This window comes from Alternaria ethzedia, assembly GCF_023757985.1.
Source record: "Alternaria ethzedia strain BMP 0044 chromosome Unknown scaffold_29, whole genome shotgun sequence".
In the NCBI taxonomy this organism is placed as follows: Eukaryota; Fungi; Ascomycota; class Dothideomycetes; order Pleosporales; family Pleosporaceae; genus Alternaria; species Alternaria ethzedia.
In genome coordinates, this window is record NW_026056222.1 from 1 (window position 1) to 134,207 (window position 134,207).

At 52.1% G+C, this 134,207-nt stretch overlaps 45 protein-coding genes across 45 annotated transcripts; 25 read left to right on the top strand and 20 right to left on the bottom strand.

Moving 5' to 3' along the window:
• Positions 1 to 6,529: 6,529 nt before the first annotated feature.
• Positions 6,530 to 7,730, top strand: J4E87_008739 (uncharacterized protein; the record flags this gene model as incomplete). The annotated part of the gene is made up of 2 exons (XM_049380323.1): positions 6,530 to 7,453; positions 7,506 to 7,730. The coding sequence occupies 2 exons, from the start codon at positions 6,530 to 6,532 to the stop codon at positions 7,728 to 7,730; spliced, it is 1,149 nt and encodes a 382-aa protein (XP_049229820.1).
• Positions 7,731 to 8,092: 362 nt separating this feature from the next.
• Positions 8,093 to 8,635, top strand: J4E87_008740 (uncharacterized protein; the record flags this gene model as incomplete). Its single annotated transcript, XM_049380324.1, has 1 exon — positions 8,093 to 8,635. The coding sequence occupies one exon, from the start codon at positions 8,093 to 8,095 to the stop codon at positions 8,633 to 8,635; it is 543 nt and encodes a 180-aa protein (XP_049229821.1).
• A 341-nt stretch (positions 8,636 to 8,976) lies between these two features.
• Positions 8,977 to 9,909, top strand: J4E87_008741 (uncharacterized protein; the record flags this gene model as incomplete). The annotated part of the gene is made up of 1 exon (XM_049380325.1): positions 8,977 to 9,909. One exon carries the CDS (start codon positions 8,977 to 8,979, stop codon positions 9,907 to 9,909), a length of 933 nt encoding a protein of 310 aa, XP_049229822.1.
• Positions 9,910 to 17,700: 7,791 nt separating this feature from the next.
• Positions 17,701 to 18,924, bottom strand: J4E87_008742 (uncharacterized protein; the record flags this gene model as incomplete). The annotated part of the gene is made up of 2 exons (XM_049380326.1): positions 17,701 to 18,470; positions 18,525 to 18,924. The coding sequence occupies 2 exons, from the start codon at positions 18,922 to 18,924 to the stop codon at positions 17,701 to 17,703; spliced, it is 1,170 nt and encodes a 389-aa protein (XP_049229823.1).
• A 220-nt stretch (positions 18,925 to 19,144) lies between these two features.
• On the top strand, positions 19,145 to 19,935 carry J4E87_008743 (uncharacterized protein; the record flags this gene model as incomplete). The annotated part of the gene is made up of 2 exons (XM_049380327.1): positions 19,145 to 19,433; positions 19,493 to 19,935. The coding sequence occupies 2 exons, from the start codon at positions 19,145 to 19,147 to the stop codon at positions 19,933 to 19,935; spliced, it is 732 nt and encodes a 243-aa protein (XP_049229824.1).
• Positions 19,936 to 20,337: 402 nt separating this feature from the next.
• Positions 20,338 to 21,364, bottom strand: J4E87_008744 (uncharacterized protein; the record flags this gene model as incomplete). Its single annotated transcript, XM_049380328.1, has 2 exons — positions 20,338 to 21,011; positions 21,070 to 21,364. 2 exons carry the CDS (start codon positions 21,362 to 21,364, stop codon positions 20,338 to 20,340), a joined length of 969 nt encoding a protein of 322 aa, XP_049229825.1.
• Positions 21,365 to 23,888: 2,524 nt separating this feature from the next.
• Positions 23,889 to 24,671, bottom strand: J4E87_008745 (uncharacterized protein; the record flags this gene model as incomplete). Its single annotated transcript, XM_049380329.1, has 2 exons — positions 23,889 to 24,525; positions 24,580 to 24,671. The coding sequence occupies 2 exons, from the start codon at positions 24,669 to 24,671 to the stop codon at positions 23,889 to 23,891; spliced, it is 729 nt and encodes a 242-aa protein (XP_049229826.1).
• A 222-nt stretch (positions 24,672 to 24,893) lies between these two features.
• Positions 24,894 to 25,777, top strand: J4E87_008746 (uncharacterized protein; the record flags this gene model as incomplete). The annotated part of the gene is made up of 2 exons (XM_049380330.1): positions 24,894 to 25,218; positions 25,278 to 25,777. The coding sequence occupies 2 exons, from the start codon at positions 24,894 to 24,896 to the stop codon at positions 25,775 to 25,777; spliced, it is 825 nt and encodes a 274-aa protein (XP_049229827.1).
• A 247-nt stretch (positions 25,778 to 26,024) lies between these two features.
• Positions 26,025 to 26,816, top strand: J4E87_008747 (uncharacterized protein; the record flags this gene model as incomplete). Its single annotated transcript, XM_049380331.1, has 1 exon — positions 26,025 to 26,816. One exon carries the CDS (start codon positions 26,025 to 26,027, stop codon positions 26,814 to 26,816), a length of 792 nt encoding a protein of 263 aa, XP_049229828.1.
• Positions 26,817 to 26,953: 137 nt separating this feature from the next.
• Positions 26,954 to 28,632, bottom strand: J4E87_008748 (uncharacterized protein; the record flags this gene model as incomplete). The annotated part of the gene is made up of 3 exons (XM_049380332.1): positions 26,954 to 27,517; positions 27,568 to 28,188; positions 28,246 to 28,632. The coding sequence occupies 3 exons, from the start codon at positions 28,630 to 28,632 to the stop codon at positions 26,954 to 26,956; spliced, it is 1,572 nt and encodes a 523-aa protein (XP_049229829.1).
• A 1,296-nt stretch (positions 28,633 to 29,928) lies between these two features.
• Positions 29,929 to 31,383, bottom strand: J4E87_008749 (uncharacterized protein; the record flags this gene model as incomplete). Its single annotated transcript, XM_049380333.1, has 1 exon — positions 29,929 to 31,383. The coding sequence occupies one exon, from the start codon at positions 31,381 to 31,383 to the stop codon at positions 29,929 to 29,931; it is 1,455 nt and encodes a 484-aa protein (XP_049229830.1).
• A 244-nt stretch (positions 31,384 to 31,627) lies between these two features.
• On the bottom strand, positions 31,628 to 35,357 carry J4E87_008750 (uncharacterized protein; the record flags this gene model as incomplete). The annotated part of the gene is made up of 5 exons (XM_049380334.1): positions 31,628 to 33,724; positions 34,042 to 34,108; positions 34,172 to 34,567; positions 35,031 to 35,045; positions 35,098 to 35,357. 5 exons carry the CDS (start codon positions 35,355 to 35,357, stop codon positions 31,628 to 31,630), a joined length of 2,835 nt encoding a protein of 944 aa, XP_049229831.1.
• Positions 35,358 to 35,515: 158 nt separating this feature from the next.
• Positions 35,516 to 39,353, bottom strand: J4E87_008751 (uncharacterized protein; the record flags this gene model as incomplete). The annotated part of the gene is made up of 4 exons (XM_049380335.1): positions 35,516 to 37,366; positions 37,408 to 37,440; positions 37,521 to 37,600; positions 37,655 to 39,353. The coding sequence occupies 4 exons, from the start codon at positions 39,351 to 39,353 to the stop codon at positions 35,516 to 35,518; spliced, it is 3,663 nt and encodes a 1,220-aa protein (XP_049229832.1).
• Positions 39,354 to 39,761: 408 nt separating this feature from the next.
• J4E87_008752 (uncharacterized protein) lies at positions 39,762 to 40,655 on the top strand (the record flags this gene model as incomplete). Its single annotated transcript, XM_049380336.1, has 1 exon — positions 39,762 to 40,655. The coding sequence occupies one exon, from the start codon at positions 39,762 to 39,764 to the stop codon at positions 40,653 to 40,655; it is 894 nt and encodes a 297-aa protein (XP_049229833.1).
• Positions 40,656 to 41,157: 502 nt separating this feature from the next.
• On the top strand, positions 41,158 to 43,026 carry J4E87_008753 (uncharacterized protein; the record flags this gene model as incomplete). The annotated part of the gene is made up of 1 exon (XM_049380337.1): positions 41,158 to 43,026. The coding sequence occupies one exon, from the start codon at positions 41,158 to 41,160 to the stop codon at positions 43,024 to 43,026; it is 1,869 nt and encodes a 622-aa protein (XP_049229834.1).
• A 3,902-nt stretch (positions 43,027 to 46,928) lies between these two features.
• J4E87_008754 (uncharacterized protein) lies at positions 46,929 to 48,668 on the top strand (the record flags this gene model as incomplete). The annotated part of the gene is made up of 1 exon (XM_049380338.1): positions 46,929 to 48,668. The coding sequence occupies one exon, from the start codon at positions 46,929 to 46,931 to the stop codon at positions 48,666 to 48,668; it is 1,740 nt and encodes a 579-aa protein (XP_049229835.1).
• A 312-nt stretch (positions 48,669 to 48,980) lies between these two features.
• Positions 48,981 to 50,131, bottom strand: J4E87_008755 (uncharacterized protein; the record flags this gene model as incomplete). Its single annotated transcript, XM_049380339.1, has 2 exons — positions 48,981 to 49,396; positions 50,113 to 50,131. The coding sequence occupies 2 exons, from the start codon at positions 50,129 to 50,131 to the stop codon at positions 48,981 to 48,983; spliced, it is 435 nt and encodes a 144-aa protein (XP_049229836.1).
• A 374-nt stretch (positions 50,132 to 50,505) lies between these two features.
• J4E87_008756 (uncharacterized protein) lies at positions 50,506 to 51,160 on the bottom strand (the record flags this gene model as incomplete). Its single annotated transcript, XM_049380340.1, has 2 exons — positions 50,506 to 51,030; positions 51,080 to 51,160. 2 exons carry the CDS (start codon positions 51,158 to 51,160, stop codon positions 50,506 to 50,508), a joined length of 606 nt encoding a protein of 201 aa, XP_049229837.1.
• A 547-nt stretch (positions 51,161 to 51,707) lies between these two features.
• Positions 51,708 to 53,038, bottom strand: J4E87_008757 (uncharacterized protein; the record flags this gene model as incomplete). The annotated part of the gene is made up of 2 exons (XM_049380341.1): positions 51,708 to 52,912; positions 52,966 to 53,038. The coding sequence occupies 2 exons, from the start codon at positions 53,036 to 53,038 to the stop codon at positions 51,708 to 51,710; spliced, it is 1,278 nt and encodes a 425-aa protein (XP_049229838.1).
• Positions 53,039 to 54,236: 1,198 nt separating this feature from the next.
• On the top strand, positions 54,237 to 55,154 carry J4E87_008758 (uncharacterized protein; the record flags this gene model as incomplete). Its single annotated transcript, XM_049380342.1, has 2 exons — positions 54,237 to 54,635; positions 54,975 to 55,154. The coding sequence occupies 2 exons, from the start codon at positions 54,237 to 54,239 to the stop codon at positions 55,152 to 55,154; spliced, it is 579 nt and encodes a 192-aa protein (XP_049229839.1).
• A 389-nt stretch (positions 55,155 to 55,543) lies between these two features.
• Positions 55,544 to 56,107, top strand: J4E87_008759 (uncharacterized protein; the record flags this gene model as incomplete). The annotated part of the gene is made up of 1 exon (XM_049380343.1): positions 55,544 to 56,107. One exon carries the CDS (start codon positions 55,544 to 55,546, stop codon positions 56,105 to 56,107), a length of 564 nt encoding a protein of 187 aa, XP_049229840.1.
• A 562-nt stretch (positions 56,108 to 56,669) lies between these two features.
• Positions 56,670 to 59,405, bottom strand: J4E87_008760 (uncharacterized protein; the record flags this gene model as incomplete). Its single annotated transcript, XM_049380344.1, has 7 exons — positions 56,670 to 56,765; positions 56,820 to 56,997; positions 57,200 to 57,425; positions 57,827 to 58,573; positions 58,626 to 58,714; positions 58,763 to 59,043; positions 59,094 to 59,405. 7 exons carry the CDS (start codon positions 59,403 to 59,405, stop codon positions 56,670 to 56,672), a joined length of 1,929 nt encoding a protein of 642 aa, XP_049229841.1.
• Positions 59,406 to 60,642: 1,237 nt separating this feature from the next.
• Positions 60,643 to 62,272, top strand: J4E87_008761 (uncharacterized protein; the record flags this gene model as incomplete). The annotated part of the gene is made up of 3 exons (XM_049380345.1): positions 60,643 to 60,895; positions 60,946 to 61,759; positions 61,813 to 62,272. The coding sequence occupies 3 exons, from the start codon at positions 60,643 to 60,645 to the stop codon at positions 62,270 to 62,272; spliced, it is 1,527 nt and encodes a 508-aa protein (XP_049229842.1).
• Positions 62,273 to 62,649: 377 nt separating this feature from the next.
• On the top strand, positions 62,650 to 64,123 carry J4E87_008762 (uncharacterized protein; the record flags this gene model as incomplete). The annotated part of the gene is made up of 7 exons (XM_049380346.1): positions 62,650 to 62,658; positions 62,697 to 62,854; positions 62,904 to 62,986; positions 63,042 to 63,051; positions 63,108 to 63,570; positions 63,620 to 63,697; positions 63,746 to 64,123. The coding sequence occupies 7 exons, from the start codon at positions 62,650 to 62,652 to the stop codon at positions 64,121 to 64,123; spliced, it is 1,179 nt and encodes a 392-aa protein (XP_049229843.1).
• A 177-nt stretch (positions 64,124 to 64,300) lies between these two features.
• Positions 64,301 to 65,740, bottom strand: J4E87_008763 (uncharacterized protein; the record flags this gene model as incomplete). The annotated part of the gene is made up of 3 exons (XM_049380347.1): positions 64,301 to 64,609; positions 64,669 to 65,336; positions 65,431 to 65,740. 3 exons carry the CDS (start codon positions 65,738 to 65,740, stop codon positions 64,301 to 64,303), a joined length of 1,287 nt encoding a protein of 428 aa, XP_049229844.1.
• A 2,253-nt stretch (positions 65,741 to 67,993) lies between these two features.
• Positions 67,994 to 69,215, top strand: J4E87_008764 (uncharacterized protein; the record flags this gene model as incomplete). The annotated part of the gene is made up of 3 exons (XM_049380348.1): positions 67,994 to 68,155; positions 68,208 to 68,375; positions 68,436 to 69,215. The coding sequence occupies 3 exons, from the start codon at positions 67,994 to 67,996 to the stop codon at positions 69,213 to 69,215; spliced, it is 1,110 nt and encodes a 369-aa protein (XP_049229845.1).
• Positions 69,216 to 73,551: 4,336 nt separating this feature from the next.
• J4E87_008765 (uncharacterized protein) lies at positions 73,552 to 74,178 on the bottom strand (the record flags this gene model as incomplete). The annotated part of the gene is made up of 2 exons (XM_049380349.1): positions 73,552 to 73,592; positions 73,644 to 74,178. 2 exons carry the CDS (start codon positions 74,176 to 74,178, stop codon positions 73,552 to 73,554), a joined length of 576 nt encoding a protein of 191 aa, XP_049229846.1.
• A 445-nt stretch (positions 74,179 to 74,623) lies between these two features.
• Positions 74,624 to 76,529, bottom strand: J4E87_008766 (uncharacterized protein; the record flags this gene model as incomplete). Its single annotated transcript, XM_049380350.1, has 7 exons — positions 74,624 to 74,695; positions 74,761 to 75,118; positions 75,167 to 75,480; positions 75,528 to 75,574; positions 75,621 to 76,135; positions 76,260 to 76,401; positions 76,457 to 76,529. 7 exons carry the CDS (start codon positions 76,527 to 76,529, stop codon positions 74,624 to 74,626), a joined length of 1,521 nt encoding a protein of 506 aa, XP_049229847.1.
• A 1,059-nt stretch (positions 76,530 to 77,588) lies between these two features.
• On the bottom strand, positions 77,589 to 80,720 carry CTF1ALPHA (Cutinase transcription factor 1 alpha; the record flags this gene model as incomplete). Its single annotated transcript, XM_049380351.1, has 7 exons — positions 77,589 to 77,655; positions 77,709 to 78,854; positions 78,901 to 80,109; positions 80,160 to 80,284; positions 80,342 to 80,358; positions 80,506 to 80,582; positions 80,632 to 80,720. 7 exons carry the CDS (start codon positions 80,718 to 80,720, stop codon positions 77,589 to 77,591), a joined length of 2,730 nt encoding a protein of 909 aa, XP_049229848.1.
• Positions 80,721 to 81,316: 596 nt separating this feature from the next.
• Positions 81,317 to 81,892, bottom strand: J4E87_008768 (uncharacterized protein; the record flags this gene model as incomplete). Its single annotated transcript, XM_049380352.1, has 2 exons — positions 81,317 to 81,667; positions 81,716 to 81,892. 2 exons carry the CDS (start codon positions 81,890 to 81,892, stop codon positions 81,317 to 81,319), a joined length of 528 nt encoding a protein of 175 aa, XP_049229849.1.
• A 415-nt stretch (positions 81,893 to 82,307) lies between these two features.
• Positions 82,308 to 83,894, top strand: J4E87_008769 (uncharacterized protein; the record flags this gene model as incomplete). The annotated part of the gene is made up of 1 exon (XM_049380353.1): positions 82,308 to 83,894. The coding sequence occupies one exon, from the start codon at positions 82,308 to 82,310 to the stop codon at positions 83,892 to 83,894; it is 1,587 nt and encodes a 528-aa protein (XP_049229850.1).
• A 647-nt stretch (positions 83,895 to 84,541) lies between these two features.
• On the top strand, positions 84,542 to 86,398 carry J4E87_008770 (uncharacterized protein; the record flags this gene model as incomplete). Its single annotated transcript, XM_049380354.1, has 1 exon — positions 84,542 to 86,398. One exon carries the CDS (start codon positions 84,542 to 84,544, stop codon positions 86,396 to 86,398), a length of 1,857 nt encoding a protein of 618 aa, XP_049229851.1.
• Positions 86,399 to 87,011: 613 nt separating this feature from the next.
• Positions 87,012 to 88,971, top strand: J4E87_008771 (uncharacterized protein; the record flags this gene model as incomplete). Its single annotated transcript, XM_049380355.1, has 2 exons — positions 87,012 to 87,220; positions 87,279 to 88,971. 2 exons carry the CDS (start codon positions 87,012 to 87,014, stop codon positions 88,969 to 88,971), a joined length of 1,902 nt encoding a protein of 633 aa, XP_049229852.1.
• A 501-nt stretch (positions 88,972 to 89,472) lies between these two features.
• On the top strand, positions 89,473 to 90,432 carry J4E87_008772 (uncharacterized protein; the record flags this gene model as incomplete). The annotated part of the gene is made up of 2 exons (XM_049380356.1): positions 89,473 to 89,800; positions 89,924 to 90,432. The coding sequence occupies 2 exons, from the start codon at positions 89,473 to 89,475 to the stop codon at positions 90,430 to 90,432; spliced, it is 837 nt and encodes a 278-aa protein (XP_049229853.1).
• A 114-nt stretch (positions 90,433 to 90,546) lies between these two features.
• J4E87_008773 (uncharacterized protein) lies at positions 90,547 to 91,139 on the bottom strand (the record flags this gene model as incomplete). The annotated part of the gene is made up of 2 exons (XM_049380357.1): positions 90,547 to 90,963; positions 91,032 to 91,139. 2 exons carry the CDS (start codon positions 91,137 to 91,139, stop codon positions 90,547 to 90,549), a joined length of 525 nt encoding a protein of 174 aa, XP_049229854.1.
• A 535-nt stretch (positions 91,140 to 91,674) lies between these two features.
• J4E87_008774 (uncharacterized protein) lies at positions 91,675 to 93,921 on the bottom strand (the record flags this gene model as incomplete). Its single annotated transcript, XM_049380358.1, has 3 exons — positions 91,675 to 92,022; positions 92,069 to 93,671; positions 93,719 to 93,921. 3 exons carry the CDS (start codon positions 93,919 to 93,921, stop codon positions 91,675 to 91,677), a joined length of 2,154 nt encoding a protein of 717 aa, XP_049229855.1.
• Positions 93,922 to 94,254: 333 nt separating this feature from the next.
• On the top strand, positions 94,255 to 95,082 carry J4E87_008775 (uncharacterized protein; the record flags this gene model as incomplete). The annotated part of the gene is made up of 3 exons (XM_049380359.1): positions 94,255 to 94,790; positions 94,844 to 94,948; positions 94,998 to 95,082. 3 exons carry the CDS (start codon positions 94,255 to 94,257, stop codon positions 95,080 to 95,082), a joined length of 726 nt encoding a protein of 241 aa, XP_049229856.1.
• A 125-nt stretch (positions 95,083 to 95,207) lies between these two features.
• Positions 95,208 to 95,537, bottom strand: J4E87_008776 (uncharacterized protein; the record flags this gene model as incomplete). Its single annotated transcript, XM_049380360.1, has 1 exon — positions 95,208 to 95,537. One exon carries the CDS (start codon positions 95,535 to 95,537, stop codon positions 95,208 to 95,210), a length of 330 nt encoding a protein of 109 aa, XP_049229857.1.
• A 4,389-nt stretch (positions 95,538 to 99,926) lies between these two features.
• J4E87_008777 (uncharacterized protein) lies at positions 99,927 to 101,354 on the top strand (the record flags this gene model as incomplete). The annotated part of the gene is made up of 2 exons (XM_049380361.1): positions 99,927 to 100,533; positions 100,582 to 101,354. 2 exons carry the CDS (start codon positions 99,927 to 99,929, stop codon positions 101,352 to 101,354), a joined length of 1,380 nt encoding a protein of 459 aa, XP_049229858.1.
• A 484-nt stretch (positions 101,355 to 101,838) lies between these two features.
• On the top strand, positions 101,839 to 102,972 carry J4E87_008778 (uncharacterized protein; the record flags this gene model as incomplete). The annotated part of the gene is made up of 2 exons (XM_049380362.1): positions 101,839 to 102,418; positions 102,470 to 102,972. The coding sequence occupies 2 exons, from the start codon at positions 101,839 to 101,841 to the stop codon at positions 102,970 to 102,972; spliced, it is 1,083 nt and encodes a 360-aa protein (XP_049229859.1).
• A 13,237-nt stretch (positions 102,973 to 116,209) lies between these two features.
• J4E87_008779 (uncharacterized protein) lies at positions 116,210 to 117,631 on the top strand (the record flags this gene model as incomplete). Its single annotated transcript, XM_049380363.1, has 2 exons — positions 116,210 to 116,217; positions 116,329 to 117,631. The coding sequence occupies 2 exons, from the start codon at positions 116,210 to 116,212 to the stop codon at positions 117,629 to 117,631; spliced, it is 1,311 nt and encodes a 436-aa protein (XP_049229860.1).
• A 1,573-nt stretch (positions 117,632 to 119,204) lies between these two features.
• J4E87_008780 (uncharacterized protein) lies at positions 119,205 to 120,141 on the top strand (the record flags this gene model as incomplete). Its single annotated transcript, XM_049380364.1, has 2 exons — positions 119,205 to 119,408; positions 119,458 to 120,141. The coding sequence occupies 2 exons, from the start codon at positions 119,205 to 119,207 to the stop codon at positions 120,139 to 120,141; spliced, it is 888 nt and encodes a 295-aa protein (XP_049229861.1).
• A 428-nt stretch (positions 120,142 to 120,569) lies between these two features.
• On the top strand, positions 120,570 to 122,327 carry J4E87_008781 (uncharacterized protein; the record flags this gene model as incomplete). Its single annotated transcript, XM_049380365.1, has 4 exons — positions 120,570 to 120,576; positions 120,769 to 121,878; positions 121,934 to 122,190; positions 122,238 to 122,327. The coding sequence occupies 4 exons, from the start codon at positions 120,570 to 120,572 to the stop codon at positions 122,325 to 122,327; spliced, it is 1,464 nt and encodes a 487-aa protein (XP_049229862.1).
• A 2,079-nt stretch (positions 122,328 to 124,406) lies between these two features.
• J4E87_008782 (uncharacterized protein) lies at positions 124,407 to 126,072 on the top strand (the record flags this gene model as incomplete). The annotated part of the gene is made up of 2 exons (XM_049380366.1): positions 124,407 to 125,378; positions 125,431 to 126,072. The coding sequence occupies 2 exons, from the start codon at positions 124,407 to 124,409 to the stop codon at positions 126,070 to 126,072; spliced, it is 1,614 nt and encodes a 537-aa protein (XP_049229863.1).
• Positions 126,073 to 126,323: 251 nt separating this feature from the next.
• Positions 126,324 to 126,839, bottom strand: J4E87_008783 (uncharacterized protein; the record flags this gene model as incomplete). Its single annotated transcript, XM_049380367.1, has 1 exon — positions 126,324 to 126,839. One exon carries the CDS (start codon positions 126,837 to 126,839, stop codon positions 126,324 to 126,326), a length of 516 nt encoding a protein of 171 aa, XP_049229864.1.
• Between the last annotated feature and the right edge of the window lie 7,368 nt (positions 126,840 to 134,207).

The window sequence follows — 134,207 nt, forward strand, 5'->3', positions numbered from 1 at the left end:
CCTTATATTTACTATAATATAGTAGTAGATTTAATAAAACTTTATTATTACTACTATCTATATAATAGTATTTATATACTAGAGATAATATATAAAAATATTTTAATTATAATTTTACTTCTTATTATCTTTTTTTAAAAATTCTTTCTAGTATAGTCTACTACTACTAAATATAGCTTTCTATATTTATACTTAGATATAGCTTAACTTCTATTCTAAGTATATATAAAGTATAGTATAATAATATTATATATAGAGATAGAATATATCTAATATCTAATTAGTAGAATCTAAAAGTAAAGTAAGTAGTAATAAGTAATAAAATAGTATTTTTATTTAAAAAAGCTTTTTTCTATCTTAATAAGCTACTAGAGTACTTACTCTTCTTTTAAGTATATAATCTAATTAAGTAACTAATTACTATACTATAATAGTAAAGTAGATATAGATAGTATCTCTACTTTTAAGAAAGTACTTAATTATTAGTATATTAAGAATATACTTCTTTAGAACTTTAGTAATATATAAACTTCTAGCTACTAAATAACTAATAATATTAAGATCTAGCTTATAAAAGAGCTACTCTATAAGCTAGTACTATCTAGTACTAGTTTCTATTAGCTTTCTTTTTCTTTTTTATATAAATCTAGCTAAACTTTTTTATTCTTAGATTCTATTATAAAAGTTTTATAAAGTTTAGATAATTAGAATATATAAAAGTAATAAAGTTATTATAGTAGAAAGCTTTAGAAAACGCTATTAGAGATAAATATATATTATAGAGGTATTAGTCTAATATAGGCTAATAGAGCTCTAGATCTTAAACTATTATATTTATATCTACTATTTTTAACTCTAATTATAAGCTATCTTCTAACTAGTCTATCTTTCTATATATAAAGTATATTCTATAATAATAAAAAATATTCTTAATTTACTTATAGTTATTTTAGAATCTTATTACTTTAATAAAGTACTTGTACTTAAACGTATATATAATATAGCTAAGTAACATAGTATATAATTATAATATAGGTATATTTTCTAAATATCTTTAATTATAGTAGATAGTAGTATATATATTCTTTTAATACTTTTTAGCTATTAAGAGTAAGCTATAAAGTTCTAGGTTCTATAGCTTTATAGAAAAAGAGAAATAAGAATAAATAGTACTAATTCTATATATTTTATAAGCCTTAGTAGTAGTAAGATATATAGGCTAGTATATAGAGAAGTAGATCTAGGTTAAGAGAGTAGTAGCTAGAAGCTTAATACTAAAGTTATAATACTACGTTAGCTAAGAAAAGAGCTAAAAGCTTTAGTAAAACTAAGTTTTAAGAACTAATACTTAAGGTATATACCTAGTCTAAGGCATGTACCTAGCCTAAGATATATACCTAGTCTAAAGTATTTACTTAGTAGCTATACTTAGTTAGTTAAGTAAAACTCTAGTCTAAGATATATATACTTATAATATAGATACGCCTCTATTAAAGTAGAACTATATTTTTAACTATAGTACTATAAATAGGTAAAACTTTTTAATTAAAAAGATTCTCTATAGTCTATTTTTTCTTTATACTTATACTCTCTTCTTTAAATATTTTATAAACTTTATAATTAACTTTCTAAAATCTTTAATATATTTCTAATTACTACTAACTACGTTATAGAAAATAAGCGCCTATACTATAAGCTATTACTAATATTTACTAACGTTAAGGCTAATATAGCTATATACTAGTATATCTATAATAGAATAGAGTAGTATCTAGAGAAGCTTATAGGTATCTATATAAGTATCTACGTATTATAGATATAGGCTTATATCTATTCTCTCTACTTAGATAATAAACTTATTAAGAATAAGCTTATCTACTAGCTTTATAATAATAATAGATTTATTATAAATACTCTTATACTAGATAGTATTTATATATTAGCTAGTACTAAGATAGATAAGAAAAGATAATATATTACTCTTAAGTAGAATAAGCGTTTTAAGAATTTAGCTAAGGTTTTAGATAGTAGACCTACTATATATCTCTCTAATAAGTAGCTAGCCTACGTTAATAAAATTATAAATAAAAACTTTAATAAATAGATCTAACTAGTCTTAAACTTTATTACTTACTTATAATAGATAGTAGTAATCTATACGTATATAATATAATATAATAAAGTAGTAAATAATATAATAACTTTAGTAGTATAGATAGTGCTAGCTTTTTTAATAAGCTTATAATAAGATATAACTAGTATAGATAAGTATAGAAGGCTTTAAGGCTAGTGTAACATATTAAAGTAAAAGACTCTTTACTAGGCACTATAAAGATATTACTACTACTACTAATTTTAGAATCTTTCTAAGCCTTTAGGTAATAGTAACTATAATAGAAGTAGTAGTAGTAGCGCTTAATAGACTAAATATAGTATAATAGTAACTACTAGGTTATTATAACTTCTAGGTAGTATTAGTAGTAATAAAAAGTTAATATAGTATTACTATTTATTATAAGTATATAAGAAAGAGAAGTGTAGATAGGTAGTAAGAGGTATTTAAGTTTAGGCTTAGTTTTAATAGCTTAAAAGTTTATTTATTTATTATTTATAATATAGTATAATGTTATAAGATATAACGTAGTAGGCTTTATTTTTAAGGCCTAGAGAGGATTTTAGAACTTTATAAAAATATTATTTAGATAGTATAGCTTTAAGTATTAGCTCTAAACTACTATTAGTATTTTTAAAATATCTTTAGAGTTCTAAATATTATAGAAATTTTAAAAGTATAAATAGTATACTTCTTCTAAATTCTTAGTATATATATTCTAACTATTAGTTTTTAGAATATATTACTATAATAGTTTAAAGCTTATATATATATATTATTATTCTATAGTTTTTTTAAAGATTAATTTTAAATTCTATTATAAAGTACTTTAGTATTAAAATAGCTTTTTAGCTAGTCTAAGAGATTTAAAAGCTTTAACTACTTTAGAAATAATAGTACTAAAACTTTAAGTTTTAGTTTATTTACTTTTAAAGTACTATAATCTTTAGTTTTATATTCTTTAGTATACTAGTACTAAACTTTTTTCTTTTAAAACTTAATTATAAGCTATAGAATTATTAGTTTACTAATAAAATAGTATAATTATAAATAAATCTTAATAAAGTATAATATACTTATAAGTTTTTAACTATTACTTAAATCTTTTAATAGTAGTAGCTAAGTAAAGTTTATAAACTTAAATAAAAAATACTTTATAATTAACTATATTTTACTTAGTATATTCTACTAAGTAAGATATAGTATATTATTCTTATTAATAATATAATAATAGTACTTATTTATAAAGTATATAGTAGAAAGAGAGTTATAGAATATTTATTTATTTTATTTATAATATATATCTTTTTATACTAAATTAATTCTAAACTATTCTAGAAATAATTTACTTAGAAATAGTACTTAACTATATACTAGAATTACTACTTTTAGAGAGAGTAGGTAAACGCTTAGAAAAAAAGTCTAAGAAGAACTAGTAAGATTTATACTTATTCTCTTTATTCTAGAAGAAAGTATAATCTAAATTTATTAGAAATAATTCTAAATTATTCTAGAAATAATCTAAATAAAACTTACTTTAAATAAAGTCTATATCTAGACTATTAATATTATACGCTTAGTAGAGAAGCTTATCTTTAGTTTAATTATTATAATAGTATCTAACTATATTAGTTATAGTAGTAAAGTTAAGCTATAAAAGTTAAAAATAATTTAGAAATATTTAAAAAATAATTTACCTATTCTTTCTTTAAATTATTAACTTAGATAATATTTTAGAAAGAGTATTTCTAGTTTTTTTACTCTTTTTTCTCTTTTTTATTATCTAGTATAGTAGTAAAGTTCTTAAAATTATTATAGTCTAAATTATTTACTAATTAATCTAACTTATAGTCTAAATTACTTAATAAATAATCTAACTTAGACTTATTATTAAATTCTATTTAGATAGAAAGCTATATAAAAGCTAAGTTAGTAAAAAAAGTAAAAGAGTTAGTAAAGAAGATAGTAGAAGAGTTAGTAATAATATTATAAGTAGCTATAGTCTAAATATAAAAACCTAGATTAAATTAATTAAGAATTAATTAAGAAGTAATTTAAATAAACTTACTTATTTTAGCTTAGATTAGAGCGTTAGTAGAATTTCTAACTTACTTAGTAAGCGCTATTCTTAGCTAGTAAGCTTAGTATAAGTAGTTTTTAAGTATAGTGTAACTAGTATACTTTTACTAGAAAAAATATTAAAAATAATTAAAAAATAATCTAGAAATAGTTTATACTTTATAAAGAATTCTACTTTAAATTCTAATATAGTAGTATAGCTAATTTATATAAATAATTAGCTTATTTTATATATTAGTAGTAATAAGTAAATATCTAAATAAGTATTAGTTAAGCTAAAGAAATTACTTATAAGTAGACTAAATTTATTAAAATTATTTATAAATTAATTTAGAAATAGTTTATATATTTTCTTAAAAAATACTTTAAATTTAGTAAACTATTATAAGTAGTATAGTTTAGTAAAGAAGTTTAGTAAAGTTATATTATTATTATTTAAGTAAAATTATTTTAAAAATAATTTATAATTAATTTACTAAAGTACTACTTTAGTGTGTATATTAACTATGTATAGATGCCTTAGTATACTATGTCTTAGCGCGCTCTTAGTTAGATAGCCTGCATCCTAGGTGTGTGCGCATTATTTGTGTTCACCTGGACTTCTTCAGCAGCCCACAGCGCGCGGATCTGCCTTCTCAGCCTCAACCTCCGAGGTCCACTGGCGGATGACGGGCTTTCCTTCGTGCCATGAGCAGTCCACACCGCGACGACCGCAGCTGCAAAATGGAGGAACACACAAGCTGAGGTCCTCCATTTGGACAATGTGACCTTTTTACTGCGTCGTTCCTCAACGTATGCGCCAGCACACGCCGATTCCATCGAACCTCGCGACCGATCACGTCGAGTGTTATCCATTGCTTGGAGTAGCCCGGTACCGTCACAAGTACCGGCTTATCAGCATCCTATACCCTCGGCTTGTTATCCTGTACAAACGCATGCGATATATGCGTAGGAAGAAGTTCATGATCTCGGCTTTCATCACGCATGATGAACGATCGACATTACATCTCTGGCAGAAGGCACAGCAAACCACGTGTTTGGTATGCTAAACAAGACGCACATGCAAAGGCAGCCTCTTGTATTGGCATCGAACCATGGCTCGGTACGAAGAAGAAGCCGTGGAGTACTGTGTGTTATCCGGCTAAATGTTACTCGCCTGGCGGCGGCGCCCTGCCCTGCAGCTTACCGGTTCACTGCAGTTGTCTGCCACACGCATCACTACCCGGTCGCTCTAAAATCCGTTCTCGCTCGACGCCTCTTTTCGTCTCGCTCTGCAGTGCCGTCCGCGGCGCGTCGAATACGATCGCCAGTGGTCCTGGGAGTATATGGCCAGATCTACTTTGATTGTGAGGCTGAAGCACTAACGTAGCTCGGTTCCACCATCGACGGGTTGATATTGCGGTCGCAGGATCTACCGCCTGCAACCTGGGACCGACACACTGGCAGCTTCTAAGAATAGTCGTATCACCCGAAGACTATCCAACTGTTCCCTATACGAGCTCGGTATATTGCCTGCGTCTGGACTTACCGGTCCTTTCGACCGCCGTCTAATATCTCGCGTATTCATTGCTATTGACAGAAGCATGATAGCTATTCAGAAGCAAGAGCGTACTGTGATCTACACCACACAACAGTATACCGAAGCTGATGACCTTTGATACTGTGTAACTGGTACGTTCTTCACAGAAGGATCCGCGAGAATAAGTATCAGTCTCAGCCCCTGCGTAGCCTAACTACTACACGAGATGATTCCAGCTCTGCGTTCAGCTGCACGTGCAATATACTTCACGTATTACGGCAGCATTCCAAACCAATCTTCGCCTCCCGTGTTCGCGTACCCGGTATCCAGGCACGTCTTTCTCACCACCTTGCTCGGTCTTAACCAATCATCTAGCCTCCGATCTTACCTCTTGGCTGTCAGCTCCTTCCTTTCCGGATCTCGGCCTTTCAGATGGTCTTTCGACTTTACACCCGGATATGATACGATGAAGACGGGGTCAGAAGCTCTTGATCAGCGAGGTGAATGCCATATGGTATGACAGTATATGCAGGGTAAACAGCGGCCTTATCCATCTGCACCCTAATACCGGCGTTCTGGATGGTCAGTGGCAATTATGTCTCAATCTAAAGTATCACTAAAGCGAGATGTACTCCTTAGGGTTACTCAGAGGAAGTCTATAAGAGTCTGAATCCACGCACGATCGTTTCACTCATATCAAGTCGTCCGCTTTGTCACTCCATAGTTGTGCATCATCATCATCAAGCAAGATGAAAGCCTTCTCTTACTTCAGCTATGCTCTCTTGGCATGCATGCCCCTCACGGAAGCTCACCCAGGGATGGGCGATACCATGGCAGAGATGCGCCATCTCGCTGCCCGTGAAAAGCGACAAGCATCGAAAGAGCTCATCGGCGACCTGAAGACACTCGCAGACTCCAAGCTCACTGCCATCGGCAAAGACATCAAAGCGATCATTCTCGACCAGAAGTCTGCGGAGTCTGCTACCATTGATAACTCCATCCCTGCTGGCAACATCGGCAGTGCCGCCTGCAAAGCCGACATGTGCTGTCATTGGAAGTGGCTAGCGTACGAGATGACGGCCAAGTTCAACGGTACTTCCGGTCGCTGCAGCAAGTTTGCTCGTCAAGCTGTTCGTCTGGGCTTCCATGACGCAGGCGTATGGTCTAAGAGCAGCAGTTATGGCGGTGCAGACGGCAGTATTCTCCTCAGCGACGAGATGTCGCGTACAGATAACAACGGCTTATCTGCGATTGCCGACCAAACGAAGAAGTGGTACACCAAATACAACCAGTACGGAATGAGCATGGCGGACATCATCCAGTTTGGTGCCAACGTCGCCACTGTTGTATGTCCACTTGGACCCAGGGTCAGAACATTCATTGGGCGTAAGGACAATAGCAAAGCTGGGCCTACTGGTCTTCTCCCTGGAGAAAAGGACTCTGCGGATAAGCTCATCAAGCTTTTCCAAGACAAGACTATCGATGCACACGATCTAGTCGCGTTGGTCGGGGCGCACACTACATCGCAGCAACACTTTGTCGACACTAGCCGCGACGGCGACCCACAAGACTCTACTCCCGGTGTCTGGGACATGGCCTTCTACCCACAGACGACAAACCCTAATACACCTGTTCGTATCATCAAGTTTCAAAGCGACATCAACTTGAGCAAGGACTCGAGGACGAGCGCTTCTTGGGCGCAGTTTAGCGTTCGAGGTACTGCTCAGCCCCAATGGAATGCGGTATGACTCGCCAAATACCCGAGAAAAGGACCTAGCTAACACATTGATGCAGGACTACGCTAAAGCCTACACACGTTTGTCTCTTCTTGGCGTCAACAACATCAATGATCTCAAAGAATGCACCAAGGTTCTGCCGGCAGAGCGCCCTACATTTGTTAGTGAAGACCAGGTTTTGCTAGATAGGTGGCTCGCGGGCGAATTTGATCAGCTCAACAACTTGGTGGACGACGCTATCCAGCTGACTGGCGTGATCTCGTCAAAGGACAAGAAGGCTTGAGTATACTTGAGTGTTCAACTCCGTCAATAGCGACTTCTATAGTCGATGTAGTGTAGTAAATGCATGCCCTTACTTCTTTCATGTCTGTCTCTTATATGTATCCTTAGTCCCTGATTCGTCAAATTTTCCACGTTCACTGATGAAACTTTCCGTGAGTTTAAATGAGCCGCGCAGTCACCGCGTAAAGCTCGCCTATCAAAGACTAGCCGGCACACGCACACACTCACAGGCCATCGCGTTTCTTGCAAACAGACTTTTGACCTTTCCGTACCTTACTATCGAGTCATCATCATCTCTTTCCTCGATACCATTACCCAAATCATCTCCATTCTCGAAACCGATACCCACGTCAAGCTCATATAATGACATGCCTCCAATGCCTCAAGGACGCTCTCTTTCCCGATGGCCTCCCACCCTTCCTCGTCTGCAAGATCTTCGCGGACATCATCAACACACACAACATGGACCTCGAACCGAACAACATCTGCCACGCAGATCTCAGCGCAACCAACATCCTCCTATCACCTACGATGGAGCAGGAGTTGCCACAAGTACAGATTGTGCACCTCGAGGATGTTGCTGTGTGGGACGAGCAAGCCGTTGTCAAGCAGATGATGAATCTGCTTCAATATCTCACAAACGGCGAAGCACGCATCCCAGACGAATTCCGCACCACCAAGAAGGGCGACAAGCTCAAGGATAGTAAGGGAAGGAGTTTGAGGGATGGAGACAGATTGTACTCGTTCGTTGCGGGTTACGACCCACAGGGACAACTGTCGTGGAAAGACCTCAAGAGGAGGTGGAGGAATCTGGCGGATTGCTCGGCCAAGGAGCTATACGACAAGGGGAGGTCGGCGGACGTCAGGGAGGCGCTTTGGGATGGGGTGGTTGGGGATGAGGAGTAGGGGGAGGCGGTGGAGGACGGCGACATAGACGTCATTGTTGACGGAAGTCTGTAGATTAGTGGCGGCTGCAGAAGACATTGGCATGTATAGATAGGAATGAAAGTATGAAACCCGAGCGCGGTATACCTCAAGCCTGCCAACGACGTTAGGGAGCTGATCAATCATGTGGGCTGGTGTGCCGCAAGGTCATTACCACGACGCAATTGTATGATCGTGAGGACTACAACGTGTTTGTGGTAGCCGCAGATGACACCTTAAGCATACAAGTTTGCTCTGTGTAGATTGATATAAACCCCATCCTCGCCTGTTGTAGCATTGTATTGTACCCAGCTACCTCACCAATGGCTTCGCATTCACGTACAGATTCAGATCGCGTTCGCGAGATCACCATTCCGCAGAGCGCAAAAGAGGAATTCATTGCTCTCAGACATCTTGGATCAGGTCAAGAAGGCTATGTCGTTCTCGCTGTACATCGTTCTAGTCCGAAAACTCTGGCGTCATGCGTAGGTCTCAAATTTAATTCAGGCGAGAAGGTTACATCGATCAGGAAAAGCTTACTCGAGAAGCTCAAAGGAATGGAAGGCGATAGAGATCATCTAATCGCCGCTGTACATGGCTACCCGGACATGGATAGTCCCAACTGGCATGCTCTTGAATACATACCTGGACACAGCATCCAAGACCTGCTGAGAAACCACAAGATCTACAAAGTACACGGGCTACCGCCTTGTGTCATCTTCCACGTCTTTGCTGAACTCGTACGCGTCCAAAGGCACCTCAAAGAGCACGGGTACTGCCATATCGATCTGAAGGAAGGCGGCAACGTCATGCTAAGCAACAAAGATGACGACGTCTTCCCGACCGTAACACTCATCGACTTTGGGGGCATTTGGCCTTACAATCGACCCAAGGAGTTTGAGCACACCCTTTACTTAGCCAGGAAAATGTGGAAGGGAAACACGGAGATTGCTGAACACTGGCGACTAGAGCAGTTCGAAGAAGATCGGAAGCAAGCCAACGATCAGTGCAAAATGATCCATGATCGAGCAGCAGGCGAGATCAAAGAGACAGACACACTAGAAGACCTTTGGAAGGAATGTGGGAAAAGCTTCGAGGAGCTAAAGCAGAGCTTGACAGATAAGTCGGCACTCAAGGAGTTACGAGGAGCACTAGACGATAAGAAGATCACGGAACAAGATGTCGTGGAGGGCGAAGAGTTGCCTCTGGAAGAGGTTTGGGATGTGGGCATTGGAATGGAGTACATACCCAGGTAAACACGTGGAAGACGTCTTCAAAGGATGGCGACTGAGACTCATCGGAGTTCATCTGATCCCCATATGTTGTAGCGTTGGAATAGACCAACACTCGTTACCAACTTCTGTACACCTGCTCCATGCACGACAGATCTGCAACAGCTGGATGCGCCCGATTGACTGCCGACTAGTATGTGAAGAAACAACACGAGCAGATTTTCAGACTCGGCGTCATTCCCCGATACAGGATGTTTATCGCAAGACATTACGACGCACATACTCGCCGGAACCTTTCCTGCCGAGTATTCATATACTAGTTCTGAGCCGGCGGGCTACGCGACGTTCGATAGAGCGTGATTTCGGCTCTTACCGAGCTTCTGCGAGACTGTGCGGCTCATCGGCTCGAGTTCTCCCTCGGCCCCAGAATCATGCCTTGTGGATTAATGGCGTTCTCGTCATCGGTGATGTCGAATGTCGAGTACCTATGAGTCTGAGAAGTATAATTTGCACGATCGTCTCGTGTACGACCGGTATCGTGGGTGTGCAACACGAAGGCATTTGTTCCTTGGACGGCCGTCGTTCACGGGCACCTCCGTTGTTCGCCGCGAGTACTCGATCCGCTTACAAGATGCCGCCGATGTCACCTTGCCGAGGATCTTCGAGTACCACACAGATCCGGAGGCTCAGAGGCTATTGTTGTGATTCGTTCCGCTCCGGTCGCGAGATCCAGGGTTGCCGTCAGCTGTAGCAGCCGCTCCTAGCCTCTGTGCCACGGCGATGCGCGTAGACGGAGAAGGCGCCACGCTGTATTGGGAGATGTCAGACGAGTCTGGCGAAATGCTGTTGACTATGCATGCCTGTCGTAGGCGCTCGCGAAGTCCCGTCACCGCTGCTAGGGATGTCGTCGGCCCCGGGTTTTCTTTTGCCCTGCGGAGGTTTCCCAATCTGCGACTGGCGAACAGATCGTCTCTACCCTGATGACGCGCATCTGATGAAGCTGAGGAAGGTCGTATGGATAAGACGCAGCTTTGGGGGTGCCTCATGCAGCTCTGTGAGGGCGGTGGTGGTGTTGCTGGGCTGCTTGGGGAAGGCATCTCCAGCGCACGGACCAAATGAAGTTGGTTGCTTCAATTCTCTGCCCCTTCCTCAAGCCCGCAGACTACCCCAACCCAATCACCCCACCACATCGAGGCTATAGTCTCGGACTGGCTTCTGGTGATGACACATTCCTCCTCTTACGGCAGAGTAGCTCCGCTCGCCCCTAACGTGCCGCCGTAGCATAGGACACGACCGAGAGCTTGACCGAAGCCGCCGAATCCACGCCATGAACCGCCCCGTCCACCATCGCGAGAGAGACCAACAAGATACCGAAGAGGCCCTCGAGCTCGTCGAGATTCCTTCGGATGGCCTTGCGCTGTCGACGTGCGTTGTCCGGCGACGATGGCGCGGCTCCTTGATCCTCCGCCGGCGAGCATCCTACCCCGCCTCACCCGCGGCCTCCTACACAACGATTAGCATACCTGTCTGAAGTTAGAACGCATACCGGGCGCTGGAAACTTTGGGCACAGTGCATCGGACTGGGAGAATTCGGCAAACAATCGATTGCCGCTTGCTACATCCACCGTGCAGCCGGGCTTCCCACGAAGCATTGTGAGCCGCTAGGCTCGCACACCCATCACCTTGTCTCCGCCACGATACTGCAACGTCCACCTACCTCCGGGTCAGCACAGAGTCAATCGTGTCTCTCAACGGTCTCTTACCTTCCTCCCCATCTCGTATCGCCACCGCTTCAACCTCCATCCTATATCTTACAATCTCTCTTCGCCTCCCACCCAGTTCGGCTACCTAAGTTGCGTCAGCTTCTCCTCACACAATATGGACACGGAATACATACGCGTATGTGAACCAGGATGGAAAGAGGTTAGTGGCGTGCGTCCCGGCCTGTGTGGTTGAGTTGACAGACGGCGGCAGCTGGCCGACGCACATGGTGGTGCGACTGCTCTCCGGTCCATCTCCGAAGAGATGCTTGACAAGGGAGTACGGAGGCAGGTTCAAACTCCCGCAAAACAAGTGTTCGGCAGTCCGACCAGCGGCATGTCTTGCTCCGAAATCTGCTTTGAACAGACGACGGTGTCCTATGCAACGTCATTGCTGACATGCAATCCTCAGACACCATCTTCTTGCTACAGGCTCACGGCTTCGAGGCCGACGTCTCCTTCTCTGTGCCTCTTCGATATCCACCGCTTGCGGTCGAATTGAAAGCCGGGAGATAGGTGATAGATCGTTCGATTTCGTGCCTCTCCTACCTCGTCCGTCTCTTCGTTGCCCACACCCCCCATTTCCACTGCAGGCGACACGTAGCCGTTCTAGATCTGTCAAGCATCGTCGCACAATGCAAAAGTCAAGCTTCTGCGCGCTTCAGTCTAGGAGATACGGGCCTATGCATCTCTTTGGTAGTGTTGAGTGGTGTGGGTGGCATCGAGAAGTTCAGGGGACGAGAAGGTTCTGCCCGTAGTAGGTCGATGTGTTTTAAATGAGCTCCACGACAACGGTTTCCTGGATCCATCATGGCTCGCTTTCCGCACCCGATTTCGCTCCTCTTCAACCCCAGAGTCTGCGAGATATTGTCGCTATCGCGTTGTAGAAATGCGGACAAGGACGCATTCCACGACGAGAAACCTCAACGAAGTACGAACCGTACCCCAGGCGATCGTCGACCTTAGCTGCCCGGACTAATAGTCGGCGCTTCCGGGGACCCAGTCGACGACTATGATCCAAGTCAATCGAGCTCCAACATGCTCTCTGGGAAGGCGTGGCACAGACGTGTACCGGCTTTCAGATTGGGTTTTCGCAGCCTTGCGAATACCGATCGACAACGAGTTAAGCGTAGAAGCCCCAGGTCTGATGATGTCGCCCTAATATCCCCGGTTGGCATCTTGGAGGCCACTCGCATCGCCATGTATGAAGTTCCCGCCGCAGAGGCATTTAGAGCTCGTGAGTATTGCGTGCAGTGCACAGAGCGTAGAGCGTCTCGCCGTCGCCAACGAGGTAGCAGACATGGTAATGTGGCCTGGCTGTGAACGAGATTCCTGCAAGCCTCGAGTGATACGACAGCGAATATACCGAACTACTCTTGTGATGAGTTGGTCGTGCTACTGGCGCGTTGACTTGTAGTCGAACAATATGTGCCAGGTACCATAGGATGGTGCCCTAGCAGACGATAGCGATGACTGGTGCCAGATCACCCAAGATGGCCATGGCGCGGTAGCCTGTACCTGAGGAGGCTTTGAGAAGCCGCAAGTCAGCGACGTCATACCTTGTCTTGAGATAGCGAAGACATCTCTGCATACTGCCCGATGATGCCAGGGCATCTGGTCATTGCATCGAGCTGGGGGCTGTAAGTATTGCTCCTTGGTTCCTTTTTGTTTTCGTCCGCGGCGCTCGCCGCGACGGATGAAGACGGCAGGCCCCACCAGGGCAACTTCCGACATTGCCACATGCGCGTCAAACCTCCTTCCATCTCCTTCTCAACGATCCTCATCTTCTTGAACATCCATGACCATCAGTCACATCTTCCCATCTCTTTTCTTTGTTCCTGTCTAGTCTTCGGTATGCCTCCGGCACTTTTGCTTCTCAGATCTTTTGCCAGATGGTCCATTCATCGTCATTTCATCTCGCGTCTCGCAGACTATCAGGCAAGCAACCGCTGTCCCTTTCTCCGACATGAAAGACCCGGACTGCGGTTCGAGAAGAGCAAGGAGTTGGGAGCGGTTTGGTCGCAGGGCGCGATGAGCGTTCAGAGAAAGTCCCATCCTGGATGCAGACTGCGGCAGATTTGACCAGTCGCCGATACTGTGCCGCCTCAGGCCCGTCTTCGCAGCCGGTTGCGCTGCTGCAAGGAGCCTAGAGCAGGACTAATTCATGGCCGCCATTACGGCACCGCATTCAAGCTTGGCCAGGTGTGTATCGTACCCCGTCTGGTCGCCGTCTTATTGTCTTGTCCCCGTCTGACACGGCAATGAGATGAGGCGTCTTCAGTGCTTCCCTTCAAGACTGCCTATCGTGTCCATCCGCCATTGCCATTGAAGACCGACCAGCCAGCTGAGCCTTACGGAGGATGATTTGTTATGCGTCCACCCGCCAAATCGCACCAAAAGCTTTCACATTCGCAACCTGGGTTCCGCACGACGCTCTCGACTGCTGCCGAGTCTGCCATGTCTTGTTGTACCCTCGCATATCCGTACGCCAGAGACGTGTCTGGAATCCTCCTTGTATGCGTGAGAGGCGGCTGAGGCAAGCGATCGACGTTCGTTCGTATGCGAAGGGCGGCGCGTTCAAAGTTGTATGCCGGCCAAGGCGACAACGTTGTGATGCGGTCGTCAGCGGTGGAGGCCCCTGGCTACCTGTCAGTGTGTATTCAAGATAACGGCGCTGGGTGAGGCGGGCACAGAACTTCATACCATGTTGAGACCAGCATGAGCAAACATGCAGGCTGACTTGAGCGTGGTGTTCTTTATCCCGACGCATCCGGACCGATCGCCTGTTCTGCTGTCGCAAGGGTACTTGTGGTTCCGTCTTTCTCTGCGGGGAGCTCAGCGGCGGACGCAGGTCGGCGTTCGCGGCGCAACGGCTTCCAATGCGAACAGTCTCAGTCCTCGGCGGCCTGCTGTTACTAAGGCAAGAGGGTTCTCTTTGCCTGCTGTCGCTCCAGTCGCTATGTCGCAGAAACTGTAGTCTGTTGCCTCCTTTGTCCTTTCTGGGAGCCAGCGGCTTTACTCTGCGCACTGGGACAAGAAACAAGATCGAGACCTCCTGGACTGCTACGCTGCTTCGCAAGAATGAGGAGTTCGTGAGCTGTCCGAATGTGCCAGTCATGGCGGCCGCAGCATTCCCCAGAGGCGGCGCCGCCACCGCCACAGTCGCCTGCGGTTGTGTGCGTATGCATAGCCACTTGCCGACAGGGCGACAGCCATCAAGACCGCTTACCGGAGAGCGATGTGCGTCGAGTCGTTCCTCGTGTTCGTCGTGTTGGCGCGAATGTGTTCGGTGTTGAGGGTGCGGTGCCGCGGAGGTGATGCAGACGTGAACCAGCCGCAGCGGCAGGCCAGCGATGGCCTGGGGTGGCAGACTGAGTTGATGCGGCCCATCTCTGTCGCTGCCTCTAAAGAAGGAAGATGTCAGTTGTCAAGCAGCACAATGGGTCTGTTGAGATCTACCCCGCCGCCGACTCGGAGGCGTCAAAGCCGCGACTGAACGGTTCTCTCTCGATCCGCCACCCCCGCAGGAAGCAACAAGTAACACACCCAGGAGGGGATGAACTTACAGTGCTGCGATGAAAGACGGTTCATATATCGGTGCTGCCCTCGCGTGAGCGCTGGAGCGCAGACGGGGAAGTTGCTTCGTACCGCATGCCCTTCGTCGGCAGAGCGTCCTCAGGTGCAATTTTCGCTATCCTGGATTCTGTCAGACTCATCGCGACGTCGCCGCAAGCCATTCGGATGCTCATTTCGTCGTTTCGGGGTGATGTGGTTTGCGTCGTGGTGTTGGTTGCGGGGGTGGTGGCGGAGTCGTCGATGAAGTTGCGGACATAGAGCTGAGACCCCAACACCCTCGCCTCAAGTTGCGAACATCAAATCGACCGACTGCGTACAGCGCCTATGCCTGCCCTCGCTAGGCACGGAGACGCTCGGTACTGCAGCACAGCTGAGATCATACCAAAGTCTACATCGGGGGACGTCTCAGTGCGCTTGCTAAAGGCTATCCCTTGTCTCAGACTGGATGATGGCCGCAGCGCATCAATAATTGTGGCTGGCCAAGTCGACATCCGTAACACGTTGACAAGGCTGCACTCAGCCTGCAAGTAAAGATTGCACCGACCGCATGTGCCGCTAAGTCTAGAAGGCTGCGGTCACTGGAGCAAGTCAAGCTTGAGACATTCACGTATGATCATGATATGCTGTTGGATCTCCTTCCTTCCCAGCACAGAGTTCTGATGTCATTATCTGGCAGTACCAGTCTCGTTGGCTGCGTATCTACCCCAAAGTCGAGGCTCATCTATTGAGGGTACACGCATGTCTGCAGTCATGCTATACAAGCTACACTATGACGCATGTCGCTCGGCGGTGTCATTGAGTACTATTCGCATAGTCGTGCCATTGATGGAACAGAAGCTGGTGGATGGCACTGCAAAGTCCAGAGATTGCAGCCGATCATATGCTATCTACATGAAGTCAAAAGAAGCCACGAACAGCACACGATCATAAGTGCTGATCAGTCTCTTGTTCGTACATATTGCGCAAACGAATGGGGCTATGTACAAGCCTCGTCAATGCCCTTGAATGTGGTATCCTACGCTCAGTCAGGGGTTGGAAGATAACTAGCCAACACCAGCAACACGACCTTCTCGTCGGCTGATGGATAACGAAAGTCGAACAACCGACTCGCATTCGACGTTGCTGGGTGAAGGAGCGCGATGTCCTGCGCCCGCCCAATCACCCGCCCACCAACAGTGAAGCCACAAATCCAAAATTTTGAAGGCACACGAACCAACCAAGGTCCGTTGGATATAGAAATAAACTAAATCGTCGTTATTTCACTAACTAGTGGTCATAGGAAAGGATGTAGGTGCCGCGGGCACCGAACCTTTTGCTGGTTCCGAATTCATATCTTGTTTTTTTGCTCCCGCGTTCGACTCTTCCTGGAGGCAAACAATAAGTTAAAAGGCTCGCTTTTTGCCCGCCCCTTCACCTCGGTTCCGCGGTCTTTGTTGGGTGCAGAGGAATGTTTTCACCGCGTGTCACTGGCTTTGCGGACATTGCGGCTCACTTCCTTTTTGCTCCTCGAAGGGCCCGTAAACGGGACGCTACGAATTCGGGTCAGCATGTCATGTTGGACATGTCTCTCCCGACTTTGCTGGCTATATATTTGCAAATATCCGTCGTTATTCCACTAACTCGTGGCCTAGGAGAGATGTAGGTGCCCCCAATTAGGGGCACCGAACTCTTTGCCCCCGCGTTCAAATCCGCGCATGCTCGACATTAAGTCAGGTTTCTTGCCTTTTGCTCGCGGAGGCTAATTTAGAGCGCCTGGCTGCATTAATACATACATGCTATGCCGCCTGATACCGTAGCTTAATAGCACATAAGCAATTTGGCGTGTTCTAGATCTAGTATCAGAGATTCTCGACAGAGACATAGTAAGCATGCGGCACAGAGAGTCTTGCAGAACGGCAGCGAGAAGACTGTCAAGGTTGTTAGCACCACCAATAGCACAGAAGACGTGCCGCATGCAGTAGACAAAACGTGATACAGTCAAGCAGCTATAGTCGATAACAATCCTGGCAAGTATCGCAATAGCGGCAGCTAGCAATAAATAAATAGAAGCATGCTGTGTAAATCACAAGAAGGCAGGCCGTCCAAAGAACTTGCTAACTTCGAACGGCTGAGGTCAGTCAAGGGCTTAATGTCCGCTTTCAGCCGCGATACTCCACAAGAGTGTTATCTCCTAGATGCACAGGCCTGGATCGCGCGACGCGATCTGCCAATACTAGACTAGGCAATTCTGACACGATGTATAGAGGTTAAGATTCTACGAGATCACGGTGGGGCGAAATTGACCGATGTGGCGTTAGTACCACGCTAAGACCACTTCAACAAACCTCATCACAGCGGCGAGAAGCTCGATGACTGCGAATCGAAGACATCACGATTGAGACTATTGCATGAAAAGATGCAGGTTTCAAGAATCTGGGATCAATTTCCATGCCCTGACATGTTTCGACCGAGCCATTCTACCGGCTGCGACTGCAGGCCGTCATCCTTCGCTGTCCTTGCCTTCGACCACGTAAACACAACGTGAGAAGTCGTCCTCACACTTCCACGAACGAGGAACTCGATCTCTCAAGGCTCGCAGGAAACTCCTGTGGCCTGCGCCCATGCATCGATCAGCCACCGCCTGATACCTGTTGATATCTGCAGAGCTTCCCTCTTCTATGTCTTGAGTTCGAGTATAGTCGAGGAAATATAGCTGCTCAGCAACATCGAGAAGATCTGACCGAGCTTGAGTGGCCATTAACTCCAACATGGCTTCAAAGTCTGTAGGCGACATGTCGAAGAGCTCTGCGCGGCCACCGACATCCTCGACGACCTTGTGCATGGCGTTGTCCAATGTCCGAATGTATGCCTCCATTTCTAGAGCGCGAATTGGTGTACGTCCAACGTCCTTCTCCTCCTCCGATTGACATTCGTAGTAATGGTAGCCGAGGCTCGTGAAGGATAGTGGCTTGGATTCCGGGCTAAGGGTATGATAGACACCTGCGTCCCTGAGTCCCTGGTTACGGCCGTACTGAGCCGCTGTGGGGTCAAGGTACGTTCCGGTACCGTTCAACCGGGCGGGCTTCTCTGGGCGACAGAGGTTGTGTTCGTCGGTCGGTGTGATCCTGAACATAGAGTGCCAAGCGGCGACGGGTAGTGTGAGCATAGCCGTTTCCGAGCCTTCCTCCTGCCAGTATGTGACTTCTACCTCTTGGTCGGGCTCGACGTGATCGATATGGGCTTCGTGTACTTCTATCGAGGGGGTAAGACCTGAAGATGTTAGCCTTAGTTTGGGTCTCGCTGGATGTAAAGGCGGACACGAACCTTCAGTGAAGAAAGCCACTGTCGGGGCAAAGGCCTCCAGAACAAGGACACACTTGTTGTGTGACAGATAGGCATGCCTTGCCTTGAGGGAAAAGGATTGGTTCTCCAGTACTGATACCTTGCCTGGATGGCCTTCGATATTGCGCACTCCTATCCAGAGTGAACTTCCGCTCTCGTCGGCAACCTCATACATGACCGACAAGCGGTTCGTCGCGTCGCTGAATTCGAGAAACAGGCGGTTGATGATGCGGTCGACGCGATACAGATCCCGCTCCGCCCTCTTCTGGACGTGAGTGCGGACGCTGCGGTATCTGCCATCTTCGAAGCGGACAGGAACCCCTGGATGGTCTGCCATTGGGGCTTGCGGTTCGGGGTCCGTTTCGAGTGTGCGAGAGCGCATAGTATGACGCCGACCGGAAGGTGTTATGGGTGTCGCGGGGGTGAGAGATATCGCGCGATCTGGGAAGGGAATAGCGGGGTTTGTGTCCAAAATGTCGTTCAGAGGAGACGGTGCACGAGCGGAGCAAAAAGAAGGGTCCAGCTGTCTCACTTTCTCACTCCAGTCACTGTCACCGCCGACGACTTGTCCGCACAGAACCGATCCCCAAACAACGCCGACAATGTTCTCTTCCAGCGCACCTTCAACAGCCAGACTCACGATCGAGGAGGTCCTTAAAGTCTTCCTCATCGCATTCAACGCCGCCGTGGCCGCATTTCGCCCAATCTCTGTCACTTCTTTCGGCGTCAGCGACCTTGGCAACAACCATATACTGGTAACACTCGATCGCCAGAGCCACGGTCAAGTGCCCGTAGGGACCTCAGAAGCGCTCGAGATCTCTTACAAGAAGCTGAACCTGTGCGACACCTTCTGCACGATCTTCTACGACGAGGTCGAGACGCGACTACACTGTAAACTTCCTGATCGTAGCTTCGACGCCGGGCCCTAGTAATTAACCTCATTCCTACAGCATACGACGTCAACGTCGATTATGCCGTACTCGAGAATCCAAGGCCGACCCAAGTCCTCCACATCCGCAACGAAAAGATCTCGATGCGCCATTCGATCCTTGTCATCCGCAAGAAAGACGAATCCGAGATCATCTTTGATGGCACAGCAGAGCAATTCGGGTGGCCAGCGACGATCGCGATTATAAGCGGCGACAAATTTTGGCCTCATTACACCCATGATGGGCAATACAAACTCGACTTGTACCACAGAGATATGAGTCTGGAAGACCACAAAGAGTTTTGCCAGGGATATTGGCACAAAATCGGGATCAGCTTGCGCGAGATGCTGCAGAGCCTCGAATGGGCTAGGTTGGAGGGCATGGCGACTAGCGATCGAGAAGACTATGTTCGTGAGAAAGCGACGCAAAGGGCCCGGGATGCTGCTCAAGCTTGTTGGGGATAGAGAAGACACATATTCCTTGGCTAGCTGTCCCATCAGTTGCTTGCTGGCTTGTACGTAGGCAATCTGTACTCTGCAGAGGACAATACATGCCGGGTTTCAAGCTGCGGAAGCTCATCGTCAGCCTCAGAAGCTGTTCCATCTAGGTGATATCAGTGTACTGCGTGAATAGTATACGAGAACCGTTGTGTTGGGCGTGCATATGTTCAATCGTTGGGTACGCCAAGGCTGAAAGTCAACCAGAGAGACATCCCAACATTGCGCAGCTGGAATCACGCGAAATAATCTGCAGGATACTTGGACTCAGATGAACTTGTAGAGTCAATCGATAATGATTGCAAGCACGGGTCAATGAGTTGCGGTGTAATGATTTGATTGGTCTTTGCCCGCGCGCAAAGAAGCTACCTAAGAAAGTTGATGCCGCGTCACCTCGTGTCCCGACGCTCGCTCCAAAGACTCCATGACCTTTGCATGACCGGTACCCATGCAGGATTTAGCCAGGGATTTCCAGTGCGTGTTCCTGTCGAGATTACCCGGGATGTACTTGTTGTCGAGGTAGTTCACCAGGACGTCGAGCTCCGCCTTGACGGAGCTCAGAATATCATGCTCAAAAGCACCCCACTTGTCGTCATTGCTGCCCCTGATGACGTCCTTCCATGCGCAGGCAGTCATCTTCTGATGTACCCGATTGTTGACCGTTCGCACGATCGCTTCGGTTCGGAATTCTATGCGCAGGGTGCGGGAACGTGACGAACTGGCTTCGTTCTCGTGAACGCTGTTGAGGTGCTGGGAGTAATTGTATCCCAAAGAGAAGAACTTTATCGGCACTCTCACTTTCTTGTCTGGGTATGCAGGGTATCCCCTGACGGGGTATACGCCCGCGGGTCGTAGGTACTGGGGCGCTGAGGGGTCGATGTAGACGCCCTCTCCGTCGTCGTTGGGGGAGGTGATTTTGAACATCGTGTGTTTTTTGGCGATCCGCCTTCTCCCGCCGGTCGAGCTATTGATGCAGACGACGGGTCTGATCTCGTAGACCCCGTGTATCTCCACCTCTTCTACATCGATTGGAAGGCGTAGTTCTGCGTCATAGTTTGTTAGCGGTGAGAATCTCTTGCAAACAATCGAAATACCACTCACCCTCGACTAGCCAAGCCAAAAGACCCGCTAGGAGCTTGCACACGAAGACGCAGTAGTTGTGCGACTTGAGTGCTTTGAAGCTCTCGTCTGTCACGGACTTTCCTTCTCGAGCGAGAATTCCGGGACTGACATCCCACTTGGGGCGGAAGCGCAGATGTAGCTGGCCGCCCACTTCCCTCGCGCTCAGAAGCCTGTGCGGATCGACCGCTTCTGTGGTCATGGAGAATATGTTGACCATGAGCGCTGTTGTACGAGCGAAGCTCGGGTCTGGCTGCCGCGCTTGCTGGATGTTCATGTTGGCTTGGATTTGCTTGTCGCGTGCGGGTACGACGGGGAAGTTATCGATGAGGAGGCTTTTGGAGATAAAGTGCTCGGGATAGAGAGTAATTTTGGAGACGGGGTGAGGGCGGGGTGGGCGGCGCTCGTCAGTGGTGAAGCAGAGATATCGAGCCTGGTGTTTTGGTCTCGCGCTAGCCCCCCGACGCTCCTCCGCTGGACTGACAAACGCACCAACGACTATCTCTGCGCTCGCATTACTGCATCCTGGTCCAATATTGATAGCACATGAATACAGACTTCACGTCAGGAGGCACTTTAGGGGCGCCGTAAGCGTTCATCTGAATAGTCGAACGTGCAGGCTTTGAGGAGGTCAAAAGCGCTATCAAAGAGCATCGCCAGCTCAACAGTTACATGATGGTGCAGTTCAGGAGCGCAGATACAGCGCTGCCTACATTCATATCTTTACGTTGCTCCGTGCCTGCCTTCGTGTATGCGCAGAAGGAGACAGTGCTGACAGCCAACACTCTCCTCGGCTCGCAGTACTGAAACTATGCTCTCATACTACTCAAACAAGTCTCATTGCGAAGGGAATCATTATGCGAGCCCTAAAAGGAAGGCACGTCAGGAGAGGAGTTGCAAGATGTCCGCTTTGCTACGTCGCGTCACAAAGCTAGCAATGCTGGAGCAGATAGTCTGCATTCTAGGAATGTGCATGAAGCAAAAGTCGACGCTGAAAAGACACAACGCGCTCGTCGCGATCACATCTGGTTAATGTCGATTACTATCGCCAGCGAACAGCTGGGAGCTCTTTGTCGGCGCTTTACAGCAGCAGGACGGATGAATGTAGGGGAGATGCTGCAGGCCACAGATACCGTTGTAAGAATAGAGTAGAGGGCATCTCGTAAGCGCTCTGATTGAGCAGACGCGGAGTGATGCGCAGCAAAGGCAGTCAAGTACAACCTCGGGAGATGGTGTCAGCGAGCAAAAACGTTGGTATAGGACTTAGACAAACACCATGAGACTGCCTGAAAGTCCCGATAGAACTTGCAGGTGCTCTCTTGGGTGGTATACAAGCAGATCTAGCCAATGTTGTGATGGGGAACGCGTCATTCTCCGCACTGTCACCTAGCCAATCTCCGCACCCCCGCCGCACTTGGTCCAGGAAAACACAGAACCAAAAAGAACAGTTTGTCTTCACCAGTTTGCTACTCAAGAGAATCGAATTAGCAAAAAAACCTGTATTCATAACTTTATAGTGCCTGGACACTGTCGTGTGGAAGACCTGGATATGTTAGCGGGGTTCTCAAGAGTAAACAGCAACTATCTACCTGCACCATCCAAGTGGATGGTGGGCCACAACTATACAAAGTACACATCCTTGCCCCGGATGGTGAAATGTAGATCCATTAGTTGTATTATATACTCAAGTGGTATCTGTGGGTATAGTGGGGCAGAACATCCTGTGGCCAGTCTCGCGGGGGTGAAGGACTGGCCAGAGCGGGCACAAACATTGAGCTCGTGCCCCTTCTGAGTCCCCCACGCGCTTGGTAAGTCCCGTCACTTGTTTTGATGAGGCTGCGATGGTCGTGACACCGGCTACTGGTGTTTGACGCGTCACTGAGGATGGCTTCCAGCTTGTCAGCGCTTTTTGACCTGACGATGGCTTTGACTTCATCAATGAGCCTTTCCCGCGCTTGAGCATGCTCTGAGCGATCTCCGCGTCTACAGTATATGCTCCAGGTGCCGTAATATGGTCTAGTCAGCTCCACGAGTTTATGCGCCAGCCTTGATGTTCACATCACGTCACTCCATGAGGCCGGGTTTCATCTGCAATCTCTGTCCTTGCGGCATGTTGAAATCACAAACACGATTTATATCCGTGCCACTTTTCCAGCAGATCTGAGCCAGTGGTCTCACGGCATCTATAAAAATGCTCAGTCTGCCTGCCTGTCGCGCAGCTTGATGCTGGTGACGTTGTGTAACATTCACGTCGTCAATCATCATGTCGAGCTTGGAGGAGACATCATGATATGTGCAGTGCTGTATTGATCTGCTGAGCGATTGTATGATGCCACCTCTACTACCGGAGACAGCGCGCAGGCTGATCTCCTTGCGCTGGTCTAACTGCCCCTTGCCCTACGCGCCGGCCTCCTTCCTACTTGGCTTCCTTCGAAGTGTCGCCCTGGCTATCGTTCCGTATCCTTCGCGTCGATGAGGGTATTATGGGAAGTCGCGATCGGAAGGTAGGCGTGGCTCTCGGCCAAAGATGACCGAGTTAGTAGTGATCATGTAGAGAATGTAGCGATCTTTCTTCGTGTTTCTCCACACGAGGCCGAGGCGTGAGTAGAGAACAAAAGACTGAGCGACGACGAAGACGAGCCATGAGAGATAGATGAAGACGATGGCCGAGTAAGAGGTATAGCAGTCATGTTGTCCGCGCGGTGGACCTTCAGTCAAAAGGGATGAGGCGCCTGCGTTCTGTTAATTCGTTGTTTTCCAGATCGAGGCAACTCGCGTACCAACATAGTCTCCCTGGGCCTTCATACCGGGGTCTTCTTCTGGCGGGAGGCATGCATGTATGAGCCAGGCTTGCCATAGCCCTTGTAATCTACCACGCTGTTGGAGTGCCACCTGCCCCTCATGGCCTCACGAAGATCTTCGAACGCCTGAGCCCATCCAAGTATTCCAGACCTCTGCTGGTACAGTCCCATGCTGCGCGCTATCGTATCGTCCATTTCCTTCTCGGTGACCTTGGCGCCAGCAACGGCCAGGAGCGTCTCCACAGTGCCTGCCTTCTGGAAGACCAGGGCAAGGAGGAGAAGGGGGCTGTCGTCTTCGAACAGATGTGGCGCGTTGATGAGCATCCAGCGGTGCAAGTAGAAGTACCTGAACGAGATCTCCGTGGCGGGCCCAGTCAGGAGCATGTCCGCGTCGGCGCTCGCGTCAGCCTTGTTGGCTTCGTTGAAGGGATAGTCGTGCATGCAGGCGGCCACGCTCGAGACATGGGTTCCGCTGCCCTTCTTAGTGTGGGGAGATGCTCTGATGCGAACGCGACAGAGTGGATGCTGGCCCTTTGGCTTGATCCGACATGCCTCCTCGATGGCTGCAAGAGCGGTGGGCCATTCTTTATCCGCCGCCAATGTCTTCGTCTTCGTATAGTAGTTCTCTGGAAGAGACCTAGATCTGTGTGTTAGCTGGTTCATTGATGATTTGAGCTTCTGGTGAACTGACTTGAGCTTCGCCATTGGGTCTCCGCCGTAGTGGTTGGCGCAGTCAGTCAGTATTGTCTCCAAGACCTGCTTCTGGGTGACGATGGCCGCCATGTTGTTTGTGAAGAAAGAACTTGACTGGACTTTTAAAAGATGACGGGTCAGTCCGAAAGTCTGGCCAAAATTGTAAGTAGACAGGCTACTCTGGGACTATGCGCGTCCCCGTTTGCGCGCTAGTTGTGGCACTCGGACGCCCACACCGGGAGCAGATGTGAAGGCAACTCTCACTACCCTCTCCATCTTCTGCTACCAATCCGATACTTTCCCCCCACAATCATGGCCACTGAGTCTCCTCAAGCCGGCGTGCGCGTCGCAGCTACCCTTCCAGCCCTTTCTCTTCGCAAGATCCTTCTCGTGCATCTTATCATATTCCAAGAGGCGCTATTTGGCTGCCATGTCTTCGGAATCAGGATATCATGGCTAAACCGAACGTCACGACCCGGCGTTCCGGAAGCGCTCTTCGACTACGATCGATCGGAATCTGGGAGCCCGGATCCAACACGACTGAGCCCGGGCAGTGAATATCGCGCAGTGGTCTTCAAGCACTATTGCGAGACATTTTGCATCATGATGAAGCCTTTCGTAACCCGGCACCTCTGTGGTAAGGAACAAGGCCCGTTGGACAGTATGCGCGCTTGAAAAGTGACTGACAGCGAGCAGAGCTTCTCGACATCGGCCACACGGTTACTTGGATCAATTTCATAGCCAAACCGCATTTCCGCATACTCACAGATTGGGCAGAGATGGATGAATTGATATCCCACTCTTGTCTATTGATATCCGATGGTAACGATGGGAACTATGTCTTCGATGGCACTGCCGATCAATATGGACGAGACTGGAAGACACATTGGTTCATGGCACGGGAGGAGCTTGTTGCAAACTTTCTGGATCCCAAGTACTCGGACCTGAGGGACATTTGGACGACGGACGAACAGGGGGAGGTCGCCAAGTGCGAAAGGCTTGAGGGAAAGGATTGCAGCCACGGATACTGGGCGGTCGGATACTGGGTAGTCGCGCGCAGGCGTATGGAGCAGATATTCCAGGAGCTGAACTGGGCATCTCTCCGTGGGCTGTCGGACGACGATGTAGAGGAACGTATCCGTTCCCTGAGCATGGCCAAGTTTGAGGGGGCATTCGAGGAAGCGCAGTTGGATTAGACAAGCCTTCCTTACATTGTCCTCGATCCGCCGACAACTTGGTTACAGTACATAATACAGTAAACTTCTCGTGCATCTTGGTAATCGTAAATCGTCAGTGAAGGTGCTCCAGAACTGACAGGGATGCACCGACGTACCTTTAGCGCTAAAATCCAAGGACAAATTGTGGCTGCCCCTCCGTACCCTCACTGCCTCCAGGACACCAAAACACTCGAGCAGAAGCCGTCCTCCTGCTCACATCTCCATCATGGCACCGGCCAATCCCACCACCACCGCACCACCTCTGTCCCTGGAAGAGGTCCTGCACGTTTACCTACGTTGTTTCGACGCCGCCGCTGACGCCGCGCCACGAGCCTCAGCCGCATACGCACGGGCGTATAAAACCAATTCCGTGCCATTCAAAGTCTGGCAAGTTTGGTCGACCGAAGACCTAAAGACCGACCCGCCCAAAAAGCTTGAACGCTTCTCCTTCCTGCCGCCGGGGCTCAACGAAGCACTCGCGCGGCAAAACATGTGCGACTGGTTTTGCATGGTCCTCGAGCAGGAGGTGGACAAGAAGGTCGGGGAATTGTTCCGTGGGCGCGCAGAATGGTTGAGATGTTGGCCGAGGGTCAACTTCATGACGTCTTGGCGCAGTCTGAGGCATAAGCCCGTCGCGGTGCTAATGCACTCGGTCCTGCGAGTTACGACAGAAGACGGCCAGATGGTGGTCATGGACGGTACCCTGGGGCAATTTCGTTGGGCGCAGTCGACTTGGCTCCAAACATGGACACAGTGGTGCGCCAAACGCCTAGACACTACCAAGGGGGACAATGGCTGGCATTTCGTTTCGAGCGAAGCGAAGCAGGAGGTATGTGAGTACTCTGTGGATGTAGCAGATGGTTACTGGGCTACTATCTTCTGGAGGCTGAGGGAGTTGTTCCAAGAGCTGGACTGGATGGAGTTGAGGAGAAGAGAGAAGGATCAGCGTATCGAGTACGTCGAAGAGCTGGCCCGAGCAAAGTTTGCTGATCTTCTCGTAAAGGCATTCGATGTCTGATTAAAGCAAGGACTGAGATGAGGACCGAGAGGAATAGATAGACATTCAACTTCGAAAACGATGAGAAATCACTGAAAGGATACACATATGCACAATACCTGAACTATACAACCCAAGAAGGCGCTGCCCCTACCTCGTTACGCCGTTGGTGCCCACTTGCTCTTTGTTCTAATCCTCGCCCCGAAGATGTAGAACAGAATGGGTACAGGGAGGAATACCACACAGATGAACGCCAGAAGGCTGGTCGCCCATGGTACACCGAGCTTGGTGTACATTGCATGTGTAAACAGTGGAAAGAAAGCGCCCGCGAACGAGCGGATGAAGGTGTTGACCGCGATGGCGCTGTTGGAATAGAAGCCATAGCAGTCGATGAGGTAGCTCATTCCCTGCCAGAAAGGCACCATGCAACCAAATCCAAGAAGGGCGACGGAGAGCACCTGCGGTACCCACGAGATATTTGGATTGCTAGTCCAGGCAAACCAGAATAGACCGACAGGAAGTGCGATGGCTCCGAGTATCATGGGCGGCAGGCGTTCCTCCGGGATGACCTTGCCGTGTTTATGAAATGCGCGCGTAAATCCAGTTGCTGAACTGTAAGCAATACAGCCAGCGCCCATCAGAATGCCAACTACAAAGGCGCCGAACGGGAGCTGAGAGACCCCTAGAGACCAGCCACGTTCCTCATAGAATGACACGGGAAACTATCGATTGTCAGACCCTCGTAGCAAGAAAGGCATGGATGTAGACTCACAGCTTCGAAAAGCAGATAGACAATGCCGTACAAGAAGCTCATGTAAGCTGTCACCAGCGCCAAGATGGGTTCCTGGAAGAACATGATGAAGGGCCGTAAGAGGTAAACGTTCAGCACTTTGTCGAGAGTCAACTTGTTCTCGTCTGCCGCAGCGTGATATTCGCTGTTGCCCGTGTCCTTTCGTAACTTTGCAGCTCGCAACTGCAGAATCCTGGCTGCAGAAGTCTCTGGTATGACGAGGAAGCCAATAACGCCGAACAGGCCGGCCATGATGAGAGTGATCCAGGATGTCCAGCGCCAGCCAAGATGCGACTCGGCGATGAAGCCACCAGCAATGGGTCCTGCTACTGGACCAGCGAATCCACCAGCGGCAAAAACACAGATAGCATACGACCTGGGGATAGGATCCCACAAGTCTGCAAGAGCTCCACCCACGACTGCGAGGGGTGCAGAGGCGAAGAGGCCGCCAAGAAAGCGGCCTACGCATATCGTCGTTATATTTTGGGCAAGAGCGACTGGGATCTGGAAGATAGCGAAGAGTGCGAAGCCGAACATGAGGGGAATCTTGCGACCTAGAACCTCTGACATTGGCCCGAAGGCAATCGGTCCAAATACGAATCCCTACACCTTTCATATTAGATATTGGAACTCTGGCTGCCGAGTAGGGCCTCAACGTACCAGGACGAACAACGCTACTCCGAGAGTTGCTGTGACCTTTTCGACCTGAAACTTCTCTTGGACAATCCCGATGTTGACACTGAAAATAGAACTGGCAAATGTGACCGTGAAAACCATGAGGCCCATGGAAACTGTGATACACCATCTTCGTTTGGGCGTCCAGTTCTTCGGGTTGCCGGGGTCTTTGGGTCCATCGAACTCCACGAAAAAGCGATCTGCTTGTTCTTGTGGCATAGTGCTGTCTAAGCCCTTCTCCAGGCCATGTAAGGCGTCTTCTTCGCTCTTTCTGGAACTGTCCTCTGTTACATCCAGTGTCTGCTCTGGGGACGTCCGAGGCTGTGCTGACGGTGGTGTAGACCGGGGGTCTATGCTGTGGTCTGTCGTCATGCTGGAAGAAGCTATTAGGTCGGTGATACCCAGGCTTGGCTACTGCGACGGGGAATGGACTATTTGTAGGATTCTACATGTCGGACCTGTGGATATGTCATTATTCCCGGGGTCTGGGCGGATTTAACGATAAGGAAGCAACGAGCTTCTGCAGCCGCCCCTTGACCCACCTTCAGCGCCGGGCCATCTACGCGAAGGGCGACTTGGCGTTTTACTGACGGTCTGGTCATGTCGCGCCATGGTGAGGCTCCGCAGCTGGATTGTTTGAACGCGCCTTCACGCGGAGGAAGGATGGCGAGGAGAAAGGGGAGATGCTGCGTCATCGATTTGTTGGGGATGATGGCGGCACTTTCCCTGAATCGACAAGCGCGAGCCATGGATGCGGCTACTTTTCCGGGCGGCCCACCAACTCTGATCCGACCTCATCTCAGTCAGCCCTTCTGTACAACGCGACCTGTTGCCACGCCCTTATTTCTTTGTTTTCTCGCACATAGCGCATATCGCGCTCGCGCTCTCGGCATCAATTCGACGCGAGCCCGTAGGTCACAACGACGCCTCGCACATCAGGGGCTCTGGCAGTACGGTGTCGCGCCAAAATTTGAAGATGACGGTCCGCGTTTGATACTAGATGTTCACATCCAGCAGCCTTTTACTGTCTGCACATTGGCCCTGTTCTACTCAAATTTCTCTAGGTCTTCTCCTACTACCACGCGAGGGGCGCGGCGCACTCATGAAAGCGTTCACCGAGGATGATACTGCGAGCGATTGCGTGCCTGCCCATCAGCCCCACGCACGCCTACCGCGATATCACCGTACTGTTGCGACATCCCGAACGCGCCTTCCTCGCCCCAGAACACTCAGTATCTCGGTCGTCCTTCGTCTTTTCGCATACCAGTCTAGCTTCACAAACGCTGGCACACCAAAGTGGAGTATCAGGGGCAAAGACAATGCTAGAGCAGCACGCTGGACGACGATTTAGAACGACGAGGAGAATAGATAATGCCAATACGCGGCCCGCCGAATGAGCTTATGAGAAGGATAAACGCGCAGGCCCAGAAGTTCTCGTTCAAGTCCTCAGCTTGTACGCGACGAGTAGGAAGCAGGCATGTCACCCAGACGGAGTTCGGTCACCACTGCATTATCTATCCTTACTGTCGACCTTATCTTGAGAGTCCATCCCAGTCACGCTGTCGTCACCTCTGATACCACCAGCCAAGAAGGTTCCTTCCGTTACCCTCTCAGTCCTCCTCGATTCTCTTGTCCAGACTAGGTGCGCTTCCATGAATGTCCGATGAGTTATGCAGTATCGAGATCATTGTCCGCAGATCGAGACCCCGTAGTCTTCCTTCCCGGTTCTATCTCCGTGCCAGAGATGTTTCCATCGGACCACTGGTCGGCGTCTTCTTCGAGCCACTCAGGATTCACATCACCCCGATGGATTCCTTGCTTCAGCCTTTTCCATGCTATGTACACATCAGAGTCCTCTACGAGTGTTAATTCCTCTTTGGACGATTCCTTAAGCTGATGAAGAAGCTTCTGGCAAGAACGCTCATACCATCCGCTCTCAACCTTGATATCGGCTGATTTGAGACAACGCCCGATGAACTCTTCTGTCCCGATAGTGAGTACGAGAAGCAACACCCAACTGTCGTTGCACAGCGTGTGTGGTGCTTCAGACACTATCAATGAAACGATTTCTTCCCGGTCTTGCTGAGGGGTATTGAGCAGACTCTTAATGTTCATGTCTGTCAGTTGTTTCCACTGGACTTCGAACGTTTTCGTCGGGTTTATCGTAGGACGTCGTTCGTGTGCTTCCGATGGACAGAAATCCCTGTGCCAGGGCTCAAGCTCGTTCCTTGGTTCTGAGACAGGAGAGAGTGGATCGATGTCTTGCACAAAGCGCAGCAGGATGCCGATGTATTCCATCGGGTAAGTACTGGCAAAACCGACTGTGTCAAGTACTATGTACGGTGTTCGTAGGCCATGGCCTTGAGCCATGTCATAGTGCTTCTTCTCGTAAAAGCTGTACGCTTTCTCATGCTTGGCTGACAACCAGCTCGATCGTCTTGCTGCTCGCACCAAAATAGCCTCAAGTATCCGTCTTTCCAACCTCTTGATGTGCACAGCACTGGAGGGGTTCGATGTCGCTTCCTGAGGCGCACTAGATGCTGAGCTCTTGCTCTTTTTCGTCTCAGAGGATTGAGCCTTAGCAGCGCCTGGGGTCTTCTCTTCCTCGGTGTTCTGTTCTTTGCGAGTAAGAGATGTGTAGTATCGAACTTCTCTTATCTCTGTCCAGTTCCGATCGACGACACCGAGGTCAGCGTGCAGCGGATTCACCTTTGCCGAATCGACCCGAATCAGGAACAAGTCGTAAGCATGCAGGCTATTCTGAACATCCAGATTCTGGCCTTTCATGGATGCTACATTAGTTTGCTTCTTCCACGTATCCTTCGCGTCTTTGGCGACACGCTGAGGCCAGAACCACTTCTCCGTCCCTTCTAGCAAGTAAAGGTAATTTCTCTTTAGGCCCAATCGCCTGACAGCTATGATTTTCTCGTTCATGACTGGACCTGGGAGATCGTCGGGTGCCTCCTGGAGCCAGAGCTCGGCCATATCGTCCGGGACTATGATCGTGTCTGAGGTTGGGTAAGCAGTGCTCTCGATGGTAGCTATCGTGGATGTCTCAGCCTGAGGCTGCGGTTCGTCCTTCTGCACGGCAGCAGTTGTTGGCTTTGATCGATCTTTCGACATGCTGTGTTTGGGATGATGATTGTGCGATCAAAGCAGGTAACGAGACGTTGATAACAGGCATAGCACACCTGCCCTCTTATACCAACGCCTGTTATACCAGCAATCATGTCACCATCACCAGTGTGGATTGTTGCAAGCTTGCTACATGTTACAAGTGGCTATATCAAACTTAAGAGATGAATTGACAGCTATAGAGTGTGGCAGCTGAAGCTATAGACGTTTCCACACGGCCGACCCTGTCTACCTAGTTCTGGTCATCGGCCAACGCCACAGGCTTCTTAGTCTTCGACTTCTTTGGTGGCGGTTGCTCACCGATCGCAGCAGTGGATACCCTCTTGCCCGGTTTTCCAAGCCTAGATGTTCCATCCACTACCCCATCTTCGTTATCAGTCACCGCTGACATGCCAGGTTTTCCTGAATCAGGGCCTGACTTTGTAGTCGCTTCTCTCTCCTCTGAGGCACCCTGATGCTGAGGAGTATGAGTTGGGGCTTGTAGATCTTGGTCAGCTTCAGTGCCATCTCCTTCAATCTCGGCATTCCCTGACTGGTCTCTAGCATCTTCTGCTTCAATATGCTCGTCGTGTTCGTTCGCCAGCTTACCGTGTCTCCTATCCTTCAATGGCCGGGCGCTCTTCTCGTTGGTTGGAGCGTCGTCTTCATCTCCAGAGGTGTCTGTACTGTTGCCGTGTTCGGAGTCGCTACGTTGTCCGCGGTCGGGTTCAGGCCTCGGAGCAGCGTCATCATCTGGCTTTTTTGCGTTACTCTCGCTGGCGAACTGCTCGTCCTGCAGGGACTGCTGAAGCAACCAGAAGGTGTGTACTGCTTCGGAATAGCTCAGCTTCTTATGCTCTTGATACTCTTTCATGCAGGTATGGATAGCATCTCTAGAACGAGCGTGGTGCGCCATCAGCCCCACCTCCTCTTCCGCTTGCTCCGCTTCGTCGTCTGCGAGGAAGGCCAGGGCGAGCAGATAGGGCCATGAGCTTGGCCTGGCGACATGGGGACTGTGGGTGATCATACGACGACCGAGGTCTTTCCGTTTCGCTATGGTTGGCGGCACAATCTTGACTAACGAGACTGGTCCAGTAGTACGCTTTCTCTGCCAAACATGGAAGTCTTTGATGAAGACAGTCCAGATGTTCGTCAACTTGATCTTGGATGTTTGTCCCGTTGTTGTTGCTGTTTCGTTGTCATCGTTGGACGTTCTGACCTTATTCGATGCAGAAGTCCATATGACATTTACATCACTCAAGTTTTGATAAGTCTCTTCGTTGAGCTGGTTCTCATCGACCTGGTTTTCATCGGTCTCGCTGTCATCGGGGTTGCTGTCATCGATGTAAGGCTTCCAGATTATCTCGACGAGCTCTTGAGCACTTTTGGAGATGGATGCCATGGCTTTCGCCTCGTCCTCGTGCGTCGCATACTGATAGCTTCCTTCCTCTGGTTCTACCAGCCACGATCTGGGCTGAAGGACCTCACTCAATATGAATATGAGCATCTGGTGCACACGGTCGTAGTCTTCGTTGCTGAATCGTGTGATGAATTTCTCCGGCCCGTCTGTCAGCACGACGTTGTCGAGAATCCTTACCTGATACCAGCCAGGTACGTCGACATCTATCCAATCATTCTCTTCGACTTTCTCAAATCTCTCGACAGTCTTCTTGTACAGCTTCGTCGCATTGGTCTTTCTCATCCACTCAAGCTCGCAGTCGTTCCATATCAATACCTCCACGTTAGCATTCTCCCATCTCTTCCTTCGCGCGATGATGATGGTCTTGTCGGGCCTCTTCGGGTCCTTCTCCTCTTTGTCGGCCAGCGCCGCCCACGCTATCTCGAATTTAGGGGGAACTTCGAGGGCCTGCGGATGTTGTTGTTCCTCTTTGTCAGTATCGACGGAAGTTGCGGGTTTAGCAGCGTTGCCCTTTTTCCTTCTCTTACTCGGTACCACCTTACCGTCGTCATTCCCGTCCTCATGTTCTTCGTCATCTTCACTCATGTCTGGGATCCCCGTTCTCCTCTTTCGTTGTTTTTTACGAGGCTCTACTGCCGGCTCGCCTGCGATGCTTCCTGGCATTTCCACCGCTTCGACCATTTCAGTATCGCCATCATGGTTGCTCAATGCGCCCCTCGCATACACGAGTGTTTTCAACCTAGACTTCGGTGGTGCTTTGGAGTTGGCTGGTATGTTCGGCCTCGTGGTCCTCTCGTCAGGTCCATTCTTGCTGTCGTCCATGTTGTTGCTCATATGCCGGATCAAAAGCTTGATCGTTGACGAAGATTGTATGTGGGCGAGGATATTGAATGGAGCAAGTGAGGAGACCGAACGGCTGAACATGAAGGTCTTATGCTTTGATCAGTTTGCTACAATTGTCAGCGACTTTGTGCGCAGCCAAACTTCAATGTCACGACATGAGCAATCTAGCAAATAGACAGAAAGCTCCAAACGACTCCACTGTGCGTCTAGGGTGCTGGAGTAGCGGATCTGTATCCCGCGGACTCGTTGTCGGCTGGCGATATCCCAGTAGCTGAGGCGCAGCAACGTCTAGAAAGACGTCCACGTTGTTATTGAAACACAACTTTGCTTCTGCCTCCTGTTCAGGCTTAACATCTTCAATCAACATATGCATTCGTCTGGACTAATATCTATCAGTCCTCCACCTCTTCATCCATGTCGTCCTCAGCCTGCTCATTCTCGCCATCCTGTCCATCGCTGACTTCGTCATCACTGCCATCCACCGACGCTGCCAATATAGCACTCCCATCTTCATCAACATCATTCTCCACGTACTAGCGAACCTCATCACGAGCCGCCATGTACGTGCGCTCAACGCAGTCAATCGGCCACTTCTCCCAATCGCCGCAGTATGTCCATAGAAACTCGTCCCGCGTACGCTCGTCCCAGTCCTCTCCCACTTCGATATCAACTGTGTCCAATTTCTTTGCGATCTCATCGCCCATGAAGAAGAGACATGTGAACATGAGTAGCAGAGGGTGTGTGAGGAGGTACGGCGCATGCGTTGGGAACAGTGCGACTGTTTCGCTTAGCGAAAGGGCGGTAGCGTGTGCGTATTCGTCGTTCGTGGCAGGTTCGCAGGAGCGCTTGAGGACTTCTTGGAAGCTTTGGGTGGCATTGTTCGGTATCGCTCGCTTGAGTTGCTGAAAAAGTTTCAAAGGTGGTTGCGTTCTGCACAATGTATCAGGAACTGTTGTTTGCTAGTGAAGGGCGGAGAGCTTTGCAAAATACCTTAGATCATCACAGTCTCGAGACGTCGACGACAGAGCACCCTGGAGGTTGTCAGTGATGATGCGACTGACGGGGGAAACATGCGAGCGTACTGTATTGCTCCAGGAGGTTGCGTGCCGATTGAGTCTGTGAGATGATGTAGGAGAGTGGCAGCTACAGAGGTACCCAAAATAATCAAAACAACATCTGCAGCACCATACGAAGCACATCTACAATGTCATCATCACAGCATATTGCAAGATCTCACATAACTGATGGAGAAAGAATCTATTCACGTGCATATTTATAAGGCGCACAGCGGCGCCATCCCCCCAAAATCGCACGGCACAACCTCTGCCACCGCCAGGAACTCAAGATGTTTTGCCCGAAGGCCCCAATTCCTCTCCACTCTACCCAGATCTACTGTCCGAAGACCGGCCTGTCAAGATATGTCAGCTTAGTTCGTCAATGTGTGATCAATTAAGACTTACTTCCACTCATCCAGCTCGCGAGCGAGCTTCCAGGCCGAAACCCCCACCTTCATCCTCTCCCTCTTCTCCGCCGCAACCGCTCTCTCCCACCGGAGCTTCTCCTTGATCATGCCCTTGGCCTCGGCCAGGGCGGCCACCTTGTCGGCGTTGGTGATGGCGATCCGCCAGACAGCGTTCCAAGATGGCCCCATGTGGGCTGCGGACGTTGGCGGCGAGGGCGCGGGTGCATAGTCGACTTCGGGGTCGAATGTGAATGTCATTTTGTAGGTGTCTTGGGGTATTGTAGGTATCAGAGTGTGGTATGGTGAGTACGTTGGAAAGTTTTGGAGGGTGCCAGCTAGGATACACAGACGCGCAAGACTAAAGGCTTAATTACAATTCTCCTCGCTCTTCACCTACAAACGGGCAGCTCGACCAATCAGTTCCAACCCACCCAACTCTTACTCATTACACGCCACACTCTCACTTCACCTGATCTCAAATCTCCCATCTTAAAGCTCTCTGGCTTGACCTTCTTGTGCTCACGTCCCTGCTCCCAAGCCCTTACCTTCTTCTTACTCCCATCCCACTCGACAACAACACCGACGTGATCCGGCTTCCCAACATCCATCGCGTACTTAGCATGCATTGGCCCAGTCTTACCCTGGAACTTTGCATTGCGGAAGCTGATGATGTCACCAGGGCGAATCTCATCATATACTTGGGTTGACGCGTTCGCTAGGTTGGCGTACACAAGCGCGCCGTAGGAGCGAGTTGAAATTGGGGGCAGTGCGTCATTGAAGGGCTTAAACAGCTCCTCAATCAGTCCCTGTGGCGTGCCATTGCCTACGACAGTGTTCTGCTTCGACTCAATAGTCTTGGCTATCGTGCGACCAAACTGCTCGTACGCGTTCTCCAGCTGATCAGGACGCTGGCTTGGAGGCGGCGGCTCATTGCGCTGTTCAAGATCCACGTCGGAGACGTCGGTGGACTCGAAGCGGGCGGAAATGATCGTTTGTGAGTAGTCAAGGTAAAGAACTTTGATGAGTTTCTCCACAGTGTTGCCTGATTGCGACTCCTTCATGTCTACCAGGACGTCTTTGCGAGCTTGGAGTGATGGGGGAAGTAGCTTGGGCTGGGTCCACCAATGCGACGACATCCCCAAATCGATATCGTTTGCAATGAAACCTTGATTCGTTGCCGGGCGAGGCTGATCCATGGAAGATCGAGTCGTCAGCATTTGGGCTGCATCAAGCGACTTCCGAGTGTTCAGCATCCGAGGCGGTGCCTCCGTTGCGACTGGCGAGAACATAGAAACTGGGCGTTCCTGCGGTGGCGGCGGGACCATTCTTTCTTGAGCTGGAGGAGGCGGAGCTTGTAGAGGTGGAAGAGGCGGAGGTGCATGCTGGTGTGGAGGAGCCTGAGGTGGTGGAGGCGGTGGCCTATCGTGAGACTTCCGAGCCGGCGGGGAAGAGTACAAATCATCCTCTTCATCTGATTCACCCGCTTGACGATGTGGTACAGGAGGCATCGATGGTGGCATGGGTGGTGGTGGGCGATTCTGCGGGGGAGGAGGCTGGCTTTGTGGGGGCGGTGGCACTGCTCGAGGAGCTGGAGGCGCCGCGGCTTGCGGAAGGGGTGGGCCAGTGTACTTGAAAGGGTCATATTCTTCATCGTCATCGTCCATAGGGGCGCTGCGAGTCGGTGGTGGTACCGGTGGGAGAGGCGGTGCACCACGGGGGGCATCTGTTGATGGCCGACTGGGCCCCTGTTGAGGTGGTGGAGGCGGAACTGCACGAGGTGCAGTAGGAGGCAGAGGCGGCATTCCCTGAGGAATAGTGGGCGAGCGTGCTGAAGTTGGCTCGTCCGTCAAGGTATTGTCTTCTACGCTGGAATCGCGAGCATGTGACTTCAAGGCGTCCTTGTGAGTTGCCTCGGGCGCCATGTCGGTGTCATAGTCACCTTCGTAGTCAGTCTCGCCCTCGTTACGGTCCAGTTTGCGAATCGGAAGATCTTCATGGCGCGATGGAGGTGCCTGCGTTGGTGGAGGTGGCGGAGGCGGACGGCTCATTGTAGGCGATGTAGGACCCGCTGACGGAATGGGAGGCACGCGTCTTTCTGCCAGATCCTGAGCTGGCTCGCCAGAAGCGAAATACGATGCCCGCCTATTGGATGGCTGGGAAGGGGCAGACGGGGTAGGGGCAGTGTCGGTCATCTCATCACCAGACTCAGATCCGGGCCCAGGAGAGAGAACCTGCGGAGGAGGTGGCGGTACCGGTCGAGCTAGGTACTGTCAGTGTTGTTCACGTATTGATAGCCGATATGACTTACAGGCTGATGGGACAGGAGGGGGAGCAGGACGTCCTGGAGAATGTTAGAACCAGTGGAATGGACGTAAGAATTATTGATAGAGCCAAGTGCACACACATACTAGACACGCATACAGTCATGACATATTCCGACAGACCGTCATAAGTGACATATGTCTTCGATAAGGTCTCGGAAGATGGCGACTGCAGGCGGCCTTGGGCATGGTGTACAAAAGCGCGGATTGGTTTGCGAGGAATGATAAACTTACGGTCTGTTGGAACAGGTGGAGGACCATCGCCAGTAGTTGGCCGGGCCGGCTGAGATGCAACCTCCTCTACGTCTGGCACTTCGTTCGCTGAGTGAGTGCCTGTGACGGGGTGCGAAGTTTCATCCTCCTTCTCGACAGAAAGCGTGCGATCTTCAGGTTCTGGGCTTCGGACGGGCATCATACCAGGCATACCAAACATAGGAACTCGTTGCTGAGGCATGCTGTACTCCTCAGTTTCTTCGGGCCTTTTCTCGGTGGTCGATTTCTTCTTCTTCGGTGGAAGACCACCGCCCATGGGCATACCACCTCCGAACATACCAGGCATACCGGGCATGCCGGGAATGCCACCGCCCAGTCTCCTCATGCGCTCGCGTAACTCCTCCTTCCGTCTCAGCTCGGCAGTCTCCTCGTCTTCTTCTTCCTCCTCCTCCTCTTCTTCGGGCACGTCTTGCTCATTACCAACGTTGGGCTCTTCCGTTGGGGCAGTAGGTGCTCTGGGAGGTGGCGGTGGCGGCTGCCTGCTCTTTGGTCGGTCCTGGTCCTCTTCGACACTTGTGGATTCTCCTCCAGCATCTTCAGTATCTCCAGCTGCTGATTGGTCAGCGTCGTTCTCGCTGAGGAGATCGCGGTCACGGTTGAGCGCGTCTGGAGAGCGGATATCGTGCGATGTTCGCGGAGGGCGATTTTGGTCCATGGATGCACGACCTTTGGAAGCTCCACTTGTCACGCGCTCGAGGCCAGTGTCCTCGCTGTCTTCAGCGGGAGCGTCTTGAGACTCAGTCCTCTTGGCCACAGGCGGTCTCTTTGGTTTTTCCTTGTGCATAGCCGCGGCCCTTTCTGCCTGCTCCTGCTGCTGTTTCTGCAGCAGAGCGATGCGTTCCTTCAGGCTGATCTTGGGCTGTGGCTCTTCTTCGCCCTCGTTCGCATTTGCCTTGTCATGCGCGACCAATCCCGCGCGCTCCGCATCGTTCTGGGTCTGCGCCTGACGCTCTGCAATCTCAGGGTCCTCTTCGCGACGGTAGGTCTTGACGGGGGGAGCCTCTCGAGTGGGAGGAACGTAGGCATTGCGGCTCGGCGGGGGAGCCACGAAGGGCTTCTTGATGAAACTAGGAGCGCCGCCAGAGGGCTTGAAGGGTTTGGGCGGAGGGTCAGTGGGCTTGTTGAAAGCAGCAATGCGGTCCCGGAAGGCATTGTTCTTGGGAGCGACAGGCGGAGGAGCCTTCTTCGCGGGAGGAGCGGGCTTGGATGACTCCGACTGCGGCGGCAGGGCTTCCGGAGCCTTTGCGCTCGACGCAGAGCGAGGCGACATGGGTGACATGGGCAGCGGTGTTGTTTTGGCGGCGCTGGGCACCTCAATGGGAGGGGCCTGGGGCTTTGGCGGCTCTGGTTCTTGAGGCAGCACTGGCTCTGGCTCCTGCTGCGGTATTTGGGGCGTGGGAGGGGCTTCCTGCGCAGGCGGCTGCTCTAAGGGCTTGTGCCGCGAAGCTCGGTTGGGTCGTGGTGGCGGCTCTGGCTCGTAGCGCTCGACGAAGTTCCTGGGGAAGAGGCCATCGTGCTTGGTGCCGCTGTCGTCGGTGTATTCGCCCACGTACCAGTCGTCGCCCTCCTCCTCGGTGACGGAGATGATCTGGCCGACCTTGAAGCCCAAGTCGTCTTCGTGGTTAGACACATAGTCGAAGACGGCCCTGACTTTGTACATGGCGGCGGGCGGTGTCGATGGCTGCAGAGGTGGTCTGGCGGCGGAAGACGCAATGGGGGTGACAGCTGCGGTCCCTGCCTGACAGCGCTACAGCAAGAATGTGTGGGAGCTCTCTAGGTGCACGGCGGGTCTCGGACGTGTAGCTGCGATGACGCCCATGTCAGCCTGGGCAGCAATGCGGGACGCGCGGGTCAACGGGGCAGCCTACCATTCAATGCTTGCACCCATCCAGCTCTGGGCGAGGGGCAGTGGGAGATATGAGGGCTGCTGCAGGTGCCTCGTGCGAACAAGTGTGGTGACGAAGCTCAAACAGCCCCGCCCAAGTCCCCGACGCTCCGCCAAGCACGCCCAACGAGGTTCCACTTCACACTCTAGCCACGACGATCCCAACACCAACACAGACCCGTCATGCCGCCCAAGTCCATCCTGAAGAACGCGACTGTCTCTACCAACGCGCCTCCGGGCAGGAAACCCGTGAATGCGCGCCACCTCGCAGTTGCCCGCCACCATGCGACGGTACTTGAAGACCGCAAGCGCGTCGAGGCAGAGGTGCTGGAGGCCGTCATGACCCTCATGGACTTTCCCACCTCGCCAGACGCCGATGCTAAGCGACCTTCGCCCTCGGACGCTCACTTCTTCCAGAAAGCAGTAATTCCCTTCCAGCCCGCCGACTACGACGCCCTCATTGAGGAGCGCAACATTGCCGACAAGTGCGGATACGCTCTGTGCCCGCGCCCCAAGAAGAAGGCGCGATCCACCGCGAGGAAGCAGTTTGTTGACACTGATCACGGCGTTGAAATAGTAGACAGGAAGGTGCTCGAAGTGTGGTGCTCAGATGACTGCGCAAAACGCGCACTCTACGTCAAGGTGCAGCTGAACGAGGAGCCGGCGTGGATGCGACACGGCGGGTACGGCGACAAGATTGAGCTCATGGTCGACAATGCCGATGAACATGAAAAGGCCCTACCGCTACGTCTCAAACAGGAGAGTGCGACCACGGCTGACGCAGATGACGAAGCAGACCTCGACGCAGCCTGGGCCGCCCGCGCAGACGCCATGACTGATCTTGCGCTCGAACGAGGCGAGAAGCCGGGCAACCTTACCAAGGCAAACAACGACCTCGTCCAGGACCAGATTCTCGAGCGCTCTTCCAGCAACGCGCCGCCTCAACCACCGTCGCTTCCTGCGCAAACATCTGACCACACCATGGCTATTGAAGGGCACGTTCCACGTATAAACAGGAAAGACAAGGACGACGACGAAGACGATGATCAGGACTGGGACAAACACTTGCCTGGATGAGTGGGGATGACACCAGTCATTGCATTACGACATTCATACACCGGCATGCACACGTAGAAGATTGCAATGATATGTATAGACCACCCGGCGCGCGGTATGCGTTTCAAAGACCATACGGATAAAACCTTTGGTTGAAGAGGTGAGTCCTGACCTGAAAGATGGCGGACAGCACATTGCATACGCCAGAAGAGTGTGTATGTCGGAAATGCTCGCGACATGTGCGCTGAGGCGGAGGACGAATCACGTATGCATGGAGGGAACGAGATCTTGAATAGCTCCTGTAGATATTTATCATCGTAATAGTCCATCAACATGAAAGTGCATTTAACACCGCCTCTGCATCTTGACGTGGTGATGTGACCCAGCCTGCAACCCATCAGAAGCCGCGGAGGTCTCGCACGGGCCACTCCGCCGCAAACTCCACTCGACATTTCGATATGCACATCGGAATCATCACTTCAGCCGCCATTGAACGCCCACACGCGGCTGTCGCATCGCCAACATGGCTCTAAGCCGCCAGTCCCTCTCGCCTACTTCCAACCTCCTCCGGAATTCTCGCCTCTTCTCGCTGCCCAACCCACTTGCACGACCGCCCGTGAGCGATACTTACGGCGCGGGCATCTCCAAGTCCTCCGACACCGCGACCCTGCCATACCCGACCCACCAAGCGATTGCAACGACAAAGTCCTCATTAGCACGTGGCGATTGGGGTCTGAAGCGGCCGATTCCGTCAAGGAGTCACCTGGTACAAGTGAGCGACCCAGTACTGAGGGTTACTCAGCTGGATACTATCGAGCATGTTACGGACTTCGAATCGGCGGCAGATCATGTGCGGACAAGACAAAAGTGGGAAGAAATGGGTGTGCCAATGATCAAGGGCCTGTCGTTGATGAGAAATCGCGGCGTGAGCGACGACTTACTGCCGGGAGCTTTTGAGGTTCGGGATGATACTACGAGTTACGACACGGATCTCGGACTGGATGAGGCTGGACTTTACCTAAAGGCTCTCAAGAAGAGCATGCCTTCGGAGCGAGTCAAGGCTCAATGGGACGACTTCAACGCCACCTGGAGAAAGAGGTGGGAAGAAAAGCTCGCGAGTTTCAGGGCTCGTGGATGGGGCCTTCACCTTTCCGACTTTAAATCCTTTCAGAAAGAAGCGAGCAGGAAGTCATCAAACGATAAGCCTTGGCTAGAAGAATTTGTAGCCCTTCAGAAAGAGCAGAGGAATGCAAGGAACGCTCTGAAGCAGCGACTAGAAGCCCCGCAGACTCCAGGATCATTGCAGTTTACACCCTTTACCCCGCCACCCGTGGATCCCGTCGTTCATAATACCAGGCGATGGAAGCACGAGGGACCTTGGCTTCCTGGTATGGGCGCCGAGGACTTCATCTCTTTTCTTACCAAAAAGCTTGCAGGCCGCAAGAAGGAGTTCAATGACTACCTAGTCGAGTATGTCAAGAACAAGATATACGACACTCGTCGTCTTGCCGCTTCCATATCCGGCGAATTAGCACCAATAGACGCCCAAGAAGCTGAAGTCTGGCAAGAGCAACGAGAAAAGGCCTGGCGTCACATCACAAAACCTGAGATTGATGCTGGTATCAAGGCGCTGAGGCAAGAGACTGCAAAGGATCCACTAAGCAGCAAGCTCGTCAGCAAGTTGATACTTCCCTTCTTGAAGCTCCCAGCCATCAGATTCAAGCACACAGCATACAATCCGGACGCTGCCAAGAACGAAGTCGATCAGTACCAATTCGACCAAGAAACCGCGCCCCTCTCCACCCACCCTTCAGCCGGACTCGGCTATCTTCGTCACAAGTCATACCTCGCCAATCACCCCATCCTCGGTCCCCAAGAGAACCCTGCCCCGATACCTGCTCGTGTCATGCAAGCCAGACGCACAGGCACAAAGAACGAGCTCTACGCCCGTCTGGGAGTAGGCGGCTTCGTAGCCAACGATGACCACAGCGGCACAACTTCATACACTGTTCCCAGGAACTATGCGGCTGCCAAGGACGTCGAGACAATTGATGTGGACACGCCCGGTGGCAGGAAGATTATGGTGCAACCCCAGTTTGGTAGCGTCACCAACGACGGGCGCATCCAGATCAAACTGAAGCGATCCGTTGGCCAGGAGGTTGCTGTTGGCCGAGGCGAATTCGACGAGAAGCCGCCAGCGAGACCGTATGCTGAGAAGGTTTCTTTCAGGAATTTGGTCGGTGGAGCAAAGAAGAGTGGGATCAAGGAGTTGGATGAGCAGAGTGAGCAGGGTCAGCAGTTCAGTGAGTTCCTGGAGAGCACGAAGCCTCAGGGACATGCACAGCCACCGAGGGGTTTCCCTGGGATGGCTGAGGCCTTGCGAGGGGACTAGATGGTACAACATATTTGTATTATACTGCACACATTGTATTGTATGAAATGAACATGAGATATCTACATACCTCTCGTCGTTGGCTTTTCAGTCACAAGTCTCGCCAGCTATACTCAGAAAAACGTGTCTATTTGAGCCTTACTAGACATCGAGATCCCAAGTCTTGTACGGGACCCAACCCGACTCCAATCTCACGCAACACGACATGATCAAGTGCAACTAGAGCGAAGAAGCTTCCGGATACCAACGCGACAAGGCAGGCAATAACCCAGTGTGAGTACCTCCATTGAAAGATCATGGGTCCACGCTAGTGGCGAGAATAGTTGCCTACATTCTGAGACATCTAGCAGGCTCCGACTTCGGCTTGGCAGAACATGATATCGAAGGAGGTCGGAGGTGCCGAGGATGTAGAGTTGTACTGCCGTGCCGCTTGTTGCAGCTCCTAGAGTGGGCATGATAGCGAGAAAATCCCAAATCTTTGTTTCAATGTGAGACAGGTGGTAGGCTGGGGCCTATTCGATGTTTTCTGATGTGGACCTTACGTTGGGAGTGGCATGTGATCGTGTCCATGCCGTTCGCAAGCATTGCACTTGAGTGTGATCTTACCTTCCATGATTTCGACTTTTACTTCGGTGAAATCTCGCCATGCTTGGCAAATCACTGCAACACACCGTTCAACAAAAGCTTTCTCCAAGCTCGGTTCCAGCGATGGAACCTGATCTATTCATACCTAACTTTTGGCCTAAGCCAGTCATTCAGCTGCTATCGTACCCATGTAACAAAGCTTGTTGCTCCTGTGCAAGGCTGTGATTGGTTCTCAGCGGCGATGGGGCCGAAACCTGGTAGTGGCATACGTTCTGCTGACAGGTAGACCAGGCAACCCGGGACGGCGCGTAGATGGTTCCTGTGAGACGTGAGAAGAAACGTGGCTTAGTTTCGATGGAAGTGTCGGATAGACTTGCTTATGAGACATCAGCAATATGGAGTCGATACTGCAATGGGCTGTTTGTCCGAATTTGACTACCTTAATAAGCATCCGAACAGTAAAGAGACAGTGAGACGCTTCCGCCCCGTACCCTTCGCTTCCCACATGTTGGTAAGTGTAGCGCTGCCAAGCGATCCGTTTCAGCAGCAGTGCGATCATTCTCGAGTGCGAGGTCGCTTCTCAGTAGGGGATAGTCTTCAGCACTGGAGCGATGACATTGGCCCGACCAGTTAAATCGTACACATACGTACGCAATGTACAAGCAGGCGGTGAGCTCTGATAGCTCTCAAGTTCGCAGCGGTTCTCCAGCCACCAAGAGCGTCAACAAAGTTCGCAGAATGCAAATTTTCGCGTGTCGAAGCCGTAATGGAGGCTGAGCAGCTATGTGACACTGATAGTGGATTGGCGATATGGTGTGGCACAGCACGCCTGAGGCCATTGTCGGCCTAGTCTGTTGAGGCGTCGTGGCTGAGGTAGTAATATCGGTGGACGTTGAGTGCACCATGGAGATTAGCCGGTACGTCGTTCGTGAAAAGACGGTGGAATGAAATCTTCGTGATAGTGGGACCTGTTAGCCGGAAGAGCATCTGGCAAGCAACGTGACAGGTGAGATATCCGAACAGTACCGAGTCTTCCAAGCTCATGGTAACGCTTTGTCAAGACCGGCATGTGCAAAGTACATGCTCCAATCCTGCCAATTACAACCCGATTTCACTCCGTCATCCATCTCTTCGTCCGCGGATGAAAGAGCGCGTGAGGCCAACGCCGAAGTGTGGCTGCTCGATGTGTGGCCATGCGCACCTTCATCAGGCCAGTTCCCTTTTGGGATGCGTTGACGCAAATAGCGGTGTCGCAGATTGAGAGAGCGGCTCGCTTCCTGGCCACTTGGTAGTTATTCGCCAGTTGAAGGATTCAACCCCCAAAGTATCAGAAAGGTGACGGAAAGCGCAACTCTTACGGCTGGTGGCTGAGGCTGTGAAGCGATGGAAAGGCCAGGGGCCAGGGGGTGCCACCAAACGGCTCGCAAGCAGCATGCATCGGATAACCGCCACATCCGGCAAACAAAGATGTTTGTGGGACTGTCGCATTCACGCTGACGGCGGTGGAAATTTGTAAGGAGGTCAATCTGTTGTTGCGGTCGGTCAATTGCAGCCTCTCGGTGCTACCTACGAGTTGGCGCTAATTGAGGGTTGGAAGAAGGCGCTGACGAAGACTCACCTCCCGCGGGCAGGTGCGACGCACACTGTCGAGTGCTCTTTCCCGACTTCGGCTGGGTCAAGGCAGCAAGGTGGCCATGAGCTCACATGCTCAGCAATTCGCCTCCCCACCATCATCAATGGTGCGCATCACGGCCATTCGTGAGCACCTCTTGCGCGATTCTGCAGGAAATGCAAGAAAACTAGCGACGCGCAATATAATCGCGGTGTCGAAGTTTGAGAACGCGACGCACGAGGCCTGTATGCGAACGATGCGTCCGCTGCTCGCGTGCAGCGTGGGTGCATCCCGTCTCCCTTTAGCGCCCGCCGCAACGTGATGCCCCACAGCCAGTTGAGCGGCCAAGCACCCTTCCCTCTATCCATATCACTACTCGAGGCAAAGCAATATGGTCGGGCATTGGGCGCCGATCAGCAAAATGCCCGGCTTCTGGTGCCTGGCATGGAGGCCCGCCTGCCTCACGACACGGGAATGACTGCATAGCCCCTACCATCATTCGCCAGTCTTTCAGCTGAGAGCTGGCGATCCGGATTTCTTTCATCGCTAACAGCACTAGCACGGCCTCCATGTCTTCATCAAAGGAGGATGTCACCAGGGAAAGTCACTAAAACCGAGCTTGGGGGACGGTGACGGGGAGGACGGGGTGCGCTCGAGCACCGGCAGTTTATTGCTGCCCATCGAGTCTGAGACAGGTTGTGCGGCCGCGCGGATGCGCAAACCGGCTACCAGTTGCGACAATTTTTCCAATTCCCCAATTGCATCGGGTCAGTCTCCCTCTTCATCACCCTCAGGCACAGGGCACCGGTCAGAACCACGGCCCACTCGCGGCTGGGCGGTGTCTTCGGTCGCTCGCAGGCTGTGCAATTCACCGCTGCGCAGCCCTAAGGAATGGCCCCAAAGACGCCCGGATCATGTTCATGCATTCAGTCCTGCCTGCCGCTGCGGCCGCCTGGCACTGGCACTTTTTTTCTGCCCGCCCGTTTCGGTCATCTGTGGTAAATCTGCTCCTCGTCCACTCATTGTGCACTTTTCCAGGCTACAACCTGCGCCGCCTTGCACTTAAAAGGAACCCTCGCCCAGTAGGGCTGCACTTTACTTTCCTCGAAGCTGCATAGCTCCCTGCACATGATCCTCTCTATTATTACCCCTTCGCCGCTCTGACTCTTTCGCTTTTCGGCCCATGTGTCCTTGAATCTACGAGTACACTCATCCTACTTGCCGCTTGTCTTAGTCGGGCCGTCACCTGTTCCTCAAATACCCTCAGTCTCCCCAATATCGCCAAAACATCCAAACTACGCAAATCGACCCGTATCCTGATCAGTTTACACTTTGTGTGATCTGGATACACACGTCATCAAGACATCCTTACCGTCCGGTACTTCCATATCTGCCTATCCCCCGACGGGTTCATTACCCCGGATAAGCTGGTTTGACATCATACTTCACCGAGAGCATCCAGCCCAAGACTAAAGCTTGAGGCAAGCTGTTCTATTATCATCCTCGCCTCTAGGATATCTATCAACTCCGACTTAACCCATTACACATCGCCATCATGTGTCGGATCGAGGAGCGCGAGGAGTTCACCCCTGATGGGCGACCCCTGACCTCTACGCGAGCCTGCCTTTGTGCGAAAGCACGTGGTGATAGACCATGCCGAGACGCAATCGTCGTGCCCATTCGATACATTCCTAGAAATGGCTCCATGGGCACACCGTCTCCGACGAATCCACCAACTCCCACCACTTCAACATACTTGGTTCAAACACGTCGTCCGTCTGGCAGTGGTAGCCGTCCCTCAACTCGGGATGGCCAACGACCGATCAGCAGCGAGATCTTCATACAGGTTGGCTCAAAGAAAGATAACAAAGGCAAGAAATACCCATTACTTTCGGTCTCTACCAAGCCCTACGATCGGTCTTCACTCGGCTCTGTTGGATCTCGTGATATCGCTGTTGATTCAGTAGGCTCTGATGCCTCCTACACCTACCGAACTGGTTTCCCGGAAGCCCCCTTGCCTCCACCAGCGTCCTTCGATCATCACAGCAGCTACCTTACGACTCCTACTGCACCATACGGTCAAAGCTCTCGCCATGTTCCGTCAGCGTCTTCCAGTCAGACACCCTCGCTTTACGTCGCGTCGGACGCAGAGTACGACCCACCGGCTAGGCAGCGAAGTACAAAACGCTCTTCCACGGTGATTCACAACCCACCTACTGCTGTTCCGTCCTCGCCGCCTCAGCGTCAGGGTGGTATGTCATCTGATCCATACCGGACGGCCAGGGTTGCTCCACGAGAGACGTACACATCAGACCGCCCACATCCACTCGACTACGACGCCTTTGCTGATCACTCGAGCTCGTCTTACACTAGCTCGGGCCCACCTGAAGGCGCTCGTCGCACCAAGACTGGCGACGAGCGACAAAGGCAGTCCAAGTCAGGTCGGCATCAAGAAGAGTCTGACCGACGGGTGGCTGATGAGCGTGACAGAGAAGATACTACCAGACGCGTACATTTCGAACCCGCCCGTGCAGACGGCCGCGCGAATGAGAGGGCAGAAAAGCTCTTCGCTGAGAAGGAGAAAGATCGAGCGTTGGTCAGGGAAGAACTTCGTCGTGTTAAGGAGGAAGAACGCCTCAGACAAGAGAGGAAGGACTTAGAAGCCAAGAAGGCCCAAGATCGTAAGAAGGAGAAGTCAAGTCCTCCAACGATCGACTATACGAAGAAGCGGCCGAACGCATCACGCAGACAATCCTCCTCTATGACGTCAGCTGAGCTAGCAGATCAACGGCGCTTGATCAAAGCCGAGGAACAACAGATGCGGAGCGAAAGGCAGATTGCAGAGGCCAGGGAGCGAGAGGAGGAGCTGGCAGCTCGTAAAAGCCAACAGGAGAAGCCGGCTGCATACTGGGACCCGCGTGGCGGTGATCGTTCCCTCTCCACCCGCCGAGATTCGATGGCTCGCCACGACAGCCTCACCTCTAACACGCGTCCCGCTGGATTGACTCGCACTCCTAGCAAGCGCCGCCCAAGTGTCTCGCAGCCAAGCCCACCAGTACAGGATGCTCAGGCGCCTGCAGAGTCTTACAGGCCTTCCAGTTCGAGGAAACGCGCGCCACCGCCGCTATCCTTCCCAGCGAACTTCAACCAAGATCATGCCCGGCCGCCGTCTGCCAGACGTCCATCTTTTGCTCAGGACAACCCGTTCGCAGCAGCATCTTCAATGATGTCGCCATCATCAGCATCACAAGACCCATGGGATCTGCGCACCGTCGAGGCTTCACTTCCATCTGCCCGACCTCTAAGCAGTGGTCGTCGTCCATCCATGCAGTCTCGCGGCTATGTCGATGCCTTTGCAACAGACTCTGAAAGTCCGGATGATCACCCGCCTGTGTACGCATCGCGCACGGGTCTGAGTCGCAAAGGATCGAAGAGGAAGCACTGAGCTTTATGTCGCTCTGTACGTCTCGAATCACGCGTTTTATACTGTTTATTGCTATTTCTTCTTGCTGTTGGAGTTCAGTATGCGTCTGCTTTCTTCATGATACCCTTCCACCAGCACTGTTATACGGCACCCTTTCATGTACCTCCGATAGACATATACCCTTGATTCACTGCGCATGTATCGCGTTCGTTAGAAATGACAAAATTATGGCATCACAAGAAACCATTGCACGAAATAGTCATCATTGTTACCAACTAGTGACTATTACTGCTTCCCCAATACCCTGAGCCACCTTCTTGACATTTACCTGCACTATCTTGGCTTCCCGCATTCTGGGCAAGATTGGTTCGGCGTCCAGAGCTCCGCCTTGGGAGGTGGTGTCTCCTGGTAAGGATCAACCGGTATTTCTAACTCGGCGTCAACCCCAAGTCTGAAAGTCTTGTAGGGCGGAGAATCAGGGTTTTGTCCTTTCCACTCATTGACTTGGTCGGTTATCTCGTTTCTGAGGCGCTCAAGCAGGTATAAGTAGCGGCGATGCTGTTGGAAAGAGGCGGGAACGCTGGTGTCGAGCGCTTTGATGGCTTGAGAAAGCTTGTTGATGACGGCGGCCTTCTCTGAGGGGTAGCTGAGGTTCTCTGATGCCATGTTATGGAGCGGTGTGACGAGCTGAATGATCTTGATGGTGCTCTGATGCTTCTCATCTTGCGCTGATATACTGAACTTGTTTGCTGCGGGCAAGTTCCTTCACGATGTGGCACGTAAAACAATCAGGATACCAAAGTCTATCATAGATAGCAAGCGTGTGTGGTTGATCACCGCAATTCATATGTCAGTCTTCAAGCTCATATCCCTGTCTCCTTCTTTGGATAGGTGAGCCAATCATCGCTTTGGGCATAAAGCATGGCTTCAGTTGAGAGGAACGCGTGTAAGTGACTGAATTGTTGAATACAGGGCTCTTCATTGACCGTTCATTCGATGATCATATGGCACTCGTAATTCATACTCAAGCCATTAACCACACTCAACCCATGGATCTCGCGCCACCGCTTACTTTCATTCTCTCTGTAGTTGCGCAACATCACTGGACGGCCTCATATCGTCCTTCTTCTTCCTCTCGATCTACTTCTGCTGCTACTACGAGATAGATAATTCCCATCTTCTTCTGTCCCTGCGTCCTGACTGGCTACCTGGTAGGGATAATCTTCTGATTCTGGTATACCAAGCTCGGCATCAACGTCGCACCAGACTTGGGAATCAGAAATCGGGCTTTCTACGTCTTCAATCAACCACCATCCGATAGGTATGTCTATCTCGCTTTTCAGACGCAAACAGAGATAGAGAAGCCTACGCTGTTGAAAGAGCGTCATTTCCGTGCTTGGTTGGATAGCGGCGATGGCAGTGTGTATCTTTTGGATCGTGGGAATATCGGCGCTCATGAGCGTACGTCTCTCTTCTTCCGTCATGACTGAATTAGTTGTGTTAAAGAAGTTGCTGTCGTAAGAAATATTACATGCTTATAAGTTCTGAACGTGGACGAGCGTCGCGAATGGTTTGTGCAAACACTAGTGTTTCCATGGCGCAGATGAGACACCCGACTTGGTCACTTGCATTGTGGGCACAGCATTGCCACGTCGAAAACATTGCGCTTCACACGAAAGTGAGCTGTGGCTTTGAGATAAACCCATTTCATTGGTATCCTATGAGATCTAGTCTAGTACGGATATACAAATCGATGACCGCCCTGCACTCGTCTCACCAGCGCGTTCCCAATCATCTAGCTATGTATCAGGCGACCTGGCCGTGCTAATCCGAACGAGCGACGACCACGGGTCAAATCTTATTCATCCTTGCTCTCAACAACCTGAGACAGCGAGCCCTTCGCAGGAACGTAGTTGAAGGCCTCATCGGATCGCTGGCGACGTGGCGGAAGCGAGAAGCTGATCTGAGAGTGCGGCGCGGAGAAAGGAGCGCGAGTAACGGGGGTAGACTGGCCGAACTCTTGAAGCTTCTTCTCGAGGTACTCGATGCGGTCGTCTTGTTCTTGAGTGTGGTGCATCTGCTGCTGGTACATGCTAGACATGTAGTCGTGCTCGTTGTAGAGGCGGTCGAACTTCATAGCGGCGTAGTTGATGTCGTTGCGAAGGCGAAGGTTCTCGCGATTGCTCTCGTGCTTTACGCTCGCGATATGACGGCGATGGGCTTCACTGAGATCGCGAAGTTGCTTCTCGTGCACCCCGCCAACGTCGATCGTGAGGAATTTGGTGAGCGCCTTGCTTGTGGACAGACGTGCGAGAAGCGCGATCGCGACTGCAACAAAGACTCCGATCAAGAGAATGATCTCGCGATCGCTGATGAGTTCAGTCTGGAGCTGTTAGTATGAGACGCTGAGGTAGTGCTTCAAATTTACGTACTGTGGTCCAGACTGCGGAGAGCAGACCGAAGATGCTTGAGCAAAGGAAGAAGGCTAGGAATTCGAAGTTGTTGAGCTCCATTATGATGGTGTCTTTAGTGGGTGAGTTGTTGAGTTGTTGAGCGGAAAGACGTCGGAGCTGCATCGCAGTCAGTTTAATACACTTGGCTTGGCAGTCTAGCTGATTCCACAAGTGGAGTCAGCTGGGATGAAGCAGCACTTCATGCTGGCAAGACGTTGCGATGATGTCTTATAGCTTCAGCTTGTTGTCGGATCAAAACAACATTACGATGACACATTAACATCCTTTGCAAACTCCACAGTCTAGCTTGTTTCAAAACACGAACATCTACTGGAAGATGCCCCGGTTGTATGACCTGAATTCTGCATTCAGATATGTATGCATTAGATGGCTATATACTGACAGTATGACTATTTACAGGAAAGTGACGATGAGTACACTGAAGCATGCAGAATATGGCAACCACGTAGGTAAATCGGACATGATGCATGGAACGCCGTTTTTGAACCCATATGCAGACCCCAAGGTACCTAAAGAACGCCTTAGCCATGCAGTAATGATTCTTGAAAATGAGCTTGCAAAGCCCGTCGATGACACGCTAAACAATTCAGGAAAGATCCATGGGTTCGGCGGCACTGTTACCGGCACCAGTTGATTCGCGACCACGCTGGTCCTTGATTGTTGGGACAGCAGGTTGCGCGAAACTGTTTTGTGCAGACGGAGCAGGAACGTTGATGCCAGTATTTGCGTGGTCGGTGCGAACCTGTGGAGGCGCGACGTAACCCATATGAGGCTGGGCGTAGATTGGAGGAGTCGCTGGGCCAGAAGAGTTGCGCGGCGGCTTTCGACCACCGATGCGCTGAGCTCGGGGAGCTGGGAAGCAAGCATTCTTGACACGGGTCTGGAACTCTTGAGCGAAGTTGTCGTAGGGTTTCTTGTCCTCGGATGTCTTCCAGCCCATCTTGTTCTTCATGCACTCAGCCTTGCGGTGACTAATCGTGGAACCTTCAATGCGAATGCCATTGGCCTCAAAGCGACGACAGCAGTCAGAACGCGACAGGATAAGCAGAACAACGAGAAGGCTGACGTTGTCGTTGTCGAGAAGATGAGGACAAAAATCGCAGACATTACATGCGAAGCGGCGCATGTCTTCTAGTTCCTTGGTGTCGGTGCAGTTGACAAAGCGCTCAGCCATTGAGAACGGTCTAACCATGTCCCTACAGATATGGTTCTGAAGGACATTGGCGACTGAAGATACGGAAACTGGATAGATGCTACTACGGTCGATCTTGCTTGTAGCAGATGACGAGACCGTGCCGGCGATGTAGACAATCTCAATATCGTCGAACGGGCCCCGATCGAGTTTGATGTCCTTGAGTGTTTTGCCTTCCTTTTGAGCCTCTTTGTAAGTCTCGGCGTTCTTGATACCAGCCTCGCGAGCCGCCTTGACAGCCTCACGAGGTGTGGTAAAGCCATACTCCTTGGCGAGAGCTACGGAATCTTCGTGCATCTCAAACTTGGAAAGCTTACGCTCAACATCAGGAGCGCGTATCCAGTCCTCGGACCAGGGTTCTTCTGCGAGGACTTTGTAGAAGACCTTGGTAAGGGCGCGAAGCTTGATCTCAAGATCAGTCATCATACGCCGGCCGAAATACAGTTCATCGGTCTCAAAGAAGGCATTCTCGATAAAGGTCTTTCGATCCTTCTGAGTTAGCTGGCCGCGAGATGGATCATTCTTCCATTCTTGGATGATGTGCATGAACTTGGCGTGGAAGATGTCATCGAAATGTTTTGATGCAGGTATAGCATTCGCTGTACGGCACGTTAGTCCATGGTCAAGAGATGTTCCCACAGTTCCCACGTACAAGTCGGTGTGTGGGGTTGTTGTGGCGGCGAAGGTGAGGTAACAGCGGTCTGGCTGATTGCGGCAGGTGACATAGTGATCCAAGCGCGATATATGACCTGATATACCGAAAGAAGTAAATTGTCTACTTGTAGATCAGTATAGATGAGAAAGGAAACAGATCTCGATGGAATTCGATGGGGTTGGAAGGTGAGGTTCGTGGCCGGGTCAAAAGGTTGCGGGGTGGTTGGGTTGTCGGAGCGTGAGGGCGGTAGGCAAAAACATTCACGCTCGCGTCGCTAGCGTGCCAAGTAAATTCGGGGTGAGCATTGGAAAGACACGTGACCCACATGACTCGGCCCCAACAAGCTTGGAACCTCGGGTGAACGTCATAGTTAGCGCTTCCGCTCACAACCTTCCATCAAGACATCCATTGAGTGCTTCATCTTGTCAGTTCCTATCCTGTTAGCAATGGCTGCGACGCGTTATACGTTCCTGCACCGCATCGCTACGCGTTGGTATGCGCCCGGGGTGCGCTTGAGGGACGAACCCCTTCCTGTCGCGTTCCTGCAGTATCATCCTCATTTCATCTGCGCTCAGTACGCTCGTCTCGATCCAGAGTTACATGTCATCATTGCGAAAATATTGATTTAAATATGTATGGGTTACAGTACGCTGGTCCTCTTCGCCATCTAGGGAAGTCATCGCTTCCGGCTTTGGTTGCCTTACGTGCCACATTCCTGGGAACAGCAGCAGCATATGCCTTCTAGAAAACACATCTTCTCTGGAGCGATCTCGGTTATTCTGATAGCCTGAAAGAATCATGGTTCCGTTGGATCGCAATGGGATCCTTTCCGGAAGGACACTCAGGGTATACGCGAGAACCTAGATGACAAAATTGGCGCTGAAAGCACTGGGCCTCCTTTTATCAAGCGTGCCGTTACATTGTTCAAGAGTTTGTATCCATGGTGACGCTGAGACCTGGTTTGCGCCGAATTAATGGCATTCAAAAGTCTTTCAAGGCACGGGAGACGCTACTTTGATGGGCGTTTGACAGTGAAGGAGACAGTAGCAACGAAGAGATATTTCCACAGCTAGCTTTTGTCACCACGCGAAAAGTCCCTGCCTCGCAAGCAACTTCGTTCAACTTTCTACGTTAACGGCACACCACCATCGACCCAATACAACATGAAGCTGATCAGACGTCGAGACAGGCGTTCCCAAGCCACAGCTGCGACGCCATGCCACTTGCTTGCACTACCAGCGGAGATACGCTTGCTCATATACAGCCACATGGCACCCGATGGCTTCCTACCAAACGCGCCCTACAAGACATACATCGGGCTCATGCTCTCCTGCCCCCAGATCTACAACGAGATGACCTCCGAAGCCGTCCGCCTGGCCCCTTCCATCCTACGCACGATCCAGTTCTCCGTCAACACAACGCCAATGAAGCTACAACCGCTCCGGCCGACGAGCTTCGCCTCGCTGATGCACCTCACGATCGGAATACCGCGCTGGGCAATGCTCGATCGGCCCACTATAATGGGCATTCTGCAAGCCATGGCACCTGTACTAGAGCTTCACCTGGCCAGACTGACCATCGGATTAGAAGACCTAGAGGGCGAAGAGGACGTATTGCAGATGGTCGAGACACTGAATCCGGCACAAATCGCGCGTTACATGAGCCAAGTACAGGACATGCCCGCACCCCTCTATCCTCCAAGCGATTCTGTGGCATCCGACCATTATCGCATCCGAACAACATACAGCAATATCATTGGACTCGTCACAGCAATGAATTGCCTCATAGCTCCAGGAATGTGTAATGGAAAGCATGCCCAGGCAAACCACTGGTGCCTTCGCGCTTCAGTCCTTAACCCACCATTTCCGACGACGACGTGTAACGTCCGGAAGATTGCTTTCCGCTTGAAAAGGCTCCATGATGAGAAGGTATGTGGGTGTGGTCGACTTCCCGCTCACTACCCTCATCTGGTGTATCCGTTTCGCGGGTCGAGCTATAGGTGGGAGCTGATGCTCGAAAACCCCTCGTTGGAAAAGGAGCGATGGATGGTTCACTGGAGGGATGATAAGGGTAAGTTGAGCTGGTCTCTGAAGGGAAAACCAGGGCTATATGTATGGCTGAAGTTGAAAGAGAAGCGAGAGAGCCGGTTGAAGAGGGCTGTGAAAAGCTTGTTCAGGCAGACCTAGTTGAAGGCGGGGCTATGTACGTACTCTCCAGGTTCGCAAGTGCTAAGTCTTGCAGGTAGCTCCAATATCATCATGATCATGACATGAATGCATAAATGCCATGGACTTAGGAGTCTTGATGTTACAGTGCGCGTCATGCCAAAACCACAGCTCTCACCAGATGCATTCGAAAGGTCTACGTGTAACATGCACCTACCCGACGGCTACCACATTGAGCATCCACAAACAGAATGAACATGCGTTTGTGTGACCCACTCCCAGATTGTTCCTCATTCCGCTGATAAAACCCCGTTCATAGTCCCCAACATACAGAAGACTTACCACACCCCTACCTCCGACTCTCCAAGACCACCCAACTATCTCTACAAACCAGCAGACCGAAGACTACCATGACTCTCTTCAGTACACAGATAGCTGGCATCGCTATAGGGGTCTTCTTCGCACTATCCCTCATCATGTTCGCCCTTTATTACTCGATTGATCGTCTTCGCAAGCAAAATGGCACAGCCAAAGCAACAACGCCGTCATCTCCTACTGGCTCTGGTTCCCCGATACCTCCTCCACAACATCTTATGGACAATCAGAGGCGCACCTCCAATCAATATTCACATCCTCAGCAAGAGCATTCACGTCCAAGCCTAGAGTACGGACCCGGTCCAACTTGGGTCGCGACACCCGAGCCCGAAACGTATCGTTTCAACACGATTAGAGCAGTACCAGCTACGCCAAAGACGTCCTCCGCGAGTGCCATGCGTCCTGTTACTTCGGAGTCGGACAAGCGGAGTAGTCTGCACCAGGCGGTCTTGGGTGCGGGTACAAGTCGCGGTCGGAAGAACAACAGTGATGCCACAAAGGAAGCCGTGGAGACTGCTAGAGCAAAGGATTTGGATGACGACCACGTTGCTGGCAGTAGCATTGGCAGACAGAAAACGTACACTGGAGCTTGGCCTTGAACGGTGTGGTGATGTCGGCAACGTTCTAGGGATGTGTTCAATGATGGTTTCATCGAGCAAATTGGGCTCCACATGGTATAGACTAGATCCATCGAGCCTTGATAAACACAACATACTACACATGAGGACGTGCATTGAGCGATGGGTTGAGATAGTGCGTGGATTTGTTTCATCTGAGCGGGAAGCTATTGACATCACGAGACGTATGAAGGACCGTTCCCTTTTGGTAATGCTGTTTAGACCGGTAATGAAATTCACTTACCTGAACCTGAACTATATATTCTTCGTTGGTCATCACAACACCATCGCATCACACAGGGCGCATGGGCAGGGGAAATGGCAATCAAGCATCATCCTCGTGCCTTGCAACACTCGGACTCAGCGACACCTAGTGGGGGAGAACCTTTTGTTTCATTGACTCCTGATCATCATGCCGCCGTATATAGCCGTAAAACCATGCCATAGTCGTGGCAGAAGAGACCCTTTCCCAGACACCATATTTTCAGTAAGCCGAGAAAGGAGGAAGAAGGGAGACCATCGTGTCGCGCGTGCGCATTCGTATTTACGAGCGGGCGGGGCGGTCGTTGAAGCGGCGGGGACCGCGCTCGACAATCTGTTGTTGGGAGACGGCGATGACGTTGGTAGGGATGCTGTCGAACTATCGGAAGTGTTAGTGAGATGCTTGGGGTGGTATGGTTATAGAGTAACGTACGCCCATGCTCTTGAGCAGGTCCTTGGTCTCCTGGTCGACGTCGAGCGAGCCAGACTCGCTGTTCTGGGTGAAGTCGAGAGCGGAGATCTCGGGGACGTACTGGTCCTTTCGCTCACGCTCCTCTTCTTGGAGCTTGAAGGAAATACCACGGACGGGACCACGCTGGATACGCTTCATCCTGCGAGTTGTTAGCTTGATGTTCGTTGCGAGAGAGCACGCTGCTCAAAGCGGGGCTGCAGTGCGGGCGGTTGAAGAGCTATTTTCTGAAGTGCCCGAGAGCCTGCGCATAGGCATTGCATAACGCTCCTCTGCGCAGGCCACTCAAGCTTCCAGGACCAGCCCCTCATTGCCATTGTCGCAGCCCCAGTGTCGGCACGTACAAGTGAGTGGTGTATCCGGCAATCTTGTTTCGGAGCCTCTTGGAGGCAATGATGGCAATCTCATCACAGATCCTCTTGTTGGTCTCGAAGTCGAGCGACAACTTGGGGTAGTAACGCTCGATGATGACCTTGGCGGACTTCTTGACGGTCTTAGTTCGGACGCGACCCATTTTGGCGACTTGTTGTGTGAGCTGGGAGAAGAGGTTGTCGTGGGAAGGGGCGGTGGCTGTCGGGTTAGTTGGATTGTCGCTGGAGAGTAGAAATGTCGGGAGGGCAGGCGCGATTATTCGCCTAATCTGTGTGGAGGACCGTGCGCAGGACTCTAGTCACAAAGGGTTTGGCGCCAACGCAGCACATGGGAGCCATCACCAACATTGCTCAGCAGATAAACAGTGTCAATCTCGTGTATCATATTGGTATCTCTCGCTCGCTATTTAAAACTGTTGGAAAAAAGACTGTTCAAAGAAATGCATCACAGATGCTTGCTACATATAGGAAAACCCGACCATCCTCCTCGCAGCCCATTTGCAACGAAACTCCACAACACCACCGCTGTGTGAATATCAATTTAAGTAAGCCCTGTGGCTTTACAGATACAGCCATCTGAGCGGTTCTTTCAGTGGCCACCCTCAGCGCCACCCTCAGCGCTGCCTCCGGAAGCACCGTGATGTGCAGGGTTGGGGAAGTAGAACGCACATACTGCGATGATGACGTACGTCATCACGCAGAGCACACCCTCCAGGTAGTTCGAGCTTCTGTCGCGGAGGAACGAGCCAACCGCCAGGACCGCCAGAACCAGGGCAACAGCGTCGAAGATGGCGAAGTTGTAGTCCATGCCGACACCAATACCCCAGCCAACCAGTACCACAAGGGGTGCGTTGAACAGGGCGGTCTGGATAGAGGCACCGAGAACATGGGCAAGGGCCATGTTGATCTGATTGTCATAGGCTTCGTCAATGGCGAGGAGGTGCTCGGCGATCTTCTCAACCAGCGGGATAAGGATAAGTCCGACGAAGGAGTCACTAACTCCTCGCTCTACTATATGCGGGATTTCGAGGACGAGGAAGATAGCGACGAGTGCAACGCAGGCCAGTGAGACGAGAAGAGCAACGATGACTTCGGTCAGGGTAAGCTTGGGCTTAGCCAATTCCTCGTGGCGGTCCTTGTCCTTGTGATCGTCTGCCTCGTAGATCTCATGGAGCAACCCATCGTGGGATACGGTCTGGTAATACAAGTAGACTAGGTAGCCAACGATGGAGATGATGGCGACACCGCGGGATATCAGTCGAGTGTTATAGGCGATATCAACAGTCTGTTCGTAATCGGGGTTTTGGAAGAGGTATGCGTAGAAGACAGCGGGAAGTACGAGCGCGGCTATAAAGATTAGCATTGGTACTTTGACGAGCCAAGAGGAGGATCGACATACTGGCAGCTACGAGCATCAAGCCACTACCGTTCTCAGAGACAGCACTATGGAACTCTTGGACGTCATGCTTGACACCACCGGCAATGAAACTGGAGCAAATTAGTGAGTGCTTGATCGAGCATCGAACAGACACTTACCAGGTACCAAGGCAGAGGAGCAGGTTGGCCAAGATAGACCCCAATATAGCAGCCTTGATAACCTGCACGTTTGAGTCGCCGTTGGAGGTTTTGAGCAAGACCATGAACAGAATAACTTCGACAACGGAACCGAATGTTGTCTCGAGAACGACAGCAAAGGCCTTGTTTGGCATCTTGCGCGAGAACTCCTGGCCAGCGAAACCGAGTAAGTTGGCTGCAGGAAGCATGGCAATGTAGTTGGTAATGAAGATCGCTAGATGCCATTCGGGCCTCGCAAAGTGCTGTTATAGTCGGTTAGTACAAGAAACATATCCTCTTGTGTGCCGCTTACCAGTGCAATTGCTACAGGTACAATGGGCCATAGGCAGTTCACTAGCATAGACATCGTGCTGCTACTCCTGCCGCTGATGACAAGGAACTTGATCGGGTTGAAACCCCTGCGGCCACTCTCGCCCTCGGGGTGAAGGCCGGGGGTCACCTTGTGTCCATTGTGGTTGTACTGTGGCAGAGACGAGCCGCGCCTGTCACGGCGATCGGAGGGAGGGACGGAGCGTGGCTTCTCGCTGGTATATCCTCGGTCGCGCGACGAGCGGTGCCTTGAGCCGTCGGGGTAGTCTCGCGAGCTTCTCGAGCGGTGCGCCATGGCTTTGGTATACGAAGATTGCCCAAGGGGTGGTTTTTAGGGTGCGCCAAGTGCAAGAGTTGAATGCACTGGCTTGGGTTTCAGGGCGGGCGAACGAGTTGCCCTGCAGCGGTTGCAGTTTGTAATGCCGTAATTGGAGAGGAGTTGATAGAGAGTAAGTGAAAAAGAAAGACAAGAGGGCCGGTGGGACTAGACATTGTAAAAGGGCCGGGCGTCATTTCGGGACGAGTAGTATACTACCTGCTTCCTTGTTTACGAGGTGCAGTTCGCAACGGGGCGGGCGCGTCCACAACACACAGCCTCGACGCTATGATCGCCAAACAACGAAAATGTCGCAGCGCGTTTACACCGTAACTCTGCAGCAGCGCGCGCCGTTCGCAGGCAATTGGTCTTCATTGGTTCTTTTTGGCACCGATTCATGGTAATTCAGTGTCTAGCTAAGCTTATCTTCAGTAGAACACGTCACCAAGCACCGCGCAACGTCCCTGGCAATGCTTGACACGCCTTGGCTGCACTACGATGCGGAGTCCAGAACAAGGTTTCAGCTCCATGCACATTGACGTGGGCCGAGACTCCACATCTCAGGTTTAGCAGCAATAAGGGGAAGGGTCTCGATCTCCGCAATGCACATGCGAGCTATTTGATGGACACCGACACACTTCGAGCTACCAGAGGTCATTCGCATCGATGGCGCTACATGGAATACAAGCGCTGGTTCCAACGCGTTGGCTACTGACAACCGCATGAACCGTCATCGATCGCAATGTTGAGAAGGGCCGACAAGTTGCTGATGACGATTTAGAGAGGAAGGAACGTCTACTGCTGTTGAAACTATGTACTTACACACATCAGTCTGCAGACATTCCATGATGCGATGGGGGAGTTGTTGTTCATCTAGACTTGATTGGTTCCTGGCGGTCCGCATCTATTGTACCTTGCATATGATGAGAGACTAGCAACAGCATGGTAACGCCGGCTGGATGCGCAACTATGCCCTCACGACTTGATCTTCCCTCTGCACATCGCAAAGCTTGACAAGGCTTCAATACATACAAAAAGCCATCATGTATTTGACATATGCTCAAGCAAAAGCAGTCACCTGGTACTGTGCACGGGACAGGCCTTATCGCGAGGCGCGTGTTAGCGGCATGGCAACAGCGACTCATCCATAAACACACAAACAACCCTCTTCCATCCCATCTCGTCTCCAAACCCATCCATCTCCGTAACTCACAACATGGTCTTCTCCTCTGGTTTTGCGCTGTGCGCAGCCATCACAAGCGCGACGGCGCTCCAGATCCCGCTTATGTCGTCCGGCAATCAAGCGCCACTCGGACATCCACATGGGACCAAACCGTTGGTCAACTCGACCGAGCTCCAAGACCTCATCAGTGGGGACAGATTGATGGCACGCGCCAAGAAGATGTACGAGATTGCGAAGCTCGGTGAAGAGGAATACAACCATCCCACCAGAGTCATCGGGAGTGCTGGTACGTTTGCGCACGTGATTTGTTGTACGCTGATGCTGATGAAGTCGCAGGCCACCTCGGAACGCTGTCTTACATCTATGAAACTATCCTTCAACTTGGCGACTACTACACAATCACCAATCAAACCTTCCCAGCTGTGTCCGGCAATGTCTTTGAGTCGCGTCTTGTCATTGGCGATGTCGTGCCGAAGTCTGCCCATCCCATGGGCTTAACGCCTCCCACAAAGGACAAAGAGCCTGTACACGGCGACCTCGTTTTTGTTGAGAATGACGGTTGTCAGGCGTCGGATTACCCAGACTCAGTAGCCGGAAACATCGCATTCATCAAACGTGGAGTCTGCCCCTTTGGTACTAAATCCGAGCATGCAGGTCGCAAAGGCGCTTCTGCTGCCATTGTCTACAACTATGAGAAAGACAGCGTTTCGGGCACCCTCGGAACGCCGTCTCCCGATCATGTAGCTACATTCGGGTTGTCCGGTGAAGAAGCTGAACCAATTTTGAAGAAGCTCGAAAAGGGAAAGCGCGTGGATGCGATCGCCTACATTGACGCTGAAGTGAACACCATTCTGACGGTCAACATCATTGCGCAGACAACGGCTGGCGATCCGGACAACTGCGTCATGCTCGGCGGCCATTCCGACAGTGTCACCGAAGGGCCTGGTATCAACGATGATGGAACAGGCACAATGTCGCTGCTCGAAATTGCTACTCAACTTACCAAGTTCAACGTTACCAACTGTGTGAGGTTTGCATGGTGGGCGGGTGAGGAGGAAGGCCTACTCGGATCCAACTACTATGTCGCCTCTCTGCCCGAGAAGGAGAACCAGAAGATCCGCCTCTTCATGGATTACGATATGATGGCTAGGTAAGCGAAATCACCGTACGCGTGGCGCATGTAATGTGACTAACTTGTACCAGCCCCAACTTCGCCTACCAAATCTACAATGCTACAAACGCGGTGAACCCGAACGGCTCCGAAGAGTTGCGGGATCTGTACATCAAGTGGTACGAGGATCAAGGTCTGAACTACACTTTCATTCCCTTTGATGGCCGCAGCGATTACGACGGCTTCATTCGCAACGGAATCCCCGGTGGTGGCATTGCTACAGGAGCCGAGGGTATCAAGACGGAGAAGGAAGTAGAGATGTTTGGGGGCAAGGCTGGGGACTGGTATGATCCTTGCTACCATCAGCTTTGCGACGATATTTCAAACCTCAACGTTACTGCGTGGGTTGTCAACACCAAGCTCATCTCGCACTCTGTCGCAACGTACGCACGATCTCTCAAAGGTTTCCCGAAGCGAGAGCTTGAGGCTTCGCTCAAGTCTACTGTGTACAGGGAGAAGACGAAGTATCAAGGCTCGAAGTTGTTCATCTAGAGTTGGTTATTTGTAGTCTGGCCTTCCCTTGTTCCAATGTAAAGCTGGGTAGTCTAGCCTGCCTTGACAGATTTATGGAGGAATGAACGTACAGTCACTGCTGATGTCAACCGCGTGAGTTCTCTGAACAAGTCCAGGGGTGATTCTGAACACTACCAACTGCTTCACTATGTTCCGGTGCGCTCGGCTGGTCCCGAGACTGGATCTGGGATTGCATGACGATTAACACGGGGAAGTCGCGCTAAGCGAACGGGCCGCAACACTACGGGCTGCAGCTGAAGCGACTCATCGGCTGCAGGTCGCGTCTCCAATTGCATCATGGCGCCCGTCTCAATGCCTTCGGCCCTCACCTTTGAGCTGCTGGGAAAGTGCTCGGTATGTATCGTGTCAGTTTCGTGTCTTGGTCATCCCCTGACAAGCCCAGGTCACCAAAGCACGCGCGGCAACGCTGCATCTGCCTCATGGCCCTGTACCCCTCCCCATCTTCATGCCCGTTGCGACGCAGGCCTCGCTCAAAGGCCTCACGCCCGACCAACTCGAAGACCAGGGCTGCCGACTATGTCTAAACAACACATATCACCTGTACGGCCGACGTTCTGCCTCCATGCCAGCCACTGCTGACATGTGGGAGAGGCCTTAAGCCAGGACAAGCGACACTCGATGCCATAGGCGGCGCGCATAAGCTCCAGTCCTGGCCACACAATATCCTCACAGGTGCACCATGCCACAGCGTATAGGGATGGAAAGACGGAAGTGCTGACTCCTGCAGATAGTGGTGGGTGGGTCATGCCTCCAACGTGATGAACGAACGCACCATAACTGACGCCAACACCAGTTTCCAGATGGTATCGCTCCTCAAACTCGCCAAAGTCACCGAAGAAGGTGTCCGTTTCCTCAGCCCCCACGATGGGTCGCCCATGCTGCTCACACCCGAGCACTCCATCTCCCTCCAGAACTCAATCGGCTCCGACATAATCATGCAACTCGACGACGTTATCGCAACCACCTCGCCCGACCACGCGCGTATGAAGGAAGCCATGGAACGCTCGGTACGCTGGCTTGACCGCTGCATGCAAGCGCATAAGTACCCAGACCGACAGAACCTTTTCTGTATCATACAAGGTGGCCTGGACCTGGACATGCGGAAAGAATGTACCGCCGAGATGGTTGCGCGAGATACACCAGGCATCGCGATAGGAGGTCTCTCTGGCGGTGAGGAGAAGGCAGCCTATTGCGAAGTCGTGAAGACATGTACCGACCTGCTTCCTGAGAAGAAGCCGCGATATGTCATGGGCGTCGTAAGTTTTGGATGCCCTCAGCATTATTACAGCTTACTAACCAACTTAGGGATATCCGGAAGATCTGGTCGTCTCCGTCGCACTCGGCGCCGACATGTTCGACTGTGTCTGGCCAACACGAACCGCCGTAAGGTCTTCTCCCTATTCATCACAGACCCATGCTAACAATATTTAGCGATTCGGCAACGCCATCACATCCCGCGGCTCCCTCAACCTACGCAATGCCATGTACTCCGAAGACTTTAGCGCAATCGAAGAAGGTTGCCGATGCACCTGCTGCCGTCCGACATCCGATGGCGGACTGGGTATCACTCGAGCCTACATATACCACGTCACCGCGAAAGAGACTGCTGGTGCCCACCTTCTCACCATGCACAACGTCTACTACCAATTAAATTTGATGAGGGAAGCGAGGGAGGCCATCGTGCAGGATCGCTACCCACAATTTGTCAAGGACTTCTTTGGTGATCTGTACAACAGGGAAAAGGATAAGTATCCTGTATGGGCGGTCGACGCGCTGAAAAGCGTTGGTGTAGACCTGCTTGCCGAGTAGACGAGTCGAGAACGTCAGTGCTGGCCTCGATCTAAATAACTCATTCTGCCATGAATATTCGCTTGATGGACGTTCGCCAGGCTAACAGTTGATGAATGCATTAAAAGCTCTTCACAGAATTATATCGCGCGAGATCAATCCATCCTGAAATTCCAACACATCATCCGTCCACACTCCTCACAACCCATACTCCGGCGGGCTCCAAATCTTTGATGACCCAAATGCTGGGATGATCTTTCCAATCACACCACTGAACTTCTGGATGAACGGATGTGACAAAGTCCCGGTCACGGTGTTGAAGACCTTGATTCCCCATTCCGTCTGTGGGTTTGCGATTTGCGGGGCTCCGGGGATGAGTTTCTGCGCCTTGTCGACATATTCGCGTGTAATGCGTTCATAGTTGGTGAGCGCGGTGGGGATGTCATCTTGAGAGCGCGAGATCTCGCCTGCGAGAACGTATGCGCCTACGATTGCTGCACCAGTACCCTAGTATTGACATCAGTCTGAAGGTTCGATGATGAGAACGAAGGTTGAGGAGAACTTACGACACCAGAAATCGGACTGGGGCAGTACGCCGCATCACCCACCAGGGCCACACACCCTTTGTGCCAAGTATCCATCCTGACCTGTGCAATCTGCTGCATATAGAAGTCATCCGCCCTCTTCATCTCGCGTATACAACGCTCAGTCTGCCATCCTGCACCCTCGAACTCCTTCTCGAACCACGCTTGCTGCTCCTCCCTAGTCCCTTTCTTCAATAGCTTATCTATCTCTTCGAAGCGGCTAAGATTCCCGTCGGTAATGGCGAGATACGCACGCGTAGTGCCGTACTGGTCAGGTCTTAGAAGGAACAAGCGACCACGCGAGGCGTTGTACCACTGTGCGTACTGGGTGTCTACGGGTTCACGGGGCATGGTGAAGAGAGCAGAGTATTGGCCGAGACGGTGTAGAAAGTCGTCGTTCTTGGGTCCGTGTCCGAACACGATGCGACGGGTTCGCGACATTTGGCCATCGGCGCCGATGACGACGTCAAATTCCGTGGGTGGGAGCTTGCCGTTTGCGAAAGTGACGAGTGCTTTGCCGCCTTTGGATTCGTCTTGTTGGACCTCTGTGGCCATTTCGCCGAAGACGTATTTGATGTTTGGGTTGGATATTGTGAGCTCGTAGACAATGCGTGCCATATCTCCTCTTAGGATTTCGTACTCGCTTGTTGCTATGATGAAGTTAGTTCATAGTTCCAACGTTGACCTGACAATATTCTCCTTCTTCTCTCATAGATCACCGGACACGAAATCTGGGTGACATACCGCTTTGTCTCTCCTCCTCTCCAGTAGCCTCAAACGTTGCGCGCCTTTCCCCATCTCGGTATACGAACTGCATACCAACTTCTGTAGTAGTCTTCTCTTTCACCTTTTCCAGGATTCCCATCTTCTTCACGATAGGCAGAGCTGAGGAGCGAAGATCGACGGCTTGTCCACCTAATCTTGGTTCGGGTGATCTCTCTACGATGGTGATCTGGCAGGTAGGCATGAAGCGGTGCAACCAGTACGCTGTTACAGGACCGGCGATGCCGGAGCCTGATAGCAGGATATTGAGAGGTTGCGTCGCGGACGGCATTTTGAAGGCAGTCTCAGCGTTCGACGAAGGCGTGGGTTTGGGTGTATGAACTGAGGTACTGAGATTCTGCCTAGACGAACTTGTGGAAGGTGCTGCGGGTAAATGTATACAAGACGAGGAGAGCTGCAATGTGATTATATGCGCAACGGACGTCCGTCCAACTACTCTATATACCTCACATTCCTTTTCTCTTTCGGTCCTTTGCATGCATCCCGACTCTTCAACACTGCATTCATCCAGGGTGCAGCCTACTAGAACACAGACAGAATCATAAGTCGGAACTCCGTCCTTACTACTTGCAGATCGGGTTCCTGCGCGCTACGGCGAAATTCTGCCGTGACTAATGACATCACCAGATCCCCAAGACAATCGGTGGCTTTGGCGCCGCTAGTACCATCTCTCGGTCGTTCGACAATTGGATGGAGCTGAGTTTGTAGTTGTTTGCGTTCGAGGCGTGCAGTTGTGCATGATGGAAAGCTTGGAAAGTCATCGGCTGTCAGGTGCCTTCCGGCGCCGTAAGGAATGCGCAACGTCTCGTACTTCTTACTCAACGCAGAATCGGAGGTTGCGAAAGTGCCGATGGTATCTTGGCGATAAGGCCTCCACACAATCATGGCAGGAAGCCTTCTTATGAAAAGCACCGTGCATCTGACATTTTACCCTACGATCGATTACTGTCCACGCCGCTGGCGAAGATATGCTCGCCTTACGAGCTCTCAGAGTTGGGTGACAGTGACAGGCTCCTTTGAACAGGTGTCAGCGCAATCAGGATGGCACGCTAGCTTGCTGACTAATACACGCGGTGTTTACGCATTGGGTATGCTTGAAGCGCGTCAGATCAGTGCAACCTACCTTGGTCACACTGATGTTTCCTATGGGCAAGCTGTTGATGGACTCTCGTGAAAAGCGCGACTGATTCGCTTGACTCGGTGTCCTCTACCTAGGTTGAGAGATAATGGCGTCGGCGGAAGCCGAAACACGACATGTTCGCTCCCCTTTCGATCTGTTCGCTCTAGTAAGCCGACTCGATACAACAGAATGGGGATACAAGTGATTAACATGCCTTCAGGAACATTGGGAAAGCACCAGCCCTGCGCTGCCAGCCGACCATCATCAGCGATGGAATGAAATAGCCAGGAGGTACCGCACCACAAGCCTCCTGCAGAGATGGGTACGGCACGCCTCATCCGATGCCACAGCGTGATTGCATTGGTCTCAAAATTGACGCTACCCAGCATCTGCACAAGCGGATCCAGGACGCACTGAACGAAGTTCCTGGTGCAGTATCTCTTCCTTCGCCCACCACAAAACAAATCGACGAGATATTTGCTCCGCATCAAACCATCCAAGAACACAATATCAGCAGATGGTACCCAGGGTGGAACACAGTCTGGTTAAGGACATGTTACAAGCCCTCAATGGCCCAAAGCTACGCTGAGCTCGCACGACTTTCTGGGGCTAACATCGAGGACGGCTGCGTTGAAAGTTTGAACCATGTTTTAGATGATTGTGCGCTTTATGACTTCCATGGACTGGATCAGGAAGTCCTGGATCAGCTTCTTCTTCGCATTCCCGGACTGACCGATGGTTTGGGTATAATGGACGAGTATGGAGATGGTAGTGAACTTGTTTATGGAAGTGCCATCTACCAAATCGAGAGGGAAGAGGACGGGAGTCATGTAGATCGCAACATCACAGATCAAGAGCTGTTCGATATCAGAGAAGTGGCTAACCGAGTTCAGAACTATGTGTATGTGGCAGACGAAGAAGCTATCGAGAAGAGCAGGGTGAAAATATGGTGGTTCGATGAGTTTGGAAAGATCATCTGGGACAGCTACGCTGAAATCCCAGATTCCGATTTGGTAGGGCTGCGCGGTGCGATGATGGATGGGCAAGACTTTGTCGAAATTGTTGGAGAAGACGGCAAAAGGGGCGGTCAAATTGCCCGACCATAGCCAGTTCAAGAACGGATGACAGGGCCGGCACGACTTGGCAACGATGCTTTACCACCCATTTGTTTGAGAAGAACAAACCGAAGGGGTAATTGCAAGAAGAGCATGGGTTATGCGATGCTGTCATGCGAGCACATCATCAAGCGGGGTATTGCGTGCTCGCCACCTCCGCATCTATGCAGCGAGACACAACCCGTTGCGATGGACTAGAAATAACCGGGAATAACGTCGCAGAATGTATAAAAGTCAAACAGGACTCCAAGTCGCCCAAGTCTCGTAAGTTGAAACTACTGCCAGCAACATGCCATCAGCGACGCTGCAACAGCCACCTTCCATTCCAAAGTGGGGACGGCCCAAGCGAACAACGAAGAAGCTAGACTGGGCAGAGATCAAGGTCATTGATCTATCTACGTATGACGAACCTAATGGAAAACAAAAACTGGCTGAAGAGCTGAGAGACGCAGTGAGTTGGCAGCTAAACTCTGCGACAAACGTCCCTTCTGACAACGCCGAAGGTGCACCACACGGGCTTCTTCAGCGTTACTGGCACTGGTCTAACGCAGGAAGAGGTCGAGCGTCAATATGATATCGGTCAAGCTTATTTCGACTTGCCGTTAGAAGAGAAGGGCGACCCAAAGTACCGATGTGATTTCGCAAAGGGCAACTACTTTGGATACCGCGCTGTACGCCCCTATATCCATGCCATTAGAAAGCAAATTACGCTTGTCTAACGCAAAGCCAAGGCCAACGAGAAGAAAATCATGGGCACCGCGGTCCTCGATAACGTTGAATCCCTCAACATACCCAAATTCATCCCTTCAAACTCCCACGAGCCATTTCCACACTTCCTCCACCCCTTTCGCCCAGAGATCGAGTCCTTCTCGCGCCGCTCTCTGGACATAGCATCCAAGATCTTCACGCTCTTCTCTTTGATCCTGGAACTACCCGAGACCTACTTCTCAGATCAACATCGCTATGACGACGCATCAGAAGACCATCTACGCTACATGATCTACCACCCACGCCCCGCTACCGACGATGCCAAAGTTCAGAATACTTGGTCTCGCGCGCACACTGATTTCGGAAGCTTGACACTACTCTGGAGTCAAGATGTTGCAGGTCTCCAACTCAAAACTCCGGCTGGAGAGTGGAAGTACGTTCCACCTGTTCCCAACGGCATCATATGTAATGTTGGTGATACTTTGTCCTTCTGGTCTGCAGGCTACTTCAAATCGACTATCCACAGAGTAATCAGACCACCAGAGGATCAAGCGCATATTCATCGGCTGGGGCTGTTCTACTTTGTCAGACCGGGAAATGAGGTCGATATCAAGCCTGTGGCATCACCTTTGTTGAGAAGGTTGGGGCTTGTCGGCGAAGATGCCGAAGAAAGGGAGCCAGTGAGGGGTCTGGAGTATGTTAGGGAAAGAGTGAAGGATTATCATGACCATGGGGACTATGCGGACAAGAAAGGCAAGAAGTTCAAAGTGGGAAACTTGGAAATCGAAGACGAGGCGGCATAGCGTCGCGAGAGAGTAATTTTCTCCCTAAAAACACTCGCGCTATGAACGTCGAAGAAACTACAGTATACCAAACTCCAGCTAAACACACCACGTCTATGCTTTGACCCCGTCAGATGAAGCATTCCACAATCTCCACACTCACAATTCCCTTAGCCGCAAACCTCATACTACTTCTCTCTCCCCACACCGCACTGTTCCAACTTTGACAAATCTCTAACCCGGTATTTATCCTCTTAACCCTCCCCGCCCATTTCGGTTCCCTCTCCAGCTTTTCAAAGATTGGTAGACCACCTCTACCATTATAACAAGCGTCGTACGCTGCCGTCTTCCATGGCCCCAAGGGCTCCTTCCGATACCCGTTGCTGATCTTAATGCGACGGTTGATGCCATGCGCAAGGTATTGTGTTATAGCCGCGAGTATGGCATAGCGTTCTGGGTCGTGGTCGCGCGGGTCGGGGATGGAGTGGACGTGCCAATTTGTGTGATCGAAGAAGTCTTGCACTTCGTTGCGAAGAACTTCGTAGTCGCCGCGGATTAGATAATGGTACATTACGTATATTTTGTCTAAGGGGGTTTCGTTAGGCTTGCGCTTGGGGAGGAGGATCGCGTCGAGGCTGGAGACTAGTCAGTATATGCTCGACACACATTGGTGGGGTGCGTACGGCCAGGGATATATCGCTGAAACTGGATGGGAAGAGAGTGAAGGATGCACATGGTGTGTGCTGAAGGTGCGTAGCTTGGTGTATAGTGCCGGGTGATTGTTCAGAAAGTATGCTTTGCAGCCTCGGTGAAGAGGCAATGGCTGTGAGGGTTGGAGAGGTATTGTGGGGAAGTAGCGTGGCATTTTGACGGCTCGACAGTGGGGATCTTGATATGCGCTTGGGAAGAATCGTCAGTACAAAGGCACTGAAAAGATGGGTATGAAGTCGAACGGTAGCTTCGGGCATGATCATGACATGTTTGAGAGATGCCGAGTGTTGCGAACAAATCGGAGGAGAATATTCTGGCGTCAACTTCGGCTCGTAATGACCATGTCGTCTCAGAAAGCGGCCTATGAGCTGTGTAAACTCCAGGCTTGACGAGTTGTTTGGTTGATCGTGCGGTAAAGAGACAGCATTTCCATTGAGTGGGACCAGTGTGCTGGTCCCGAGGGGTACCGTTCTATGTGCCGTGATCCAGTGCGTCGGACTCTGACACAGGGTCCTTGCATGATGTTGACATTCGTCAAAACATCGGTTGATGGATAAGAGTTTTGTGGTTCAGGGGCGGTGGTGACGATTTGGAGAGCAACTCCGCGGAAGGCTAGACTCAATCATCACCTCTGGTCGTCATGCGATATCGCTAGATACCGGGTTGACTCTGTTTGCTGTATCGAACGAAATTTCTTGAGAAAGGAATAGCGAGCGTTGTAGGAGGTCATTGTGATTCCAAAAAAAACTGCGCTTTCAAACCGCTAAGCGAATATCAATGTAGTATCGTGCAACATGCGTCCAAAGACATTGGAACTAACTCGCGATTGGATTCAACGCTCACCTTGAACTGCATAAGTCCCTTCAACACTCATGCCCTCCTTTTTCTTGCCGAAAGCTTTCAACTTGTCCTTCAAGCTCGCGCTGAATTTCCTAGTCATACTCCCACCGGCTCTCTCCACCTTACCCACCAGATTCTTCACACTGTCCTTTCCCTCCGTGATGACGGGCGCGACACCAGTAGAAATACTTCTCTTGAGATCCGAGCCTATAGAAGTCACCGCTTTGACCTTCAACTTCTCCCAGCTGCCGGTTCTGCCATGCGATTGATAGCCACGCGCTTGGTAGCCGTAACCATGCGTTTGATATCGATGCTTTTTGACTTTAGGTCGTTGCTTGGGCGTCGAATGATAGGGGTTTGGTGTGAAGGTGCTGCAGGTAGGATATGAAGATGGCCATCGCGATGGTAGTGACATGTGGTGCGGTTCCGGCGCATGCGTTGAATGCAGACCCGAAGAAGATGTAGGGGCCCAGGACGATCGGTTCGACATAGCGGTTTCAGGCCTGAGGTGCTGATTCGTGATGGAATTGCGTGAGAACGCTCTTGATATCGCCGGTCTCTCCAAATCTTCTCCAGGTATTGGCACGATTGCCCTTCCGTAAGGAGACGATTCAATGTCCAAGTCAAAGACCCGTCCTTGCCTCCTCTCTTGCCTTGCCTCGAAGCTTCCCCGTTCATCTGTAACACGCCTCATGCTTAGCTTGCGCCTGAACTTGTCGATACTACCCACTCGGCTGCGGATACTGCCATACTTGCTGTCTTGCTTTCCTAGACGTCGTCCTTCACCATGCACGTCGCGAGTTGCTTGTTCCTGGCGAGCAAGGAAGTCCTCGATCCACTCTTTTGAGCTTTCATCGGTGGCAGAAGGCTGAACCCATTCGCTCGATCTCGCCCAGTCATGTAAATACACTCTTTCGGTGGACTTCGAACGGATGTTACTGTTCAACCTTGAATGAGCTTCATAAACTCCACCGCTCAATGGCACATTGGATATAGACTCTGGAGTACCGGTCGGAGTTGCGTCACTACTTGTACGGCTGGGCCACGTCATTCTCAATGAGTTACGCAGACTGGCGACTTCATGGAGTCTTGCATCTAGCTCGCCGATAGACTGCATGCTTTGGAGCTGGGAGGATGGATGAATGTGTATAGGTCCAGGCTCTGTGTGTGACTTCGCAGAGACTAGGGAATTCATTGTCGATGCGCGCGAGGAAGGCCTACTTAGAGGCGAGCATGGATGAATAGTATCCTCCTCGGTGTCGTTGCTCAACGTGGTGGTTCTCAGAGGAGGTGCAGATACTGGGCGATAAAACGGTGGTTTAGGTTCGATAATCGGAGTCAGCTCGTTCTGCGACGACTTCGGCAGAGGCTTGCGGCGAGGCATGGTGAGGGCATGGCTCTGGTGTACGGCATCTGTCACATTCAAGAATTGAAGTTTCGGAACAGCCGGGTATGTGGGCACTCCTGAGGTAGTTGAGTCGTCGTGCATTCGTATAACATTTTGCTGGTTTGCCACAGACGGCGTCGAGGAAGAATCAGTCGTGTTGTATGAACTTTCGGCGCACGCGGGAAGCTGGCCAGACGGCGTTTTGGAACGTTTCGAATCTCTAGAGATGTATCTGTCCTCGATGATTTGCGTATCTTCTGGAGATGGTAAGTCTCTCGCTTCTGTCGTGGCAGTACGTGTACCGTTCCTTTGCCTGTACATATGTTAGTGGGGCTCGACGTTGCATCTTGGGTTGCGCACTCAGACTTGGCCTGTCTCGACATTTGCACGGCTTTCAGCAAGACACCCGCGCCGTTGTCATGGTCCGAGGCATGTGCAATGTTCGCGGCATCGCCGGCCTCCATGATGATGGTTGTTTGTTGGAGGAGAGCAAGATTTACATTCTCGCAACGGACCCCAGGAAAAGCTCGTACGTCAATGAGCATCGTGTACTGGCAGTCCCACGATTGGCGACAACCGGATCCACCCGTGCCCGCGGTATCGTCGGTCAATTACTCATAGCTGATGTGCAAACTCAGATCGCTTATGGGCTTGAGGGGAAGCGATCAGGGTCTATGACAGTCGTTTTCGGATCGAATATCCCATGGTTACCGCGGAGCGGGGTTCGACTGCGATGCGAGTCTGGTACTGATTGCGGAAGACCCTGCATCGCCTCGTCGCCTTTTGCGCTGCCGTCCTCGGATTCCGCACTGTGGTAAACTCTGCACCATTGATTTTTTGTGTGTAAACCTTCGTCTACAGAGAAACAATCAATCGGTGCAATCTTGTTGCTGTGGTGCAGTTCAAGATGTGTTGGTAAGCAATCAAAGATGAGAAGGAAACCCCCATATGAGCTCGGTTGTGCCTATCGGAGTGCTAGTGGAAGTCATGAAATATGGGATGATCAAAAGTGAACGCAGATGTGGAAGGTGCAGCGGGGTTATGGAAAGACATCGTGTCGGATTGGGGGTGTGGAAAAGAGCGTACCGTGGCACCCACCATTCTGTACCAACACTATCTACTTTACGCATGGGCGATAACGGAGAATGCGGGGCAACGACTGAGTTCTTGTACAGCTATGAGTGCGGGGCAATCATCGCGATCTGTCCGTGTTACTGAAGTGTGGTTACGAAAGTCAAGCTTCAACGTTCAAAAGTGCAGAGGGAGGAATATTAGTACCTAGCTAGGTATTGCGCTAGCCAACACGTGCTCGTCACGTGTGACCTTCAATGCAGAAACAGAATTTGGGAATGTCTGAGAATACGCTCATGAAGATTCCCGCCATCAAGGAAGAAAGCACACACAGATGCAGCCATAGCCTTACTGCTCCATCGCAATACTGCGCTCGTAGAGATCAGACACTACCAGCAGATTAGTTCATGCCATTCCACGCGGTTTCGGAAAGAACTTACGAGTCTGTCCGTCCAAGAAGAACCCCTCCAGATTCTTCGCCACTCGCTCATATCTAGCCAAGTCATCTTCATTAAGAATCACATTGACCTTGGCTCGGATACCCCGAACATGCGCCATGAACTTGAGGAAGTTCCCTGTTAGGCGGTCTACAAGGACAACCTCCATGTCACCACCCTTCAGCGGTCGGTTGTCAAGACGCATTACATACGTTGGCTCGTTCTCTTGGATGGCCTTTTGAAATCGCTCGGAGTGCTGGTAGAGGAAGGCCACGTGATCCGCGATATCCTCCCAGAAGCCGATGAGCGAGAGAAGCGCAACGCGACACGCTGCCGAATGGTGGACATCGATGGACTGGTGGCCGGGAAGACCACAGACACGACAGCCACCGTATGTAGGACGCGCCAATAGATTGAAGCGGTCGGGGTTTTGTGGAACTTGCTTTGTGCCGGCTGGAGTCAGCTCGCGAACGGCTACTGAGAGCTTCGTGAGCGTTTCGCGAACATAGTCGGCATCATTCGACGTTGGAGATGACATAGTGATTGGGTGCTGTGTGTTAGTGTTGCGTTGTTTGGAGACAGGAAAATCTTGTAAGAGTAATCTGCAGGTCAGTGCTTGCGAGGATCTCTGAAGTTGAGGCCGGTGATAGAGGGGGAAAAGTGCGGTTGTATGAGTAGACGGTGGACGAAGAAGGTTCGATGCAAGACACTGGGGTAGTCACGATCTCACCGCTAACAGTGAGAGAAGGCACGTGCCGGCCAAGGCAGCAGTCACACACCTGCAGATTGTTTTCTCACGGATCAAGAGACCATAGTGAATCATGTCGCCTCATGAGCATGTGCATGAAGCGTAGAATAGAACAGTTGCTCAAACCCCAGGCGTAAGACCCTCAGGGTACTTTATTGGTATAATACCAGCCGAGGTCACCACCAAGCGGTGCATGTGCGATAAGACGATTCACTCAGTGTGAAGAGGAAGCCTACTACATCTGTCCCGCCATAGCAGGGCTACCGTGGCGTTGATCAAGGTGATCGTAGTTGAGGTCGAACTCTTTCTATACTCGCGTTAGTGTCTAGTACGTCGTTCATATGACGTGCATTGACAGAGCGGAACACATACCCTTTCTCTCCTCCAGTTCTTAACATCGAAGAATAGATACCATCCGTGTTCCTCTTTTGGCGAAATCCTGATAGGCGCCGCGAGATCTGGATCCTTCATCATCCACTGCTGGAGCTTCATGTGCCACCGCCAATCGCGGTTGTATAGCTCTTGTGCAGCAATTTCTTGCAAGATATCTCTCGGGAATTGATAGAAGATAGCTAATAGTGTCTCGGCGGAGAAGCTGGCCATTTTCGAATGCAGTGGTGGAACATTTGTTACAGTGTACGCCGCCGGTAGAGTGAAATCTGGTGGAATTACTGGCTTGACGTTGGATTCCACGAAAGGTGAACCAAACGTAGGATGTAATGGAGAATTACTAAGAAACCCATTAGCAAATGTGTTGAGAGGGCAAGGGAACGCGTACTCTGGCCGGCTCAGATCGAGGCCCAGAACTGTCAGATCTTGGCCCATAGCCAGCGAGGAATAGTCGGGGCTGTCCATAGGAATCATGGACAGAAGTCCAGGTAAACCGTATCTTTCCGAGTCCGTCATGTCCGAGAGCTTCTTGTGTAGCATATTTTGCGCGTTCGGGGAGCCGAGAACGTCAGACCCAAATGTTTGCTCGAACTGATTCTGCTGCTGCCGTTGACCGCCCGGGGCGAGATCAGCACCACCCCGCATGCTTGTCTGAGGACCTAGGGAGAACATGTTCCCTTGCTGCCCTATCCGTTGGTTTCCCTACATGGTGTGAACTATGGTACAGCAGAGTTGCATGTGGTACGTACATCTGCTTGGTTGCCTGTCCGCATGTTCTCAAATGGTGTCCGTGATGCTATCATCGTCAGTGGCTGATATGATGGCTGAGACCTCTTGCTTACATGTACCTGGCGGTGCCCTGCCACCCACAGTGGGGTTGATGCTCCGGTCTTGCTGGCTATCTGTCGGGCTTGAGAGGCCGTTCCGTGTTTGTCCGAGCCCAGGAAAGGCGCTGTTTCCATTCGCACCGAATGCCGCTGCGTTCTGTATCAGGCCAGCTCTTCGATCTTGTGGAATATCTCCGCCAGCGCCCCCTAATGGAGGGAACTCCTCGATGTTGCCTGTCTGCGGCTGAACACCCCCCAACTGTCCGACACCCCCTTGTCCTCCAAAACGATAATCATCCCCAGCACCAGAGAACTGGCTTTGGGATGAATCATCCTGTCCCTGGTTCTGCTGTTGTTGATTCGTAGCCTGTGTTGCCTGCCCTTGGCCCTGCTGTTGACCTTGGCCTTGCGGACGTCCGATCGTGTTTTGCTGGGCTTGCTGGGTGGTTCGTAGGGTGGGGTTCGACCACATCTGCTGCGCGGTAGTGTTCTGTTGCGCTTGCGGCGCGCCCGACAGCGAAGGGAATTCCCTATGGTCATCAACATTTAGCTTGTGTCTCTCAACGTCCTTCAGATTCCCAGAATCGAGCTGTGGAGTCTTTTTTCGGTACTCTCCTTTCTTTCGTTTCGGAGGCATTTCGTGTGTTGACTTACTCAAGATTCAGCGGCGTATGTGGCTGCGAGCCGCCCATTGCTTGCGCGAAGCTTGACATGGCCCCGCCGTTTGTTCGTGTTTGCGCATTCGATAGGCCTGGCGCACCCATTGGAGCTCCAAACCCCCATTGAGACGCAGCACCTACAGAGACAGCAATCAGCGATATAGCCCAAACTCGCTCTGGGGTTGTCCTCACCCATCTTGCCATTCTGCAACCTATTCGCACCGAGTGGGGCACCGCGGCCCGGATTTTGTTGCGCTTGAAACATGTTGGGGCGTATGTTTTGTAGGAATGATGCGCCCTAGCCTACACGAGAAGGGTAGTTAGTATTGTTTGATTTGGGAGTAGGTACTTGGGCGAGCGAATGGCAAGGCTGCGGCGAAGCAGTCGAGGAAGGCGCGTAGTGAATACGGCTGCGTAAAGGGATCGTGATCGTTGTAGGGCTGTTATTCGGGCGCGTTCGATGTCGTAGTCGTGGGTGGCTCCGTTGCGATGTGCGGCGTGGTGCGATTCCGATTCGACCTTGGGGTTTATGCGGGCAACAGAAGGAATGGGTGCACTTCGAGGGCTTGGAGAGAGAGCATTTACGAACCTGGTAATAGAGTCGTGATCTGGCCTTGGGCGGCTAGTGTACGTCGAGCTCACGGTGTTGTTGTATCAGTCTCGCGTACTTAGGTACGTGAAGTTGCGAGGTTCCCGAAACCGAAGTGGTGCTAACCTAATCGGGCCTGCACAGGCTTATGACGCGGGGAGCCAACCGGCCCACGGGTGGATCTTCCGTTGAAATGGAGAGCTTCGGACTGCTTAGCATTGAAGACTGCGCAGACTCGTAATTTCGATACAGATGCGATAAGCACGTAAGAAAGAATGAGAGCATGAACCCGGATTAGATGTCTTCTATGGCAACAATCAGCAACGTATCCCAACAGTAGGCACATTGATGAATTCTAGCGAAGGCCTCACAAGGCATTGGATTGGAACATCTTGACGTGAACATCCTAAGGTCGTCAATATGTGTCCATAATTGCCTTCAGTCACAAATCTGTATCGTGAAATTTGTCCAAGCACGCGAGTGTTATGCATTGATGGTAGCTTATAGTGAAGACGACACAGAGAAGTAGTATGCCGAAAAGTGTTGTCCTGTAATATGCCAAATCATCTTCCTTTGTACGCGGGACGTACAGAACCCACACGCTGCTACCTCGAACCTTTTGAAGAGACATGCATTCATGCAACAACTGAATCCACGCTACTGATACGCTTACACGCGGAGTAAAACTTTAACAACAAAGCTATCGAACAATCACAGAAGCAAACGCTTCTGAGTCTAAGCAGGGCCTTGCTGGAATAGATGTGACATGTCGGCTTCACCGTTGATGCCGAAGAAGTTGAACCTGGGACAGAGATTTAGTGACTGCTTTCGGACAGAATCGCAACTTCGACTTACCAGTCATCGACATTCAAGCTCATAGGCACGATGGGGTTGGGCCGACCTCCGGAACTTTGACTCCAAGCATCATCCTGTGCGCCATGCTGTTGTTGGTTTTGCGACATCATCTCCATCTGTTGCTGCCAGGCCTGAGTGTTATTATGCTCGTACCCGCTGGAGATACCCGGATTTGACGGTGGGTTCTGCATCTGTGACTGGCCCCCAGAAGTCTGTTGAGAGGGCATGGCAATGTTTTGAGGTTGGCTCAAGGCAGGATCTACAAGGCTGTGGTTTTGCATGGGTGACATCTGGGGAAAGTTGACTTGTGTGTCGGCAGGGAACAGCTGATCGGGCTGGAAGTTCTGCCACACTTCTTGGCTAATATTAGGGGTATCACGGGTCACCAGGAAAAGATCTGGTGGCGTTCCTGGATACGAGTATGAAGGATTGAACGGGGTCGTAGGACGCGTTCCTGACCGTGAAGGGCCCATGAATGCGTCGTGATTCTGCCGATTCATCTGCGGAGATCCAGTAGTCATCTGGGGCATCTGCTGTTGGGGTTGCAGCTCGCGCGAAGGTGTGACGGCAGGAGTCTGCGGTCTGGACCGCTCATAGGAGACCTGGGCAGATGGCGGCCCACTTGGAACAGGGAAGCCTAGATCCATGTCATCGAATTTTCGTTTCGAGGATTCCTGGGCAGGCTTAGGTGGCGGTGGTGGTGGGACCGAAGGGACCTTGTTTTTCTTGTGGTTACGGCCGGCAGCTTTCTGCAGACGTTCTTCAAGGTGCTTGTTTCCAAGAATCGATTCGAAGAGAGTATGCACCATCTTTGCGACAAGCCACACCTTGGAGACCTCTTTAAGAGCGTCCAAGCAGATCTGTAGTCGCTGCTCAGTCGCTGAGACGACAGACTTGTTAGACGACTTCATCTGGTACACGTGCATGATGAGAGCGGAGAACAAGCTGTAGACGATGAAAGCCGGAGTATACCGAATTTCATCATGAGCTCTGAGGTTTTCAATGATGGATGTGATCATAGCGGCTGCTTGGTACGCGATATTCCGTGATGGGTAGGCGTTGGCTTCACCAAAACCGTCAAGATGAGTGGCTTTTGGTGAGCCTGCTGGTGGCATGTGTGCGCGATGCAGAAGACATAGAGTGGTGCTGCGAGCGTTAGTCTACATCAGAGTCAAAAGATGCATAGACGTACTAGTAATTTGAATGTAACAAGGCAGCCCAGAAATGATGGCGATTTCGCTCCCACTGCACTTCCGGTGGACAATGTTGCAGCCAGTCGGCAAGGGCCATGTCGCTGTGTGTCAGGTCTATGGCATTCGCCCTGCGGTGTTTCGACGCTACTGAGTATTGTTGTGATAGGACCAAGCCCATAATCTCGCTAAGTTTGACATAGTTGATGAAGAACTGAACATGGATCGGATCTGGTGGGTATTCTGCGGCGTGCTCTGTCTCGTCGTCGATGAAGTCATCTTCAGACACCATCTCGACGTCGGAATCTTCAGGGTCGATGGCAACCGGCCGGCCGAGTGCGACTGCCACTGAACGGTCCCGGCTGTACAGTGTCCACCAGATACGCTTCCACAGGCGCTTGTCGGAGCGTGTGAGCTGCGATCCTTCAACGCTGCGGTGCATGCCCGAACCCTGAGCTACTACGATAGCGACTCGGGTCCAGTAGAAAACGTTCTTGGTCACGTCCTCGGGTCCCTCCCAGTACCAGCCCATCAAGATGAGGGCTTGCACAATGGTCACGCGATCGTCTTCGAAGTTGGCATCGTATAGCGCCTTTGCGCGCTTATAGAACGTCATGGCGGCGGGGGTGGTTGAGCCACTGGAGTCCATCAACTGCGCATTGGTACACACGCGTGAGCCTGCCAGGAGTATGGCCTGCAGTAGCAGGAGCGAGGGCGGGTTCTTGGGGTCTCGATACTGGCGCATGAAGCGGCTGCGATTGATGACTGGCACGACCGGGGCCACCCATCTGAAGAAGGCTTCGACAAGCTCGTCGCACAATGCCCGTGGTGGGAGCAGGAAGGCGCCTCGCTGATGCAGTATCTCAATCTCCATGTTGTCCATCTCATTGACCCGCGCCTTCGCGCCCCGCACGTTCTCGGGCAGCGGGTAGTGGACGACATCGGTGGTGCCATAGCGGTCGTGCACAAGCAGCGACAGGTTGGAGGACTCCCCGAGGTAGGCGACGCGGCCGGCTTCTTTGATGGGGGCGCGCGCAAACTTGGGCTTCATGAACTGCACGTAGGTGCCATTGTGGGTAGCCTGTTGGGCGGCGTATTCGGGCGAGACGGTGGTGGAGGGGGTCCCATCCTGGGTGTTGTATGCGGTCGACTTCTCGCGGGGCTCAGCGGAGGTGCTGGCGGGCGAGCGGTCGTCGCTGTCGCCGCGGTCACTGCTGTCGCGTCAGTTCCATAGCACCCTGGCGGTCGGTCGCGTGCGTACCTCTCTGCATCCTTGGCCCGGGCCGTCTGCGTCTTCTTGCGCTTGGGCTGGGGGATGCGGCACTCGATGCCGAAGGCGGTGCAGTTGGTGCATGGGATCCCCAATGAGGCGGCGTCGCATCGTACCTATTGCTGGTTATGTCGCGTTCTGGCAGCACGGCGGTTCCGCGGCTGATTACTCACTTTCCTCGCGTGACAGGCTGCGATGCGTGGTGGTTAGCATTCGTTATCCAGGCCGACCGAGGTGCCGAGGCTCGCGAGCTGAACCATATATCCCACCGACCGCAATGGCTCCTCCCTCGTACCATCAGGGGCGCAGATACAGGCAAGACATGGGTCGCACTCACTTTCGCACGCCCGGCTGGCGCGTTGCCGCCGGAAAGACGGGTGTCCAGGGGGAACTGACTGCGACGACGCCGACGGCCTGGCTGGTATGAGCATGTGCTGGAGTGCTGCGCGCGACTGCAACCTACGGGGTCCCAATGCTGGGTTGCGCAGCGAGCGGCGGCGGCGCTGCTGCTGCGGGCACGGCGCTGGCCATGAAGGAGTGTTCGCCCGACATGCTGCTGTCGCTGTGCTCTTTGACGCGGTCGTCGAGGGTTGAGGTTATGATTCGTCCGCAAATGGTCGTGTTCTTTGGGGGCACGCACAGTGTGTACTAGCGCGGGCGCCGGGGTGGTACGGGAGGGTACGGCAAGGCAGTTATTACCATTGCGACACGAAACGTGCTTTTTCCTGTCCAACAGGATATTCGCTCAGACGCCAGAAATTGCACTGCTACCTAGGCTGCTTCTGGGCCGTGTCACGTTGGCGTCAACTTTGGCTTCTTTGTTGCTCGGTTGGACGGCTGCCAGCTTACCCCAGATCACGTCTCCGACCATATGGCTCGCCTCCTATTGGCGACAATCACCAGTTTCATATGCGGACCAGCGAGACAGCATGGGAAGCAACTGATCGCCGGCTCTTTGAGGAAACTCGACTTTGTGATTTGCATTCACATGCAGACTATGCTCTAAAGGGGCTGGCTTTGCTCACACGACAGCAAGTGTACTGTCAAGTCCAGCCAATACCTTAAGCATGGCCTCGGAAGTCGTCCCGTGAAGTAATCAGCTTTCCCAGATACATCAAGCGTTTCAACTCTTCCAACGTCCATGACTGCTACGCGGAACACCCTTCGCGCTTCTGTCTGAACGCTTCCAACTTGACCTCCTTATTCGCAGGACTGATGTACCTGAGCTCCACATCCCCCACCTTGTCCTTGATAACCTCATCCTCGGATGCATACAGGTACTTCTGGTGCTCGACTGGGTCTAAGACGACTGTGTCGGCGTTCTGCACTTCCATCTCAAACACCAACTTGAGCCATGTCGTGGTCTTGTCCAAGAAGGTAAAATGCGTGACTTTCCTCAGTATGCGGGTCGTTTCAAGGCCAGCTTCTTCTTTGAGCTCTCGAGCAGCAGCATGCAGAATTGTCTGGTCCGTATCATCGACCTTGCCTCCTGGGACCTCCTTTTTGGTGTTAGCACCGTAAGACTCGTAGCTTCCTCATTGACTCACCCAGAGATCAGGGAACGCTCTTTCCTCCGCTGCACGCTGCACGATCAGCAGCTTGCCTTCTTTGTTGAACACAATTGCGCCTGTGACGAGACAATTGTATTCGGGGTGCTGCTGGAGATAGTCCTTTTCAGATACCGCGTATTCTTGCAACGAATCTGGATAGTGGAGTGGTTTCATGATGCCACTGGAGTGTGAGTGAAGACAGGTAAGGAATGTTAGATCTGGGGCCTGTGAAGGCAGCTATGTACGCTCCGACCGTTGTTGCCTTGAGAACATCCTCAACACGTCGTGCAGGTTCAGGCTACCGCCAGACCTCAGCGAGGTACTACATAAGCAGAAAATACAGTCATCGCGTTGTCTATGGCCATGGCTTACAAGCCCATGTGGATGATGCGCTGACACGTGAGCCAAGTGTTCGCGCGTCTAGATCGGCGCTAGGTGGTGAATTCAATCCAGTGCGTCACAACATCGACGCGCCTCATCCCCATTCCCGTCGCACGGTCGCCGCCCGCATCAATCCGATCGCGAACACACTCACTCCCTGCGCATATTTCCTAATACCTTAACACACTCGCGCTGGCGCCTTGCTACAATGCCCCGCCCACCACGATCGAAAGTCGCGTCGCGCGTCGCGAAACCCACCAAACCGAAAGCTGCCCCCGCGCGCAAACAGGCGGCGAAACCCATCCCAGCGCAAACCAAAAAGCTCAGTGAGGCAGCCAATAGTTTCAGCGAAGACAGCGATGGCCTCGTTACCAAATCGAGAACAACGCGTTCGCGCAGGACTCTACTGGGGGAGAAGACACCGGAGGCTCAGGACGAGGCAGAGCTCACCATGACTGGCGCGCTGCCGGCTGAAGAAGCCATCCCTGTGTCATCGATTAAGAACCGGACTCCTGCATCGAATGCATCAAAGCGGACGCGGGCCACAAGGAGCAGTGCCAGGAAGTCCGCAGCACACACATCGCCAACTGCCATCGAACCAGCACACGAAGAATCGCAGATAGAAGACGATAGCGGCTATGGCGACTTGACATTCTCTTCCCTTGGCTCAAATTCACCAGCTCACGGCACCCGCCCGCCGTCTGCCATCAAAGTCGGCGCAACACCCGCACACGAGAGATCGATACTTGCTTTGACCAACTTCAAGCGCAGAGCACGGCAGCCAAGCTTGTTGCGCATGGTGCAGCAGACTACGGACGTGGAGGACAATGATCAAGACGACTTGGACAACACGGACAATTTCGACTTTGACGACTTCCTTCCCCACGCCGAATCAACACCTCTCAACGTGCGGAAACAGGTACCGGAGGAGGAGACACGGAATGATAGCGGCACTCAGATCTCAAGCTCCGGTTCCCGTGGTACAAAGCGCAAGCTGTCGCCTGTAGTCCAAGTACCTCGCTCGTCACCACCCGTCAGTCCACAGTCTGGCGGCGATGTGGAGTCGGAGCGGTCACACTCCCCAAGCCTACCAGAAGTACTGCCGACACGTGAGGAAGTCATCGCGCAGACACAGGAAGACGATGAACCCTTGAGCGAGACGCTTGCACCTCCCATGTCAAGTAGCCCGGAACGCGAAGTATCAAAGCCGCCTCCGACCCTAGCGCAAACGCGACCACGCAGGAGAGGACGGCAGGTCAAGACACCCGTGGTGGACGAGGACTCTGATGGCGAGGAAACAGAGACACCTGCAAGGGCTAAGCAGAGGGCTAAGAAGAAGGCACAGCAGAGCATATCCACCGCGCAACTCAAAGAATTGCTACCACGTCGGCGCAATCGCTTGCGGGATCGCGATGAGTTTGAGATCGAATCGTCGGATGATATTGAGCAAGTGGACTCGGATCAAGATGAACTACAAATGCCAACACGTCGCGTTCGTCAGAGGCAGGGGGCTGGAAAGCCGGCATCGCCAAAGGCAACAAAGAAAACAGGTCGCGCCAAGAAGACTGCACCAGCAAAACCAGCAGGGAAGTCGAGCCGAACGTACGGTCGCAGGATTTCGTCGGATAAGGAAAATGAGACAGCAGACCAGAACGAAGCAGAGACCACTGAAGTCTCAGCCATTGAGCAGTCTGAGAAGTTGGCTGCTATCAGAAAGAAGTTTGAGGAAGTAGACGCGTTTGAGCTGGAGTTTGAAGATGTGGATGCGACGACCAGCTCGAGCCCGTTCCGGTGACGGACAAGCCAGTGGGTGGGTGAGATTCGTTCTGTTCGATAGTGTGTCTTTACTGTTTCTCGTTCTGTCGACCATGACGACTGATGATGATATCCGTGGGTTTAATACACGCACATGGCGTTTGTTTGCGTGTCGCTACGCAGTAGTGTTATAGTACATGACAATGCACGATCTGTATCCAAACCATGAAGTAATGTCGTGAATGCATGGGGTGACCGAGTCAGCTCTGGCCTGAAGCTAGTCGTTATCTGGCCTTATCGTCACACGGCGCCCAGGCAGTTTGAGAAGTCACGGAGGGGCGGTGAAAGTCGAAGAGTACCCACTACTTACGTATCCAATTCATCTTAATCAATCGTGAGCCTTGTGCATGGTGCCTAGGTGACTTGGCATGGCACGTTCTGACGGTTCGGCGGCACAGTGCACGGGCGTGTTTGAATGAAGGGGTGTGGTACTCGGGGGTTACGTAGCTTCCTTCCCCAGCTGTTGACCCTCACGATACCCGAGCAACCTAGACACTGCGCTTCCGTCCTTGCTCCTGACGTCCACGCCATGTTCCCGTAACCCCATGTCATGCGGCTTCCCGACCACTCCAATCACTTGGCCTATGCAGCACCACCGTTACCCACTCCGCCTGGCGTCCGCATGCCATGAACCCCTCCAATGGCTCCTCGCTGTCCACGTCCAAGAGCAACTCGACACTGCGCCCCCGCACCCGAAGACTGATCTCGGTGGAAGATGACATCTATGCGACGAGTGGAAGTGAGAGCGGACCCAGTAGGGCCACGTCGAGATTGAACTCGCGGAACACATCTCCCACCCCGAATGCACGCACAGGCGGCGCTTCCTCGTCCCGTCTAAACGTCACTTCTGCCCCTTTATCCTCCTTTCAAAGGTCATCGGGCACCTCGACCCCGAAATCACCCTCGCAAACACTTTCCGGCCTATGGGGAAACTCGCTGGCGGCTATTCAGGGCATTGCCGCTACCGTCCTGGCCAGTGACGGTACCTCGGACGAATCTGGAAATACTCGCAGACGTAAACCGGGCCATGGGCGTCGGACGTCGACGAGCGCCCCGCCCCCGAAACACTGGGGTCCTGCAGGCGCAGGCTCGCATGTCGGAGCTGGAACACACGAAGAGAGAGAGGCCATGGTCAGAGCGATGAAGCGCAAAGATCTACTGACCGCCGGTGAGCATCTGGTACCGGACTCTGTCGGCCGCATAAAGCGCAGGAATTCGGATGAACGGATCAGCGCTTCCGCACCTCCCAGCGAGAACGACGACCGAGATGCACTTGTATACATACATCACGTTCGCCCGCAGGACACGCTGGCGGGACTGAGCATCAAATACAACTGCGAGCAAGCTGTGCTACGGAAGGCCAATCGTATGTGGCCGAACGATAGTGTACAGATCAAGAAGCAAGTCGTCCTGCCAGTAGATGCGTGTGGCGTAAAAGGGAAACGAGTCCAAGGCCCGGATGCTCTCCCTGCCGAAGATCTATTACTGGGAGAGTACGGCGAAGATTCGAATAGCAAGGCTCCACTTTCAGATACTCAAGGTCTCCCTAACGGCTGGACCACGCCAAAGAAGAAAGACCAAGAGAACGACTCCGTCCCCTCATCTGACCCAGAGACACCATGGACACATGATTCATGGGTTCTTCTGCCTAATGACAAACAGCCCACACAGATTGGCCGCATGCCACGAAGAGCGCTTGGCTTCTTCCCACCCGCTCGACGAAAGTCTCTCGCGTACTCCGACGCATCGACCCCCCGGGCTTCCGTCGACCTTCCACGCTCGTCCACCTCCACAAATCCGCTCACTAGCTCTCCCTCGCAATCCGTTCGACCGCGCGCGTCAAGCAACCTGTCATCCGCCTCAGCCCACAGTCGTCAAAGAAGTACATCAGGCAAAGCATGGGGTCTGCAAGGCCCAGGGGGTGTCGGTACAATGGGCAGGAATGTGCGAAGCCCTGGGCCTGCGCAGGATGGTCTGAACAAGAAATTCGCTCAGTACTTGCCCAATATGGCTCCTCCACCCGGACAGGAATACTTCACACCGTGGGCGCCGGGTTTGCTGGACGCAGGTGCAGGAACATCAAGTCAGTATGGCGGATCCGGTGCTGTCACTCCGCTCAGTGGCAGCGGCTTGGATTTCCAAGAGCTTGGGGGTGCTATAGAAGGATGGGTAAGGAAGGTCGGCACACAAGCACAGAAGCTTTTGAATGAGCCGGGCACACCTGGACAGGGGAAACGCAGTGCCGTACCTGTCCTGGGAGCTGTCGGCGGTGATTTGGGCGACCTCATAGAACTCCAAGATGATGCCTTTGAGATTGGAGATGACGAAAGGGACAGGGGCAGATCGAGGGCAGAGGAGACGCTTGCGTCGACGAATGAGCGCTCAGTATCGAGGCCAGCACAGCAGTATCAGTCAGCACGACCAGACATCAATCTCGTCCTGAGAGATAGGACGCGGAAAGGGGAAGGCAGCAAGAAGGATTAGACAGCATTGTGTGAATAAGGTGTAAAGGTGTGGGTAGCAACACGTGCACAGCATGTTGGCTTGCTTTGGGTATCGAAGCGTTTGGCATTCCAGGGCATTTACAATATATCATTCACAACCTCATGTCCATGTTCACAGATTTGGGTGACTTGCTCCTTATGCCCGGTTTTGTTGCTGGTATGTTGGTTGCGAAGACTATTCGGAAGAACTACAACAAAGCTCTTCGTCGGATCGCCGAAGGCCGTGCACCTCCACATTGGATCCGGACTAGACAGGCGGTGACTTATCGCGCCACTGTCGCTGTGAGGTTGTTTCCCATTATCTACTCGGATTGCGAGAGCGATATATCTAGATGTCCGCCAGAAGCGCATTAGGCAGGTGGTCATCTGCTCTGCTGCGGCATAGATCGGCATACGAAGCTGCTCCACTCCGACGATACCTCCAAACCACGCGATCACCTGCAACGTTTCTCTTCCAAGACGTCCGTCTTTCATCAACACCAACCTTGACTGGAAGACAATACGCCAAGCAATATTCAAGCATAAGTCGGCCTCTCACACCTTCGGTTACGAGAACAGCCGCATTCGCCACGATGCATCGCTCCCCCGCCGCCATGTTAACGAAACCGATGGCGGACCCAAACATCGAGATTCGCACTCCCAGAGATCCCAACACTTTGTCCAACTATCACAACTTTGTGACACGGCATACTAGTGTAGACTTCGACATCGACTTCCAGAAGAAGAGGTTGTTTGGAAGTGTGGTGCTGACGTTGGAGTGCTTGACAGATGAGGATGTGAAAGATGTTGTGTTGGACAGCAGGTATGTACACATTCTCTGCAAGAATTAATGCTTGAAATGCTTTACTAAATAAATCTAGCTTTCTTGATATCTCCGTTGTAGAAGTCGAGGGCAAAAGCGTCAAGTTCAACGTAGGAGATCGCGTGGAACCCTATGGCAGCCCTCTTACCATCACTCTTCCCTCCAAGGTTCCCAAAGGCAAGACTATTGATGTAGAGATCAAGGTCGCAACCACTGATAAGTGTACCGCGCTTCAGTGGATGACTCCCGCTCAGACCTCCAACAAGAAGCACCCCTACATGTTCTCGCAATGCCAGGCCATCCATGCACGTTCAGTCTTCCCTTGTCAGGACACTCCAGATGTCAAATCGACATTCAGCTTTGCTCTCCGCTCGCCCCTACCGGTGCTTGCTTCAGGTCTGCCTACCGGGGCAAGCGATTACCTGCCCCCGAAGAAGGATGGTGAGAGCGGTACCATGAAGTACACATTTGAGCAAAAGGTCCCCATGACTGTCTACCTCTTCGCTGTCGCGAGTGGAGATCTAGCGTGCGCAAGCATCGGCCCCCGCAGTACGGTATGGTCTGGTCCTGAAGAGCTCCTTGCCTGCAAAGACGAGCTTGACGGCGAGATCGAGCCTTTCATGAAAGCACTTGAATCTATCGTTTCGCCCGCCTACCAGTGGGGTCAGTATAATGTGCTCATTCTGCCGCCTTCATTCCCGTACGGCGGCATGGAGAACCCGGTTTGGACTTACGCCACTCCCTCTATTATCTCTGGCGACAAGCAAAACGTCGACGTCATCGCACATGAGCTGTCACATTCATGGTCCGGCAATCTGGTCAGCGCAGCAAGCTGGGAGCACTTTTGGCTGAACGAAGGCTGGACTACGTACCTGGAACGCAGGATCGCTGCTGCTCTTCACGGAGAGGCACATCGCCACTTCTCTGCCATCATTGGTTGGAAAGCTCTGGAGCAAAGCATCGAGAACTACGGCGAAGACCACCCCTACACTAAACTTGTTCTCGATCTCAAGGGCCAAGACCCTGATGACGCCTTCTCTTCCATCCCGTACGAGAAAGGTTTTCACGCCCTTTACCAATTCGAGCTGCTTCTCGGAAAGAAGAAGTGGGATTCCTTCATCCCCCATTACTTCGACACTTTCAAATTCAAGTCTGTCGACTCGTACGACTTTAAGAGTTGCCTCCTAGAGTTCTTCGAGAAAGACGCAGAGAGCAAGCAGAAGCTGGACAACTTCGACTGGGACAAACTGTTCTACGCACCGGGATTCCCTGTCAAGCCAGACTTTGACCAGACTATGGTGAAGAGCTGCTACGAACTCGCAGACAAATGGCAGGCTTTGATCTCCTCCGAATCCAACGACTTCAAGCCCCAAGCCTCTGACATCGAAGGCTGGGTGTCAAACCAGTCTGTGGTCTTCCTCGAGAAGCTTCAGTCTTTCGCTTCGAAATTCTCAGCCGACAAGGTACACCTGCTCGGTGCGACTTATGGCTACAACGACACTCAGAACATTGAGGTTCTGTCTCGCTACCTCAACATCGGGCTCATGGCCAAGGCACAGGAGACTTACGAGCCTGCAGCAACATTGTTGGGCAAGATTGGGCGTATGAAGTTTGTCCGGCCCATGTTCAGGCTCTTGAATGAGGCGGATCGCGACTTGGCGGTCAGCACGTTTGAGAAGAACAAGGACTTTTACCATCCGATCTGTAGGCAGATGGTAGAGAAGGATCTTTTTGGAGAGGAGAAGAAGTAGAGACGGGTGCAATCATCAAGAAGTAAAAAATAGCTACAGTGATGTAAACATATGTAAAAGCTACATGTGAAAATTGTACAAGTGCAAATGAAAGTAAATTTGTTATTGACTTGTGGTGTCGCTATGTATCTCATGCCAAGAAGTCTATCGACATCGGCACACCAACAGCTCATGACTATCACACTTCCATCACTTCCAGCCGTCGGAGCAAACACCGAAACAGAACATCAGAACTTCGGCCTTGCATCACCGAGACCGGCCTACCTCACCCCGTCACCATCTCGCGTCGAGGCAACCTGTCATTCATACCCCACCGGCATACCGCATCCGGCACTCCCGATCCCCGCATCCCGCAATCCAGATTCTAGCTCACATCCTCTGCGGCGTCACGGCGTCTGTTTAACCCCTCATTCAACCGAACCGCCGACCCAGCGCCCCCTGCCTTTGCCAACCACTGTCGCGAATCGTATATAACACGTTGCCTCCTCCCGGCCGCCGAAAATGGCCCCTCCCAAGCGCGCTTTGTTCTCTCTAAACCTCGATACCGACGCCGACCACGTGTACCAGAAAGTCGAAGACCACAGCAAGGACGGTACAGATAGAGTTAAAGTCATTGAAAGCAAAGGGCCGACACACGGACATACGGATCTGAGCTACGTGACGAAACCGTTTGAGAAGACAGTCAATCGCGCGGTCAACGAGGTCATTGAAGGAAGCGGACGGAAAGTACATTCCGCAGAGGGTCACGTATCGTATTCGACAAACAGAACGGAACGACGAAGTGGTGGAACAAGAAACCAAGACGACGAAGAAGAACGCGATCGAAGCCGTTTGAACGTTGTCAGCAAGACGAAAAGAAGGAACATCGAGAAGAAGTACGACACTTCTGAACTTTGAGAACTTCCCTACACCCACGCAACGCGTACTATATCAGCACCCACCATGTCATCAGACCAGCAACCCCTCCGCATAGCCATTGGCTGCGACGACGCGGGCGTCTCGTACAAGAAAGCCATCATCAAAGATCTCGAAGCCGACTCGCGCATCGCCTCCGTGACCGACGTTGGCGTACCTGAAAACAGCGACAAGACCGCGTACCCACACATCGCCGTTGATGCTGCCAAGCTTGTCGCAGAAGGCAAGGCAGACCGCGCAGTTCTCATCTGCGGCACTGGTCTCGGTGTCGCCATCTCTGCGAACAAGGTGCCTGGCATTAGGGCTGTAACGGCACATGACTCCTTCTCTGTGGAGCGCGCCATTTTGTCGAATGATGCGCAGGTGCTTTGCATGGGTGAGCGAGTTATTGGCATTGAACTCGCCAGGCGGTTAGTGAAGGAGTGGGTCGGATATCGGTTTGACAAGGGCAGTGCGAGTGCGAAGAAGGTACAGGCCATCATGGACTATGAGAAGCAGAACTACGCGGGGTTGGTCAAGGATCAAGCCGACGCGAAGGGCTGTTAGGGTATTCATGGATAGTTCATTTTTGTTGTAGAATATCATTGTTGATGTCACGCTCGATGTTATAATCTTCTTACACATGGCGAGTCCTCTCACGCGATAGCACACATCCGCCGTCTAATGATCCGGCGTACCAAACTCCCAAATATCCTTCTCATACCCCTCCGTCAAATCCTTATCCTGCCCATACTTCTCCTGCCACATCGTGAAGCCTCCCTGAAGCACATAGACCTTTTGCTTCTTGACCTGTGTCCCGCTAGGTCCTTTCCCCCCTTCTTCCTTATCAACCGCTCCACTCTGTTCCTCAACCTCGCCCTTTGATTCCACCTTAGAGGCCGGATCCAATCTCTCCTTCTCTCTCAGATATCTCAATGCCGCACTGGGACCCCGTTGCTGCGATAACGCGCAGTGGAAGATGACGACTTCCTTGTCTTGTAGTGTGCGGATCAGCTCGGGAGTTTTGTAATCGAGTTGCGACGAAGGGACCCAGGTTGAGCCTTTGATGTGACCGCCGACGTGATCGCTGTCTCGTACCTAGATCGAGGGCGCATGGTCAGTCTTGTATATATCAGGGAAAGGTTCGTGTAGGAGTGTTTTCTCACGTCGATGACTGCAGTGTTTTCAGGCAGCGATTTGCCGGAGGATTTGAAGTCGCTGGCGAGAGACTCGCGAGTCACGAATTCGAGATCCGAAAGGGATATCGTCGACATTGTGCGGGCGGATGTGTGAGGTAATCGGCGGAGGAGAAATGCTCGTGCTTGGATCGCAGCAGGATGCTGATGGCACGATCTCGCTGCGCGGAGAAACTTGAGAGAATGCAGCGTGGAAGTTGTAAAGGAGCGGACGATTGTCAAGGGCGGGACGTGTACCCGAGTTGCAGAGCGTAGAATGCGTGAAAGTGAGTTGGAGGGGTGGTGGGGTACGCGTGGGGAGCTACGTCGCGTAGACACGTGTGTGCTCCACCCAATGGCCAGCTGCAAGTGACATGCTTGGTTATGATGGCATACGCTCTAGACCTCCATGTGGTTTTGCCGTAGCACGTCAAAAGCTTGGAAATGTCGTGATATCGTCCGGGCATGTACAGGCGCACACTTTGACCATTGCAGTGCAGATAACAACAGTTTGTATTAATACAAGACGCGAGATGAATAACCGCTATCGCTATCAGAACCAATCGTGACTATGCTACATGCCAAAGAAAACGCCGAACCACCCAACAGTCATCCTGTGGTCTTATCTCAGAGCTTAATCGTGCTTCGCGCCTCCAAAGTTGCCGTTACCCATGCCGCCCAGTAAGCCATCTTTCTCTCCCAGCTGGAAGTACGCGCCGGTATTTCCAAACCTTCTCTTCCGCCTGCTGTTGCCGAATAGTGTCGCGGCAGTGAAGAAACCGACGAACATGCCGAGCGAGATGAAGGGATGGTTGTTGATAAAGTGACGAGTGGAGAGGTACATGCCAGTAATGCGACCAGTGGTAGATTTGGCGGCAATCTTGGGCGGGTTCGAGGTAACCATCTTGATAGTTTCCAGGATTGCGGCGCGAGAGAGGCGGATAGGTTCGCCGGATACGGTGCTATCCCAGTAGCGACGGTTCTATACGTGTTAGCAAGATACGTGTGAGCGAACCCGAGTGACTTACATCTTCATCATTGATGATGACGCTCTCGCCGTCCTTGACATCGACACCGTATGTGGTCCGGATCCAGCGTTCCCAGAAGATACCGTCAACCCATGCGAATGCGACTTGAGTGCGCTGGATATCATCCATGTTGATTCGGATGGATTTCGCATCTCTGAGTGCTCGCTGGTTATCCTTGTCCTCGGCTTCTTCAATGCGCAGTTGCTTCGCGTCGCGAAGCTCCTGTCGCTCAAGCTGGTAGGCAGTGTCCTGCTTGTCAATCCACTCAAGAGCCGCGCTCTTCAACTCACGCTTAGAGAGGATGAACTCGTCGGAACGGTCGCGGTTCAGTATACCAAGAACAACAAACTTGCCATCCATGATCTCGCGGGCATTGGTAGATGTCATCTCTGGGACGATGGGCAACCAAACAGATTTCATCCAGGTGAGGACCTTCTTGACGTCGCGCATTTCGAATGGTGTCCTGGGTGGGTAGTACGTAGGCTTTCCGTCTCTTGAGACCATTAATCTTGGCCAAGTGGAAATCTTGAAGCGGTCAAAGAGCTCCTTGTCATTTGTCTTGACCAACTTTGCGCGGCCTACAAGGCTGAGAGGAAGCCGCTCGAGTGCCTGAAAGTCTTCCGAGGTGGTTGCGTGGTCGTAGAAATAGGTGAAGATGACTTCTTCCGTCTCCTCCATCTTCTTGAACTCTTCAGCGTTCACATCAGGCACGCCAGAACCGATCGCCGAGGCCTTCTCCGCGTAGTCAAGCAGATCACCAAGTCCACGGAGACCTCCATACTCAATGCGCTCGCCACCTTGAAAGAAGAGCATAGTCGGGTAGCCTCGAACACGGGCCTCCTTGCACAACTTCCTCTCCACATCGCAGTCAACCTCACCAATGTTGAGCTTGCCCTTCATCTGTCGCGCAAGGTTCGCCCATGTCGGCGCAAGAGCCTGGCAGTGGTGGCACCATGGCGCGTAGAACTTGACAAACCAGGGATCGCGTGTATTTGTAACGAGCTTCTCGAACGTCTCGGCGGTAAGGTGCTCGACGATGCCGGACGGGTTCGCATTCGAGGTGGGCTCAATCTTTGCAGGCGCAGCCTTGGTCGTTTGCGAAGCTGAAGGTGTGGCGCCGGCGGCTAGGTTGGTGGCTGGGCTCGCTGCCTTCTTGTCTTGGGCTTCCGACTTCTTCTCTTCCTTGACAGCCTCCTCCGTTTCCGGGCCAGTTTCTACAGATGTTGCGCCAACTTTGGGGAGCTTGGGACCTCCCTCCTTGCGTGTACCCGGTCGGAGAGTCTCCAGAAGTCGCTCTACCCAGGAACTCATGCCCTTCATGTCCTTGGAGCCTGTCTCTCTTTCCATCTCTTTGCCGTCCTGAAAGTAGATCATGGACGGATAGCTCTGGATGTTGTGCTTCTTGCAGATATCGGCGTATGCGACGCAGTCGACCTTGGCAAACTTGAAGTCATAGTATCGGGTGAAGGAGTTCAGGGAATCGCCCTCGGGTTCGTCTTTTGAGAGAAAGGGTTTCGAGGTGTAGTAGAATTCGTAGATGGTCTGGTAGGTGGGCTTGAAGTGCATGCAATGGCTGCAGTAGGGCGAGAAGAACTCTACTATCCTGCAGAATGTCAGTATACCGTGAATTATCTACAGCTGTCTCCATACCAGTTGCCTTTGCTGATCTCGGTGTCTATGGTGGCAGGCCCAAGTTCTATCATGGGCGGCACTGTCTCGCCGTTGAATATTGTGTCTGGCGTCTTGTCGTCCCAGTCATCCTTCTTGGCGGTCGCCTGGGCACTCGACGTGTCGGCCGCAAGTGTGGAAGCAAACGTCGCCAGCGACAGGAGGGAATATAATATGGAGCGCATCGCGGCGATGGCTGAGGGGCGGGCTGCTCGTGTGAGGCAGCGGTCCGCACGCGAGGGGACAAGGAAGTTGTTGCGTATCGGGGGCGCGATTGGTAGAGATTGTAGGAATTACAGCGAGCCTGTGTATCACGCAGGCGTGGCGGAGGGGACGTCGCGCGTGAATGAGGGTAATCGTGTCTCCAGGGCGCATTGTCCCTGAGCCATGGGACGCTTACTAGCCAGGGCCCGCCGCTCCGGCTGCATATCGCTTGGCGGGCGCATCTTCGTCCTGACGGCATCACCACTGCGAAGCACCAATTGCGCCCCCGCCCCACCTCGCACACTCCCGCCAACATGAGGGCAGCTGCACGTCTCCTCGCCAGCGTCAAGCCCGGCCAGTTCCTCGAGGCCGGCACACCCACGGGTCTCACAGGCCTGCTCACCCACCCGTCGCCGCGCTCCACCCTCCTCTACCACTACCACTCCACCCTCGACAAGCTGAAGAAGATTCCCGAATCCTCCGTATACCGCCAATCGACCGAGGCCCTCACTAAGCACCGCCTAGCCGTCATCGAGCAGGCTACGCCAGCAGGATGGGATGAGTGGCAGCAAAAGGTCGCGCAGCAAGTCAGCCAGGACCCGACAAGATATCAGGCCATCGACACAACAGGCGGACAGACCATTATACTCCCAACCCAGCACGAGGTCGATGAGCGGTCAAAGGCTGCTGAGTGGGACGGTGAGGCCGTCGAGACCTTCCCCGAGGGCATTCGGTCCTCGAAAGAGCGCTTGCCCCATGCCAAGAAGATGAAGGGCGATGTCAACTACACGCCCGAGCGGGCAGTCGCCGATGTCAAGTTCGACCCTGAGCCGCAATACACTGCCGAAGCGTATGTCATACATGAGCCGTAGTCAATAATGTATCCGTGGCTAACATGTACAGCATCTCGGAACTTGAGAGCAGAATTGGCGCAGGATTGATTGAAGAAGTCATCCAGGTTGCTGAGGGCGAACATAAGCTTGTGGACGTCATGGTCGAGGCCAAGGTGTAAGTAGACTTCTTCCTGACTACTCATACCACAGCTAACCCGCCACAGTTGGGAGCCACTCGAGGAGCCGGCGCCAGAAGGCCAATGGTCTTACTTCGAGCGTATGACACACACAAAGACCCAGAAGCCATAGAGCCGCGTGTTTCGACCAAGGACATAGATAGTAGAAGAAGAAACATCACATTTTGTAGATGAAGTTACAACCACCTTCTACACGAGACATGTACATGTGTTTCCGCCCGTGACCCATGCTTTCAATCAAGCCCCGTCTCCCTCTCCATCCGCTTTCTCCTTCAAAGCCTCTGTCCTCAATTGGTTTCGTTTCACCAAAATCCTCAAAGTGTTCTGCTTTTCGATGTCCGCCATCTGCTCCCAATTTGCGATGCGCGACAATGTGCCATCCTTGTTCACTACCAGAGGGCCCAGATGATCCAGCTTGACCGCTTGCCCACCGACGTTGATCTGCGTGGTACCCTCATCAGCCGTAGGTGCCGGAAGAGGTAGTGGGGTTTTGTTGGATTCTTGCGACGTCTGATCCTGAGGATCCTGTGGAGTAGGGGGATTTGCTGAGTTGGTGGAGTCTGACATCGCGCGTACTTGTAGGTGGGGAACGTGGATGCAGTAGTTTTGTGGACGGCGGAACGCAGTTGTGTGGGCACGTAAAGCTTGTGCTAGAGCTCTTGTTGTTCTCATGGAGTGTTTTGATCTTCGGGAGACAAAGTCGAGAGTGCGTTTATTAGTACAGCCGTTGGGTGTTGCGATGATTGGAGAAGCTACATTCGTCAATTCTAGAAACCTCTAAACATTGAAAAATAATCACGTATTGCACACATCACTGGAAATCACATGAAAACACCATGAGAATATAGTGTAAGTTATCGAGTATCATAACACACCCATACAAACATGATCGCAACCTCCGAAGTGCCAGTTTCCCGTTGTCTGGATTTTCACGTATTTCGCATGCCCGGGCAGGAAGACCTCTGCAACGCACTTTTGCGGTGCGGCTCACCACAACATTTATGGCTCGTAGTAGCCGGCTCACTACTACAGCTACAGGAAGCAATGCGACGAACTTCAAGTCGCACACTGCAGCAAAGACAATTGTCGGCATCTTGCTACAGACGGCTACACAAGGTGAGCCAGCCGGCCAACTTCATCAAGGCGCACAAAACCTGTGACATTAGATTGGACACAATCGGATCGATGGCACACATTGTCCAGAATTTTCGAGCGATACAAACGAGCAAGATGCAGGCCACCACTGCGTATATGTATGCTCAAGCCTACCTAGGTTGTCGCATCCTACCATGCCTGCCTACTAGAGCAAGCGCCACCAAGCATGTACGTCTCCGCAATCGATCCAGTTTTTTCGATATCAGCTGTACCTAAATACATATGTATCCCTATATCCCAACCTTACATTCTTTTGTTCGATGAAATGTTGAGCATCGAGTGCACCAAAGGTGGTACCTGGGTACCGTGGCGCTCCACAGCAAGGCAGGCAATGCCTCTGGTACACAAGGGCCTGCAACGTGACCATCAGGATTCAGGAATTTCTCCTACCACGCCCAAACTCCGAAGCACATCAAATTATGGCTCTGAGAGCCATGTTTCTCAAATCGCTCATGCACGGTAATGATGAGAGAAAGAGATGGGATCAGTACCTAGATACCGCCACTGGAGTCGCGCCTACCAAACTCACAATGTCTGCAATTACAGCATTGCCGTAGCGCCAGCAGACATACCACGATGATTACAACGCTGTGTTTCAGTGGGCATCCTCGCCTTGTTGCGAACCAGCCTGCGCCTTGCTCCTGGCTTCGCATCGAGTCATATGCGCGTCGAAGCCAAGCGCAGCTACGCTTCGGAACTGCACTTCCGCCTACGCAAAGTCGGCGGACAGTCCCAAGTTCATCCGGTCAAGGACCCTGGTTCCATGACTTGTATGATACGCTATCTTGACGTCGGAAGCCTGTCCCAGCGCCTCACCGGTCTTTCTCTCGGCGGCGTGACCTCACAAGACAGGAGGTTGAAACTCATCGAGTGCATGACGGTCAAGCCACGGCGGGTCAGAGCCTGCTGCACGACATAGACATCCCGCCTGTATGTCGCTGGTCTTGCCGTCTTGGGAATCACTGCAGCGCGTCAAGCGGACAGCCCACTTTGATGCCCACCTTCGGGTATCATCCACACCCAGATTCGGGAGCGCAACCGCAAGTGGGACTGGAGCTTATTCCAACTTCCACGATGCAGAGCGTGTGGGCAGTGTGCGCATTCCAGGAGCATTGCGCGTTCAGGGAGCGCAGATGCGGCCACCTAGCACGCCTAGGGGTGCCGTCGAAACCCTGAGAGCGATTGAGCGCACGGTGTCGCATCGGATGGCATGGCGCAAGCTGCAAGAATTGCTGGCATGCCGGGAGTTTGATACACAAGAGCGATGTGGGATAGCGCACAACACGTGGGGGGGGTTGGCTCATCTGCATCTAACGGCACTCTGGCAAGCCACGACGCCCGTCTAAGCTCAACTACAAAGCATCGCGCCATCGGTCTCTGTGACAGCATGCCGCTTGCCGAGGAAAATTTCTCTTCCATCACCTTGCACTCTAAAGCCTCGGCAAATTCTTCCGCAAAAGGTTGCGTTGTACTTTGCCAAGCATGCAACGTCAAGATCGGATGCTCTCAAGCGACGGTCACGGCAAGACTTTGTGCACACAATCTCTTGACAACATATTGCGCGTTCGAAAAGAGGCAGACAGATGCAGGATATGCACGGCAGCACAAGAGCGGACTAGGGCAGAGGGTGCGCAGTTATGAAGGAGTTGAGCTGGCAGGCATTGGATGCGTGTCACTTTTGGTGCTGTAATCGAGTCAGCAGCAGCACGCGGTATGCCGCATTGAGCGTCCTTCACCGTCAGCTTCGAGGCCGAGCGGCATCGTGATAGAAGACGCTAGCGGCGTTCCAAGTCGCGATACGTAAGCTGAGTGGACGAGAGGCATTCAACAATATTCGCCTTGGGCGATCGCGGCCAACAAGACGTCGCGCATTGCTGTCGTCTCTGGAGCTGCAGCGTGTGTTGTTTCGATTTGAATGCCCGGCGCCTCGACCTTCCAGCGCATCCATTCCGCAGAGCTGTTTCAAGACGTGAGGTTTCATTCGAGGGTCGCACAGCCGAAGGATCTGGCGAGCCGAAGATTTGGCGGACGCCGTTGCAATCTGCCGTCAAGGGATCCCAGCTGCGCGCTAGCTGCTTGCGGGTAGCCATACGTCACGCTCACGAAACTTTTCACCTCACGCTCGGCGCCTGCCAACGGCCACTGGCCCAGCGCTCCCGCCAGCGACGGCTCGGAGAGAGCTGAGAGACATGGAGCAGAGGGTTGCGACCACGGGACGCGCTGGCAGAGCTGCGCGGAAACATTTCTGGGGCTTGGAGCTCGTCGGGTGCGCTTGGTTTCATGGACGGATATAACACCCCAGCAAGCCACAGCCGCCAACGCGACGTGAAGCTCGGCCTTTGTCGGGTCGATGCTCGGATGAGTTGCTTGCTCGCGCTCGCTGGCCTTACCGATCCGGTGGCTCTGACAAGTCACGCAGACTAAGGCGCGCCGACAGTACGTACGAGCAACTGGGAGGTACCATGGGAATGGGGGTTCTGGAAAGTGAAACCGCCCAAGACGGTGCGGGCGATGGTGGAATGAGGCTCTTGCCCTTATCGATTGCCGCGCCGTGGCGTGGTTGAAACTCCTGGGCCATGGTAATGGACGAGGTCGGGGGACATACGGGAGGGCTATGATACGCATCGATACACGCACCCAGCTTCGGAGGTGGGCACGACTCAAGGGCCCCGGCCAGCGCGTAGACTAGGAATCTAAGGCATCTGTGCATGTGCATGCAATTGGGTCCTGGCCCGTTAGCCCACGAACGGCTGTCGTCATTGGTAATAGTTTTTTCCAACGGGCGGCGCATACGCGCTCCAATGCAGTGCACACAATACGAACATCTCACGTATGCGAAAAGTCATCAGTCTCGGTCATCACGTGCCGCGTCCGAGTCCCTAGTCCCTAGGCGTAGTCGGGGTCTCGAGATGGTCCTGCATCTCTCCCACTGTCCTCACCTACTATTCCCGCCCTAAGTCTGTAACGTCGCTGCACAGGCACCCCGACGCGCTTGCCGCGACAGACCTTGTTCAGAAATCTCTTGCGCGTCCGACGCCTCCCCTGCCTCCTCACAGTATCTGCCACCCACATTATTCTTGACAAGCCATATCTGCTCGCTATCAACGTCCGGCAAGCTCCGGCATTCAGCAGCGCGGAAACAGGAATTACGCGGTGCGGAAGACGGGCACTTCTCGCAGCAGAACTCGCATATTTTTTTCGCCGACCGCTATCTCTACCCCGAGCCACCTTCTCCCCTCCCCCAAAGCTCCCCAACAGCCCTCACTCCTGTCGTGGGTCTACCGTACCTGTCTCGTGCTTACAGCTCTCCACTTGGTCTATCCGCAATCAATCGGCTGAGGCTGAAGGGTGTGTGGGCCGCCGATCTGCAGCAGGTCCCTTGTCCCTTCGCGTGAATTGCCGCGCGAGCCAGGCAAACCACCGACGCAACTTTCTTGCTAGTCCAGCTACGAGAAACCCATCGTCGCCGGTAAACTCTTCCATTCCACATCGCCGCCCCTCTTACCCATCACCTCGTCGTCTCACCCACTGCGGGCTCCCCAATTCCACCTCACCCGTGGAGTACCCGCCGACGCGTATCGACTGGCCATCTCAGTCCCCCACACGGCTCCACCTGTAAAGCTTCTTCGTGGCCCATCGTTCCTCCATCCCGACGTCCGTCTAACGGCCCTCGTGGTGTGCTTAGCCAGCCTTGCACACGTTACTCCGCCCTAAGCTCCGTCGAATGGTCCCTTCACGACTAACAATTGGTCGCGCCTTTCCCATCACTTCACTCACCCTCGACCCACCAATAACTTCACTATGGATTCCACAGACCGCTTCCGTCAGCCTGGCCTCAATAGCTACCCATCAATAGGCCAGCAGCAGTACAATGGCAACAACAACCAGCTGCCCACCCTGCCGCCTCTACAGAGCGCCAGCCAGTACGCGCCCATGTACAGCCACAATAGCAACCCTCACACGCCCCAGCCGCCGCACACGCCTGTGACCTCGGCCGCCAATGGCAGTTCTACCATGCCTCCGCTGCAGCACCCGCCGCTGCGACCCCTCCAGCCCACGCCGAGTTCGTACATGCCCATGTCGTCGGCTTATTCGCAGGCGCCTATGCTGTCCACAGCATCTGCGCATACCAACGGCCACCAGCTCGGCGGCCCTCCTGGCATGGGACTGGGACACACGTCCATGTACGCCCACCCTCCCGTACTCCCCAACCAGGAGCCCGAACCCGTTCACGTCGTCGGTCAGCAAGGTCGTCGCGGAGTCTTGCCCACGCACCCCGGTAGGCCCGCACCCGCTGCAGGCAAGACTCCCACAACTGCCACCAAGAATGCCGAGGGCAAATACGAGTGTCCTCACTGCAACAAGACGTACCTGCACCTGAAGCATCTCAAGCGTCATCTGTTGCGCCGTAAGTTTAGCCTCCACATAACCGCGCTCCGCTTCTAACATTACACAGACACCGGCGAGCGGCCCTACCAATGCCATCTCTGCAAGGACACTTTTAGCAGAAGCGACATCCTGAAGCGTCACTTCCAAAAGTGCTCAATACGAAGGGGTAACCCAACCGGCGCGAACCACCTCCAGCACGCGCAACAACATCTGCAGAAGAACAGGCAGCCCAGCGGCGCGGACCAGAACTCGTACCTCAACCACATTGGCGCGAATTCCATGTCTTACGCAGATGCTGGTGGCTACACCATGGGCTTGCCTCAGATGCCGGCGATGGGCGGCAATGGCTTCAACGACAGCCTACCTTCGCTTGCCAACCATCACCAGTCCATGTCGGCGCGCACATCTCGCTCTAACAGCTTGATGCGCCCCAGCAGTGGAGTAGAGGACAGCGCGCATCGTAGGAGCATGTCGGCCATGGACTTCGCGAACAACAGGATGAACTTCAACGACTACCGGCCCGACGGTCTCGCCAATGGCTACGCGCAACAGCAGCAGCAACAGCAGACTCAGCCTGCAGCCAACGGATCCGACCCCAACTCCCATTACAACAACTATGACCACGCCTCCACCAACGGTTCGATGGCACAGAATGGCATGACCGTTAAGAGTGAGGCCGCGGACCCAGCTTCGTACGGAGGAGCATCGACCCTGCCCAACGTGGACGGCATGACCAACGGCCAGGATGGCTCACTTTGGCGAAACGGATCGTTCAACGGCGATATGAATAATTCCAGTACGGCAGGTGGCCCAACCTTTCAAAAATCGGCCCAGTTCTGACCGGAACTTTTAGACCTCAGATGATACACCACATGATACTTTGTTTGGACTATACTCGCATGTTCCCAGTTTGGCCGACTCTTCCCCGATGCTTGACAACTGGTTTATTGGCCAATCCACGTCTGATCCTCTGCACAACCTGGCACAATCGCTTTTCAACTTTTGCTTTCCGAATGCGTCTTTACTTTCAAATCAACAATCAGACGAGGCGTACGCTCACGAAAGGCTGAAGACTATCTTGACTGGAGACAACGTAAAGGATTTCCTACACCAATACAGACACTATCAATCACACTGGCCTTTGATACACGTTGCAACATTTGATCCGTTTTCCGCCAACCCTGGGCTTGTTCTGGCGATGTGCTGTGTTGGCGCCGTGTATTCTGATCGAATGCGCCCTTCGGATGTCCGATGGCTGATGGATCGTGTGCGAGAGAGCATGCTGAAATCTAGTCATGTTCACGAACTGGCGCAGGCGCACCAGATGGCTGATTTGAACCATCAGCTGACTGCGACTACCGAGGAGATACAAGCACTAGTCCTCCTTCACTCTCAGTTCCTATGGCACGGGTCCCAGCAACAACGTCAACAAGTGCGAGATGAGGTGCGGACAGTGGTCAACATTACACGTTGTGCGGCACTATTCCAACCTCTTCCTCAGGACAATCCGAATGCGAGCGCGTTGCACCAATCTGGACCAATAACAGGTGCAGAGGTGGACTTGTGGAACTGGAACTCTTGGATTGAGAATGAAAAGCGAACTCGATTGGCGGCATACATTTATCTTATCGATGCTTCTTCCACCATATTCTTCAACACACAGCCCAGGTTCGACGCCAAGAGCATCACAGTCCCTCTGCCGGCCGATGATGCAGCCTGGGAAGCGAAGACTTCTGAAGAATGCGCCAGTGCTCTGGGTCTGAGAGGATCGTCAGCGCAGATGAGCAACGAATCGGGAAGCAGACGCGCAAAACAACTAGCCTTGTGCGAGGCGTTGTGTGTACTCAACGGAGCCTGTCCAGGAAAATTTCCTGAGCGGGCTACTAATGTCTTTGGAAAATTCAGTAAGTTTTCTCTGTCTGCGGTCAACTACAGCCCTCTAACGTCGTCTCCAGTTCTCATTCACGCGATTCATGCGCAAATCTACAACATCCAGCATCAGCTGCTTCAGCGAGTGTCTTCAAGCGGTACAAGCACACCCCGATCGCAAGGCGATAGTCCTGCCACACCACCAAATGGCGTCAATGAGCAAATCCAAAATAAGCTCCGTTCGACGGTCGGCGCGCTTTCGCTATGGAAGGCTTGCTGGGACAAGGACCTTGCTATCCAGTTCACACAGAACCAGCGTCGACGTGGATTCTGCCGAGACGGCATCCACTTTTACTTCCTAGCTCAAGCGTTCTTGCGGCAGTCTCGACCAGACGACTGGGCCGCTCCTGCGGATGTTCGGTGCCGGCATGTGTTCAATCTCCTGAAACAGATCAGACATTACGTTGCATCAGACTCCGCCCAGAAAGGCATCGAGATCGGCTCCATGGTTGCTATCGCTGACGACTACGCCATCGCCGACTTGACGCTAAACATGAAACGTCTTTTCACGCCTCTCGACGAAATCTGAGCGCCACCACTTTTGCTCATTCCTACTCCATTGCCAGAAACGGTCCTCAAGCATCATCAGGATCAATCCAAACTCCATGTACATGCGACAGTACAGCTCCACAACAAAGTATCATCACTTTATCATCGAGATCTACATCACTCTACCATCGAAACCATTAGACTCATTAAAATTTCAGCAAACTCGCCCAGCACGAGTCGAACTCAGCTGGGCGATGCATTCTCATCGGAGTTCCCGGAGCCAGCCTTGCGGCCAACCGGCATGCAAGGCGTCACGAATCACACACGGCGGTATTCACGATTTCTTTTCCCATCATCAAAAAAAGCATTAGACACATCACCTCACCAATTGCATCTGCCAGGGGCAACGGACCATTCATCAATTACGCACGGCGGCAGTACAAGGCAGAATTTCATGGGATTATCGGCTGAACTTCCTCCGGGAAGTGCAACGCAGATTAGACTGTGCGGGTTATGTTTGGCTTCAGTGTATATGTTTACTTGCTTTTTGGACCACACTCGGTTCACTGCGTCATTCACTGCATTTCAAGGTGTTATCATTCTCCGGAGAAGCATAGATTTAGAAAACAGGGTGTGTATGTGTACCCAAAGCTGCCTGTATGCAGAAAAGTCGTCAATGAAATACGTTTGCTCCACATTGGGTCGTGCCGTACACGTGCATTTGGTGTGAAGGAAAAGTGGGTTGGTCTCAAACTGACATGCTGACCTAGTTAGGTATCCACCGAACTACCCTCGCTCCTGCTGCCTGTCTGTCAGCGTGGCGTGGGTCGGCCCTTCCTGCACGCGTGCCTCGGAATGTGCTCCGCTGCAAGCCAGGGAATGCATACGCTATACTGATATCATCCGGTTAGAACTTAGTACGATGGGACCTGGGGAGACCCTTTCGAAACGTTCACGTGCCGCCCATCAACTCTTCTCATCTTACCCCGGCGTGCGACTTCAGCAACGTGCGCAACGAGAGGAGCCTTATGACTTTGTCGCGTGCGGCAATCAAAAAGCTGGATTACTCAACCACGATCAGCTCATGGCGCATGCGCAATGAAGCAGCGGATGCAGGCCAACTTCCTCTTCTTGCACTTCGTCGGCGGCGTGCAGCATTGATGTCGCATGATCAGAAGTCAAGGTAGTATGTTTACTGGGACATTTGGACTGACCCAGAAGCCGATAAAGGGTTACCTGTTGGCAGTCGACCGTCCTAAGGTTGTTTGCCACACGATGCTGGTAGACTGAGAATCTCTACCCGCGATGTCGAGGCTGGAGGATACAGCTTCTTCGTACTGGGGGCCAGCCTTGGTCTACTGGTACATCCGGCGCTTACATGTCGATTAGCCTACATTGGACTACAGACGAAGATACACGATCTCATGTATCTGTAGCAGACTGACGCAATGTATTCGTCGTACATCTGCAGGTGTTTATTGCCGGGAGAAGTCAGCTATCCAATTGGATTCGTATGATAAGAGTCACGTGGACTTGCGCCTATCGGGAGGATGAGCTGTAATAGAGAGGCAGCTTTGCTTTTCTGCTGCAACGTACTCTCGACAGCCTTCTTCTTCATGGTTGTTCTCAAGCTGAAAACACTTCAGGAATCCTTCCAAACATATCGACGCAACTGCGCGGTTTGAGCGACGCATCCACTACTGTCTAACTTCACGCGCTTTCTTCCGCTGTCTGAGGTTCCATCTCATCGGCTATGGACAAATCTTCCGCACTAGACGAGCGCCACGATTCTGAAGATGAAGCAAATACTCCCAGCAAATACACCACTCTCTGCGATCGATGTCTGGCCATGTGTTCGAAGATGAAAAATTGCCTTGTTAACGAGGAGGCCGCTCGGCTTGCAGCAGAAGGGTCAATGGACCAGTCTTTGGTGCGGCAACGGTATCGAGAAAGAGATACCTTCAAGCTCGACAATAGTTCCAGAGAAATGAAAGCTTCAGCGTGCGGAATCTGCCGAGCAATTGGAATAGCGGTGTCTGGGTGTATAGGAGACTGGACACGGGAGACGAAGTCACCCTCCTTCGAATGGCGTCGAAGCTCGGGTTCCACTTACTTCAGCTATAGTCACCAAGGTATGGGCAAGGACTTACGCCTCTTGAAGCCGTCCTCTGTTCACACACTTCCCCTACTCTCTAATTTAGAGTGGGTGAAAAACTGGATAGGTGAATGCTCAAATTCCCACGATTGTTGCAGGCTTGAGCAGCAAGAATCACTGCGAGATCTGAGAGTGATCGATTGTATCCAGAGAATCGTTGTTCTAGCGCCTGGCAAATGCCACTATGTTGCGTTGTCCTATGTCTGGGGCAAAGCCGGCAACATGCCTCTGCAAGAGAACTCTAAGTTAGGAACAAGATTACCTGCTACCATCGAGGACAGTATCACTGCAACCCTGCTTCTTGGCTATCGGTACCTTTGGGTGGACAACTTTGTAGGTGCTACATACCCATTCTCATACCCCTCATGACTGACCATCATCCTAGTGTGTGCAACAGCATGACTCTAGGGATAAACATATACAGATCCAACAAATGGATCTTATATATGCTTCTGCTCAGATTACTCTCATTGGAGCGGCTGGCGAAGATTGCACGTGCGGATTACCCGGTGTAGGGCGGAAGCGTAACTTCCCTTGCGTATACATTGACCTTGGCTCCGAGACTATGAGATTTGAGTTTGAAAACTCTTCAGTCACCTCTCTGATCCGATATTCTACATGGTCTACTCGTGCATGGTGAGTATCGTGCTACATGATGCCAAAAGGTATAATCGGAAGACTGACGTGACATCAGGACTCTTCAAGAAGGGTATCTTTCCCGAAGAAGACTGTATTTCACAGATCACGAAATTCTGTTCGTCTGTAACAAGACTGTGAGGAATGAATCCAACTCAAATGGCGATAACACGTACCTACCCGAACTCGAATCCACCTTCCCCATATCCCACGAAGAGGATGATTCTGCATTGAGGAAGGCAATGGGTATTCTGGAACAGTACTCTAGTCGCAACATCAGTTTTCAATCCGACGCTTTGAACGCAGTGCTTGGTATCCTGAAATCCTTCCGTAGTGAACCTGATCCAGTGGGCAGCGTTTGGGCAGTCCCATTTGGAGACGATGCTACTACGAACAAGACGCCAAATCCTCGCTTTTGTCTTTACTGGCGTAATACAGAGAGCAGTACTAGGCGACAAGGGTTCCCCAGCTGGTCTCCTCTTGGATGGGAAGGAAGTAAACGGTTCTACCAATTCCAGCACCCTATATCGTCGTCGAGTACATGGGCTCTTTGGGAACCATGCGATCGTCAATACAGCACTGTAACCGCTACAGGAGTGTCACATGAGCTTTTTCTGACCGCATATATCCTTCGACTGTTCGTCGAGTTCAAGTACGACGAAGACGGCGGATACCGCGTTCTCGGCGTCGTTTTGCCCACTCCAGAAGACACGTGGTCACCCATACATTGGGATGATTCTGATACAGAAAAGGACGATTTGAAATCAGTACTGTGTGCACTTACATTCACCAGAGAATTTGCCACAGACTACGGGCACAGTTCGTACTACACAGTTTATAGTGTCATCATTCTCGAGGCGCGTGGAGAGAAGTATGAGCGAAAGGGCATCTCGCAACTAAACTTCAACAATCATGGGAAAAGACCAGAGAAGTGGTTCGAAGATCGCGTCAAGCAGACGATCATATTAGTATGATCGTGATTACGGTTGCAGGTCGGAGGTGAATACACGAGACTGAAAGAAAGAGAGGGATGCGGGCATGGGATCTTGGGGTGTTATCACAGTTTTGCGGTTTACTTGCACTACTATCGCAAGACGAAAAGACCGTCCGTCGGCATAAGCTCGTCGCGCTTGACCCAGTGGCTAGGTAGTTAGTTTGCTTGATGGAAGGTAAATTCTGGGAAGTTGAGGCCTGCAAAAGCTTGTTATATATTAGCAATGCTCTGTACAGTTACATAAGCGTTGATATATTCTGGTATGCTGGTGCATCAGATTTCTCGAGAGTTTCTAGATACATGTAAGATGCCATATGAATACGACATTTTCTACTGCGCACTATTGGCTTTTGTGTAGGTAGTTTAGACATGCCTTTATATGCGACGCATACTTTTCCAATCGAAGTTAAACTAGATTGCGTAGGTGAGTGTTAGCCTGGAGATGGCCAGCATCAAGCCTCACTCCACGAGATTGGATAGTAGTGAAAGAGCGCACATGTATAGGTATCATGTGGCTCTTGTCACGATCAACATATCAGATCACTGTTCACATAAGTCACCTAATGTGTCTTTTGTTCTTCCTGCTGTATGTTTCTTCGGCAAAAGAGACTCCCTCGTCTTTCGAGTAAAGCTTTCGCGCTTTTAGATATGCCTTGAGACAACCACGTCACTACTCAAGGCTGACCATCGCATCTAAGCCTGTTACATTTCCTTTATCTTGTCGGGCCAACAGGGTGGTCTGATAGGCATATATGGATAAAGTCGAAACATGGAGTCTCTAATGGGTAATTCATCTCGTCGAGAACTAACTAAGTCACATTTGAGCATGGTTACTGAGAAGGTAGACCAATTATGGCATCAATTTGACAGGACCTTGCGAGGGTAGAGGTTGGTATATCATGTAATGATTCGGCCAGGGGAAGAGCGTTATGAAGGGATGCCATATGAGAAGTAAAAGATGGAAGCGACTCGTATTGGATCAATAGCGTTTACGTGGGTGCATCATAAACTTACTATACATCGTCTAAAGGTCTCTAAAGCGGGCAGGTCAGGATTGAGACGGTTGCAAAATCAAGAGATGGCATGGAGGAAGATTCTCTACTTGAATTGGAGACACTTTTGGAGATCTGAATATTGTGTAGGCGTTGGTTGCTAGGCAGCGACAAGCGTTCTGCGCCGGAAGAGCAGCGTGAGACCGGTTCCATAGCGTATGTTCAACATGGTACAGTAACAGCTCCACGATACTACTAGATTGCCGAGAGTACTCGACCGTTGAAACAGTGCTTCATCTCGGATGCGAAGATACAGAGACTCTGGTGAAGAAGGGAGCGAGCTCAACCCCTTCTCACGCTTCAGCGCGATCTCGTGACCTTGTCCCAAAGCAGATCGAGGAGCAACGCAACCCTTTGCCCATTTCCATCAAAATCGCAGGGGCAACACGGAGACCCCGAATCTGAGGCTCCATGTACCCTTCCCTGGACCAGCGCACGACTGCGGCAGCCGTTGGTCGATCGGTAACTCAACGACACTATACTTGCAGCAGCAGCATTCATCGGTATGATGTGTTCTTTTCGGGGCTTGCATCGAGCGGAGTGGCTGGGGCGCTTGATATGACTATCTTTGTATATTCTCCCTTCCGACCCTGCATGCATGTCGTGAAAGCAGCGCCAGTGGTGCATCTCACGACAGCCACTAGTTGGTTTTGGACTCAACACTAGTCTCAGGAGCTGGCCGCCTCCTCACCCATCCTTTCTCCTGGGACGATAGGAAAAGCAGCAAGAATCATCCGATCAGCACACCTCGAAGCTTCCATGGTACGAGAAACAGGATTATTGCGGTCATGCTATAGGACACTTCACCCGTGACTGCGTGCCTGAAGATGTGCCGAGAACATGTGTCCACCCATAATTTTAACGATGGAAATCCTGACCGATCCAGTAATCCTGAGGGTTGAGTACCCGAGTACTAGTCCCGCTGGGCATGATTGTCGTGGAAGCCGTCAGTAGATCGGACACGAATATGTGTATGACGAGATCCTGCGTATGCTCTTGGTGGATAATATGACAGCAACTGCGGAGCCGAATGACGGAGCTGGTTGCACGATGGGGCTGATCTTCTCAGGACTGACTTGAAGAAGCTGCCACCTCGAAGAAGTTGAGGGTTCATGAACAGAGGTCTAAGACCAAATGCCCATATACACCAATCCTTCTCATTACCCTCAGCATGTCAATAGATAGTTCATTGTCGCGTTGACGAAGAACTAACTCGCAGCGCGCTGGTCATCAGATCATGCAGCTCATCGACGTCAGCCCAGGATACTAGAAAATGCCTCCGAGCCACATCTCCAGTTGCTGTCCTATTGCTTTTTTTTCCCGACGATGCAATGTCGAAGGCGAACCAACTGAACGGGGAAAAAGATTACGACGACTTGCTTCATGGGCATGCCCGATGCCAGCTGTCGTGACCAGCTGACACAAGTCACAGAAAACATGCAGCATCCAGGGGCAGAAACCCATCCAGGTCAGGCTCGATCGTTGTGAGCAACAATCACTGGACGCCATAGTTATCTAACGACGTCTTCGTGATTTGAGCACTGGCCAAGAGCCATATTAGCCGCATCGGAGATATTTGAAGACTGGCACATTGTTAGAGACAGAATCAGGAGCTCGTTCGAAGCGGGGTTGGCGCCGTGGAATCAATACGGCATTCAAATGTCGCGCGACCGTGGCGTTGTTGACTACCCGTCCCCGGATTATGGATTACAGAATTTTGACATTTCGGTGGACAGACGGCGTATCTTGTGACGATGCTCGTGTTGTGTCCCGCCGAAGAGACGCCTTGGGCTTAGACATGGAATCACAAAGTCGTCTATGGCTAGCCCTTCCGCACAACAAACGGCTTTGACCGGTGGCATCCTAATACAGTAAGATAGAAGCCGTACCCGTCCACAGCCGTACCGTTTGCTTCCACTGCATCCGCACAGACCAATCGTTCGTGGATTGTCCGTGGTCTCATTGAAATTCGGCAGCTTCGTCGTACGAGTTGATCTCGGAAACTGCCCGAAACTGTCGCTCGAAGGCTGTGTGCATACCGTGCGCATGCATATGGGACGAGTGTGGCTATTTTGCGCTAGACGGTCGATAATGGCGCTGAGTTTCGTTGATGAAATCTTCAACGTGAGATCTGGGCGGCTGCACGTCAGGGTCGGAGAATAACTCGCGCTTGTCGTGCGTCCGCACTGGCCCAAAGGGCTGAGTCCAACGCCGTCCAAGGGAACCACAACCACTCGACGACCATGTCTCTGTCAAAGAACTTGAGCATAAATAGCGAGGCTAACCACGTATTGCGCATGCGCCGATTGGTAGGCCGCCATTTCGTTGTTGTGGTAGTAGTTCGCGCGGATGCCATCGGCCGCGCCGTACAACGCCAACAGCTCGCTACCAGGCCGTGCAAGTGCTCGAAGAGGCAAGTCGAATGTCGAAAAGATTTCAACCACTGATTAAAAAGATTCCATTAGCATCGGTCAACTGATGAAATCAGGGAGATTACCAAGTGTCGTGTTCGCTGCAATTAATGATCACTGTCGGGCAACCGCCATTGAAGACATTGCTTGAGAAGACATGGGTTTACTACTCATCGGTTCCTTAGCCAGCTTGTATTGACGCGTTAGCTGAGTCAGGAGCATCGCTGGAGCGTCCCTCTGTGAATCGGAGCTTGGCGCAAATTCGTGCAGCTTCAGTAGTTCCACTGGATTCGTTGTGCGAGTCCTTTGAGGGCAGACCACCGCTCGCACACATGCGCTAATTGCCGTTCATTACGTGAACGCCCGTTATAGCCTCATATGTTCGGGGACAAGCTGTATGTGTATGAGGGCTACCGAGAGCCTGCTGAAACTGTGCCAGCCCATTCTGACATCCTTTGAGCGTGAAATAGATGATCCTGCATGCGCAAGAATCGCAGTGAAGTGTACGCAAGCTTGCAGTAGCTTCATCGGTATAATCCAGAGAAAGACGGCCAGTGCTTGATCTTTGTCGGTAGCTTGCATTGTACACGTCCTTGTTGAATTTAGAACCACTCTCAGCGCGGTCGGCACGATTCCAGTGGGGCGTAGGCTTTGCCCGATAGCCGGGAAGCTGGAATAGGGTGACTAGTCCAATGGAAATGGTCTGCAAGTACCTTGGACAATCGGTAAAGAAGTGTGAGGATAGGAACCCTCTTCAACGTTGACGGCCCGTACCGCAAATGGCAGACGATTCTGTTGTCAAGCGCTGGGTCACATCAATGCTTCTTCGACGATCAGTTGATCAGAACACCCGAGATAAGCAGTCCTCGTGTAACATATCATACGCAATAGTCGGCAGACAGCTGCTGCAACAGCCTGACGATCATGCAGCCTCAGTCCACTTCGAGTCGACTGAGACAGCACAGAAAGGTCTGCAACGATTCCTGATCTTCCCGATAGTACATTTGAGGCGGCTGCGGGTCGCCATGGTTTTATCGATTACGAGGACTGCTTGACAGCCGACCATCGCCGTCACGGGGGGTGCGGGAGGCTGCAGCCCATTGTGCCTCAACAGCAGACGCCCTGCAGGATAGTCGAGTGCTTCGTGACCTCAAGATTGGATGCACCGCTGTATCAAGCGGCGATCCCCTGGGTTTGCTCAGCCACCATCTACATCTACACTTCAACGGCTGTTGTGCATGGGTGCAGTGAGATGTCATGGCCGGTGCCGAAAGCACCAGGGGCTACGCGCGCAAAATGTGGTAGGACGAGTAGAATGTAAGCGGAAATCCTGGTCTAGCAATTTGCATTAGAGACGCGTCAGATGATAGTCCCGGCGAAGAAGTCGAGGGAGTGCGCCCGGAGTCTCATCTTAGCCCTGCAGCAAGCCTGATGGCCTGCCTCGTTCGCTAGTAGAGGCTGATGGCGTGGCAGTGATTGGATCAGCGTGGCAGTGAAGTATCCATTGAGAGGTAAGTACTGTATTGCGAAGAGACGAGTGCTCGTGATGCGTCAGCCCTAGGCGCTCCGTGGTCGACCGCAACGTGCGCGACACATGGAGACAGCGAGGTTTGGGACTGGCATTTCACCATGGTCGTGTGAACGATCGCTGAAGCCAGCAGAAAAACCACGAAGACGACGATATTGGCGCAGTGCTGGGTGCGCGATATCGCGATGGCAGGGACTTGGGAGGTTTGGGGGCGTGCCAGCTTCACGGAGGGAGCGGCCAAGACACGCTAGAGCCCAAAGCGGAAAGGTGAGGATACAAGCGGAGGAGGAATACCCGGGAGAAGCTGCACGTCACCGGGCGCTCCTTCCCAATCCCCTGCCACGCCCATCCCTCCTTCCTCCGTGGGCCATCTATCACGTATCGCCTCATCTTCCATCTGTACAAGGGAGGCACCGCGGGCCCGCCGCTTCTCGCTTTCCTCACCGTTCGTCGCCTAACCTGAGACCCTGGACTCGAAATGCCGCTCGCCGCGCCCATATCGTCGCTTGACAGCAGCCGCCGAGCAAAGGCGACCTCCTGCGGCCCACGCCGTCCATGACTGGCTGTGCCCTCTTTCGGAGCGTTGCGCATCTACCGTTGTGTCGGGTCATAGTATGCTTGGGGCAGATGAAAGCCCGGATCATGGCGCTGATAGTGCTCTAACCCAAACCTCGAGGCGATGCAACATCTGCGCATCACTCGCTGGCAGTGGCGCCTGTATGTGGATGCTTTCCCTCGTCCACCTCAGTCACGTCAAACCGCTCCCCCGCGGGGCCAAGTAGTGCCGTCGCTTTCGTCTCTGTGACAGGTAACGGCTTCGAGCCCAACCCTCTTGTCCTCTAGTTCCCTCTTTCACTGTCCATCTGCGGGACGACCTGTCGTCTGCCAACGGTTGTCGGCCCGCGGCGCTGCTAGCTACGCCTGGTCTTGGCCCGTTCGCCATCTGCCGCTGACTGGACGCCGCCCGTGACTGATAGTCTAATCTAGTACAGCCGTAGCAAGAGCAAACCATGATCATCTGTTCGCTTCAAGGGTTATTCCGGGCGGCTGATCGAGATGAAACATCGACGACCCGCCAGTCCGGTCATTTAGCTGCCGTGTCGAGTCGGCCCCCATTTCGAGAGTGGTGTTGTGGTCCATGTTCCTGCGTTGCTGCACGGGACTGTGATGTCTTTGCCGGGCGCGCCAATCGATGTGTGGCATGGGGGTGGGCCCTGGCCCCGCGAGGTAGCAAAAGCCCATTCTTCCGTGCAAGGAATGCGAAGCTCAGCGACTATTCGAAAGACGTAATCCTGGGCACCAAGGCAAATCACTTCTCCCTGACATCGGAGATATACAGGCTCCCCATTTGGGAAAGGCTCGCCGCTGCAGCTTGCCAATGCTACCGTGGTGCTAGAAAATGGCCAGGTCTGAGCAATACGGATCATATGCATTGGGGCTGAATCTTGATCCAGCATGCTAAGCATGCTTCGAAGCTATTCTCACTTGGTAGGCATTCTCCTTTGAGCCAACAAGTCCGTCACCACCCTAGTCCGTCTCTACTCTGTATCGAGCTGTAGCGCTTCTTGCCTGTCAACTGTACTTCAACCATCCACTTTCTGCAAGCTCACTCCCATTCGACAGCCGCTCGTATCCTTGGGCCCTCCCACTTCTTCCATTGCTTGCCGTTAGTCCCTTCCCTGGACCCACTATTCCCAACAGTCTACTCCAGGTCATTGTTCTGAGACCATAAGCCGGTACCCTACCAGCCTCGAAGATCACGGGGGTTTTGAACCCTGGCAACCTTGTGCAACGGTCTGAGAGCAAGAGTTCAAATTTTAATAGAGGGCACGGTGCATATATGCTTCGGCCCCTTCACCATACGGACCCTTGGTATACCGAACCTGGCTCACATCTGTCACAATACGTCAACGGCACTATCACTGTCGATTCTGGTCTCTGTCACAACATCTCATTGCAGTGCATGCAGTAAATCTGTTCCTGTTGAGCAATTCCTCCAACCTGGCGTGCGTGCAAATCGCCCAGTGTCCGACAACGGGTCAGCATCCTCGTCGAAGCCGCCACGATTGAACATCAGTCGACGCCACATCATTTGATTTGGAAGACTGCAGCAGAACCCTGTAAGCTCCACCCCCGTTGCGACCACTTCCTCGGTTGATATTGCGAGACTGACAGATCGCAGGAAAGCGACGTCAGAGACGCGCCCACACCGCCTACGTCGCAGCTAGATATCCAGGCACCTAGCGACAAGGCCGCTATCCGTACCTGTCTGTGCTCGGGATTCCAGCTTCCAGATCTGCGTAGAGTGCGCGGGAAGAAGCAAAGCGCAGCTGCGGGCCTCCTCGCTCTGCGTAGACGAGCCGTTATAACTCCAGGGTTTAAGGTAATGCGCAGCCGCCGTGGGTGACATCAACGCACACTGCATCGCACCTTCCTCGACCCCAAAACCGTCAGTCCACCCACCAACCTTCTGTCCCTGCCATGACAGGCCCATTGACTAAGCTTTGCGGTAGATCTGAGCGCCGAAGAACCGATTGACCAGAGTGCAGCGCGCGCACCACCGAGCCACAGTGCTGGACAATATACGCATTGCACCGTCTGCTCGCAATAGCCGCATCTCCCCTCGAACATCAGCATTAACGGAGCCTAGCCCCCAGCGAAGCGCAGCGCAGCGGCAGCTAATCGAGGATCCCGCCCTTGTGCCGGCTAAACCCCCCCAGATTGCCTCTCAAGCGAACCAACAGCGTAATTAGACGAGTCGTCGGTCTTCACCACCATCCCCTTTCAGCATCCTTTGACGCTTGGCCCGGCACCCCGAAGCCTAGCATCGCAACCGCCACGCGAAACGCTGACTCGCTGCCTCGCCTGATCGAATCCGCGTCTCGAGCGACGGCGCGAAGCAGTTCGGCCGCAGCGGAACTCTGTCAGCAGCAAATCCTTTCGCCACTGCCGGCGCCATCGAAGTCGACCCAGACTGTCGGAACTGCTGCGTAGAGTGGTAGAGTCAGGCGTAAGATCCAGTCTCTCGCAAGGGTTGTTGTGTCTCTACAAGGCGCTGCGATAGATCTCAGCAGAACGGCGATACATCACTGGCTGTTGCAATGATGAATCAAGGTAAGCCAAATCCCCAAGTATTTGCAACCCATGTCCTGCGCAATACACAACCCCCCAAACCCCCAAGTCGCTCGCCCCAAGCGCTGCACATCCAGCCATAAGCTGGCGCCCTTCTCCGCATTCTTCCCAGGCCAACATTCCTCCCGCGTGCGCTCTTATATTGCACCACAACACAGTTGGTGCATCGGCCTTCTCCCCTCTGTTCACTGCACCACACTGTGGGCCTGCATTTGTTCCTGTTCCTGTAGTGCGTTCCGCACGCTTGTCCTGCCACCCGATCGCGGTGCCGCTTGTGCTACCACGTCCCACGCGCATCTTTCTCTCCTCTCCATTGCGCATCCGTGCACGTTGTCCGTTATTGTCACACGTCTTGTTCAACAGCACACCGGCTGCCCTGGATTGATTGGCTGACGTGCAGGATAAGCAGTGCTGCAATCACCGCTGCCATTGGCATCGGAGAACCCTTTCTCTTCGGACCAGGAATGCATCGAGCATATTGGTGCGCATGCACATCATAACTCCTACGCAGCCGTACCCGATCAGCTAAGACGCGACGGGGTCCTAGCACATACTGCGACCGGTATCCACCAGGGCTCGATTACAGGCCGTTACGGTACACATCGTCCCGACAGTGCGTAAGTAGATGCTCTCATTGGTCGTTTCCTTCCCGGGCTGGCATGGCAGGCTCCGTGGTGCTGCCTAGCCTTGTGGCCCCCAGCCTGCATCCCTCGACGCCTCTATGGCGTGGTGCAGCCCAGGCTCAGGCTTCTCCTACCCCAAAACAAACACGTAGTCAATGTCCTCCATCATACTTGTCGTCGCACACGCTCCGGATGCATGGCGCACTTGGTCTTCCCAACAGGCTGGTCTGTCACATTGATCACACGACAAGCCTAGCGGTAATGCCGTACCGCCCCTGGTCTGGTTGACGACTTATACCGTGCCACCCTACTCTTGGTTACACATCGTTGTCGTTGGCATCACTTTGGCCGGATAGCTCTGTTTTGCGAGTTTGGCTGACTTGATTCTATAGCTACCAGTCGAGCGTGGCTCTTTCAGACTCAGGGTCTGGTTCCATATCGACCTCGCCAAGCTCCAACGCCTCATCAGCACTGGCATACTCATCGTACACTACGTTCTCTCCGACGGTTTCAAACACTTACCCAAGTCACTATTCCGTACCAAACAATTACTTTAGCACTACGTGTGGTTACGGCAGCATGTCTTCGAGTCGACGATTGTAGGTTTTCTTTGTGGCGCACTCGTGCGTGTAGAACCCGAAGCGATGCATGACAGCTGACAGCTACGCGATAGAAACGATCCCTCTTCGTCGGCAATGTTACCTCCGGCGAGATCACCAGGACTAGGCCATTCTGTGTCACCATCCATGGGTTCGTCGGCAAGGGACAATTATACGACAGGGACGCCTGGCGTGCATAGATATCCCAACGCCTTGTCCCCTCGAGCTGACCTTTCCCGGTACAATTCCCAACCTGACACTCCTAGGAGTGTGCTTGCCACCACCATGCCGTTGACCTACAACGGTGCTTACCACGCGAGCACCTATGCGACGCCCTCAGGCTCACCCGAGACGCCGCCTTTCAACGCACAGGAGACATGGGGCAACATCACTTGCGAAGGCTCGACAGTGACACCCAATATCGACGCCAAGATCGAGAAGGGCTTCTTCTACTCCGGTGATCGAGTATGGACATGCTACCGCAGGAACTATTTCGCTGTCAACGTGTCGTTCCAGCTTACGCCCTGGATCGCAAACGCCCGTATGTACCTCGAGCAGACAGGCAAACCACCGGAGCAAATACAGTCCATGGCAGTATCTCTTGCAGCGGCTGTGGACGGCTCCACAGGCAAGACTATCGAGCTGATCCAGCACACACCTAAGCGTGACAAAGGCCCGCAGCTCGCGATGAAGAAGGAACTACTGGCCCCAACACCACCGGGAAAGAGCCATGAGCATGGTGGATATGGGCTGAGTAACTTTCACCAAACCTCAACCGTGCCGGGTCCTCAGCTACCATTGCAGAGCGAAAGCGACTCGTCGCAACAATATTCCCCAGCGAGCCATGCCAGTAGCAACTACCAGCATTCATTCGAACGCATCCAGTTCAAGTCGGCAACGGCGAATAATGGCAAGCGTCGCGCTCAACAACAGTACTACCATCTGATTGTCGAGTTGTGGGCGAACGTGCAAACTCCACGAGAATCCGAGCCCCGTTGGGTCAAGATCGCAGCCCGGCTGTCGTCTCCCGTCGTTGTCCGTGGCAGGTCACCTAGCCATTACCAGAACGAGGGTCCACACAATGCTGGTACCCCAAGAGGCGCGCCTGGGTCTGGCCTCGGTGGAGGCGGTCATCATGGGCTGGGATCAAGTGGCCAACCTTCCTATCCGGCCTGGAGGAACGGTATGTCGGGCGGTGGTGCGACTGGAATGGGCGGCAGCATGTATCGTGGTAACACGTACTCGCTAGACCCAAGTCCCGTCGGCAGTCATTCGGTCAGCTCAGCAAGTTCTCTGAGTGGAGGTCCGGTCGAAGGCGTTAGCGGCGAACAGCACATGGTCGAAGACGACGATGCGAAGATGATGGATGCCCCTCAGGACTATTCTTATTATCCTGCGTCCATCTACGAGACTATCCCTACTAAGCTTGAAAGTACTCTACCGCCACCCGATCGCAGGATCAAGGATGAGTATCCAACTGCTGGCTGGCACATCGGAGGCTGTGGAAGGTTCCAAGGCATGGAGAGCAGTCGCGGATACTATCCCGACGTACAAGCACATACTTATTGACAAGCATCCACTAGACTGCTGTCATAGCTTGCATGAACCATGTTGGCCGGCTCAACATGGACTGAGGCTCGCTCCCTTCTCGAACGAAATTCCGCCTCACTGCACTTCGTACAGGCAGTTGGGAAGCTCTTACCAACGACGGCTATTTTTGGGTGCTTCGCGATGACATCTCGGTTTTGCGGCGGCCTTGTTATTGTTACTGTACTTGATCCTTTGCCAACACGAACACCGACGAGCCCTCGCACCAGCACCACTCCCCAAACTAACGACGCCCAAAACACCGCAGCTCAGACAAGGTCAGAACGGCACACGAAGAGGTGTATCATACATGGCGCAAGAAAGGCTACATCGCAGGCTTCGAGCATGTTGGCGACGGTACAACGTTCAGTGTTGGCCTGATTCCAGAGAACATGTGTACAATGCCTGTTCCTTGGGATTTGAACCGACAGCACATGACCTCCCTTGTTTCTGCTGGCATATGATGCCTCAACTGCTGGTCAGGTTGACCTTGGTACATGTCTTGGTGTGTCATCACAAAGCATATTTAATTCTGCCCCCTTCTGGCGGTACCTCCGGTGTCATTGCCTGTATGACCTGGAGGGACCAGCTTCTTTACACGTCGTTCCCATGCTGTTATGTCTTTCTCTGTTTCACTTCTGTTTTATGATGGTGTTCTTTACGCATTACGAGACGTGCAGATGGTGCAGGGTGAGGGCACATTCTACGAGTTATGAGTACGAATGCTTCTTGCATGGTGCATGGCGCATGGAGGTAAAAAAAGGTCGACGGTCGCATCCATCTCTTTCGTGCTGCCTCTGTATGGCGCTCTCTGACTTATGCGCCCCAGCATCTGTCCTTGCGAGCTTGGCAGCAACGGCAAATCATGGTTGTATGAGTAATGGGTCACGGCCATGGAAAGCCTTCGAGGCTTTGGATCAGCAGGATTGAGGACGCACACAAGGAAAATGCAACATCGGCTAGGACGTAGGGTCCTAAGGGTTGCATAGCCACTGTAAGGCACGGTTACGAAGGGACGGGAGATGTACGGCGCACGAGAAAGCTAATGACGGCGGCCCCTTGTCTATTGTATGATTATGTAGTGCCTTAAAAGCGTGTGATAGTTGTCGAATGCAGGCGGCCCTTTTTCGTTTATCATGGTTCGTAGCATTTCCGAAAGTGATGTTTGGTGGGCCTCGACGCCACAGCTCTACGCGACTTTTGGCGTACATGTTGGTTACGTGGGCGTTGCCCGGGCCAAGACGAGCGACCAGCATCGCAGAATATCTGAGAAGGTGCTCGCACATGCAAAGAAGAGTAAAGAAGATCAGACGTGAGGTTCTTGTAAGCTCTTGCCGTCGGACGTGCTCCCGTGTTCCCCGCGGCTCAGGCGTCCCTTCCTGATTCAGGGTCCGGCGGCCAAAACTTTGGTTGATGCTGAACGGTGTCACGTCATCGCTTCACCCACGCGACACCCTGAAGCGTCCTGACCCCGACGCGGCTCGCATACACGCTCCATCCAGCATCCGACAGCATTGCGCATCCGGCGCTCTGTTGACAGCACACACCGGTCCCCATGGCGTGGTACGATCAGGACAGCTGGCTCACGGCAGCCTTCTCCCCAAACCTGTCGACTATCCTCATCACCTTCCTCGTCGCGCTCTGCCTGCCCATACTACTGCATACCGTCCTCTACAAGAAGGCAGCTGCAGCTGCGCAACTTCCCACCTTCCTGCTAGCCGGCCCAAGCGGCAGTGGAAAGACGGCCTTTACGACATTGGTAGCGTATCCCCCAAACCCATGCTCCCGTACCGTCTAACAATTGCCAGGCCGAGCGCAACGCTACAACCCAAACGCACACGTCCACCACACCTCTCACCGTCTCCGCTCTCCTCCCCAGCCCACACGTCCCCGCGTCATCGCACTACCGCTCCCCAGGCGACCCAGCCTTCGAGCGCTCTCGCAACTTCCTCCTCCTCGACACGCCTGGCCATGGCAAGCTCCGTCACTATGCGACCTCCCAGCTTGCCGACCCCAAGAACATCCGCGGTATAATATTCGTCGTCGACGCCGCTCAACTAGGCGACGAAGCAGGACTGAACGAGGCCGGAGAGTACCTTCACGACATCCTCCTCTCGCTACAGAAACGCTACACCAACGCTACCACAAGCAAAGGGCCAAAGGAAATCCCTGTCCTTGTTGCGGCGAACAAGATGGATCTTTTCACGGCGTTGCCCGCAAACCTTGTCAAGAACTCGCTCGAGAAGACAATCACCGAGGTCAGGAGTAACAGGGCGAAGGCGCTTCGCGATGCAGGTGCGGCGTTGAATGGTGGCGAAGATGAGGTAGACGAGGAGAAGGAGTGGCTGGGTGAGGGCGGCGAGGGCATGTTCACATTTGAGCAAATGAGAGAGAGCGGGACGAGTGTGACTGTGATTGGGGGTAATGTTCAGGCGGGTAAGGAGGGCGCTGATGTGGAGCAATGGTGGCAGTGGATTGCTGAACAGCTTTGAAGAAGCTACAGGTGGCCACAGAGGGTAGGATGGATCGAGGCTCGAGCGTGTACCTATACATCGATACCCCCTTCGTTGAATAATGGAATTAGTAGGTCCATGTCACCTTGATCAAGGTCATGACTAACGCGTGTAGATCATCAAGTTTGCTGTTGCACTTTTGAAGTCGTGAGGTTTTCGTGGCCTGACTGCCTCTTCCTTCGAGACCGAAGTGAACTTACGTCTGTTACGGCCTCCAAGCGCATCGAACTATGAGGGTGATGCCCTTAACAACTGACAGTGCACATCTTAGAACAGTTGCTCTTCTTCGCCTCATGCAGAGCAAAAACCACCCAGGATTTGTTGTTTATCTTGTTATTCGATGTATCCGTATGTCGTTACACGATTGTTCCGAGGCAAGCTCACGAGTGAACCGAGTAACTGGTATCATGACCAGTCGACATGACCTCCCAAGATTGAGCAAGCAGCGCGTGAGCTTGCTCATCGTGGCCAAATGACTGGAGGCAAGCGCGGGAATAGAAAGTAAGACTTTGTATAAGAAGGTGAGTGGTTCAACCCAATAGTGCTCACCATCGCACCGGCGTCTCATCCTTCCATCGATATTTCACCAATCCGGACTCAAGACAGCAATACGAACAATGGCGAAGAAGTCAAAGGCTGCGAAGAGAGCACGAAAGGCCGAGTCGGACGCCGAAGCATGGAAGGCATCCTCCAAGACCGTACTTGGTCGCCTTACCTACCGTCTAGAGGAATTACCCGATCTTCTGATTGTTCCTGTAAGGTTCTACTTTTTGAAGAAAATTGACGACAATGGTGATCCAGATTTCGGCTATGTGTACGCTCAGAAGCATCGAGACTCCGCGTGGACCGAGCTGTTCAACGACACTTTCGTGTATTTCAAGAATATCGCTGCTATCAACAAAAAGCCAGACGGGAAAAGCTACGAATCTCACCTCATCATTCCATGTCACTCGATGCGGGACGAAGACTTCTGGAAGAGCGTTCGCCCGGGTGACATACCCTTGAAAATCAAATTCCCCGAAGCCCCCCAAAACTCAAAAGATGTTCCCATCGAACGGCCGATGAAGTGCAGTACCATGGATAGTTTTGTGTTGAAAGGCAAAGATGAAGAAGATCGCAAGCTTTACTACAAAAGTCTCGGTGTTCTGATTCAGAAGCGTCACGCCACTATGTTCCCGCGCTCCAATATGCTCCGTATGGCCGGCGAATCCTTCCATAGTACTCCAAACGGGAGCAAAGCGATAAGACCGATGGTGAAAGGATGCGCGACTCATCAGGGCAATGAAACACAGACACCTTCCCCTGCAGATGATCCGCATCGATCGAGCCACTCACCTTACTCACTTCGCATACGCAACTATCTATCGACTAATCTCAGGCAGAAACTGGTGCACCTGACATTCGACCTCACTTGTACCTTGCCAACTACATATGACAGTATGTGCAAGGTACTGTTGGATGTTTTTGGCGAGAAGATCAACGCCGGGAACATTGACCGTCTGCAACCCGCTATCGAAGACCTTCTGATCGGGCTGCAAGTTCAGCGCAACTACTCCGCTACCAAATCAAAGACTACGGCAGGAAGCATCGAAACATGGTATAAACCGTTCCCGATCCGTGAGGTCGTCCAGGCTGTCGAAGTGACAGTTAAAAGCAAGAACAAGGCGAACAATGAATATAAGGAAGTCCAGACTGTTTACGAATATTTCGAAGAGAGTAAGTCTTGTTTCATGAGACCGACGATGAATCACAGTAACTGACGCAGATGTAGACTACAATGACGGCAACGAGATCGAGCACCAGTATCTACCTCTCGTGGGTGATGGGCGCGGCTGCTACTTCCCCTTGACATATGTCAAACTGCCTGAGAAGACTCAGGTCTTCCCAAGGACAGCCGGTGTTCTAGCCCAGCCTCTCCAGACAGAGATTCATGAGCTCGATCTCCTGAACCCGAACGGTCCAAAATTTATGGAGGACATGGGCGAACGTGTCTGGGCCGAGTTGACGAAGGAGCGACTATATGATGAGGTAATTCTATCACCCACGCTCCGAAAATTTTGCTTACATGTTCACAGGATGCAACCGAGTATGAAGCATCCGTGCTGCTCAAAAGGTCGGAGGACAAACAGGTCAGTGAGGGCGACCCATTGGACTTGGTACTCTGATCCTCTCGTTTCAGCAACACTGCTGATGCCTTTGATGGTGATGCAACCCAACAACTTCTTTGCAACATCTCGTCTTCTCGGTGGTATGGATGATTTCCTTTGTTCTCCAGCATTTCCCTTACTTCCGCGCCGGCTAGATGCACGCCGGATCTAGCTGTTGTGTCTTGGTAGCGTTCAGTCTCTGTTTCCTGGATTTGGTGTTGTCTCCCGCGTTACTTTCATAGAAAATCTAGCCCAATACACTCATTTGCAAAAACCCCCCCTTCTTTTTCGCCCTGCGAGATCAACCCTAGCTATGGGGTGAGAGATTCAAGTACAGAGTACTAGTTGGTATATCGTACTGTCCGCTAGGCCGAACTCCTTGTCAAGAGTAAGAGCAGGCCGCGGCCGATCTAAGTTTCGTAGTTGCACGCGGGACGAAGAGATCGAAATTGGGAAGCAGATCGATAATAAGCTTACCGCTTGGTCAATGCATAAATTGTCTTTAGCAAAAGCCTGTTCAGATCACTTAGCGCAGTACTAAGTACCGTGGTGTCTCATTCAGGTCACCTCGTCCATGCGATCTGCTGCTTGTCTGCATGCAGTTTTGATTCCATCGCCCAGAATGGTATCGCTCAAGGCAAAGTACCGCAGTCTATTCTGCCAGAACTGCCATCTTTTCACCGTAATTCTATCTTCGCCGCCCTTGGCCCTCCACAAAGGACCGACTGGCGCTACAAAGTCCATCACACGGTCGTAAAGATCGTGACCCAGGAGTGACAGCCATTGTGTAGCTGCTGGGAGGTCTATGCTAGGCTGCGATGACCTGAAAGCCGCCCAGTCTTGGTCAGGTATGGTAGCAGAGCCATCGAAATGCTGCGTCACTTCATTGAGGCTGAGTTCGTGTTCCAGGGCACCAACAATTGGATAGCATGCCATGCCACGAAAGTCCATGTTATTTTGTGGCAGTGCACCTCGAATGTGGTAACAGCTAAGAAGCGCAGCGAACGTGTTGATGTTCTTGTAAAGATCTCTGACAGCTAGGACGACATCACCACTGACAATGCGTTCCGTCATTGATTCAGCCGTCCTCAACGTCGCGTCTTTGCGAGCTTCGGAGGTCATGAACTGCAAGCTATAGCACTTTGGACCTGGACCGAAAACTGTCAGCTTCTGAGACTTTTCAGCACGGCGGTTGTTCATGTCCATACCTTGCAAATAACCCACGAGCTCATGACCGAAGCCAGGTAAGTCCACAAAGCTACTGGTGCCCTGAACCGGCTCATCTGTATCGTACGGATACTCTGGTAAAGGGTATGACAATCTCGCAAGCTCCACCACCAAGTCGGCCAATATCCTCAGTTCTGCTTCCGGCCATAACTCGCCACGATGGCATATGGCGCCCCAGAGTATGCTCGCATCATGGGGTGTTGACGAGGAGCAATGAGCTGAAGTCAGTGAACCAAGGATATCTGCTGCTGCTCTGGGATTGATTCGGTGAGTGAGAAGATCTTGGAAAGTACATAGTATGTGTCCTTCTGTGGATGATGGATCTACGTCGCGGATAGCCTCCTCATCGGCGCGGGATAGACTTGGAAATAAAGGATCAACAGAAGCTCGGTTCAGACCTGGTCGAGTAGAGCTGAGAATGGCAGAGAGCTGTTCGTGGTTCCATCTTGCAGCCATGGATCGAATTAAGTTAATGTCAGAATATCACCAAAATGAACAGGCATAGAAGTGATGAGTGCTTGAGGTTCAGTTGCCACCATGTTGACGGTTGATAGGCTACCGAGATGCTGATTCATGGATGTTATGCATACCCACCACGTGCCTAGGCAGCTGACAGTGGCGGCGACGGCGTGAAGGTGGCGATTGAGCGTATCCGGCTGGCGTTGTGAGGATCTACTAGCGGTGGCTTGAGCGCGGCGGCTATTTGCGGGTCAGGCCATCGAGTTTGTTCTGCGCGACAACTTTGCATCCGTATTACGACATCTTCTTCGCCTTTGACGTGCGGGTACTCTCTTTACTTATACTTCCAGAAACTCTCACGATACATACTCCAGCATCACATACACGCCTCAGCACACGAAAACCGCCACCATGTCTACCAAGACGCGCCCCGCCATCCCACCTGTGGTTATGGACAGCATAACGCAGCAGATCGGCAACACGCCCCTCGTACGCCTGAACAAGATTCCGCAATCCCTGGGCATCCGTGCCACCGTATACGTAAAGGTCGAAGCCTTCAACGCCGGCGGCAGTGTCAAGGACCGCATCGCGCTTCGCATGATCGAAGCCGCTGAGAAGTCTGGTCGCATAAAGCCCGGTGACACACTCATCGAGCCTACGTCTGGTAACACGGGTATTGGGCTGGCTTTGGTGGGTGCGGTAAAGGGATACAGAACCATCATCACACTTCCCGAGAAGATGAGTCCCGAGAAGGTGGCGGTTCTTAAGGCGCTCGGAGCCGAGATCATTCGTACCCCGACAAGTGCGGCATGGGATAGCCCCGAAAGTCACATCGGCGTCGCGAGGAGATTAGTCAAGGAGATCCCGAACGCGCATATCCTCGACCAGTACTCGAACCCCGACAACCCGCTCGCGCACGAGTGCGGCACAGCCGAGGAGGTGTGGACACAGACCGACGGCAAGATCACCTGTCTTGTTGCTGGTGCAGGAACTGGAGGCACTATCACAGGCCTAGCGCGCGGTCTGAGGAAACACAAGCAGGATGTCAAGATTGTCGCTGCCGACCCACACGGCAGTATACTCGCACTCCCTGCGACCCTGAACGACGAACGTGTGAACGAGGGCTACAAAGTTGAGGGAATCGGATATGACTTCATCCCTGACGTCCTGGAGCAGAAGATCGTGGACAAGTGGTACAAGACAGACGACCGGACATCGTTCTTGTATGCCCGCCGGTTGATCTCCGAAGAGGGCATTCTTTGCGGTGGTTCGTCTGGTAGTGCGATGGCTGCCATGGTCGAAGCCGCGAAAGACATGGACCTCACTGAAGATGATGTTGTCGTCGTCATTCTCCCCGACAGCATTAGAAGCTACCTCAGCAAGGTTCGTCATCCTTTGTCATATGCTACTGTTATGCCATACTAACGTATCATAGTTCGTCGACGACGACTGGCTTGCAGCAAACGACCTTCTCCCCCCTACGCCCCCTCTAACACCTAACACGAACGGCGCAAACACTCGTCGTCTCTCCACCACCAAGCAGGCCGACGCTTTCCACGGCGCCACCATCGCTTCCCTACGACTCAAGCCCGTTACCACCGTCCCCTCGAACTCGCCCTGCAGCGAAGCCATTGAAACAATGCGTGAGAAGGGGTTCGACCAACTTCCCGTTAGCACATACTCTTCCGGCGGCAAGGCGCGTCTTGTCGGTCTAGTGACCCTCGGCAACTTGCTATCCTACATCGCTGCCGGTCGTGCCACACCAAAGTCGCCCGTCGAAGAGGTCATGTTCGATTTCCGCAAATTGAACGAGGTCGTAAAGGACCTTGGCCGTCTCTCGCTCGACGGCGACAACGCGAAGAACACACAGAAGGGTGGCAAGAAGGGACGAAGGGAGTTTGTTGAGATCACCAAGGAGACCAGCTTAAGCGACCTGAACAAGTTCTTCGAGTGGAACAGCGCAGCTGTTGTCACCGAGCGCGTCGATGGCGAGCCAAAGGCTGTTGCTGTTGTCACAAAGGTGGACTTGCTATCATGGATGGTCAGACAGGGAAACACTAATGGGCATTCGAACTAAATGGAGTAAAGATGATAGAACAGGATGTACATGAAGGAACGTTCAAACACGAGGCACGCATATCAAACCTTTAGCGAAAGAAAAGTTGGCGATATTCATATTGGACCGGTAGCAACGGAGTTATAGGCATGGTACAACTCAACTTAGATGGCATTCGTCTGGTACGTCAGGATAGAAGTGCGAGACCTCAACGTCTATAAATGACAGCTATGAAAGGCTGCAAACTCATACTCTTCTCGTTCATCATGAGTCTACGCTATTCCCATCATAATCTCCCTCAACTTGCCCGCCGCCGCACCATCCAAAAACTCCATACTCTTCTTGATGCCCACTTTGCCGCTACCCATTTCTTCCATCTCCATCATCCACAGCAAATCATTCTCCACTATCTGCCCCTCCGTCGCGCCTTTCGCCTGCATCATGAAGCTGATCCGCAGGACGACCTTCATCTTGACTGGATCGACAATGACGTCTGTCACATTGGATTTCCAAGACTCAAGTCTGGGAAGCATGGATCGTAGATGGGTGAAAAAGTCGTCGAGGGAATGCGTGCCTTGGATGGGCGGGGAGAGAGAGACGGAGTAATTATGGCCCCACGAGTGTTCGAAAGAAGGGGCGCAGTAGGTACGCATGAGATCGAAGTCCATGCGTTCCGGGAAATCCGCGTCGAGTGTTTGGGCTCTGATGAAATTGAGCGCTGTGTCTCGGAGGATTGTATAGGTGGGCAAGGCAGATGTCGCCGGATCTTCTGCGGTGTGGTTGCTCATGGTGATGTTGCTGGTTTGTTTTCAAGAGATGAAGATGTGCAATTGGAACTCTTGAAATGGAAGAAAGATACGACTGTGGTTTGCTTCATTAAATGCGGAGAATTACCAGTGCTACCTAGTACATGCGGATCCCCACGGTACGCCACGGAATAGGGTTCGATTGTCCCGAAAAACGGGAACGGCGCAAACTGTAAGTTTATACTACTGTTTGAGGTTGGCGCATATGCTGAAGACATGGGGCACGCTTGTTTTGTCTTTAAGAAAGTTGGTCGTGAAGAGAGCAAGGTACTATTGCGGGTGCTCCCGTTGCTCCACTATGTCCGTCCAATCAGCTGAACGACGACCGTGACGTCGAAGTAACGGTTGGAGACAACGAATGTTCACGACCTCGCTGGTAAAGTATCGCGCAACTGTGGAACTATCGAATTGAATGTAGAAGTGGTGCGGTAGTGGGAAGGTCGTGTCGCTGAGCGATCAGACGCACGAATTACTTTCTGTTGAGAATGTTTGCGTGTTGGCCGTGTTCGCTATCAAAAACCGAAAGTGCCAAGAAGACATGAGATGGATGGATCTAAGGTGAAATGCGATAGGCCAAAGAGCTGGTGAGTGGGAAGAACTGAGCGGCTGACTTACTTACAACGTCAAACGCCATAGCCAATGTCTGTCTATCGGGGCAGAGGGCCATGTCACCTGTTGCTTCTCAAAGCCGCCCAAGACTTGTAATATCATCGTTGCATGCTTGGAGTTCGTGTGATCTGGCTCTAAAAACCCACTGGATCGCGTTCGATGAGGTTCCGCTTCACACTGGGATTCCATCGCTCCGGCTACCTTCTGATAACGACAGACCCACTGACTACGGCTCTGTAGTAGCAATGGCCTGACACAAGAGCCTAGCTCAATCGGAACACTTGTTATCCCGGGTGTAAGGCGGCATAAGTACGAACACGCTCGTTGTATTCGCAGCCTAGAGACTATTCGGCCGACATTTCTTGTCACTTCTGCCCTGATCGGCTGTCCGTTGCACATAGAGCCATTCGATATGCATACTGAAGTCGAAATGTGCTCGTGTCTGAAGGATGAAGACAAAGGCAGTCCTCAGTACTACAGGTATATAGCCGGCAGTTCTTTCGAGATGGAAGAGGAGAAGGATTGGCGATTGCGGTCGAAGAATCATCCATCGAAGCAGTATTGGGGTGTAGAGGAACTCTGAAGTATCTGAACTGATTGTGTACGTGGTCTCGAATCGAACGCGATGAGGGTGAAGTAGGTTCAACCGAAATTAGGGCTATCGATGCCAGCGAGTGTAGCAATTGTGGAGGGACGGTCGGTATTCATGCGCGCTTCGAATAAGTAGTCGGTCCTAGGCTGTTAGCTTATTGCACGATACAGCCGCTGCGACGTGGTGCAGGGAAACGCAATCAGTGGACTGTTGCAATCTTTCCACATTGCTGTAAAAGGAGGATTGACGCATGGCGGAACTGTCGGAAGCCTCGATCTGAAGGACGATGCCCGTGCGTTGCGAGAGTGGTCAGGTGCATTCGACGTATGCGTAACGTCACTGAGAAAGGATCGCCGGTCGGTAAAGCTTGTTGAAGAAGGCGTCGTACACATGGCTGAGGGTTGTCACGCCAGAAGGGGTGTTTTCGACATGTCGTTGGGACTTGTAGACTGAGGAGGGCGTGTCCACTTGGGCAGCCAGCGGGAGCCAGTGTCTTAGTACGCGGAAGGCACGCCCCGGACGCCCTCGGTTCGGTCCGGTGTTTAAGTTCCAGACAGCCTGTGTTTGGCGCACCCTTTACACATCTAACCATGAGAGAAAATTGCTTCTCTGCACCGTCGTGCAGGGTCGCGAAGCTCACTCTGGGTTCATGGTCATCTGCGTGCACATGTGCAGCTGCAAGGCCTGATCGCCGCTACTTACCGCACGCCCATCATTCCCACTTCGGCTGCAAGCCTGCGTATCGTCTGCGACTCGGGAAAATCTACGAGCCCAAGGGTTCGGTATCTTTGCATGAGCTTCTTATTCGCCGTTCATCTCCGAACTTCGCATTGTTGCGACGCTCAGCAGGAAAACTTCCGAGCGGAAAGAGCATCACTGCAGTCCTTCCCAACTGCCGCAGAAAGCGCGCCTCGATGTGGTGCATGTGAGATCCAAGCCTTCCAGGTTCTCTCAGACGTGTATGGTGTAGAATTCTGCCTGCGACCACCTGCAGTGTGCTCTTGCCTCGGTAGTGTGTGTCGCTAGTCATGACCAGGACATATCGCCAGCGCGGCGCTTCGTGCGGCTGTTGTCTAATTCGGCGTTCGAAATCTGCTACGAGCATGTATCGGGTTCGCGTACATTGGTGTTCCAAATCTCGTCGGTTTTGCGGTTTTGCGAAGCGTTCGCAGAGGCGCGTGGGGAATAGTAGCACAGTTCAGTGGTACAGATCAAAAGCGGTACACACTGCGTAGCTGTGCCACAATGGTGCTGCTGCTTGCACACACATTAGCGCTAATTGTTGGATCCAATAGTCGGGTTGGTGGAAGTGCGAGCAGAAGCCACTCGTTCGCGCTGCCAAGCTGAGTAGAACGCGGCAGTTCGTGCTAGAGAGTACTCGAGCACAACGGTAGCATCGATTCGTTCCATTCGATTCTGCACAAGTCGAATCCATCATGCCCGTATTTATTGCACTGACTCGACCAGATTCTGTGGTTGACAAACCCCCCCAAGCAAAGGCGTTGTCCTCATCGTATCGCGACAGGGAGGATAGTGGAAGCTGATCTGTCGATGCTAGCTGTTTGAGAGGCGGTTCGATACACAAAATGCCTTCTCTCGTGCGGGGCGTTAAACCAAGGGGAGTTTCGTGCCGCAATCGAAGTCGTCGAGGGGGGTATCCGCCTAATCGGGGTGTCCGTCGTCAGTAGGAAACTCGATTCGATCGTAGAGGCGTGAGAACACTGGGTAAAGACCTAAGTCTTGTCTTAAGACAAGTCTCCGCGTCATGTTAGTTCCTTTGCGCCAATGTGTTGCTTGGTTGTGGCCGCCGCAGCGGAGTTTGTACGTACAGGCTTCGCGCGTCTGCAACGGTGTGAAGGAAGGGTTCGAAGGCGGGAAGGGGGTGGGATATGCGTCATCACACGATGCGTTGGGAAAGCGTGTATGCAGCAGTCCGATCCTTAAGGAGTGGGCGAAGACGAGCTATGTGTTGTGTTCGAGGAGTTATGCCGGCTGTCTGAGAAGCATCGAAGACTCGAGAAGACGTTGTAAAAGAATTGTCATTTGAAGAGTATACAACAAATAGCTCAGCCAGTTGGTGTCATTGTTCGATGCAATTCAATGAGACTGATGAAGACGAGATCCAGTGGCCTTCCGGCAGATTGTTGCATCGGCGGAACACGGCACTTCCGGGATCTGCACCACTGCTCTCGCAGGGAGTGAACGTATTTGGCAGGTCACTCGTTGCAACCATCACCTACTGCAGCACTTCAAATACTTAAACCTTTAGCTGATGACTCCGGAAGCAGCATCTCACGCTGCTCGCAATATCGCTGATGATGGAAACATGGAAAAATGTCTCACTATCTATTAGCATGAGTTCTGCGGTAATACTACACACAAACGCGGACCGGCGAACCTCCCGAACCAGAGGATGCTGGAAGAGTCCCTAAACCTGTACCGTTGCAGTATCAGCCTCTATCTTAATAGCATGTATATCATGGGCGAAAGACCCAGGCGGCTTCCGACTCACCACGTAATCTTAGACATCAAAGAATGAGTGCGGCTTTCTTGCTCTCCTACAAGTTGGCGTGGGGTCCGCAAGTGAGAAGTTTGGCGCTTCCATCAAAACGGTGCATAGCCAACGATTTGTCAATATGCTGACCAGCCTGTTCAAACATCAGCACCAACTGGCGTTCTCTTCGCCACGGTCCGCGGAGGCCTTGCACACCCTGGCGATAAAACACTGTGAGAGGCGACTGGCGCATGTCCCCTAACCACACACTTCCTGCCTCGAGTGTAGCCAAGAGATCTACACTCTACGCACCTGCCCTGGCCGTGCTCGCGGACTGTTTCCACTACAGGAAGAATTCCTACACCGTATGGAACGCCTTCACCATGCGCTGCTGAAGTTTTCAATGTTTAGGCGCATGTCAGTCCCTCCTCGTAGCGAAACTCGGCGAATGTGATTCAGAAGCGTGGCGATGTCCCCGATCCCTGGCTCCTGTGAACCCACATCTAAGGTGTCACAAGTATCGCGCGTATATGAGATGCATATGCGACGTGGCTTGTTGGATGAACTGATCCTTCAGCTGCGGAATCCTCTGGATGCAAGCGTCAGGCGTGGCCCGCAGGTTCGGCGGGCATCATGCATCGGATCGAGACCTGAACATGGAGCGTTGGGCCGCACGTGTTCACGCTGTTATGGCCTCATGGGTTTTGGGTTGCTAATGAGGCTACAACGCTGGCAGACCTTCTCTCTTGGGCCGCTTCCCAGGCCATACCACGAAGATGCGGCCACGTATAATGCATCGGATAGTCTTAGATCGTATCTGCACAGCATCTCTGCCGCTCGCCGGAATCTAAGTAGCCTGGGCATTAGGCTGTCAAATGCACTTACGTTCTGATGCGTGCATTCGAGTCGAGAGGGGTGGGGCTGCACTGGCAGCTAGTCGGGATGAACGAACTCGCCTGCGGGGAGCAGGTGCCGGGCGCCTACACATCGTCTTGGGTAGTACTGATCAATTGCATTCCCTACCTTATCTGATCTGCGGTCAGGTGTTCGCGGTGTAGCAGTGGAGACGTGACTCTCCACTACCTTGGTAAGGGTTGGCAAGACGAGATCCAGAAGTTTCAGCCGACACCACCCCGCTTGCCGTCAATGCCATCGGTATGTCTTGAGTGCATGGGTCGATGGGGAAAGGACAACGCAAAAAAACTCGTACTGTCTAGGAAGCTTCACGATGAAGCGACGTCCGTTCAACAAGCGCGCTAGGGTTTAGTGTACCACCAACGAGCAGTGGCGGAAGCGACGACTGTACAACTTCATGTGTGCATGTTTCAATAATATGTAAAGATTTTTATAATTAGCAACAGATATGATGTAAACAAAAAAGCCGCCGCCCTCCAAGTTTCTTCCATATTCATGCCACAACGCTCCTTTCTGACCGCTTTCCACCGTGATTAAAAGAGTGTTTGAGACTTGACAGGTCCACGAAGAGAGATCGAGTATGCAGCGAAGGCTACTCAATAGCAGAAACGGCGATGCTAGCTACCCAGCATTCACAGCTGAGTCCTGTCGACTTCCAATGGTTCGATAGTGGCTTGCCGGCGGCGGTGACTGACTTTGGTTCGTAGTCCCAGTCAGAGTGCGCAGCGCGATCTCGGCAGCGTCTTCTTTTGCATTGGGAAGATAATTTACATCGTACCAGTATCTCGCCTGGAAGTTGGAACCGTGGATAGTGACCATGGTTGACCAGGCCGTTCGGCCGCCTAGCATGTATATTAGCTAGTGATATGCGAATTTGTATTGACGAAGCAATATGCTAGATTTGACTCACCACGGCGATCAGAAAGATCTGTGTATGTTGGTTCCTGTAGCCCTCTTGCCAGGCAATGATCTGGAAAGCGCATCAGTGTGCGTTAAATCAAGGACTGAAACGAATAGGCATACCTCGAAGGCGCTGCGTCCACGGATCTCGATTGGCCATGATAAGAATATTTTGGATAGACGCAGAACGAGTGAGGGTAGCAGACAAGGAATAAGTTGCAAGGGATAGAGGTAGATGGCTAAGAAAGGGTTGGGACTGGCTCGATACGACAAGCCTAGCAGCGATTCTAAGGGCGCAGCTACTTATAACATATAAGAGCGACACAGAGCCTCATTATAGACGGAAGAAGCAGACAGATATGGTAGTGAGTGACGAGGGTATGCAAGCATCCGTCTCGTCGGTCATGCTCTTCTTGCAAGTGACATGCGCATATGCTGTTAGAAGCCGTCGGAGCACTCAGTTTATGTGGCCAATAACGAGTTTCCCACACCCGAGCCATTGGGCTGGACGAACGCGCTCCAGAGCGGGCCGATGGGGCATGCGAGAATCCCAAGCATGGTCTAGGCCATGCGCAGCCTACTATTATCTGCGGAGAGTTGGGGACAGTCTGTCGGCAGCTGCTGGGAGGCGGTACGGATGAGATGCTTGTCAACACCCGCACTGGGAAAGCTGCATGAACAATATGCAATTGGAACCTGAGGCTGCAGCGTGAGGGTGCTTTACAACTTCAGCCCAAGAGCACGTTCGCGTACCCACATGGCTGCAAAACATGAGGCTAGTGTGGAGTGCCAGGTCATTATGCAGACACTCTGCAGTAGTGCTCAACAGGACCCTGCCTAATTTTCGCTGTGGCGGCAATGATATCATACCGAGAGAGGCGGTCGTTGCGGTTCGGTAAAGAATGCTTCGAATACATCAAACGATATTAAACAATGTCCGTCAATTATGAGGCGGATGATGCATTTTAGCAGCGCTGTTGACGGCAAGAGCGGATGGTCGTTGAGCTTGTACACCCACACTTGACCCAAGGTACCACAAAGCAGCGAAAGAATCAGGACACCAAATGATGAGGCATCGGGTTCCTGCTTATTGTTTGACCTTCCTCATGGGATATGAAGCCGCAGCCCGAGATTGATGAGCAGACCGACTGTCGTGAAGCGAAAGTCAACCCATGCAATTCCGTTGACGCAAATGCATGGCTGGGAATATGTGATTGCGACAGTTTTGATGGAAAAGATGTCCTGATTGGTTAGTTCGAGTAATCATCGTCGAGTGCCGTGACAATGTTCTTGCTACGATACAGTAGCTTCAACGATAAGAATATCCTTGATACACTTCGCTCGCCGCGATTACGTATCAGCTGCGTAGTAAAAAATCACCGCATTCTCTCTTGAGACTTCATGGGGCCGAGGCGGAGGGTCGTACGGAGAGCGTTGGGCTGATGCCGTGATCGAACATGCTTGAATGCAGCAGAGAGATGCGGGTTTGAGGTTCAGCGTCATGGAGAGTGCGATGTGGCGATGTGCTCCCAGCAGTCGACGCAAGACGAGCTTAGCCATGTGCCACGCGTGTGCTCGACGTCGTATCACCTGTCAGCTGTCAATCCTAAGCTGTCGGGATTGTACGCCTCAAGAACGAACTGGTCTTCTAGATTATCCTAACACGTAAGCAAACACCTCTCTCAAACGAAACATGCAGTCCAATGAGCGCTGTGCGGGCACAAGACTTGCACGGCTTAATTTGAATACCGAAGCGTGCCGTGTCGTACCCACGTCGTTGATGGAAATATGTTACTCTCACGTATGGCAGATTGCGAACCAATTGTATAGAGCAAAATTA